The sequence below is a fragment of the Hyperoodon ampullatus genome (assembly GCF_949752795.1).
Source record: "Hyperoodon ampullatus genome assembly, chromosome: 6".
Taxonomy (NCBI): Eukaryota; Metazoa; Chordata; class Mammalia; order Artiodactyla; family Ziphiidae; genus Hyperoodon; species Hyperoodon ampullatus.
This window is the reverse complement of record NC_136919.1, coordinates 13,652,891-13,785,676: the sequence shown is the minus strand read 5'-3', so window position 1 is coordinate 13,785,676 and position 132,786 is coordinate 13,652,891. Positions and strand designations below refer to the sequence as shown.

The window sequence follows — 132,786 nt, the reverse complement described above, 5'->3', positions numbered from 1 at the left end:
TTACAGATTCTCAATTGTCTTTAACTAAACTTTTTTAATCTGCCTTCTAAACATGGCTCAAAGATGGATTCTTCTTTACATTTTAAAGTGTTGACCTTTGGAGGCATCTGGTTTTTATACAGATACTCCGTCTCTAAAAGAGGAGAATCCAGTTCTGGCAGCAACTTTGGTGGTCATCCGACTTTCCTGCTAATGCTACCTCAATTCAACCCTCAGGATTGAGCCTACATGACTTCACTTAGTTCACAAGGCTCCTCCTGATCTGGGTCCTGCTTGATTCTCCAGCCTCAAATTCTTCTCTTCTTCACTGCAGCCAATTAGCTGAATTACTTATTATTCTCTGAAGTCACCACGACACGAAAGTGCTCCTAGCAGGGTAACAAACAGTCACCCCAACACTATTACTATTATTCTTAACCTATTTATACCTTCAATTCTGTGTGTCTTTGGAAACATGGGTTATATATGGGTTACTGCTACTGGCACTGCAGAATGCAACTCACTCAGAATCTACTTAAGTGCTCGCCCATAACACCAGTGAGAAAGGGAATCTTGGGGTATAAACTACATCCAGCTGTGGAACCTTATAAGTAAATGCCTCTCATTAGTTACTTCTCTTCCTAAATATTTAAATGAATTAAAAAAGACATTTAGCTACAAAAAGTTTACTGAAACAAAGTCTTACAGGGAAGCCCAATGTGTAAACTAGTTAGAATAGAGATGCTCCAGGTGAACAGAGTGGGTGGTCCCGCTCTCTGCCAGCATGCACCCCCAGGTGGCCTTGAGTAGGCTCCGCAGGGACCCTGGAGTCCCTGGACACATAGTTTAAAAACCATTAACTGAAAGCACCAGACAACCTCTTCCAAGTGTCCCTGTTTCACTTGGTCCATTCCTTATTTCCCTCTTCCAACATCCCCAAGTCCAGCTCGAAATTAGTTTTCAGTTGATTAGGCCAAAGGAGAAACCAGCCTCTTTTCTCCTTGGGTCTAAGATCCACTGCTTTAGCTGTGTGTTAAAGTTCCTCTCTCAAGTGACTTGGGCTATCAACATCACGCCCTCTAAATGACCCATTTTCCTTACAATCTTATACCTGTATCCCACATCCAAGACCCTGATATCCCAACATCAAATCAGGAATTCACCACAGACTGCAGGAAACCTGGTTAGAGGGTAATAGGAAAATAGACACTCTAGGTATATACCCCAGAAAACTTTCACACAACTCTCTAAGACACTAGTACAGGAATGCTCTTTGTAGTGTTATCTGTAATAGCAAAAATTTGGCAGCAACCTAAAACAACAGAAAAATGATAAATACATTACTGTATATTCATACCATGGAATGCAATGTTGGCTGGTAAAACCAACTTGCAGTATTGGTTGGTAAAACCAACAAAAAAACATAATAACATTTGTATTTATACAAGTTTAAAAGCATACACAGCAGGACTTCCCTGGTGGAGCAGTGGTTAAGAATCTGCTTGCCAACGCAGGGGACATGGGCTCGATCCCTTGTCAGGGAAGATCCCACATGCCACGGAGCAACTAAGCCCGCGCGCTGCAACTACTGAAGCCCTCGCACCTAGAGCCCGCAACAAGAAAAGCCACCGCAATGAGAAGCCTGCGCACCGCAACAAAGAGTAGCCCCGGCTCACCACAACTAGAGAAAGCTCGCATGCAGCAACAAAGACCCAATGCAGCCAAAAAAAAAAAACCCCAAAAAACATACACAGCAATGTCATTATCTATAGACATTTATACCAGTAGTAATGACGTAAACATATGATTGTGAAAGGTAAATACTACATCAGAATTGTAGTTATGTCTGCAAAGGGAAGGAGAAATTTGGGATAGGAAAGAGGTATATGCTTCCACTGTATCTATTACCTTTTGTTTTAAAGGAACATCTGAAGCCAGTATAGCAATATCTTACAAATAATTCAGTAAAGTTTAGTGGTAGTTATATGAGTGTTTGATAGGTTAGTCGCTGTAGCTTCCTAAAAGTTTGAAATATTTCATTGAAAAGAAAGTATGGTCTGTGGTGAGGCAGGCTTGAATTCAAATCCTGTCTCTGTATAAATAGCTACGTGATTTGGGGCAACTTAAAACTCAAAACTTGAGCATCAGTTTTGTCATCTATAAAATCAAAACAATAATACCTCATGGCGCTGATGGGCGGATGAAATGACATATGTATAAAGCTCTTGGCACATAGCATGAACCTAAAAATTGTCGCTATTATTTACTACTGGTTTAAGACATAGTCATGATCTTCTACTTTAAAAATACATGTATATGGGGCTTCCCTGGTGGCGCAGTGGTTGAGAGTCCGCCTGCCGATGCAGGGGACACGGGTTCGTGCCCTGGTCTGGGAAGATCCCACATGCCGCGGAGTGGCTGGGCCGGTGAGCCATGGCCGCTGGGCCTGCGCGTCTGGAGCCTGTGCTCTGCAATGGGAGAGGTCACAACAGTGAGAGGTCCGCGTACTGCAAAAAAAAACATGTATATGTGCACAGGATCATACCAATCTGTATTTAATATAGTTCTACCCTCCTGGCAGCAGCCAGGCAGAACACAACACTAACAGTCTCATGACTCTCAGGATGAAAGAATCTCTTTAACATTGAGCCCAGCAGAATTTTGCCCCTACTTCCTTTCTGGTTTGTCTGTTTGTTTGCTGTCAATTAAGGGTCAGAGATTAGATGACTGACCTGTTAAGAGGCTAATTGCTACCTCCTGAGAGTCTGACATTCTAACTTAGTGAGTGAAAGAGCACAAAAAGGCTCCCATGGACCGGAATCCTTTTTAGAAGGCACTCAATTTTTTTTCCCCTTGTTTATGGCATTGATTGCCATTAGCAGATTATGTGTACCCTCCTACTTTTATCTCATAAGCTATAAAAGGTCTACACTCAAAAAGATCCTCCTCTCTCTGTAACAAAGATATTGCTTGAAGCATTTTTCTTACTTCCAGGAATAAGTATAGTGATTGAGAAGAAAGGCCATAAATGTTAATTCACCATCTCAACAAGACCTACAAACTCCATGGCATTTTGCCACGTGCTATATGAGATTCAGACGTGAAGAACATGTCCTGAACCTTTAAAGAGCTCATCCAAATAATGACAACACAATAGCTACCAATTATTAGCCCATGTCATAGGTATTGCAACAATTAACTTACATAAACTGTCCCTAATCTTCACAACCACTCTGAAAGTTGTTATGACCTCAGGTGACCAATGAATAAACTGAGGTTCAGAGAAATATAGTGATTTGCCTCAGGAAACACATCTAGTAACTTGCAGAGATGGGGATTTGATTGTGTTGGGATCAGTAGGAAAAAGAAGGGAGAGATACCAAGCCCTGCTGAAGTCTTACTTTCTCTTTGACACATCTCCAGCTCTTTTGTCTGTGATTGATTCTCTGTTTTGTAAACTCTTTAAGAATTTATAGCCTGGTCCACACATTTTGATTCTTATTTAGATACCACTGCACATTCTAGGTGAAGGTTCAAAGGTACAAGTTGGGAATAGGTGTGACATAAGTGAAGCACTACTCTGACTTATATCTGGGTCTCCCTTCCTCAAAGGGTGTAGGGTTGAGACTGACTGGAGAGGCAACCAGGCAGATGGCAGATTGAGGAGATTACCTGAAAAGGGCTAGAGGAGGGAAGAGCCAAGAAAAACTGGATAAGCCATGTCATAGGAAACGCAGTAGTTCAGATCCAAGGGCAGGTGATTTTATGTTTAAGTTCCAAATGATAACTGAAGAAAGATAAAGAAGAAAGTTGTTGCTCAAACTATTCTTGGAAGTCACCAGAGTAGTGGGTTGGAATAGCACATCCTAAAAGGCCACCGCAGGTTCCTAACTCAGTAATGGAATAGGGGAGGATTTCTGAGGAGAGAATGTGGAGGAAGTGGAAAATAATAAGGCCCAAAGAGAAAATCAAGTGTTTGTGATGGAATGCAGTTAGGCACGTTTCTTCAGAGGAAACAAAAAGAGACAAAATAAAAGAAGGTGCCCACTCTCCCATTAACCCCCCTCTTCGGTTTCACTGTCCCACACTTTTTCAGACAATCTTACTTATTGTTCAGCATAAGCTCTCTTATTTAATTCTAATACCTGTAACGCATCCATACTCATCCACTCATCCAATGGCTGGATGTGGTAGCCAGCCTCCAAGATGGCCCCCAGTGTCCTGATATTCATGGCCTCGTGTGGTCCCCTCCCACACTGTATCAGTGTTGGCCCATTTCACCAATAGAATACAACAAATGCAGAGGTGTGTGACCTTACAGGGTAGGTCATACAAGGCATTGCCCTTCCTACCTTGCTCTCTCTTGGATTTCCTGCTCTGGGGGAGGCCAGCCACCATGCTGTAAGGACACACAAGTAGCCTATGGAGAGGCCCATGTGGAAAGGAACTGAGGCCTCCTTCTCAGAGCCATGTGAGTGGGCCACTGTAGAGGTAAATCCCCTAGCCCTAGTCACGCCTTTCGGTGACTAAAGCCCCAGCTAACAACTTGATTGCAAACTCTTGAGAGAACCCGAACCCAAGCCAAAATTACCCAGCTAAGCCATTCCTAATGGGCAATTGCCCATTAGTGGTGGCAGTGAATGCAGGAGCTTTCATGAGAGCTGAATTTTTAGAAAAACAGCTATTCTACTGTACAAGTTAACTATTGCTATGTAATCAATTACCCCAAAACCTAAGGGCTTAAAATAAACAATTATCTTCACAGTTTTATGGAAATGGCAAGAATTCAGGAATGGCTTAGCTGGGTAATTTTGACTTAGTTTATCTCATGAGTTTGCAATCAAGTTGTTAGCTGAGGCTGCAGTCACCTAAAGGCTTGACTGGGGCTGGAGGATTTACCTCTATGGTGGCTCGCTCACATGGCTCTGAGCAGGAAGCCTCAGTTCCTTTCCATGTGGGGCCTAAACTACTACATATAAAATAAATAAGCAACAAGGATATACTGTATAACGCAAGGAATTATATCCTTTAACTTGTAATAACCTATAATGGAGTATAATCTGCAAAAATACTGAATCACTATGCTGTATACCTGAAACTAACACAATATTGTAAATCAACTATACTTCAATAAAAACAAACTTTAATTTGCAAGTGCACTTTAAGTTCTGAAAGAACAGTGGGCTCAGAGGCCTGCTTGAAGCGCCACCTGCTGGTGGCAACTTAATAGGATCCCAAGAAGGCTGGAATAATTGGTGCTGATGGCCAGTGCTAACCTGTAACACGTTTCCAAGGTAAACCCCGCTTCCCATCTTATGTCTCTTATGAGAACTAGGCTTCTTCAATTCCTGGAGATAGCAACACCTGCCTTGGATTCTTCATGGGAATGCTTAAATGTGATATACCCTGAGCACTGAAAATCATATAAACATATAAGGAGTTCATATGATCATTCTTTCTAGCATCTTATCTCTCCTGCTTTACCAACTCCTTTCTTTCTGCCTGCAAACATGCAAAAGTCTCCATTAATAGAAAAAAAGGCAAATACCAAAAAACTGTTCAATGGATTTCCCCCCCAAATAACTGCCAAAGGCTTAGTCTGCCCCCCAACTTTATATAATTTTCTTTTCCCCCATTTATCCATAGACCCCTCCAGAATGCTTTCTGGATCTCTCCATGGAAGTTAGATATGAAATGAATAAAATGATTGCCCATCAGCAGAGGCCACTTGATAATGGTTGGCATGATTTGGCTTATCTCCATTTTACAGACAAACTGATGATCAGAAAGCATTAAAAGGATGGAAGGAAGGAAGGAAATAAGGAAGGGAGGGAGGGAGGGAGGAAGGAAGGAAGGAAGAAAGGAAGTGCTGCCCAGAATCACACAGAAAGAAGTAGCCAGGGCCGTCTATAAAATTTGAGGGTCCCAGTGCAAGATGAAAATGTAGAACTACTTATTCATAAAGCAAGAAAAAAGTGCTGTTAAAGGTATTAAAATATAAAGTCTTTTCCTTTCTTCTGGGTCTCTCACTCAACTTGTCATGGTGTTTTTTAATTTGCTATTTAATATCATTCTAAGTAAAGAAAAATTAAAATTTTAAATTAATGGCATGAATCTTGCCATTCATCTTTATATTGTGCAATGCGAGTTTTAAATGCAAATATAAGAGCATTTAATTCATATGTAGAATCACCAGAATTACATAATTCGCATTTCATAGCTCACGCATACATCTAATATTTCGTTCTTACCAGGATGGTGGAAATGCTGCACAAAGATAACTCAACTGTTTTTATTTTACTTCTTGATATGTGTGTATTCTAATAACACTCTCTACCTTTGCTTACTGATAAAAAGGAAAAAGAACTATGGGTTACCCTATCTTTCCCTTTCCTTCTATATCATCATATTTAGTGTAAGTGGTTGGCTAGTACAGGGTAGCAACAGGAGCAAGAAACAATATGATGAGGTTCCTCGGTCATTTGTTTTCTTTGAATGCCATTGTCATCTTTCTGCATTCAAAACAAGTTCTGGTTCCAATGGAAAATATGGCCTCTAGGGGCTGTCAGGACCCTTGCTCAGTCATAGACATGACACACTCACTTTGTACTTACTTTGAGTCTCATTAAACTTCTGCGCATTGTGGGTCCACTGGAATATTGTGTTCATTGAGTGTTGTGAATGCTCTATGCGAAGGGGGCGGCAAGGGATGGTGGGCACATGATTCACACACATCTCCTCTAATTCACATGCATGCTCCATTGTCCGGTCAGACTTTGCTTACAAAATACAAGTTCAAATATAAAATTATTAATAATTTTAAGACAGCAACAACAGAGCACTGAACTAAGTGGGGGGCCCTTCAGAGTGCCAGGCACTGTGCCACTGCATAGGCTGCATGCCCACAAAGCTGGTTAGAGAAGTTCCTGATGATACTGAAGGACTGAGGACTAGGATAATGGGAAGGAGTAAAGGGATTAAAATCTGGAGAAGGATGAGGAGTTAGAAGTGTTTGGAAGGAGATGGTTATCAGAAGGATAGAACAGCCTAGTTACTTTCGGCGGATGTACAGATTGTCAGGGGTTAGGACCTAAATGTAGGTCAGTTCCCAAGGGTGGGACAGACAATGTCCTAATCTCTAGATGCTTAGGAAGCATTCACTTTGGCAGCCGGTATCAATAGGGTACTTTCAAAAAGGGACAAGACCAGAGAGGCAGCCAGTATCAGGAGTCCAACAAAACAATGTTACAAGAGTTAGGGCAATCCTGGGATGTATTCCTCAGAAGGTCAGGCAGGAGGTCAAATCAAGGAGGCCTATTTGCAAACAGGTAGGATCTAGCTACAAGGCTGAGGCCAGGGGAGAGCCAAGTGGAGACAGGATCCATGATCAAGAAACAGACCAGGAGTGAGAGACATTGCCTATGGGTACAGGGTTTTTGTTGTGGATGATGAGCAAGTTTTGGGTGTAAGTGGCGGTGATGGTTACACAACACAGTGAATATACTGTGAATGTGAATGCCACTGAGTTGTACACTTGTGAATAATTAAAATGATAAATATTATGTTATGTGTATTATCTAAATTGAATAAACAGACTCGCATGGTGCTCACAGCTGGCAGAATTATATCAGTTCCCCCATTTCAATGCAGAAGAGCCCCAGCAGGTGCCACCTTCAGAACCAAACTTTCTTTACATCAGCACCTTTCAGTCAGATGTTGATGACTCCATCAGACTGTTCAATAACCCCAGTTACCTCCACTGCTTTTAAGATAAACAACTGTACCAACAAATCATTTAAAATACTTAGGACTAGATGGAATCTTGAAGTCAGGAAAACTGATAATTCTGGGAAAATTTTTTTTCCTATCACGGCGACTTCTGACCCTTCTGGATCCTTTGAGTGAAAAGAAAAGCAAGTTTCATTTTTTAAAATAATCTATAAGTACAGAAGTCACACCTAAGCATAATATGTAATTGATAGTTCTTACAGAAATATTCACTAAGCTCTAAGAAGCTTTGCTGAAACTAAGCACATATGATGTTGATGTAGAGTTGAGGCAATGACTGTCAACTGGTCAGGCTTGTTAACAAAGACTAATTTCTAAGGCACAAAGGCACATTTTCAACAGACATAAGTAGTATGGTAAATATTTAGAATATGTTAAATAAACTCCCAACAGGCTCTTCTTCGCCTGGCTTCTTCCTGAACAGAACCTCCAGGATAATCTTCTTCAAACACTGTTTACATGACATCATGCCATGCCCAAAAGACGTCCTTGGCTCCCTATATCTTCAAGATCAAACCTGAACACCTTGGGATATGCCACAGCAATGGCCTCTGATATGTTCAATGTTTACTGTCCATGGGGAACTCTAACAAGGGAACAATGGGGTCCGTGGAGCCATTCACTGCTATGACAGGTTCACCTGAACATGCCATCCCCCCAAGAACTCTCCCAATGTAAAATAATCCACCAAAGCTGGTACTTATTCTCCCGGAAGTGTTTCCAGGCCAGCTGCTGCAGCCAAGTCACTGTCATGGTCATCTCCACACCTTGCTTCTTCCTGGCTCCAGACCTCTGCTCCTTCTGCATGTCACCCAAGACATGGTCCAGCTTCTCTCTATCAAACCATGTCCATGGTTTCCTTTAAGACCGAGTTCAAGGGACTTCCCTGGTGGCGCAGTGGTTAAGAAGCCGCCTGCCAATGTAGGGGACACAGGTTCGAGCTCTAGTCCGGGAAGATCCCACATGCTGCAGAACAACTAAGCCCACGCACCACAACTACTGAGCCTGCACTCTAGAGCCCACAAGCCACAACTACTGAGCCCGCATGCCATAGCTACTGAAGCCCATGCGCCTAGAGCCCATGCTCCGCAGCAAGAGAAGCCACCAAAATGAGAAGCCCGCACACCGCAATGAAGTGCAGCCCCCACTCGCCACAACTAGAGAAAGTCTGTGAGCAGCAACAAAGACCCAACACAGTCAAAAATAAATAAATAAATAACGAAATAAATAAATAGATAGATAGATAAATAAAGACCAAGTTCAGGACCTGCCCTCATCCTTTCATGATTTCCTCCAGAGTAACTTAATAATCATCTCCAGTACTGCCTTCCCTTCAAGCTGGTCTGCTATTGGTCCTACATCATCCCCTACTTGGCCTACTGTATTATGTGTGCTTGTTTGCCTTTCTGAACTCAAATGCTTATGAAGGACACACACCATAATCCCTCGAGCAAATCAAGAGATGCTAAGGGAGGAAGCTCTGGAGAAAGACAGACCTGGGTTTGAATCCTGATTCAGCTAATAATTATCAGTATGATCTCAGTGGTTACTTAGTTTCTCTAACCCTCTGTATTTTCATCTATAAAAAGGAGATAATAATTATATTGATCCTATAAGGTTGTCATGATGATATAATGCATGCCATGCACTTCTCACTGGTACCACAATTATACTTCTACAACCCTCACCACATCTGTCCACGCTTCACAAAGAGCAAGAGGATATGAACTAATATGACCCACTTTAGAGATGGACCCACCAAAAGATGTTCTTTAATGGGGCCATTGAAATGTATTTCAACTAACATTAAATTTACACACAAAAAATGTCAGTCAGAATAACAGAGTATAAAATTACCAGGTTGTACCCACAACAGATGCTAAGTAAATACTTGCGGCTATTTAGTAATGAATAATTTAATGCCACATTTGACTAGTGTTATAATAATGAAAACTCTTTATTCATATAATGAAAATGCCATGGTTAAATTTTATTTAAATTAGTTGCATACTCACTATAAAAGTTAAGGTAACTCGGGCTTCCCTGGTGGCGCAGTGGTTGCGAGTCCACCTGCCGATGCAGAGAACACGGGTTCATGCCCCGGTCCGGGAAGATCCCACATGCCGTGGAGCGGCTGGGCCCGTCAGTCATGGCCGCTGAGCCTGCACGTCTGGAGCCTGTGCTCCGCAACGGGAGAAAAAAAGTTAAGGTAACTCCTCTTTGCAATGGCTTTAGGTTTTCATCCAATGAATAAACTCTAACATTTACTGCAAGGAAAAAATTGTCATTATTAGAAACTCTGTTGAACTCTAAATGATCTGACAATATTATTAATAACCCTATAATATGAGGGCCGTGAAATTAAACGTAAAGTTAAGAAAGCCCAAAACATTAAATCCAAGTTTAAAGGGAAAGATGAGCTAGGATGTTGGAACGTGAACTTGATATTAAAGTAGAAAATAATATTCTTGGGGCTTCCCTGGTGGCGCAGTGGTTGGGAGTCCGCCTGCCGATGCAGGGGACACGGGTTCGTGCCCCGGTCCGGGAGGGTCCCGCGTGCCGCGAAGCGGCTGGGCCCGTGGGCCGTGGCCGCTGGGCCTGCGCGTCCGGAGCCTGTGCTCCGCGATGGGAGGGGCCGCGGCGGTGAGAGGCCCGCGTACCGCAAAAAAACAAAAACAAAACTAAAAAAAGAAAATAATATTCTTTTCACAAAAGATTTCCTGAATGGGATTCTTTTAAATGTTTCTCTTTATGCATTTAAAATATAATTCAACTTATTAAGAAGTATTTTTACACAGCCTTTTGTATTTTTAAACCACTGATAGATAAAAAAAAGACTGGTATCTGAATTTACTATGGAGTCGAGGAGGAAGAACATAAGCAGTAAGTTATGTCAACAGAACCCAGTGAAGCATTCCCTAATAGAAGGAAGATGCAGGCAAAAATCTGCATGTCTCAGGGTATAATTAAGTACTGGAGTGCATAGAAGGGTGGAAGCCTCACAGGCACCACAGTTCTCCTTCGACACACAGTCATTTTCTGATCGGGTGCCCAAGAAACAGTTCTGTCTAAGGCCAGGTTAATGTGTACTGGCGGGGACCTTGACCTGTTGCTAAAATTATGGCAGTGATTCCATCTTATCTTATTAGATGATGCTTACCTAATTAGCATCACCATCATCTTCAGTGATGATTCGCAAAGTGCAGCTGCATTCAGTACACCCCCATTAGCTCAACCTTCCTTCCCACTCTTGAGATAACTTGTAAGATGGAATTTCCTGAAAGAAGACTGAAACCATTTCCAACTGGAAACATAAGGAGGCAGATGTAGGTAGGTGAACTTTGCAATTTAGTTCACAATTTTCAATGTTAATATGAAATTGAAATATTTTTATAAAAGGAGATGATATTGAGAATTAAAAGTTAGATTTTTTAAAGTTAAAATTCAGCCTCTATGTTAAGTTCTATAATACATCACTTCAAGGGTTTTTTTTTAAAACCATTTTGAAAGGAGCCTTGGCATCATTCTACGAAAGGTCTTTCTATCTCCAAATTATACTTGTAGTTTTCTGATTCTTTGTGTTTATAATTTACAGTTTAACCTTTAGTTTGTCAGCTCTTTACTTTTGTGTATGGTATAAAGTTAGGAATTAAGTTCATTTTCCTCCCAAAATAAACCACTTGTCCCAATACCATTAATCAGGCCATCCCACATTTCCCCCAGAAATTACAATTCCCTCTGTATTATACCTGACTGATCTGAACTGTAAATAGATTTGTCTGTCTGAATGAAGAGAAATCCACTGTCATAGTGTAGTGGAATTTTTGTTGCTTTTGAAAAATGAGCAGATACCACTTCTAAATATACATGTGAAACTGCATTTGGTCCTCCAGATAAATCTTTTGGTTGTATCTGATTTTAAAGATTAATGGATGAATATTGTATAATTAAGATATTCAGATAATATAATTTTATTATATTAATTATGATATATGATTATATTGATTAATTATATATTATTAACTAATTATATCTTAATATAAATACATCAATATAATGAAAACATTTGTCTTTTAGGTATCTATGAAGATGATTTGAATAATTGTTTACATGCAACACATATAAAAATTTTGGGGCTTCCCTGGTGGCACAGTGGTTAAGAATCTGCCTGCCAATGCTGGGGACACGGGTTTGAGCCCTGGTCCGGGAAGATCCCACATGCCATGGAGCAACTGAGCCTGTGCACCACAACTACTGAGCCTGTGCTCTAGAGCCCACGAGCCACAACTACTGAGCCCGTGCTCCGCAAAAGAGAAGCCACCGCAATGAGAAGCCCACGCACCACAACGAAGAGTAGCCCGCGATTGCCACAGCTAGAGAAAGCCTGCACGCAGCAACAAAGACCCAACACAGCCAAAAAGAAAAAAAAAAATTGTAAAATAAAATAGTAAATATGTTTTTTCCAGAAACACTTCTGTATTTTAACTTCTTATCAAATTTAGGTTGAAACAATTACTTTAAAAAAGTTGATCTAGAGTATATGTCTATTAAAAATGACAATAATTGAAAAAATTCAATTAACCAGAAGTCATTAAGAAAGATAAAAAGCTCAAAAGCTTATCAGCAATAGAGGGGTGGGAGAATGGGGTGATTCAGATGTCAGATGGAGAATGGACTAAATGACTTATCACATGGTAGTATAAAATATCTCTTATATTTATTTATATTTAGACTTACACTGAAAGTTAAAATGTTTCTTTTGCTAATGTTTTTCATGTCTATTGGTCATTACATAATTAGTATGTAGCCCTCTTCAAATATATTGCATATGGTCAGTATATTTTATAGTAATAGAGTTTGTGGACACATCTCTAATTTTCCTTGACATCTTTCACAAATTTATTTGACAGAAAATTTGTTTGATTCAAGTCCAAACAGAAAGTACCAAAAGCCTATGATAGATACACACTTTAGGGGAAAAATTAATTTTTCTAGAAAACCATGGGATTAGAATGCTGAATATAGTCTAGGAAAACAAATGTTCAAAATGTTCTCCATTCACTTCTCTGAATTTTTTAAATCAACAGAGTCAAACCTATTTTTATGTCTCTATATATTAATATTTCTGTTCCTCCTAATAAATAAAATTTAAGTATCTAAATTGTCTCTTTCTAGTATTCATCTGTTAATTCTGAAACAGGTGCATGTGTTGGTTAATTTAGTTTTCAACTCATGTCACCAAGTCTTTTCACCTTAAAAACCTTTATCTGCTTCATTCAAAAATTTACATTTCCTGACATTGTCCCCAAATCAGAAACAGATTCTCTACTAAACATTTCCCATTTACTTACATGTATAAACATATGCCACTTATCTCTCACCAACTAGTAAACTCACTTAATAGTGTGATGTATCACATTTTATCCACGTATGTAAAAAGGATCAATGTACCATCTACAGGTATGTTTTACAAAGACACTGGCATACAAAAGAAACTGTAAGATGAATATGTACAGTTAAGTTTGAAAAGCTTTGGAATTTATTTTCTGGAGATAAATTAATCTGATCAGAAGAATATGTAAAACTTTTGTCAGGATAACTCTTAATAGCAATGGTCACTGGAAGTGATTCTGTGTATCCATGAACTTGGATTACTACATTTTCAGAGGCTCCAACATAGAATAGTTCAGGTGCTGAGACAACATATCTGTTGAAACAGTGAAATTATAGAATGATTCTCTAATACAACATAATTTTTAATGTTTTTCACTTAGTTCAAATTAGCAATTTTTCTTACATTTAGCAATACGTGTCTTATTTCTCAAAAATTTATTACCTATGATAAAGCCAGGATAGTGTCCTGAAAAGCATCCTAAGGATGAAATTTCAAAGAGACAGATCGAAATGATTTTGATCAGTTGCAGCCAGGGCAATGTTTAATAGAGTCCTCTATTAGAAGTGCAAATAGGGATCATGCTGCAGTCTTTTGAATTTTTAACCAAAACTCCAGTCAGTAAATTACTCTTCCCCATGGCAGGGATAACAGCCTGGGAAAATACAGAGTATTTGAATATAAGTCATGATAGCTCACAAAGTACTAATATTAAAAAACGGAAATGACATTAGACAAGAGAGAAAAGAGGAAATTCACTTGGAGTTTTCAGAACTAGAAAGTTAATTTCATGTGGCATTGATTGAATTCTGCTTTCTATAAAACTACAACCAAAATACATTGCAAATGAAAATGGGATCCTTCACTTACATGTGCTCCTGTCCCCAACTTCTTCCCAAGTAGAAAAAAATACACACTATGCTTAAAATGTCCATGGCTGGGTTAGGATTAAACTATTGATACAACCTTTCTTGAAACTGCCCTTCTTTTTTGTGAACTCAGCTTGAATAATTTGGTTAAATAAGTCTTCAGGTTAATTATTAATGTCAGATAGTGGGATCACTAAGAAGGAAACCTAAAAATTTAAATGATAACCTTTTAACGTCCAAAGATAATTTTGGGATTCAAAGCAGAGAAACTTGATTTTGATGACTAAAGCAGAAAAGACACACAAATGGGAGTCTTCAGGAAAATGGTTCAAAGCTGGACACAGATACAAAATATTTGGAGGCTGCTCTGGTCTTGAACATTTTCCGGGTGTAGTAGATGCAGCTGATGCCCAGACCAGATCCTCTTTTCTGGGCCCGCTATGCCCATCCTACAGATGCTGTGAGTGTTGGCTGCTAAAGTTTCCTAATTGCTCCCTTCTCCAGGTAACTCACCTCAGCCCCAGGAGACAGCTTGCCCAGAAATGCCTGGGAAGTTATATCCTCTCCTTGGGATTGGTCCACAGTCAATAATTGACTGATTCTGGGGGTACAACAGACTAGCTCCCTTGCTTCAAGGTGGGACAACCTTGTGGTACCATTCATGCTACAGAGCCCCTCATGGGATCAGGTTGAGGCTAGACCTTGGTTGAAACCACATCTTTGCTTATCTTCTCTCCTGCCCTGTCCTGCTTCCCTCATTGCTTATCAAATTCTCTTAATAAAAGTCTCACAATAAACCACTTGCATGAGAGAGTCTCCCAGTCTCAGGCTCTGCTTCTAGGAAGCCATTCTAAATTTAAGGAGCATGAGAGGGGACTATCATCCTCACTCTCTGTAGAATGTCTCAGATATGGAAATGGTTCTGAGGTTTCCCTGGAATGAGTCTGGTTTGAATTGTGCCCATGAGGCCTATACTGATCCACTTTGGAGCAGATCTGAAATCCCATGGCATACTCCCAAATGTTGAAGTATTCCCAGGAACTCTGGGATTAAAAATGACACATCAATGACCAGACATGGGCAAGGAAACTATAAAACTGTTGTTGTCATAGTTTCCTCAAGTCTGCATTCAATTGTATGTACAGGCCCATCCTGAACTACAAGTCTCTAGGTATAGTCAGGATTGCTGGTGGTTGGGATGATGGGTTGTTTAATTGCCTATTCACTTGTCTGTTTTCCCCTCTTGACTGCAGTTCCATGAGGACGGGTACTGGGTCTAACATATACAATGGGGATACACACAGAACTTATCACCTAAAAGGCACTTAGACAGTTAACAAATTGTTGCTAAATGAATGAATAAATGAATGCATCATCAGGTGGACCAAGGAAGATGTTGTTGAAAGGTAGGTTGAGGGCCAGATTATATATGGCCTTGAATGCCATGCTAAGGAGTCTAGAAGAGAAATTAAGGACATTTTGACCTTGCTTCTCTGACCCTGAGAATGTTACCATCTATTTATGACATACTAGTATTCTTCATTCCGTGAAAAGAATGGACAAGTAGTACATGTTATGCAAAGAATTAAGAAAATTGTTCTCTAAGGCAAAATGCAAGCAGAAATTGTTGGAAGTCTGAGATGTCAAACATTCATTCACAACAGCAACTTTAAAAAATGATCTCCCACAGCTCGGTGCTTTGTGACCACCTGGAGGGGTGGGATAGGGAGGGTGGGAGGGAGACGCAAGAGGGAGGAGATATGGAAACATATGTATATGTATAACTGATTCATTATGTTATAAAGCAGAAACTAACACACCACTGTTAAGCAATTATACTCCAATAAAGATGAAAAAAAAAAGATCTCCCATAAAAGCATTAGATTTTGATAGTGTTTGTTAAGCAGGAGTCTCATTACTGCAAAGCTAGATTTCATCATTTTGTTGGGACTAATGGAATTGTCCCACATGCTACCTACAGGATATACACTTTTGGTTCAAAGATAAAAACAGGTTGAAAGTAAAAGGATGGGAAAAGATATATCATGAAAACAGCAACTACAAGAAAACTGGAGTGACTATACTATGTTAGACAAAACAGACTTTGAAATTAAAAATGTTACTAGAGATAAAGAGGGATTTTTACAATAATAGACGGGTCAACCCATCAGGAAGATATAACAATTATTAACATACATATACCTACCACCGGAGCCCCAAAATACGTGAAGCAAAAACAGACAGTTGAAGGGAGAAACAGAAAATTCAACAATAATAGTTTCAATTATGGATAGAACAACTATGCAGAAGATCAACAAGGAAATAGAAGACTAGAACAACACCATAAATCAACTAGACCTAGTAGACATCTGTAGAACATTCTACCCAACAAGAGCAGAATACACATTTTTCTCAAGTGCACATGAAACATTCTCTAGGATAGATCATATGCTAGGCTATAAAACAAGCCTCAGTTAGTTTAAAAGGATTGAAATCACATATTTCTCTGATCACAATGGAGCAAAATTAAACATTAATGACAAAAGAAATTTGGGGAATTTCCAGATCTGTGGAAATTCAACCACACATTCCTAAATATCCAATGAGTCAAAGAAGAAATCACAGGGAAATCAGAAAATACTTTTAGATGAATGACAATGATAACACAACATACCAAAACATATGGGATACAGCAAGAGCAGCACTTAACAGAAAATCTTTTGCTATAAATGCCTGTATTAAAAAAGAAGAAAGCTCTCAAATCAACAACCTAATCTCCACTTTAAGACAGTGAGAACAGCAAACTAAGTACAAAGCAAGCTGAAGGAAATAAATAATAAGGATTAGAATGGAAATTAATGCAATAAAGAGTAGAAAAACAACAGAGAAAATCAACCTAACCAAAAGTTGGTTCTTTGAAAAGATCAACAAAATTAACAGAGCTTTAGTTAAGCTCTTTATGAAAAGAGAGAAGACTCAAATTGCTAAAATCACAAATGAAAGAAGAGGCATTATTTCCAATATTCTACAAGTGGAAAGGATTATAGAGGAATACTAAGGGATCATCTCCTAAGATTCAGTTTGGTCTCTCTGTTTACCATTTCAAGGTACCAGATGGAACATAAGTGTCACCCTAAGTGAAAGCCACCAAAGGCCTAATTACTAGGGAGGTCTTCAGAAATCATTATAAGAGAGAGTTAAGAGGAATTCAAGCTCCTGAATTGAGCTACATGGAGCTGGGAAGATGATTCTGATAATAGTTCATTGTCTGCCATTCTGACTTTCCTTGGACTCAGCTTCAATAGACTCATGCTTGAGTCCCAGGAAACCCTAATAACAGCCTGGCTTAAAAATGCTCAAATCTCCATGAGGTATTGGGAGACAAGACTTCAGTGGCATGGTTTTGATTGGTTACAGTGGTGATTAGCATTGACAATGACAAGAGTCAATTATATCTCATAAAACTGGAAAAGGAAAAAAAAAAAACAATGACAAGGGCCAGGACTTCCTGGTTTAGGAGACTGCTCCCTCAGTACAACAAAAGTGCCCTGGCCATCAGGCACTTTCACCCTCAGCACATACCTCCGCACACTTCAGCAACAGTAGGGTGTCTTTGGTGGTCAAAGCAGTGTGAAAACCATGGAGATGGGCTGCTCAGATTTCCCTTGATTAAAGAACTTGCCATCAGTTGCAAGGGGGATATTAGCTGACAGCCTCCAGCTGTTAATGCCTTAAAGCCCTACCTTAGCTTTCAAGCTGAGGCCACGCTCTTTTCAAGAAGCCCTCAACCAATGACTAAACACTAGAGCCTGACCATTTCTATGGAAGAAAATAACTTTATCTTTTAAGACTGAAAAATAATGCAAACTGTAAATTGAAGGAGTTTAGCTAGGTGATATAACAGAACCAGAGATTCTCTCTAGTTCTTACAGTCCATAAATCTGTTGAAAAGAATCTGGGAAAGTTTTATATGGACTATCAGTCCTTTGGTTTGTGACACTGGCTATTATTCCTGGGGATTCATGTGATCTTAGCTTTTTAGTTCATGAATTACTCAAGGTGTTACTGGCCCTGTCTCTGATTGCTAAATTCTAACTTTGTACAATCTTGTTAATTTACAAGTTATTCTGATAAATTAAATAAGAGGAAATTCCATTAATATTAAATGATATGATTATGAAACTGCAAGGTTGAAGGATTTCTACTGGGTGCTATATGAAATATAAGACATATCTCCTGGGCTTCCCTGGTGGTGCAGTGGTTGAGAATCTACCTGCCAATGCAGGGGACATGGGTTCAAGCCCTGGTCTGGGAAGATCCCACATGCCGCGGAGCAGCTAGCCCCGTGAGCCACAATTACTGAGCCTGCGCGTCTGGAGCCTGTGCTCCGCAACAAGAGAGGCCGCGACAGTGAGAGGCCCGCGCACTGCGATGAGGAGCGGCCCCCCACTTGCCGCAACTAGAGAAAGCCCTCGCACAGAAACGAAGACCCAACACAGCCATAAATAAATAAATAAAATTAAAAAAAAAAAAAAAGCAAAAGAAATCTGAATGAAGTATGGTCTTAAAAAAAAAAAAAAAAATACGTATCTCCCGTCAGGAAGCTGCCTGACAACCTTAGTCTGATTCTCCTCTGAAGCAAATCTGCAAAATTATTAAACTGGATTGTGAAACATGAGGCAAGTGACAATAAACAGAATAGCTTTCTATCATTTGGAGAAAAGAACTGAGGGATAGGGCTTCCAAGTCACTCTGCTATGGTTAGTATCTGTATTGTAAATGCAACTCAGAAGAGTAACAACTTCATATTATCAGATAAATACAAATTAGTGTGGAATCAAAGAGTTGCCCTCACTCCTTTCCTATTCTCACTCCTGCTTTGGGGAAAGAGGTTCTTTTAGCATGCTAAGAGAGGCAGTTAATATTCAAATTAGCTAGAGAAAGGCTTCACCTCTGACTGCTCTAAGGCCTGAGGTCTATCCAAGGCCTTCATCGTGCTAGACACCAGCAGAGGATCTGGTTGAAGGAGGAGAACTGGCCAAGAAGGAACTGGCAAGTAGCCACCCAAGGTTAACTGGATAGGGAGTGAGAGACTACCCAAGGGAAAAATAAGTGTTTTGCACCATCCTCTGGATTTTGTGTATATTTTTACCAGCTACTCATCAGATTGATACTGAACTACACCGGCATACCATGATTTGCTAATGGATCCCACCTTAATATCATTACAGACTTTGAGGGACACAGCAGTGAGGTGACACCATAAATCCAATTCTCTGTTGGAAAAGAGAAAAAGAAACGAGTGTCAAAACAAAAAGACAAAAAATAATAGAACTGAAATTCAGCAAGGTACACATTCCAAACTAATAAATATCATCTGAACTTAGATTTTTTTAAAAAAGGATACATCTTCCTTTCCATTTAAAACGTGGAGCTTTGAATGAATTTTGACTTTTCTACCACTCCAAGGGCCTCCTTCCGTGTTGCGTAAATAGTGGGGGAGAGGGGAGCATCATTCACATAAATGTGAGTGTGAATGGCGCCCCCTGTTGGAAGTCACCTGAACTTCCTGTTCCTGAATCCATCTCTGCCTTCAGGAAAAATTACAAGTGCCTAATATGGTTCATAAGGTCCCTCTTCCTGCTTTAGCTTCCACACTCCAGATTTTTGGCTGTATCCTGATCTGCTTAACGTCCAGCTCATTGCCAAGCTCTTTTTCCCCCCTCCTCCTGGGGTTTGCAGAAGTTGTTCCCTTTGCCAAGCAAATTCTTCCCCACTCCCATACTCCTTGAACTAAGTTCTTTGCTTCTTCCAGGACTTACGATGAGGCGTCACTTCTTCTGGGAAACCTTTGCCTAATGCTAAAATAATTAAAACATATTGAGAACATATTATAGGGCATGTGAGAGAACTTAGAACTGTTCTAAGTTCTTTCACATACATGAACATTTATAACTATCAGGATAACTGTGGGAAGTAGGTAGGAGTATCCCATTTCACAGATGAGGAAACTGAGGCACAGACAGGGGAAATTCCTAAAAGTGTTACACAGATGGGCCATGAACTGTGAGAAAACGGTAAGAACAAGGGATTGGAGGTCACAGTGAAGTGAATTGTGCTGGGACGGGGGTCTTCCGAGCAAGCAAGCTGTTAAGATTGGAGAACTATGGTAAGGGAGAGGTGGTGCCTGCGTTGGCGATTTCTGGAGATGGTGCAACCACTGATGGTGACACTGTCCAGGGTACCAACTTGGAAATGGGAGGCTGGAGGGCAGGAATGGTGTCCTCGGCGACAACGTTTTTTAAAAGAATTCACTGTATTTCCCTGGCATCCAGCACAGTATGTTCTAAATTCTCTTAAACTACCTGTTGAATATACGTGGTGAAATGCAGACCTTCCAGGCAAGCCCCAACCGAAGTTTCTTCAACCGCTTCTGGCTTTGGCTTCCCTCTCACAACCAGAGCACTAGTCTCTGCCAGGACTCCCAGGTTGCTCTCTCTCCCTTAACCTCGGGGGCAGCTGGAGCCCAAGCTGCGTTCCCTCAGCTGTTTATCCACGTCTGGCCCCTGAAGCAGAGAATTCGCCTCAGAAATGGGCCTCGAGAAGGAGGAGCGTGGGGCGAGGCACACTAGTTCCAAGCCCAGACGGCTGGCACTGGAAGTACGGGAGCTTGGCGACAGCGCCACATCGGTCTCTTAGGTCGTCCTCAGGCCCAGCCCCCACGGAGCGAGTCGAAGCCTGGCCGTCAGGCGGCCGCTTCGCCTCAGAGAAAAGCGCTAGGCCTCTAGCCCGCTGCCACAGGGAACCTCCTCTCCCGCCGCCTCCCGCGCGCCTTTGCGCGCCTTCGCGCGCCCGCGGCCCTGGCGTCCTAGGCGGCGGGAAGCCCGGCCCCGCCCCCATGCTCCGGGGAGGGGCGCGACCGCAGCAGGCCCCGCCCACGCCGCACGCACTGCCCCTCGGCAACCGGCACAACACAACAAAATGGCCGCCGCGCCGCTGAGCGCCTGAAAGGAGCGACCAGCGCCTCTCCGTCCGGCGTCGGCCCGCGAGCTCGCTCGGCCCGGCTCCTCCGTGGTGAGTGGCGCTGGTCGAGGCCGTTTTGCGGCATCCAGACGGAGCGGTGAGGGTGAGGGGCGAAGGCGGGAAGGCCTGAACCGAGCGTGGGATGGATTTGGGGCGGGGGCGTGTGCCTGGGAATTGGGATTGGATGGGAAGGAGGGGAGGGCCCGGAACGGGCGTGGGGAGGAGGAGGATGGAGGGAGGTTTGGATGGGAAATGATGAGGTCAGGGGTGGGGTGCGGCGTGGAGGAAGATGGGGTCCCGCCACCGAGCGGAGGAGGGAGGAGGTGTGCCAGGTGTATGCGAGGAATGACAGGGGTACAGGATGGTTTGGGTATCCTGACGGGCGTCCTGGGATCGGGCGGAATACAGTACATGGAGAAAAATGAGAGTTAGGATATTGGGAAGAAATATTTGAAGGAGGGGAAGAGCAAATACTTTGTTGTATAACGGTTAAGGGACAGGTGCATTTTGAAGTCAAAACTTGGCTTCACGTCTTGATTCGGCCACCTGTGTTACCGGCTCTGAGATTTGGGCGTGGTCCTTAACCTTCCCGAGCAAATGTTTTCTTGTTTGTAAGAAATAATCGCTAATTACTTTCGAGTGTACACTGTGTGCCAGATTCAGTTCTGAGTCCTTTAGTCCTTTGCGTTAACTGATTTAGAATTTAAAATAACTTGTATGAGGTTTTCATCCCCATTTCAAAAGTGATGAAACTGTGGATCAGAGAGGTTCAATAATTTGCCTGTGTCACACAGAAAGTGGAAAATTAACATTTGAACTCAGGTTGCTTAGTTCCAGAGTCCAAGCTCTTAATTCTCAATGATACCCTGTCGCTTATCAATGAGGTTAATAATTTTGACCTTACACACCATCTGCGAGAACTTAAATTTGGTAATGTCTTTAGAGTGCTTAGCACAGTCCTTTCTTCACTCATTCAACAAATATTTCTTGTGCACCAAACAATAAACAGATAGAGTCCCTACTGTCTTGTAGCATAAACTCTAGAAGGAGAAACAAGCAATAATCAAGTCGTTTCACAAATAATCATTTAATTCTAATTGTAAGGTGTTGTAAAGGATGCTATTTGGTGCAGAGACCTAATCCTGTTGTGCGTCTTGAGTGTAGAAACCCTACCTTCTCAGCCCTGTATTCTTAGAGCCTAACACAGTTCTTGGTTCATAAAAGTTGCCGAATAAAATTGGATGACTGAATAAATAAAAATACTGGAAAGGGATGGGGAGCTTGTTTTTTTGGGTACCTGAGTAGAATGGAGAGAGATGTGAGAGGAGAGTTCAGGATGTTAATAGGATGCAGAGGGACACAGATGTCAGGGTGTTGGAAGGGAAAGGCAAGTAGGTAGGCAGTTGGGTTGAGATGAAGAGGAAAGGGTGGAGGTTTGATTATTTTGTTTGAAGAGGGGTTAATTAGAAGTCAGAGTATTGGAATGGATTAGGATGTTAGAATGTTTGCTGTGATGAGCAGTTTGGGAAATCAAGATGGATATAGAAGTGTTGAGTCAGGGTACTGGAAAGAACTATAGAGAAATGGAGGAGACTAATACAGTGTTAGGGAATTGGAACAGAATTTGTGGGAGAACTTGGCAATCAGAATAAGATGAAGGACGGGAGGCAGAGGTTGACGAGCACAGGATGAATTGCCATTGGAGAGGAATAGGAGTCAGGATATTTGAAAGGACTAGTTAGAGAGTAATAGTGTTTAAATGGGTGAGGGTATGGGATGAAGTCGAATTGTAGGGAAAGTACTGAGATGTGATTAAAGGGCTAAGGGATGCAGTGGAGAGGATATGGAGGTCAAGAAATGGGGATGGATATTTGCTTATTGGAGTGGCTGGGAAGAGAGAAGAAAGGTTTGAGAATTATTGAGGTCTGCCTCATTGGAAAAGATCAGAGAAGAAGGTGGAAAGTTAGGAATGTTGGGAAAGGCTGGATAGAGGTGGAGGTGCGGTCTCTACTAAGCTGTGATGGAGGGGATTGTTAGATCAAGGCAAGTATCTGAGTCTGAGAATGACAGGATGCCCGGTCATATGATTCGGATGATCACATCATCCAACAGCTTTCCTTACTCTGCAGACTACCTTCAGGACCTTCAAAATGTGTCTCCAGCTCTGGACTTGTTTTGCTTGTTTTCTCTTTATCCTGCCCTTCACACACTCTAACCCTACATCTCAGCTCTATCTTCTCTTTTCTATTGCTTAGTCTTTGTTTATATTATTGCAAACTACAGCCTAGGTCAAACAACATCCATATCTGTCTCTTTAAATTGTGGTTCAAGGTGTCACTACCCCCAGGTGATAGTCTCCGAAATAATGCCAGCCTTTCTCAAGCACAGTAAATCCCTAACCTCATTTCACTGAGTTAGCTGTTGTATGAGATCCTACGTCCAGGCTTTACAGGAGCTATGGCAACCAAGGGAGGGGGTCTGGCAATGCACTGTGACTTTGGAACCATCATTTAATCTTTCAGGTTACAATTCATTAAAGGAAAGAGTTGATTTCAATTTCTGGAATCCATTCTAATATATTTCTTTAACTCTATAAATGAGTAAGGCAGAGTTTTTCTAATCAGGTGAGGTAACAAAGGACTGCATGATATTCTAGTGAGGCCCAAAGAGTCTTGGTTATTAGGATGTTCTGAGAGGAATTCAGGATGGTTCAATATTTTAAGAATTTAGAGATAAGACTAAGGTGCAGGATACAAAATAATTGCATTGCATAAAAATATAGGATGTGCATTTTTTTAAACCAAGAAACTAAAAAAATATATAAGCCATATCTCTGTAACATGTAGCATACTATCATTCTAATTTTATAATTTTCTATCATGCTATGGGATAGAGAAAGACATATACAAGTGGGAACTGGGCCCTGTGCCTCTCCTCTTTTATCTTTTAGATCTCTTGCCTTTATGAAAACTATATTTAATTCAGGAATGAATAAAATTATACTATTAAAGCACATGCCTCTTAGCTCTTCTCAAGCTTGAGTATATTATTATTTAGAAAGAGAGCACCAGTGCAGCTTAACACAGAATGAGGAGTATTACTAAGAGACTTTTTGCCTTGGCAGAATGGTGAGACAAAAATTGTTTACCACGCTTCTGAAATTAAGACCCAAAACCTTGTGGCTATGGCATAAATAGCAGGTACGTGAATTGGGGGAAAGCTTTTCTGACCTATGTGGATGATATGACATGAAAAAATGAAAGAGAAAGTAAAGACCTAGATTTGCAGTTTAGAGTGACCTAGACTGTTGGAACAAGGTAGTTGGCCATATTGTACTGTATACCTGTGAAATAATAGTCACTTTTTAAAAATTTCGCAGGTTTTTGTTACCTTCCAACTAGTCACCTTAAGAAGCTAGATCATGAGTTCAGTGATGCTATTATTGTGTTAAATTTTCTGTTTTTCCTTCAGGAATAGTTTTTATAGTGTATGTCGTCCATTAATCAAGGTTGTTTAGTGGCACTTGTTGATGATCTGTTTTGTCTAAGGCACTATCCTAGGCCCTACAGAGTGAATCAAACATGATCTGGCCTCCAGAAAACTCAGTCAGCAGTATGACATGGTAATGAAGTCATGGGCTTTGGAATCAGATCAGGATTCAAGTCTTGGCTTAACCAATTAGTTATGGGACTTTGAACAAATTATTTAACCTCTTAATCTTTAAAATGGGAGATAATAACACCTATTTCATAGAGTTGTGTTTAATCCTTCTAATGTGATGATACATACAAGAGCTTATCACAATATTTGGCACATGGTAAAGTTAATAATCAAACTGGGAAAATAAAAACAAAATGTAGTTGAAGTGATGGATCTAGTTTTCTTGTGAGACTTATAAATTAATTCTGAAAGCAGGACCCAAAGAGGAATTCCAGAAATGTTTTGGGCAAGATCAGCATTCCTAGAATGACTGTATAGTCATTGAAAGGTATTAACGTCTGTTAAATGTTGGTTAATTGATTCGATATATTAATGGCAGCTCTCCTTTACATATATTGTATGTGTTCTAAGCATTTAAAAAATAAGTTTCTTTAAAATCCCAGCCTGTATAATAATACCCATGTACATACCTGTGAAGGTGTATTTATTATATATGAAGATGTTCACACATCAAACCACTATAATATCTCTTTCTAATACCAATTTATATGGCATTAAGATTTTTTTTAGACTTTCGTGGTGGTCCAGTGGTTAAGACTCCATGCTTCCAATGCAGCGGGCACGGGTTCGATCCCTGGTTGGGGAACTAAGATCCACACGCTGCCATGCTGCGCGGCACAGCCGAAAAAAAAAAAAATTAAAATAAGATTTTTTTTTAAAGCTACGATTTATTATTATTATTTCTTTCTTTTTTTTTTTTTTTTGGCCATGCTGTACGCAGCATGTGGGATCTTAGTTCCCCAATCTGGGATCAAACCTGCGGCCCCTGCAGTGGAAGCACGGAGTCTTAACCACTGGACCACCAGGGAAGTCCCTGGCATTAAGATTGGAGCTATCCAGAAACTTTGGATTGCAAACTACTTTTCTAAAAAAGAATTTGTGTTTTATCTTCACATTTTAAGTAGTGAGAGTAGGGGAGATTGTGGATATTGAGCAAAAATAGAATCATTGTTAATGCAGCCTTGTTCAAGACCTATGCTTCTTACAAGATTTTTTGGTCTAAAAGTTTGTCAAATTTATAATTTATGCAATGTACTTAGAAGAGCAATTGTATAACATGAAAATCTTTTTTGCATAAACCTAACTTTTAAGTTAGGGCTCTTGGTATTGAGAACTAATACTACTCATGAAGATATCCTATGGCTGAAGTACTAAATAGCATTTTATTGGTTCCAGGTTCTTTATGAATAATTCATTCCATAAGTAGTAATTATCTACTATCTTTTAGGCTCTGTTCTAGGCCTGGAATACATCAGTGAACAATATCCCTACTTTCATGGAACTTATATTCTACTAGATTAATTATGTGATTTGACTTACAAATTAATTTGAGAGGAGAACTGATGCCAGCTAGCATTGTGTCTGACCAAGTCATTTACCATTCTGGGCCTTAATTTTCTTACGTAAAAATAAAGGAATTTGGTCAAATGATTTTTGACAAGGGTACCAAGATCATTCAATGGGGAAAGGGAAGTCTTCAAAAATCGTGCTGGGAAAACTGGATATCCACATGCAAAAGAATGAATTTAGACCTTTACCTAATACCATATACAAAAATTAACTCAAAATGGATCAAAGACCTAAATGTAAGAGCTAAAATTATAAATGTCTTAGAAGAAAACATAGGGCAAAGCTTCATGGCATTGGATTTGGCAGTGATTTCTTGGATATGACACCAAAGGCACAGGCAACAAAAGAAAACATAGACAAATGGGACTTCTTAAAAAGTTTTAAATGAGCATCAAAAGACAGTATCACAGAGTAAAAAGGAAACCACAGAATGGGAGAAAATTTTTGCAAATCATATATCTGATTAGGGTTAATATCCAGATTATATGGAGAGAATTTCTGAAAAGTTTTAAAAAAGGAAAAGACAAGACTGAGGACAAGCATTTACAGCAGAAGAAATTAGATGTAGAGGTCCGTGTGGCTGGAGCCACAGAGTTGAGGGAACCAGTGACAGATGTGAGGCTAGAGACAAGGCTGTATCATGGGGGACCTCATAGGTCATGTTAAATATTTCATTTATTACAGACAGATAGATTAACTTTTAAAATAGATCAGTCTGGCTGCAATGTAGTGATGGAGGAGGAAGGCAAGAGAGCTTGTAGACAGATCAGTTAGAAGCTATTATTAGTAGTTTGATGAGGGCGTGGATTAGAGTAGACGACAGTGGAGATGGAAAGAATGGACTATTTTGAGAGATATTTAGGAGGTCGAATTGACAAAACTTGGTGATTGTTTGTTTATGGGAAAAAGGGAAAGGGAAGCATCAAGAATGACTCCCAGGTTTCTGTCTTATTCCCAAGAGCATTGTTCATAGTTAGGGAACACTGGAGGAGGAACAGGATGGGAGGAAAATGAGGAAGGAGTGAGAGAAATGATAAATTCAATTTGGACATGTTGATTCAGGATGCCAATGAGATATCAGGTAGCAGTTGGGAATAGGTGTCTGGAACTCGGAGAAAGGTTGGATTGAAAATATAAATATTAGTATACAGGTGGCGTTGGGAACCATGGGTGTGCATTAGATTGTCTAAGTTAAGATTAGAAAGACCAGAAGAGACTTGAGGAGCTCTGACATTTAAAGATTGAATAAGAGAGCCTTGGCCAGCAAAGGAGGCCAAGGAGTGGCCAGGGAGACGGGAGGATACCAGGAGAGTATGGTGTCCCAGAAGCCAAAGGAAAAAACTGTTTCAGGAAGGAGAGACTGCCCCTATATTTCATTATCAGTATGAAATACTGCTGGTTGCCAAATATTTCCACCTTCCTGCAATCTAGGACCCCTTATGGGTAGAAGAGACATTGTGACCAGTTTGGCCCAATAAACTGAGAATTGTAATGACAGGTAAGGCTTCTGTCTGGAGTATGTGTCAGTACAGGACCCTCAAGAGGTCTCTTTTCCCTCTGGTAAAGTAATCAGCAATGTCTGAAATAGTGTCTGCTCCCATCACCTTGGAGTAGTTCGGGTTCTAGCATCTATAACTTCTGAGTTTATAACTTTGTAGTATTGAAAATTCTAGAAATAAATAGTTTGATAGCTCTAAAAATTAACCTTGTTAAATATACTGGAAACTCTTACAGGTTTTGATGGATACCTGGCTTTATTCTTGCAATGAAGAAAGGTCCTCAGCAAAAAATTTCCAAAGCAAAGATGCCACCATCATCTCACTCTCCTAGTCCATCATCTCTTACATCCAATATGAGATCTAGGTCACTTTCACCTTTAAGTGGATCCGAGACTCTACCTTTTCATTCTGGAAGACGGTGGTATGAGCAAGTTGAGATTATAGGTGAAAACACTATGCTTTTGGACTACCAAGACCATCAAGGTATTGCTTTTAATCTAAGAATTTCACCAAATACTCTTAAGTACAGATGGAAAATATTCAACTTACATTTTTGGTCCAAATGTAACATATATCCAACTACTAACTTGAACCATTGTTTTTACTGACAGAAATTGTGTAGGGACAGTGGAGGCTGGAGGCTTCTGGGTGAGGGTGAAGATGTCTGAAAGGGTTAGGAGAAGGGAGTTTCCTGAAAGAGGAAGCTTTATTTCCTGTGGTGGGAGAGTGCCTTAAAGCTCATATGCCAAATTTACCATAATCCTTGGCTGGGGGGAGGGCATATCTGTTCACTTCAGAATGGAGTGCCTTAATTCAGTATAAAAATGCTATCCACCCCTGGGCTATTCCAGTCTGCTTATTAGCATCTTGCTTATTAGCAATCTATGAATGGACTGATTTCCACATAAGGGAGATATAAATGTTCCACCAAGGTTTTTATTTTTTCTTAAAAGCATTCTGTTAGTCTGGGAATCTATAATGTGATTAAGTGTGAAAGAAAACTTTGTGATTTCTTTGCTAAGTCATGAAATCACAGTCATCAAACTGTTGACCTGAATATTGATCAGTGTTTATTAATAAACATTATCAGCCTTGAGTTGACTGTACCCTTGCTGCCTGTTGGTACATTGTTATTTCTAATTTGATTAATATTTTAGAATATGTTCTTTCCTAGAATGGCCCAAATTTTTAAAATTATTTTATTTTGAACCAAAATAAATGTAATATTAACTTATTATGAGTAATCATAGGGAAACTTTGGCCCACAGCCTGGATCTGAACCCAGGATTAATTATCTTTGATTCATAAAGAAAGAACCAAGAGGCAATTTTCTTTTATTGGATGCTTTTGCAGAATTTAACATAGCTTTCTTTAAAATAATTTTTTTAATTGGAGTATAGTTGATTTACAATGTTGTGTTAGTTTCATGTGTACAGCAAAATGAATCAATTATTCATATACATATATCCACTGTTTTTTAGATTCTTTTCCCATATAGGCCATTACAGAGTACTGAGTAGAGTTCCCTGTGCTATACTAACATGGCTTTAACAAGCTGTGACTGCAATATCCAGGAAGGTCTTAAGATAGGGTGTGCTATCCACTAAGTTAGTACTTTATCTCTATAAAATGTGTTATGATCCTCTGTATTTAAAAGAGCAACAAATTTGAGTTTCCTACCGTAAAAAAGAAATAGGAAAAGAGGTGTCGTGGTCTGAACGTGGGTTGGAAAAGAATTTCCAGACTCAAGGCAGAGTGTAAAGAAGATAGAATTTATTAGAGGGAAGGGTTGCTGCCAGAACAGTGGGCTGACTTCCTAGTAGTCTGGGAGAGTGAGCCCAAACATGTGCTATCGATCAGCTTTTATAGCCAGAAAACAAAGGAATGGTCCGAGGTGAAAATTTCATTTACTGATTGGTCGAGGCACATATACCTTCCTTCTGTAGGGTGGAAGTGGGAAAGGGCAGATGGCTTTCCTTATTTGGGACAGGCCCTGTAGCCCAGGTGGGCGCAGGAATTTCGTAACCATGGCAACATGGTGGGGAAGGCGATTAAGAGTCGGTAGAGGGTATAACGGGGTATAACGCTGAAACTTTCTGAAAGAGGGTCATTCTTTGTCCTTGAAGCACCATTGTCCTTGGAGCACCACAAGAGGATTTTTAAGAATTCCAGTGTTTTTGAACTGTAGATAAGAATTTTAAAAAACAAACAAATAATGCCAATATATATATATTTTTAAAATAGCTAACATTAAAATACTGTTAAAAACCTCAGTGCTGCATATAATTAAAAGTATAAGTTTTAGATTCATCTGCCTAGGTTCAAGTCCTAGATTTGCACGTTTCTAGCTGCAAGATCTTGAATAAATTATTATAATGTCTTTTATAAAGGGGAACAGTAATTTCTATCCCAAAAGTTTGTTGTACAAATTAAATTTTTAAAATTAATTAATTAATCTTATTTTTGGCTGCGTTGGGTCTTCATTGCTGCGCGCGGGCTTTCTCTAGTTGCGGCGAGCGGGGGCTACTCTTCGTTGCGGTGTGTGGGCTTCTCTTGTTGCACAGCATGGGCTCTAGACGCACGGGCTTCAGTAGTTGCAGCACGTGGGCTCAGTAGCTGTGGCGCACAGGCTTAGTTGCTCCGCAGCATGTGGGATCTTCCCGGACCAGGACTCGAACCCGTGTTCCCTACATTGGCAGGCAGATTCTTAACCACTGCGCCACCAGGGGAGTCCCTAGATTAAATTTTTAAATGTAAAGTATTTAGCACAAAGCTTGCACACAATATTTCTAGAGTATAACTGTTATTGTCATTATTATGAAATGCTACATAAAGTAAAATATTATTATTAAAACGTTGCAATTAGAACTAGCCAGCTGTTTTTACATTTGCATGGCTTAAAATTTTTTTTTTGTTATATAACATCAAGACAATTTGTTTTTCAAAGTATTTGTGTCTTCCTCTACTGATAATGATCTGTTTGTGTAATTTCAGAAGCTGATTCACACGAAGGAGTTCGATATATTACCGAGGCCCTGGTTAAAAAACTTACTAAACAGGACAATTTGGCTTTGGTAAAATCTCTGAACCTTTCACTTTCTAAAGATGGTGGCAAGAAATTTAGGGTAGGTTACCAACATTTCTGAATACAGACATTGTTTTTAATTGCTTTAAAATTTTTTTTTAAAGAGTATATTAGATTTACAGCACCCTAATATCACCGAATTTGTTGCAGATCTTTTATTGCTTCTAGTAAAAGTTCTCCATCAGAAGTGTAACATCTTCAAATTCATAAGCTCCTATTATTCTACACATTATTGATTCTCTCTAGAATGAGTCAGCAAACTACAGCCTGTAGGCCACATTGGGCCTACTGCCTATTTTTGTTAATAAAGTTTTATTGGAGCAGAGCTACACTCATTTGTTTACATATTGTCTGTGGCTGTTTTTGCACTATAATGGCAGAGGTAAGTGGTTGTCAAAGAGACTGTCTCACAAAGCCAAAAATATTTACTATTTGGCCTTTTACAGAAGTTTGCTGATCCCTGCTCTAGACTGTTTACTACTTTATTCATAAACTATACAACATGAGCACATTGTAATGACAACTTAATTTTTTAATTGGAAATAATATAAACTTAGATGCCTACTACATTAGTCACAAAAATTAATTCCAGAAGATTGAAAATCTTAATGAAAATGAAACAAAAGTCAACCAACAAAAGTGCTATAAAATTATTAGGAAAGAATATAGGAGATTATATTTTTAAATCTTAGAGTTGGGAAGGCCTTTCTAAGCAAACACCAACCCTAATACCACAAAGAAAAATATTGACAGATGTAGCTTACTTAAAAAACTTAAAAAGTTGTGTTTAATGAACGATATCTTTTAAAAAGTTAAAGCAAAACAACAAGCTGGGAGATAGTGTTTCCAGCCTATGTAACAATATCCACATAATATATACAGTACCTACAGTTCAATAGAAAGAGACAGCTAAATGGAAAATGTGCAAAGGATATGAACAGTTTGTTCACAAAAATATTATAAATGGCTAATGTTAACATGAAAATATGTTCAATTTCATTAATGTCAAAGAGATGTGAAATAGAACAAAAGTTTGATTCCATTTTCCATCTTGTATGTCTGATGGACAATAATTAAAAAGATTATTTCAGTGTTCAGAAATAGGTATTCTCCATATGAGAAATAGGTATTCTCATATGGTCTTAGTGGATGTATAGATCAAATGTATTTGTTTGATCCAGCAATTGAGTTTATACTTACTGAGTTTATACTCACCAACACAGCAGTTCTACTCCTTGATATCTATTAATATTTGCACACGTATCCAAAAGTGTTTGAATAGTCATGTTTATTAAGCATTATTTAAGGTGGAAAAATTGGAAATAACCGAATGTCTGTCAATAGGGGATTGCTTAAAAAAATTATGGTGCAATATACCATGAAATACTATCAAGTTTCTTAAAAGACAAGAGCAAAACCCAAAAAACCCCAGAACTCTATGTATTAATGTGGGAAAATGTTCCAGTATATTTAAATGCAACAAACAAATTCTAAAATATTTTGTATAGTAAGGTCTCAAAATATATTTTTAAAAATTCTGTTTTTCTATATATGTATATATAGATGTAAATGAATAGAAAGGCCTATATGTATATACACCAGCCTCTTAACAATGGTTACTTTTGAGCAGTGAGATTTTTTATGGGGGCTTGGAGACCTGATGCAGAGAGCTTTTTATGTTTTGTTTGAAATTTTTATTAGAATATATTTATGTCTTGTGTAATTAAAAAGGAAAAAAGGAGACATCCTGGAGTTTAAAGGGTGTGAAAATGAAATATCAAGTTAGTAAATCTTTACTGTGTGGTTATTATATGCCAGGCATTATGTTTGGCTGTGGGAATAGATACAGAAGTCAATAAGCTTAAGTTTCTGATCTCTGGGAATTTAGAGCTTAGTGTGAAGAATGCCTAGGATTAAGAGGAGAAATAGTGAGAGGGAATCAGAGAAAGAGAGTGAGCACGTGGGAGAGACAGACCCAGTGAAAAAGTCCGAAGGGGCTGTTGGAATAGAAGATCCAAGAGTATGATGAACGGGGGCCAAAGTTGAGAGAACGTCAGGCAGAAAGGATATGCTATAAAATGTCACCGAATCAGCAAATAGGATGAAAACTTGGAAGAAGTTATTTGATTTGGCAGTTAAAAAAGCCCTTCCTTCTATTTCTCAAACCAACCAGGTTCATTCTTTCAGGGTCATTGCATTTTTTTCTCTGCCTGGTATTCTCTGTCCCCAGATGTTCACACAACTGGCTTATTATTAGGGTCTCAACTCCACGCACTTCCTCTCTCTGTGAAGCCTTCTCTTACCAACCCAATTGCAGTTAGCCACCTTCTCCTCAGTCACACCCTCTCATTCTTTCACTCAATAGATATTTAGCACCTACCATGTGCCAGGCACTAGTACTATAGTAGTGAACACAGCATACAAAATCTGCCCTCTTGGTGCCTTGCACTCTGTCACATCACGTTACCTTTATTTTCTTGTTAATATGCTTCAGTGCCTGAAAATTTTGTTTCTCTATTTGTTTATTGGCTTCCCCTGTGAATGAAATCAAGAACCTTGTTTTCCTTATTCACGACTCTTTTTCCATGTTTCCAGTACCTAGAACAGCTCCTGATTCATAATCAATCCATGTTTGATAAGTATTTGTTGCAATGGATGAATGAATGGTGATCTTGGAGAGAACTTTTTGAATACATAGTAAGGGTGGAAGATATATTGCCTTGCCAATAGAATAATAGTGAATGGAAGGCCACAGAGTGAGCAAATATTCACAACTTTTATGAGAACATGGTGGCAAATCAGGGTGATAAAATGAAAGCTTGGTAGGAAGCAAGTTGGGTGTGAGGTGATTTGTATTATATAGAGGAGACTGAGCATGTAGAACATAGGCTCCTGCAGCAGGGAAATTGTCTGGTTCACCGGTATATCGCCATTGCCCAGTGCCACATCTGACATGGAGTGAGTGGGAAATGAATATCTGTTGAAAAGTGACTGTTTTTAAACTTGAGGGGAAGATCCAGGAGAGAGAAAGAGGTTGGAGATACAGGAACACAAGGAGAAGAGATGGGTAAGGTTATGCGAGAGCGGAAGTACCTAGTTGAACTTTGAAGAGGGGAGAAAGGGAGAGGCATAGAAAAGTCAAGGTGGAGAAAAGGACTGATGGGGAAATTCTCATTGGATAGTCTTCAGTTTCTTAGTGCGTAGGAAGTGTTGTCTGCTGAGGGGCAAGGAGAGTTTGGCGACCTGGGGAGAGTGGCCACTCCTGGCCAAGGAGAGCCACACCAGGGGATTTTCCGGGGAAGCAGTAAAGGCTTAGTCTCCAGTGACTGACCAGCACATGCTTATATGTCGTGCTTACGTCGAGGCATCTGTTATATAAAGTGTTTATTCATTTGTTTCCAATTAGTATATCGAAAATTTGGAAAAATGTGTTAAACTTGAAATACTGAGTCTCAGCCATAATCTAATAGGGAAGATTGAGAAGGTAGACAAGCTGGTGAAATTACGTGAGCTCAACTTATCATATAACAGAATCTGGTAAGTAAATACTTCTCTGGGTGGCACTGCAGGGTCGTCATCTTTGTTAAAGAGGTAGATTAATGCCGCCGTGTTACTGAAAGAATCCTTTGAAAGAGCAGGCACTTTGATCCTTATTCATTTGTAGTCTAGTCCTTCACATATGATAGCTGTCATATTTTGGCATTACTAAGGTACAGAATAATGTCTGTCATTATCAAAGAAGGAGATACATTTTTTGAGTACCAAATTTTATCTTAATTCCATTTTTGACAGGAAGTTTTCCCAGATATAGTCTGATTAACTGCTTTATTTCCTTAAAAAAGGTAGCATGAAGCACAATGTTTTAACCCTGTCATTTTGATCCTAAAGATATTTCAACCTGTTTTGAGCCTATGTATTTATCCTAATGTTCTTTGCTCATTGCTGTAATAAATACACACTACCTTGTTTCCACTTCATAATATATATTACTCTGAGAAATAAACATAATAAAACTGACAGTTGCTAAAAATGCACATAGAAAACTTGTTATAGGCAAAATGATACAATTATCAAATCTTGAAAATCTTTATATCTATGTATTTTCCCTCCACATAAGACTTGGTATATATAATGGCCAGAGAACAAAACAACTAACAGTAGCAGAACCTCTAATATGGCAAAAATGAAATGGGAGAAAAAGTGTTTAATGAATCAAATCCTTAATGTAAAGTATGTATAAAAAAATTGATCCTGATGAAAATAATTTCAACAAAATAAAACTGAAAATAAAGAAGCTTGGAAATATTTGCCTAGTATAGAGAATTGACCAAGGAATTAAATTGGAATCAACTTGGGAAAATATTTCATCAATAAAAATTCATCAATATGTGTGATAATGTTTTATTAACTTAAATATTCTGATTAAAATATTTTTGGGGCTTCCCTGGGGGCGCAGTGGTTGAGAGTCCGCCTGCTGATGCAGGGGACACGGGTTCGTGCCCCGGTCCGGGAGGATCCCACATGCCGCGGAGCGGCTGGGCCCGTGAGCCATGGCCGCTGAGCCTGCGCGTCCGGAGCCTGTGCTTCGCAACGGGAGAGGCCACAACAGTGAGAGGCCCGCATACCGCCAAAAAAAAAAAAAAATTTTGTTCATAAATACAGTATCATTCTGGGGGTCCACTAGCTCAAAATGGCAGCCATATCCTGCTGGCATAGCTAATCTTTTGGTGATGATTTAAGGTAATAATTAAGGACATCTTGTTCTTATGCAGGGCTGTAGCACATAGCACAGTGTGTGCTGTTGAACTTTCTAGCTTTCCCCTTGCTGTCCACTAGTAGTCTTCACAGTGGTTAGTGAGAATGCTACGGACAGACTCTTCTGTGTTGTGGGATCTTAAAGTCTGATAGTAAGATAGGTACGATTCCTGGGCACAGACAGTAATGAAGAGTTTACCAGAGCTGTTCTGGTAAATTTGTTTTTAGCCACTCTTTTAAAATTCTCATTTATAAATTATAATTATGGAAAGTAACTCCACATAAAACCAAGCCTGTTTATTTTTAAAATACAATGGAGGGGCACTATCATTGTACTTATTACTAAGTTTGATTTTACCCTTTGGTTTCCAGCAAAATTGAAGGTATAGAAAATATGCATAATCTGCAAAAGCTAAACCTTGCGGGAAATGAAATTGAACATATTCCAGTATGGTTAGGGAAGAAGTTAAAATGTTTGCGAGTCCTCAATCTGAAAGGCAACAAGATATCATCGGTAAGTTATTCAAAGTAGCAAGAATACTTTTAAAATTTTTGGACTTGTTGAAGCAAAAAATTAAAATCTAAGTTTTTTTTTAAAATGGGACTTCTTCTAATGTCCTTGGTCCTTTGACGAAACATCAAATTCAGACATAACCTAGTATTCTCTATGGTAATTAAATATAGGCAGTCCTGGTTTTGCATGGTTCCATGGTAACTAAAAGTTGACCTCTTAGCATTTTCCCATCTTTCATTTCATTTGAGCCTCAAAATACTCTTGTTAAGGAGACAGTGCAGGGATTATTTTTATAATTCTGTGAGTTAGGTACCATTGTCTTATTCCCATTTTCAAGTAAAATCTCAGAGAGGGTAACTCTCTTACCCAAAGTCATTCAACTTGTGCCAGAATCCATGTCACTGAATGCCTAGAGCAGAGTTCTTTTTTTTCAAACTTGTGAATTAATCTGAATTAATCTTGATTACAGTGTTAGGGGTTACAAGAAGTGTTAATCACTAGCTTTTTATAGTAGGGCAACTTTGTTTTCATGGTTCACATAAGCTAATAATGATGTGTATTTTTCTCTGGAGTATATTTTATGATTTCCTTGTGATATTTATACAGTTACATATTCAATAAGCATTGAAAAGTAAAAACATTAATTTACTTAAATATTAAAATTGGTACAATCCTGCTATAATTTAAAGAACTTAAGTCTTAGAATAGAAAATAAAAGATGTGACTTCCAGTATGGGTCTAGACTTTGCTTCTGTGACCTTTGGAGAATCTTTCATCTCTCTAAAACTCACTGTTTAAATTAGAGAAAACAGTCCCTGCCCTGCCTTCTTTACAGAAGTGGTATGGGGCTCAGATGAAATGATAGATGTGAAAATACTTTAAAAACTGTAAGGAATACAGCATTAGAGTTTTTAGTATTTTAAACTTTCACCAGTAGAAGCCAATAATAATAAATAACATTTGTTTAATGCTGTGCAATGTTTATGCTTTCTCATTTCATCTTTATAAAGATCTGGTTAGGTGACTCTACCATGTCACTGTGACAGCCCAAGAGCCTCAGAGCCCAAGCCCCATGCCATGTTACACAGCATCACCTTGGAGCTCTTGGAGCTTATGGGGTGATGGGAGGAGGTAGCCATGAATCTATTTAAAATTTGCCACACATGTTCCAAAAGTAGTTGATCCCTAGATAGGACTGTTAACAGGAAAATCATTTATTAAATATTTATTATTATTTCTAATTTTATAAGACCTTCTCATCCCAGTTCATATTTGACATTGGCTTCAGTAAGAGGGCACATCCACTTGGGAGAGATTTATTTATACTAGCTATTGGTAGTAGTGTTTCTCAACCTTTTAAAATCCCTCTTTGGGTAAATATAAAAATCTTACTTCAGAACCGTGAGTGTCTCTACATATCCTTATTTCTTTTAACTATCAAGTATAACTGTTACCTGAAGATTTACCAAACTCCTTTTTTATAGCCATTTATATTTTTGATTTGTTCAGTCAGCATACTGAAAAGATAATAGGATTAGAGTTTCACAGTCTTGAATTCAAATCCTATTTCATTCACATATAACCTCTGAGCTTTGAGCAAGTCACCTAAATTCTTTGGACCTCAGTTTCATCATCTAGAAAATTAAGATGGTTCTTATATCATAGGTTTTTGTGAGGAGTCACAGATAAAATGGTATATGGAAAATACCTAATATTGCCCTTGATACATTTTAGATTCTCAAATATTCCTTTATTTTCCACCCTTCAAATCACTACTTTTGGATAATAGGTTTCATGAATAGGTTCCTTGCCATGTTAATAGCAATTTCCTTGATTTATTACTTCCCTTAGGTATGTTTATGATTTTTATTTTATTTATTTATTTATTTGTTTTAACATCTTGATGTTTATGATTTTTAAATTCAGTTATACCAATTATAATGTTACCTATCATTTCAGCTCCAAGATGTAAGCAAATTGAAACCACTTCAAGATTTGACTTCTGTGATCCTAGCTGAAAATCCAGTTGTGACCCTTCCTCATTACCTCCAGTTCACCATTTTTCACCTCCGTTCACTGGAAAGTTTGGAAGGTCAGCCAGTAACCGCTCAGGACAGACAGGAAGCTTTTGAGAGATTCAGTTTAGGTGAGGTGACATATTTTTAAAAAACTAAATTTGGGTGGGAGAGGAATTTATTTTCAGAAATTATCCAGAAAAAATATATTTATTATGAACTTTATAATGCTATTAAAATTTGCATAGACAATGGCACCATAAATCAGTGAACTCAGCAGATATTCATTAGGCATGTACTGTGAGCCAGGCACTGTATCTGGCACTAAAGATATAATGGTGATCAAGACATAAGGTACTGGCCTTCGTGCAGCTTGTGTTTTAGTGGAGAGAAGATAGACAAAAAAACAAGTAAACCCAGATAAAGTAACAGAGGAGAACCCCCTTTTTGGAAAGTGGTGTAAAGGAATGACTCTCTGAGGAAGTGACATATAAGCTGAAGGCAAAGGCAGGAGAGGATTAGTCATGTGAAGAAAGGCCTGAGGGAGAGGGAGCAGCTTGTACTTTTAGATGGAAAGACCCTGGTGAGTTGAGAGACAGAAAGAAGATCAGTATGACTGGAGGATAGCCCAGGTAAAAGTTTGGAGAGATGGGGAGGAGAGAGATGGCACAGGGCCTTGGGGTTTGGATTTTATTCCAGGTGCAGTGGAAAGCCACTGACAACTTTTAAGCAGGGGTTTATATATTAAGATTATTTTTGATGCTGGATGGAGAATGATTTGAAGCAGGGCAAAATAGAGATAAAGGGACATGTTAGAAGGCTATTGCCTTAGAAATGTTGGTGGCCTGTATTTAGGTGGTAGATGTGGAATAGACAGATCAGCTTTGGGAGTAGAATCAGCAGCACTCTCTAATGGATTGGATAATCCTCAAGCTTCTGGCTGGAGTAAGTGGTTGGTTGGTAGTATTGTTTTGGAAAATGGGAGAACTCAGAATGCTGAGTTTGAATGTCTATGAGACAACCAAGAAGAGAATCAGAAATATGAGTCTGGAGTTCAAGAGATCTGTCCTAGAGATATAAATTTTGGATCCATCAGCATAAAAATAATATTTAATTCCACCAGAATCAACTAGCTCACTCAGGCAGGGGTTTGGAAGAGCATGAAGAGGAGCCAGTTAAGAAAACAGAAAGAGAGGCCAGCAAAGTAGGAGAAAACCAGGAAATAGTAGGTTGCAGAAGCCCAGGGAAGATTTCAAAAGAGAAAGTGGTCAGCTATGCTGAGTGTTGCTGAGACATGAAGAAGAAAGATAAGCACAGAGAAGTGCTTTAGATTGACAACATGATGATAATAAGCTTGTCAAGAGCAGTTAAGGAGTGGCTGGGACAAATGCTAGATTATAGATTGAAGACTGAATGGGAGGGAGACATTTGGGTAAAGATTTGAAATTGCCTCCCACAGTTTCCTCCCCTAGTACCTAATAAATGAACTTTAAAAAATAAGTTTAAAAAAATTTCACCTGTAGCTTCCAACAAGGAAATGGAGAAGCAAGTGCAATAAACCTCAAAGCTAGTAATCAAAGCAACAGAAAATATTCAAGAGCGGAGTGGAGAGACAAATCATGGCTTCGTTCTTTTGGTCCTTGAGAAGACAAGGAGATGAGATTAGTAAAAAAGAGGGAAGATTGTCTTGTTAAGAAGGATGGGACACTTTCTCCGTCAGAAGGGAGAGAAGATGCGTGTAGGTATGGGTAGTTTTGTTGCCTTGGTGGTAGGAAGATGAAGTTCCCACTGGTGGGGTCTGTTTTCTCAATAAGAGGTCATCAGCTGAGAAAGAAAATAGAAGGAGTACAACATTGCAAAGCAACTATACGCCAATAAAAATTAATTTAAAAAAAAGATTGGAAATAAAAGAAAATAGAAGGAGTATGGGAGGTTTGAAGGGAAGAGGAAGGTATGAAATAGCCTAACATGATAACGTTAGGGCATGAGCCTGTGTATTCAACCATTTGAAATTGATGTTAGTCCATTTTGACTTATAAAAACAGCAGTTTCATATGGTTTGATCCAATACTTGAGAAATGTGGTAGATTTTTATTTGTTTCAGATCCCCCTAACTCAACATTTGTTACCCAGAAGTTGATGTTTTGGAATCACTAAAAAATATAAATAATGCAAAGGGAATTCATTATATAAATATACTGTTGGGGGAAATGCTTAAAGTACTTATAATTCATTCACAACTTTGAATGTTAGTTAAGAGCTTTTAGTGATGCTGAGCTCTTGGGATCCAGTGCTAACACAGATAGATGCAGTTTCTGCTTTTGCAAAACTTTAGTGGAGAAGGCAGACAGCCAAGCTATTTGATCACATTTTCCAACTCCCTCTGTGAGGAGGACTGCGGCAGAGGTGCAGGGTGGCATCATAGCATCCCTGAGAAGCGTCCAACCTGGGGAGGGTAGAGTCAGGGCAGGCTTCTCAGAATGGTTTTTAAAACTAAGACCTGGAGGATGCAAAATAGGCCAGGAGGAGATAGAGGAAGACAGTTCCAGGGAGAAGGTGTGAATAAAAGCCTGCAGGTGTAAAAAGTTTTCGACAAAATTCAACACCCATTTATGATAAAAACCCTCTAGAAAGTAGGCATAGAGGGAGCTTACCTCAACATAATAAAGGCCATATATGACAAACCCACAGCCAACATCATTCTCAATGTTGAAAAACTGAAACCATTTCCTCTAAGATCAGGAACAAGACAAGGTTGCCCACTCTCACCACTGTTATTCAACATAGTTTTGGAAGTTTTAGCCACAGCAGTCGGAGAAGAAAAAGGAATCCAAATTGGAAAAGATGAAGTAAAGCTGTCACTGTTTGCAGATGATATGATACTATACATAGAGAATCCTAAAGATGCTACCAGAAAACTGTTAGAGCTAATCAATGAATTTGGTAAAGTAGCAGGATACAAAATTAATGCACAGAAATCTCTTGCTTTCCTGTACACTAATGATGAAAAATCTGAAAGAGAAATTAAGGAAACACTCCCATTTACCATTGCAACAAAAAGAATAAAATACCTAGGAATAAGCCTACCTAAGGAGACAAAAGACCTGTATGCAGAAAACTATAAGACACTGATGAAAGAAATTAAAGATGACACAAACAGATGGAGAGATATACCATGTTCTTGGATTGGAAGAATGAACATTGTGAAAATGACTATACTACCCAAAGCAATCTACAGATTCAATGCAATCTGTATCAACCTACCAATGGCATTTTTCACAGAACTAGAACAAAAAATTTCACAATTTGTATGGAAACACACCCAAATAGCCAAAGCAATCTTTTCTTTTTAAGAAGTTGTTTTTTTTTTAATTTTAAATTTATTATTTATTTATTTATTTTTGGCTGCATTGGGTCTTTGTTGCTGCGTGCGGCCTTTCTCTAGTTGCAGCGAGCAGGGGCTACCCTTTGTTGTGGTGCGCGGGCTTCTCATTGCAGTGGCTTCTCTTGTTGCAGAGCATGGGCTCTAGGCATGCAGGCTTCAGTAGTTGTGGCACGCAGGCTCAGTAGTTGTGACTCACGGGCTCTAGAGCACAGGCTCAGTAGTTGTGGTGCACAGGCTTAGTTGCTCTGCGGCATGTGGGCCCAGGCCAGGGCTCAAACCCGTGTCACCTGCATTGGCAGGCAGATTCTTAACCGCTGCGCCACCGGGGAAGCCCCAAAGCAATCTTGAGAAAGAAAAACGGAGCTGGAGGAATCAGGCTCCCAGACTTCAGACTATACTACAAAGCTACAGTAATCAAGACAGTATGGTACTGGCACAAAAACAGAAATATAGATCAATGGAACAGGATAGAAAGCCCAGAGATAAACCCACGCACCTATAGTCACCTTATTTTTGTGTTATCTTTTAAAATTGTTATCCACATGGTAATACCTTCTTACATCTTAATAGAAATCACTTTCTAGCTCAAAATAATCTTTTTTTCCAAAACCATAGTGAATAATTTTAAAAGTAGAATTGTATATATACTATTCTAAGACTTCTTTTGCTATTATTTGAGAAATAGTCTTATGTTTCTTCAAATAGAAAATAATAATGATGAATAAAATATTAAATTTGTACTAGCAGAAGAGGTAGAAAGACTGGAAAGAGACCTGGAGAAGAAGGTGATGGAAACTGAAGAGCTTAAAAGCAAACAAACAGGGTTCCTCGAGGAAATTAAAAATCAAGATAAGTTGAACAAATCATTAAAAGAGGAGGCCATGTTACAAAAACAGAGCTGTGAGGAGCTAGAGAGTAACCTAAACACGAAAAATGAACTGGTAAGTCCGTATTTTACATTGCTTTGACTATATTCTCTTGAAATAGAAAATTCTTTGTTCTTAGGTCTGAAAACACAACTTCCTGACTATAAAATGGGGAAGATGTGGTTTAACAGAAATATGTGCAACAGGTTTGACAGGTTTCAGTTGACTGCACACTGTATGGTATGGCTGCCCAAAAGATGCATACTATCTTGAGCCGTGTTATGTGAAAGTATGATACCCAGAACAAATGAGGAAGATGAAGCCCCACACCATGGGTAGTTGGTCAGACTGCCCTTAGATGTCTGTATTTTTTTAAACAGCAACACTGTTGGTGAGACTGTATGTTGGCAAAAACTTTTAGAAAGCAATTTGGCAAAATTATCCAAATTTAAATGGATGTACCCTATGTCCTGTATATTGGAAATATTGTATATAATATTTATATTATTTATTGGTTAGTATGTAATAGTTATAGTATAATATAATATATATTTCTAATAATATAGTCTGTAGAAATGGTAGCAAGAATGTATAAAGATATTATATATGTAGATACATGTATATATATACAAGGACATTGACTACATTATTGTCTATATTAGCAAAATATTGAGAATAACTAAAATGTCCCTCAGTGGATATCCATGTGGTAGAATAATAGTGTTCTTATCAAAGGAAGGTAGAGCTGTATATCCTCATATGGAAAGATGTCTAACATATATTGCTATATGAAAAAAAGCAAGCTGTATATCAAGTATGGTCCTTTATATAAAGGAAGTATATACTAGTATAAGTATGTGTAAGTCAAATGGTAGAATGTCTACCAAATTCTTGACAGCAGTTATTTTAAGGGAGTAGAATTATAGAGCACTTTCAAATTGCCATATATGCATATCTTTAATGTTTAAATTTTAAATAATTTGGCTTTACAGTTGAAATAGGTAGAAAAGATATCCTAAAAGAGAAAGATTCAGACAGACTAGATAGCATATCTTCAGAAGGTACCTGACCCAGAGGCTTCAAAGGTCTTGAGACCATGTCTGAAAAGTGGCCAAAGCAACAGGGGTGTCCAGGCTGGAGAAGAGGAGACCCAGTGAGCTGTGACGATTGCCTTCAGATAGTCAAAGGACTGTTTCATGCAAGAGGGACTGGAGTTATTGATGAAGGTACCAAGAGATAAAATTAAGAAATGGCAAATAGAATTATAGGAAAACAGTTTTTCATTTAGTAATGTAGAAGAAATCTATATAATAGCTGTCTTGAGATAAAATGTGATAACTCTGGAATGTGTTTGCTATCACTGAAACAGGCCATGTGCTCAGGGTTTAGGGAAAAGATAAAAAAAAACATTGGTCAGGGAGATGGACTAAATCACCTTAAAAGCCCTTTTCAACCTAGATAATTTGATTCTGTAAAATTATTAGTCTACTTTCCTTGAAGAAAAAAATAGCTATTGGTACTCTTTTCTTTTTCTTTTGACAGTTCTTTTTCTGATCTGTGCATAACTTAGAGAATTGTATTTCTCATATAATTAATAGAATCCTTGATACAGTTATCTTTTTTTTTTTTTTTTTTTGCATCCCCCTTTCAAGATTGGCATTCTGGCTTAATTACTTGATTTGTTGACAAGAATCCTGCCTAAGCACTTATATTTTTAAGCAAGAAAAAAAAGCGTTCCCTCCTCTGTATAGAGAGGGAAATTGTTACTTGAAATCCAGATACTACTTAATTACCTCTTTCTTGAGCTCTTCTTTGTCAGGGGGACATGATAAAAGACAGGGCAGCTTTCCCAGCTCTGTTAGTCAAACATTCGGAGCATTTGTGGCTTCCTTCATATGCCTCTTATTTGAAGGTAGTTTTCAAATTTGTCTGCTGTGTTCTGAAGGCATATTATATATGATGTTAATAACCCAGTGATTATCAATGGTCTTATAATATGCATAGATCTGTTGCACTCCATTCCATAATAGAGTGGATTGATGAGTAATTAAATTATTGAAGACATATTACAATCAGTTTTATTTTAGCAGTGAACTCTTTGTGCCATCACTTAACAGTTGTATTTAAAATACAAAAATAAAACAGTACTTAAAAAAAACACAGTACTTACTTTGGTATCACTTGATATTTGTGAACATTTAATAAATTTTCCTGAGTTATTGATCTTTTTTGTAGTGTAGAATTCATCTTGTATTATTAAGACAAAAAAACATTATGATTTCCATATGCTGACTCCCTGGTGCACGTTAAGTCAACCGATTGAAAATCATGGCAAAATATTTTATTTTATATTTGTGTGCTATCCCAAAATTATGGATTATTATAGTTGCCTAGTTTTCTCTTTTGTTCATTTATTATGTTGATATGTTTATGCTGTAAATAAATGTTTTGTAAATTGTCAACAGTTTTTGTTCGTTTTTTTTTCCTGTAACTGTTTTCAGTTAGAAGACAGACTGTGCTCTTTTTGAGTCATTATGTTACTTTTATCATTAACTATTTGAAAACACTTTATATACAAAGTTACTATATGTTTATTATAACAAATTCAGATAACACAAATGTATACAGTAGAAAATGAAGGTTTCACTCTTCCCCTGCCACATTCCTTGGAGGTTAGTATGTATCCTTTTTGTTTTCTATGCTTATACAATATATATATATAATTACATAGTGTATATGTAATTAAATATATATTTTTTGAATGTTTTGTGATTAAAAAAAATTTCACTATATGTTTTTTTAAATTCTGCCATCTTATTTTTTACAAAACAGTATATCATTGGACAGCTGTCCAAGTTAAAAAAATACATACACGTGTATATGTGTGCACACATATATACACAAACACAAATTCTTTTCAAAGTCTATATTGTGTTCCACTATACGGATTTTCCATGATTTATTTAACCTTCTCTTATTGATGAATATTTAAGTTGCTTCCACTTTTTTGTTATTAGAAACAATACTGTAGAGAAAATCTTTATATATATGTATCTTATGCATTCATACTAGTACTTCCTTAGCATAATCACTATAAGTTTTAAATTTTTAAATTTTGATAGCTATTAATGTTACCCCTCAAAAAGCTTATAACTGCTTCACACTTCTATAGCAGTGGGTGAAGGAGCCCAACCCCAACTTGATAGTATTATTTTGAACTTGTAAATAGGATAGAAAAAAATGGAATCTCATTGCTTTAATTTCACATTTCTTTAGGTATTGGAGAGCTGAGTACTGCATATGTATTTCTTAGCTATTCTGTATTTCTTCTTCAAATTCATACTGTTTTGCCAGTTCTTTTATTATTCCAAAGGACTATTCTATGTTAAAAAAAAAAAGAATTCTGTGTCTTATTCTAAGAGTCTACATTTGAAAAACATTTTCCATTATCTTATGCAGAATATCTGGTGATAATATCACCTATAGTTGTATAATGTTTTCTAGTTTCATACAATAATTCCTCATGTAGTAAGTCAATTAACTTATAAATGAAACATAGTAACATTGAAGGAAAACTTCTGGTGGCCATTTAACCTGTAGTAGTACCCCTCTTCTGCCACCAACAAATGTTAACTTTAATATTAATGTTACTCATTGTCTTTTTGCAAGTTATTTAAACTCCTGTACTTGTTTCCTCATTTTTAAAATGAGGATGATTTACCTGTCCTGCCAGCCCCACAGAGTTGTGAGGACTAAGTGAGGTTATGAATGTGAAAATGATTTGAAATGAATCAAGCTAAGTAATGGAAGGTGCTAAATATGAAATTCCATTAGAATGATGATAAAGTGTGTCCATGTAAGAATAATGCAGGTATTAATAACCATATCTTCCTAAGGTAAGTTGTCAGTAAAGAGCAGCTTATGCTGTTATAGCCTCGCTCTCTAGAATTCTCCAGGTGATGGTATCTGTTTGCTTCTTTCTCCTTTTAGCCCTTGTTTTGGTTTCTTGCAGACCCTTTTCTGCTGATTCTTTATTCTTCCTTAAAGGTAGTTTGTTCAGGACTGAATTGTATACTATGTTTTTCATGGTTTGCATGAAAACTTGTATGAATATCCTTATGTACATTTTAAGTTTTGAAACTGGCTTGCCTTTTGAGAAATGTGCTTGTGTGTATGTATAATTTTTTTAAATGATTGTTTACATAGGAGAGTGAATTTGAATGTGTGGGAAAGAATTTGTATCATTTTTCCTATTGGTAAATATGTTAACTGCAGTCAGCTCTTGATTATCCACAGCTAATACTGTAACTAGCCTACTTTCCCGGGCTTTGACTCCCAATTTGCTGCCATTGATGCATTTCTTCAAAGGACATTTATTGAATGCTTACTATATGCTAAGCCTACTGCTGTAAAAGACACAAAGGTACTTTAAGATGCACAGAGTATTCGTTATTAGAGTTGAGCCTTGAACAACACAGGGGTTAGTCCACGTATAACTTATAGTTGGTCCTCAATATCCTTAGTTCCTCAGCATCCACAGATTCAAACAACCACCGACTGTCTAGTACTATAGTATTTACTATTGAAAAGTATGTGTAAGTGAACCTGCTCAGTTCGAACCCACATTGTTCAAGGGTCAACTGTATTTGCCTGCGGAGACCAGTCCCTATAGCCTTCATGGTTCAGTCACATTTGCCTTTGTTTGTTCCCACTGCCACCAATCTTTAGGGAGAGAAGCGCAAGATTAGTTGACATTGTTGGTTGTGAGTTGCCTTCTAGAGACTCAGGGACTTGTGAGCATTCAGTGAATGCATCAGTGTGGGTAATGTGCTTGACACCCTGCAGCAGGACCTCGAAAGCAGTGTAGTACAATAGAGTGTCGGATTTGAAATCGGGAAACTTGGAACTGAACTCTGCCTCTTCCACTACCAGCTATGCAATTGGACAAGTTATTTAACCTCTCTGTACAGCTTTTATCATCTCATAGGGTAGTTGTGAAGATTCAGTGAGATAGCATATGTCAAATGCTTAGCGTGGTGTCTGGCATACAATGAGTACTCAGTCAGAATTACCTGTTATCCAGGTTAGCCTTACTTCCACTCAGATGGATAATCAGGAGGTGACTGAAAGCTAAATCATGCACGACTTTGATTTCACGGGCCTTGTAAAATGTTCATGTTTGTTTATGTTTTATTTTCTTCAGCTTGCATTTTTATATTAAAGAAGTTTTTCTGCATGCCTTTTTTTGTCTGGTATCTACTGTCAGACGCTGGGGGGAATGAAAAAGCAGAAATCACTTAGTGGACCTTTGAAATGAACTCAAGGGTTGCTTTAGTAGAAAGGGGACTGGTACTGGTAGTTAATAAAATATTTAACTTGTGCCACCAATCTAATTATGTAACTTTTGACAAGTCAGTTCACCAATCTGGGACTCAGTTTCTTTATTTATAAATCCAGGGGGTTAGATTAGATGATTTTTCTTCTAGCTCCTAAAATTTCTAAGAATAACTAAAAAGTTGTAATTACAGTAAGATACTTTATTAAAAATTTAATATCCCATATTTGGATCTGATTGAGCTTATTCACATCCCTTATCCTCCATTACAAAGAATAATGTTCTGAACACTTAAAACTGAGATGCCATTAGCCAAAATACTACAGCAACATCAGTACAACAATTAAAACCAACCTCCTATTTTCATCCTTCTCACTCCTTCTAATTTCTTAGTAATAAATGTCAAATATCATTTCTATCCATGATTTGAAACTATCATGAGTCAGTTAAATAAATTAGTACCAGTTATTGGGAAATCAGGAAGCAGGTACTTAGTAGACTAGTTACTTAAAAATAATTGATACAGAGTTATTTTCATGTTTGGATAAAGCAAATTTAAATGATTTTTTAAACTTTTATTCATTGTATCCTGAAATAACATATAAACTTCAAAGGTCTTTTATGTGATCTCTTATGAAATGATAATTTTGTATTTCATTCTTTGTAATACTTTAGAATTAAGATAAAATGCTCTTAATGTTATTCTATTTGCTGTGGGATTTTTAGAAATCTAATTATCAGTTATGATTAGAGCTTGCCACACCACTGTACCTTTATACTAATTTACTGAATCTATGTGTTGTTTCATATCAAATTGGGCCAATAGCTAAGACAGAAGACCATGGAACTAACTCGAGCATGTCAGAAACAGTATGAACTGGAACAGGAATTGGCTTTTTATAAAATTGATGCTAAATTTGAGCCACTGAATTATTATCCATCAGAGGTGAGTTATTTTGATTTCGTAGTAATCCACAGTTAAAGCCAGCATAGAATGGGGCAGGGGAGGTCAGGGTGGTGGAGATGTTCAAATGATTTTATCAATAACCACTCCATGTTTTTCTTATGAAGATATCAGCAGAGTATTTTGGTTGAATCTGTGAATTATTTGGCTCAGGGAAGTAGAGCAGTGTCCAAAAGAGGTTAAAAGCCCCAAGAGGATATTTGCCCACATCCATATTCGTAACCATAAGCAGCCCTTCTAATCCTCAGTTACCTCACTCAAGAGTGTGGTTGATCAGCTTCCTTAAATCCAAACCTCCAGGAAAAGTGCACTGCCTGCTTCAGTGACCATGGAATAGACATCTCCCTACATCGTTTTTTCAATAATCAGTGGGTTCACTATTAGTCAACCATTATTTGTACAAATACCATAAATGCCACTGCAACAGGGAACTGTTTAACTTCCAAGCTCCAGTCAATATCATATAAAATAATATATGATAATAAAATGTCATATCAAATATGATTTAGTAAAAATTTAGTATTTATTTTTTTGTTTTTGTTTGTTTGTTTGTTTTTTTGCGGTATGCGGGCCTCTCACTGTTGTGGCCTCTCCCGTTGCGGAGCACAGGCTCCGGACGCGCAGGCTCAGCAGCCATGGCTTACGGGCCCAGCCGCTTCGCGGCATGTGGGATCTTCCTGGACCGGGGCACGAACCCGTGTCCCCTGCATCGGCAGGCGGACTCTAAACCACTGCGCCACCAGGGAAGCCCCAAAATTTAGTATTTAGTAAATACTAAATACTAAATTTTTACGAAAAATTATTTTAGTAAAAATTCAACATTTAAAATTTATTAGACTGAGATTTTACTTATATATCAGCCAAGAAACCAAAATAAAACATGTAGATTTCTGATCTGAGAGATATAGCAGTGCTAAAAACAACAACAACAACAAAAAACACATAACTGTAGGCACTTCCTTAGTCAATCCAGCTCACTGTTTGGGGATAGGAGGAGTAATCCTTTTGAGACCATTTTTTGTTCTAGTTCCTTTTTAGTATATTAAGAATAAGATAAAAGAATTACATATATTTTTTAACTTCTATGTATGTAGGATTACTGTTTAGGCAATTCTGTGATATATTCTTCATTAATAAAATGAATAATGTCACTTGACTGCATAGCAGTTACTTATTAAGTCACAAGATTTATTTATTTTGTTTTTAGTATGTTGACATTGATAAAGCCCCAGACGAAAGCCCTTACATTGGCAAATCCAGATACAAGAGAAACATGTTTGCCACAGAGAGTTATATTACCGATAATGCCCAGCTAGTAGAGATCAAGAGGATGGTTCCAGATGAAGGGGAACAACTTAGAAATGAACATGTGAACTTGAGAGCCCATACGCCACTGGACACACAACTGGAAGACAAAGAAAACAAAATAAGTGCAGGTTAAAAAAAGTTACTTTTAATTCTTTAAAAATATAAAAGAATTGAATATATAAGCAAATTTTGTTTTTTAATTCTTCTAGTTAAACATGCTCAAGTTATTTATTATATTGTTGTTTACATGAGACGTCTAAAACAAAAGCAGTGATTCATTGAGCAGATTATTTTTTAATGATTCCTGTTATGAAGAATGGGGTTTTTGACCGTTATTTGATAGCAGCATGTCCAGGGGCTCCAAGAATGCTTAAATTTCATCCTGCCAACAGGTGCTTCTCACCATTGGGCTTATACATTCAAAGGCATCATTAGTAATAATTGAAGCAAGTAAAGTTATTGATTCCTATACATGTCGCCAAAACCTAAAGTAGTGCTTTGGATAAACTGGATCAGTGCACTCTCCTTAGGCTTAGGCCTGAGGCTGGCCTCTGACTCTTCTTGACCTGCCCCACACTCCACCTCATCAACCTCACCCTGCCCCCAGTCATCTAATTCAAGGAATCTTACTACTTCCTGGCAAGTCACAAAGAGGAAGAAATCAATCCAAGGGGACACTTAGAGACCTTCCAAATGGCAAACTTTGGACACACTTCCCCACTTAGCTGTATGCATATGGCGGAAGGAGAAAGCAGACCCGAGTTCATTCATCTCACTAGTAATCGTGGCCCATTGTGGGGATCTAAAGCAATGAGATTAGTTGCCCATCTTCCCTTGGTTGGCAGCTAAATGGAATACATGGAAGGCCAATAGAGGTTGACTTGGAGAGGGGAGAAAAGAGGCTGAGTCATCCGTGCCTGCGTATACTATATGCAAGGCTCTGGAAGGGGAAAGCGAAACTAAATCACACCAGCCTCAAGGGGCTCATAGTTTTATAGGAGGCAGGGAGGGAGAGAGAAATCAGGAATTTGAGGTGGAAAGTCACTGATTGGGGATTACCAAATCAGTAGTGAATTTCTTGATATTGAATCCCATCATAAAGCATTTGCCTCTAACACAGGTTTTTGTTTAATACTCTAAACCTAATTATAACTTAGTGACATGTAAGCACATATTTACAAATAAAATCCTTATTCTTTCAAAAGAGTTCTTTAATGTTGGGAGTATCAAGTAGAGCCCCTTTTATGTTAGGAATTTTACAAATAAATGGATCAATTATAGCTCTATGGCATATCATGAAACTATTCTAGAGATTAACTAATAGAGAAGAAAACAATCATAAGAAATTACTTCTTTTATTCCTGTGTTGTATAATTGCAGAATTTAATTGGAGGAAGTTATTGCTAAGAAAAAGGTAGAAATTTGAGAATTCAAGATTTTTCTTGTGTGTGTCTGTGTGCATGGTTTTTAAATTTGCAGCACAAGCTCGACTATCAGGACTGCATGATGAAATAGAAAAGGCAGAACAACAAATTTTAAGAGCTACTGAAGAATTTAAACAACTGGAAGAAGCTATACAACTTAAAAAGGTAAGTAAAAGTAAAGTTGCATTGCTAAGAGAAAATGCCAAAAATGAAATGTGTTTCCCTCTTCATAACCATGTAAAACAATCTTTAAATCAGTGCTGCCTAATTAATTACAGAATAACAAATTTCAGAGTCAGATATGGTTCTAGCATTTTCTAATTTCATTTCCTTCCATTCAGGATGACATCCTATTAGCATTTAATAGAGTGTATAGATACATGTTACTTAACCATTTATGTAAAAAGATATATTCGGTCTACTCTATTATGAAAGTGTCCAATTTACCCAGGGAAGCTGCTTCCTAATATATCTCTCCTAATTTAATTAAGCACTCACCACCTTTAAGATCCTGGAACCTAGATTAAGAGCCAGAAAACACCTCTACAATGAACATTATTAAACATGAGCAGCAAAAATATAAATGATATAAAATACGGTATACAAAAAGATGATGTCATGAAGAAGCAAGCAGCTCAAACCCATGATGTAGTTGCATAGGGAGAAAGTTCAAAAAAGGAAGTATTTTGACATTTTAGTTTTTAAGTAAGTAAAAGGTTTTAGTTATTTGCAACTTTTAAAAATTAGTATTTCAAAATTGTGATGGTAATGTATTCATACCATAGTGGGAAGAAAAGAAGGTGAAGTCCAAATTATATATTCTTTTAAAAAGATAACCCTGTGTCATTAGTTTCAAATTATTTAGTAACTAGAAATTGATTCAAGTTTATGTGGCAGTTGCTGACTGAGCTGGGCCCTGAGTAATGGAAAAAACAGATGTGTTCCTCTCTCCTGGGCAGGAAGTAGGCAAAAAATAAGTAAAAATAAGTTTAAAAGAAATGTGCAGTTAAACAACATAAGCTCTGGGGGGGGGGGGGAAGAAAATTAGGAGAGACAGTAAAGAGGATGTAGATTGCTGCAACCCACAAAGGCCTCACTGAGGAAGTGACATTTAGGCTGCGACCCAAAGGATGAAAAGGAGCCAGTGAGGCAGAATTAAGGGCAAGCTTATTCCAGGCAGAGGTGACAGTGCGTGCAAAAGACTTCAGACTAAAGATTCCTCTGCAGGGTGAGGGAGAGTATAGTGGAAGATGAGGTTAAAGCTCATGCCAGGCATCATAGGCCATTTTAAGGCGTTTGAATTTTATTCTGAATGTAATGGGAAACCTTTGAAGGACTTCAGGTGGTAGCATGGCTGATCCTATTTGTATTTTTATAAGGTCACTCTGGCTACTTGATGAGAGTGAAATGGGTTGAGAGAGATGGGAAAAATGGAGATGTGTACATCGGTTAGGAGGCTGTTGTTTAGTACAGGCAAGACATGATAATGGCTTGGACTACAAAGGTGATGGTGGACATGGAGAGAAAGAAGACTAGGTAAAATCTGGCAGTAGAATTGACAGGACTTAAAGATGGATTGAAAATGGGAGATGAGGTGGATGGAGCTATTAAGAATGATTTTAATAAATAAGAATGTTTTATAACAGTACTGGCGAAAGCTTTATATAGATAAGTTGGTAGAAGTAAATAATGTACATAATTTTTAAGTAAATGGATGCTTACAAAATGTGCTTGGAAAAAATAGTTATTTTAAATGAGTAAGTATAATATAGCCTAAATTTTTCATTACATTGTCAGTTGGCTTGATATTCTAATACAAGGGTAAGTGCTGTATAAAGTCAGCTACCATTAATATTATGGTTATTATTATTAATAATTTATAAATTATACTAATAATGACAACTTCATTTCTACCTGCTATTGTTTTCATAAGCTTTTATAAAATAAAATTTTCTATATATAATAAGGATAAAAGTATAAGATATGAATGGAGTGCCTAGGTATCTCCTGCATTATACTTTTTTTTTTTTTTTTTTTTTTTTTGCGGTACACGGGCCTCTCAGTGTTGTCGCCTCTCCCATTGCGGAGCACAGGCTCCGGACGCACAGGCTCAGTGGCCACGGCTCACGGGCCTAGCCGTTCCACGGCATGTGGGATCTTCCCAGACCGGGGCACAAACCCGTGTCCCCTGCATCGGCAGGCGGGCTCTCAACCACTGTGCCACCAGGGAAGCCCCTGCATTTTACTTTTATTATTTAAAAAAAACTGATAGAGCATGGAATACCTTTTTAAATTGTACTAGTTGTTTTCTGTAAATTTGTAAATCAGTGTTGCTGTCCTCTGTTAATTGTATGTTGGGGTGTGGGGGGAATTAGATTTCAGAAGCGGAGAAAGACTTTCTTTTCAAGCAGTTGAGTGGTAGGATACAACTTCTAAATAAATTACGCCAAGAAGCTCTGGATCTAGAAATGCAGATGGAAAAGCAAAGAGGAGAAATTTCTGAAAAGCAGAAGGAGATCAAGGACCTGCAAATAGGTATTGATAGTCTGGATTCCAAAGACCCAAAACATGTAAGTAAATGAAGAGATCTTTGGCTTGTTCTATGGGGATGAGCATATCATTCTTTCTAGGTATTATGTCTTATCGTTTTTAGCCTCAGAGTCCTTTCTGAAAATCTCTTTTAGTTTGATGCACAAATCTGAGCGATACATATGTTTATATGTGTGTGTGTATATATATAATATGAGTGTATGTATGTGTATTATATATATACATATGTGTGTATATACATACACACACATATATATAAAGTGTGTGTGTGTTTAAAACAAGACAACCTAGGGCTTGATGGAGATAGCTTTCAGTAGAACAATTGATGAATGATATACTTATTTTTTTTAAGTAACTGAATTTCATTATATTTCAGATCAAGAGAAACCTGCTGTAAGGTGCTCTCCAAACCTCTTACTCTTTCTCTCTGCTTGTTTCATTTTCTTCTTTCTTAACAGCAAGGTGGCAAGATGGGAGAGCTGAGGGGGTTCAGAGTCCTTTTTCTACCTCTTCTTTAATCCTTTATGCAAATATTCCACTAAAGCTATTTGTTGTTTCATATTGTTTTGTTTTGTCCTTAAAAAGAAAACATTTCTCTAGAGTATGTCTTCCTAAAAGGTGGCCAGAGGTGGTCAGGTGGCTGGATGATGGAGTTAGGTTCTTGTCTCTTTCTGTCTCTACTCTGAAAAGTCTTACTAATGGTTTATATTTTAGCCAATATTTGTAAAATAGAAGTAAGAATATTTCCTGCATATTTTACTGGTATACTTTGAATAATAAGGTTATTTAAAAAAAAACTTTAAAATCTCTGGATTATGAGAAACCATATAATTTAACATGGTAAAGACAATGCACTAAAATTGCTTTATGTACTTGACAAGTTATTTAGTTATCCCTTTAAACATCTTAGTAAAATATCATAGATATTTTTTGGAGGCCAGCTAATTTTGACAAAGGGTGACCTGACCATATCATCACAGATATAAGGTCTTTTCTAACAAAAGCCTAAGACTTAGTATTAAAATTGAAACCAGGGCTTCCCTGGTGGCGCAGTGGTTGAGAGTCCGCCTGCCGATGCAGGGGACACGGGTTCGTGCCCCGGTCCAGGAAGATCCCACGTGCCGTGGAGCAGCTGGGCCCGTGGGCCGTGGCCGCTGAGCTTGCGTGTCCGGAGCCTGTGCTCCGCAACGGGAGAGGCCACAACAGTGAGAGGCCTGTGTACCGCAAAAAAAAAAAAAAAAAAAAAAACCAAAAAAACTCGTGAAGGTTACTTCTTAGGATTACAGTCTTAGTCTGAGCACCAGAGGATGTCTCTTTTTAATTTGTTCACCTGGAAGGAGCATCTTTTTCTAATTTGCACAAAGCCACCTTAATGCCTAGTGTTAGGCACCCCATTTTAGGCTGCAAAATGTGAACATTTTAGCAAGAGGGAAAGAATCAAGAATGGTATTCTGCATATTTTTCTGCAGATACAGGCTTTTATTTAACTTTTATTATCTAATCAGATGAAGTATCTTTCTGAATAGCAAATAGAATTTAAAGTAAAAGCTTGAGAGATTAGGAAACAGTAAATGACTGAGATATGATGGAAAACAAGTATGTTAAGTGCCAGTGATGTGTCTTGCATTGCACTTGGTTTTAGGCACATATGGTGAGGAACTTTATTTTATTACAGCATCCAAATGAGATTGGTGACTTTTTAAATTTGCATAAAATGAAAATGTGATTTAGAAAGATTAAATGATTTCCCAAAGTACCCTTTTTAGGAAGAGGCAGAGCCTCACAAAGGAGTTACAGGTCTAAAGAGATTAATTATTTTTAAAATTAGCTCAGAGCCAAGCCTAGTCAAGTTTTCAACAGACATAAGCATTTAACTAGTTTTCAAAAGGAAAAGGTACTATATAAAAATCAACTCCCATTTTAGTTCTAGAAAACATTCACAGTTAGAAGCAGAAATACCACAGGAGCAAACATAATAAAGGAAGATTTGTATCCCTGTTCCCTATCTAGCGATGCTCTATGGGAGCAAACTGTATGCTAAAGGCAATTAATCTGTAGTAATCTGTTGCAAAGGTTGTGCGTGATTGGCCTGTGGGAGCTTCCTGTGTTGTGATTTAAAGCGCAGAGGGTGTGGCCTGCCTGCAGAGGCTGCTTGTGATTGGACGGGCTGGGCTGCCGCTCAATCTCTGCCAGGAATGTGGTTTGAAGCGCTGGGAGGTTAGAGGCTCAGAGGCGTTTACAAAATTGTGGCTGTCAGAGAGGGAAGTGCACATGAATTTCAAGACAGCATTAGAAAGCGTTCCGCCCACAGTTCCTCTGTTCTCAACGGCTCAGTTTTAGCAGGACAAATTCTAAATTAAGGTATGATCATTTTCTCTCTCTCTGTGTAAAGGATTTAAAAAGGAGGAGGAGTGAGAGATGTAAGTTCCTGTTTTTACAGTACCTCTATTGTGAGCTCCATGGTAGTGAAAATCGCTGAACCTACTTTTGCTCCCATGTGTTTAATGCAGGTCATTGGTGTATTGAACTAATTTTTTGTCCTGCATGTAGAGATTTCAGTGGAAGTTTTAATGGTGAATTTTTAAGATTTATTGATACAGATATGAGTGTAGAACTTTTGGAAAATTCTTTCTTGAGCCATAAAAATCCTAAATTTACTTAGAATTTAAGGTTTTATCTGCAGTTACCTTTTCAGAAAGACTTCAGATGGGTGTTTTGGGAGAGTAGAAGGGTTTTGAACATCCATTACGTTTTACCAGTAGTAAAATAAAAACCTTCCAATCAAGCTGCCTCTCACTTATTCTTCAGAAATGAAGAGACTTTCTTTCTTGTCTTTGGAGGCAACAGACTTGTAAAATTGAGAAATGTTCTTTTATAATCAAATTATAGTCTTAGACTTGAGACGCGTGGAGTTCATTGTTCAGACGAATATTGTTCTTTCTCCTGGTAACTTTCTCTTGATTTATTATTGTTCTGTTCCTCTGATCCTGTGGGGGCAAACTAGAGCTGCAAAGGTGTGATGTGAGTGGGAGGGCACAGGTTCTCTTGGGGAATTATTTTGTCTCCATATGAACAGTTGCTTAAGGAGACCTGGGCAAGTCATTTGATGGATCTGAGATTCAGTTTTCTCACATGTAAAAGGAAGAGTTAGACTAGGTCATCAATTTCTAGTTTTTTCCCCCAGCACACCTGAGAAATACAATCCAATCCTTTCAGTTAACAGTAGCTCCCTAAAGCGATGACTGTCAGAGTGTGTGTGGGTGTGTGAAAGCTCTTTCCACCAGGGGCATATGTAGTGGTTGCAGTTGCATGTAGTGGTTGTAGGGGTGTGCCTCCATAGGGCCCTCCATCTTGAGAATCACTGGGCTAAATGGTCTTCGAGGACCCTCTCAACTCCCAGTTTATGGAACTTAAAAGCAAAATCTTTCTTTGCATAAGGAATTGAAAATAAACTCGTTGAGGACACGGAGAGGGGGAAGGGTAAGCTGGGACAAAGTGAGAGAATGGCATGGACACATATACACTACCAAATGTAAAATAGATAGCTAGTGGGAAGCAGCCACATAGCACAGGGAGATCAGCTCGGTGCTTTGTGACCACCTAGAGGGGTGGGATAGGGAGGGTGGGAGGGAGATGCAAGAGGGAGGAGATATGGGGATATATGTATATGTATAGCTGATTCACTTTGTTATAAAGCAGAAACTAACACACCATTGTAAAGCAATTATACTCCAATAATAAAGATATTTTAAAAAAAGAAAATAAACTTGAATTCTAAGGAAGTATTTATTTCATGTCGCTATTTCCCCCAAAAAACCTTTTTAAAAATTATACTTAATGTTTTTTAATAAAAAGTTATTACTTGTCTATTATAAAATTTTTTAGCTAAAAAAACTTATTAAAAATCTCCTGTAATCTTTCCACCCAGATATAACCTTTGTTAACATTTTAGAATATAGCCTTTTCCTATGGGTATATGTATATATAATCAATTAACTTTTTGGAAACCTTTTGGAAAGATACATTTTAGTGCAGTGCAGAGAACACTGAAATTGGCTACATTAACTACTAGCTGTTACCTGGGAAAAATCACTTAACCCTCCTGAGCCTCAGTTTGCTCATCTGTAAAATGGAGATGATTTCCACATCAAGTTATCATGAGGTTTAAATGAAAACTATTCATGTGAAAACAACAGTGTCTGACACAAAACAGATGCAAATTGTTACAGTTTCTTTTCCACTCTTCCCTAGAAATGTTATTAAGGATTATTATTTTTATAAGAGTTTAAAGAATTCGGGCTTTTAATTTTTTTTTTCAATTCAGTGCCATATGAAGGCTCAGAAAAGGGGTAAAGAACAACAGCTTGACATTATGAACAAGCAGTACAAACAACTTGAAAGCCGTTTGGATGAGATACTTTCTAGAATTGCTAAAGAAACTGAAGAGATTAAGGACCTTGAACAACAGCTTACTGAAGGTGAGAATTTAAGTATGATTTAAGGTAAATCAGATTCAGTGTTAATAAAAGACAAATAACAGGCATTAATCAAGATATTAGCTGAATATGCTTCAGCTGTTAGTACTAGTATTTGATAGGGAAATATTTGCAGAGTACTCAAAAATGTTTAATAAAATTTAAAATTTTTATTTTAGTTTTCTTGGGTTGATGCCCTAGTGAGTCAGGTCACTATGGCAAGAAGTCCATACATTATCATGATAAACTCTGGCATGTGATTGTCTTCTTCTAAGTCCTAAAATCTTTTCAGGAGCGAAGAGTCAGTTGATATCAGGCATTCGGTGTCTGGTTATAAGGAGACTGTAGAAAGAATTTTAGGATCTATTTTTGCAGTGCAAATTTCAATTGTGACATTGCTGGGAATTCCCGGGTGGTCCTGTGGTTAGGACTCTTTTGCTTTTACTGCCATGGGCCCAGGTTCAATGCCTGGTTGGGGAACTAAGATCCCACAAGCTGCACAGTGTGGCCAAAAAAGAAAATTTTTTTAATAAATAAATAAATAAATAATAAAAATAGATCTTCCACCCATTTAAAAAAATCATTTTAAAAAAATGTGACATTGCCATAATAGTGGAAGAGGAAGATAATAGACTGTAGTGATGAGAGCCTTGGCTTGTGGTAAAAAGACCCCAGTCCTTGTTTTGCCATTATCAGCTGTGTTACCTGGGACAAATTATTTCTGTCACGATCATTAGTTTGGGGGAAGATTAAATGAAATAGTGTTCATAAAGTGCCTGGACATAGTAAGTACCCAATATATGGTTTGTTTGTTTTTTTAAGTCTTCAGGTTACAGGTTAATGCTGCTAGTCTGGGATTTTACTTGGTTTTGTTTTGTGTGTCTAGCAGCAAGAACTGTTTTGTTGCACATTTTTCATTATTTTATTTGGAAATCACTACTTTAAACTTTTTTTAGCATGTATTAAGCATTTCATAAGCAATGCCAATGAATATACTATTTTTATTGTGTACCTGCTTAATACTCCTGTACCATGGATAATGGGGGGGAAAGCTATTACTATATCCTGAAAATGAAAACTAAGATAGTAGGAAATAATTGGAAGCTTATAATTTCATTCTTAGCTAGTAACAATAGCTAAGGAGACTAAATGCAGTAATGATGTATCTTGAAAGCATTTTCTTATATATATTATCGCCTTCCCTTTCTTCGTCTTGCTTAGGCCAGATAGCAGCAAATGAAGCCCTGAAGAAGGACTTAGAAGGTGTCATCAGTGGGTTGCAAGAATACCTGGGGACTGTCAAAGGCCAGGCTACTCAGGCCCAGAATGAGTGCAGAAGGCTACAGGATGAGAAAGAGACATTGCTGCAGAGATTGACTGAGGTCAAGCAGGAAAGAGACCAACTGGAAATAGTTGCCTTAGATGCAGAAAATATGAGGAAGGTATGATTTGTTTCTTCTTGTCTATTTTCCTTACCTTCAGAAGTAGATGATGTCCAAGTTAAGTTAGTTAAGGAAGTTAGCAACAGTGCAATTGTAAGTGACAAAAGTGTTAGGGGCTCTTTAGTGTTTTGGGGTTTTTTTCCCTTTAGTTGTGATACACTTGGAAGCGTTATTTTTCCCTTAGTAAGAAAAGGAAGATTATTTTAGCTGAATTTCTATCCCTGAAAAGTATTGTGATCAAATAACTCTAAAGAATAAGAAACTATAGCTATTACAAATACTGTATTAGATGTTCATATTTTGTTATTTGTGTAGCAAAATTAAGCATAACATAATTTTTCTTATTCTTGTTGCTGTTACTTCATAATTGTAATATTATTTTACAGATAAAACAGACACAGTATTGTAAATTATACCTTTCCATGCTTGATTTGTTGACATTCATTTGGAGATTTCACTTGCTCTGTTTTAGTTGTTTGGTAAACTTTACATTGCAGGAGAACCCAGATTTCCAAACCTCATCCTCAGTAGGGCTGGCTTTGGAAATTTGAATTAATTTGTTTTAATGTTATGAAATGTATCAGACATATAAGAGTATCAAAAATATTTAATACTATGTACTCACAGCTTAAAAACTAAGACATACAGATATATTTGAAACCCTCTGTGTACCCCTCCCAGAGGGAGCAAAATCCTGAATATGGTTATTATTTCCCTCTATCTCTCTTCTTTTATTATATGTGTATCCATCTATAAACAATATGTATTATAGTTTTGCATAACTTTAGGATTTATATAAAAAGTACATAGTGTATTCTTTGGCTACTTCCTTTCTTCATGTTTATGTTTTTGAGAATTATGCAAGTTGATACATGTAGCTCTATTTTTATTGATGTATATAGCATCCCATTGTATGTGCCTACCACAAATTTATTGCTTATTCATTCTCCTCTTGGGGGATATTGAGGTGGTTTCCATTCTTTTGCTATTACAATATTGAGAGTGACATTCTTACACACATCCTGAGCATGGGGACTGTGTTCACAGTGGAACTGTGAGTCAGAGTGTACGTGCCTTCTCAGCTTCACTAGATATTGTCAAATTACTGTCCATAGTGATTTTGTGAATTTCTGTTCCCCCAGCAGCAGTGTGAAGGGCTACCATTACACCACATCCTTGACATCACCTCAACGTTATCTAACTTTTATTTTGTAAGCCTTAATTTTGAAATAATTTCAAGCTTACAGGAGAGTTGCAAGAATAGCTCACTATACCCTCCATTCAGAGTCACCAATTAATATTTTGCCACATTTGCTTTCTCTCTCTCTCATATATAATTTTACATGATTTTATATACATTGTTATATAAAAATTTTTCCTAATCATTTTAATTTTAATTTTTATTTTTATTTATTTATTTTTTTTTTTGGTACGCGGGCCTCTCACTGTTGTGGCCTCTCCCACTGCGGAGCACAGGCTCCGGACGCGCAGGCTCAGCCGCCATGGCTCACGGACCTAGCCACTCTGCGGCATGTGGGATCCTCCCAGACCGGGGCACGAACCCACGTCCCCTGCATCGGCAGGCGGACTCTCAACCACTGCGCCACCAGGGAAGCCCCCTAATCATTTTAGAATTAGCGGTAGACATCATGCTCTTTAGCTTCTAAATATTTCAGTGTGTTTCCTAAGAACAAGGACATTTTCTAAGATAAACACAGAATAAAGATCAAATTCAGGAAATTTAACATTTTGTCAGACTTAGTGTTTGCCAATGTGCTGAGTTTGAAATGATGTCTTTTTATTATGAAAATTTTTACATTTACAGGAAAGTTGAAAGAATAATTCATTGAGCATCTATGTGCTCTCTTAGATTCAACAAATATTTTTCTATATCTGTTTTTTTTGCTGGGTCGTTTGAAAATTGCAGATGTTATGACATCATCCCTTCAGTACATATCTCTTAAAAATGAGGACATTTTCCTACATCAGTGCAATACCATTATTATACCTAGGAAAATTAACAGCAATTCCCTAATATCATCTAATATCTGAGCCATATTCACATTTTCCCAATGTGCCAAGAATGTCTTTCATGGCATGTGTGTGTGTGTGTGTGTGTGTGTGTGTGTGTGTGTGTGTGTGTAGAATCCAGCTGGTAGTTCTGTAGAGTGTCCCACGTTCTGGATTTATCTGATTGTTTCCTCATGGTTTGTTTAACTTGTTTCTCTATGCTCTGTGCAAAATTGTGTCTTGTTTTAACTGCATTCTCACTTGATTACTGGAGAGGTTAAGTACTTTTCATCTGTTTATTTGCCATTCAGTGAAATCCCTATTCATATTCTTTGCCCATTTTTTCTATTGGATTGTCTGTCTTTTTCTTAATGATTTGTAGGAACCTTTTATATATTCTGGATATTAATCCTCTGTTGGTTATATGTAGCATCTGCATTTTGGACAACCAACCCATATGATTCAGATGCCAGGTGGTCTTTTGATCACTTACTGAGAAACTCTTCTATAGAAGTCCTTATCACAGGATTCTCCTCTTTAATCAGAATAGTTTAATTCTTCAAGATTCCAAATAAACAGATGAAAGCTATAATGTTTAATCATAAAAAAATAAATAGACAGGCTAAAATGAATCAGAACTGTGGTATGCTAATCAATAGGTACTTATATTCTTGTTAACACTCGTTTAGGTTTCTCTATCATCCTTAATATTAGAGAGTGCTAGTCCCGTTTTCTTCTTCTGATAAGTGAACATACTATGGTTTAATAGGAAGAGTGTGGGCTTTGGGGTCAGAAATCTCAGTTCATATTCTGACCCTGTCCTTTTTTTAGCTGCACAGCTCTGTGCTGTTTACTTAGATCTTCATTCTCCATTTCCTCATCTATAAAACGGGGATAATACCTTGCCTTACACAGTTACTGTGAGGATGTAATTAAATAATGAACATGAAAACATTTATTCCAGTGTCTGAAGGAAAATAGGCCTTAAATTTTATCCTCCTCTCATTTTTTCTTCTTATGAATACATAAGACTCGTTTAAAGTATCACACAACTGGTTACTTTGGAAAACATGTTGTAGCTTACTGATTTTTCTGATTACATTTAGTCAGTGTTTTTGTTTTCCAGACTGGATTCACACAGCCTGCAGCTTCATCGTATTGCCATTGAGTACTCTGTGCCTGGCCAGCACTGGCTGGCCAGCATTTGCTTTAAGTGCTCAAGTTACTTATAATGACTTGCAGATGCTTAAGCAGCACACTGAGGGCTCTGTACTTAAAACACTGAATCCTTGCAGGAGCTTGCAGAGCTAGAAAGCACCCTTCAGGAGCAGCATGAGGTGAATGCATCCCTGCAGCAGACCCAAGGAGACCTCAGTGCTTACGAGGCTGAGCTAGAGGCTCAGTTAAAAATAAAGGATGCCGAAGCCAACCAGCTCAAAGAAGAGTTGGAAAAACTAACAAGGCTCAGCCAGGTAAGTAAGAGCACAAAGCCATCTAGAAACTAAGTAGGCTGGGCCTTAACATAACAGCTTTCCTTTAATTTAATCGAAGATTAAACACTTTTTAATATAATGTATGTGGAGTGATGGGAAGAGCACATTTTTGGAGTCAGACATTCTGAGCTTAAATATGACCCCTGTGTGAACATGGGCAAGTCACTTCATGGCTCTGAGCCTCTGACAAATGCCTCATCTTCTGTAAAGCGGGTTATGGTGAGGGTAAGTGAGACAATGGGCCTGAAAGCACCTAGCAGTTGCTAATCAATAAATTCTAGTTGTTCTTTCTCAAAACAGCTTTAAGAGACCTCTTTTAAGTTGATATTAAATTTTACTTTGCTACTTCCTATTCTGGTTGGATGAAATACCCACTAGTTTAATTATACTTGCAAATTAGTGAAATAGTTATTCATCCAATAAATACTTATCAATTGGCCATTAAGGGCCAGGTGCCATGGATGCTGTAGGGAATAGCACACACATGGTTATGTCATTGTGAAGCTGACAGTCTGGTAGGTAAAACAGGTGTCGGACAAAGAAAACGATAGGGTTCTGTGCTAGGGCAGTGGTGGTCAGGGAAGACTGCCCTATGGAAATGGTGTTTCAGCCGAGACTTCAAGGGGAACTAGGATTTGGCTGTGCAGAGGGAGCAGAGGTAAAAAGGTAGAGGTAAGGGATGTGTTCTAGGCAGAGAGGCAAGGAGAGAGAGCTTAATGCATTTCAAGTGCTGAAAGTATGCCTCCAGTATGCCAGGAGCGAGAAGAGGAGTAGGGAATGAGAGTGAGAGATAAGGGCAGAGAGGAAGACAGAGGCCAGTTATAATATATTCTTGATCACATTAAAATACAGTTTTGTTTAGCTATTAAACAAATGGGTTGCATCTTCCTCCAGGAAGCCCGCCCTCACCTTCTGTTATGCCTACTGAAAATCTGGATTCAGGACTCTACTTTGATTTTCCTTTAACCTGTGCTCAGTCAAAGCATTTTATCTTGTGTATGAAATCATGTTTAGATTGTCTGTCTCTCCTGCTAGACTCAGAGCACAGTGAATGCCCAGATTGTAGATGCCTGTTTCAGTGCCTGGCACATGAGGAGGGTCAATAGGTTCTAACTGGATGAAAGTTAAATAAAATAAGATAGTTTGAAACAGGCACATGAAAAGATGCTCAACATCGCTAATTATTAGAGAAATGCAAATCAAAACTACAATGAGGTACCACTTCACACTGGTCAGAATGGCCATCATCTACAAATAATAAATGCTGGAGAGGGTGTGGAGAAAAGGAAACCCTCCTACACTGTTAGGGGAATGTAAATTCGTGCAGCCACTATGGAGAAGTGGAGGTTCCTTAAAAAACTAAAAATAGAGTTACCGTATCATCCAGCAGTCCCACTCCTGGGCATATATCTGGAAAAGATGAAAACTAATTTGAAAAGATACATGGACCTCAATGTTCATAGCAGCACTATTTACAATAGCCAAGACATGGGAGCAACCTAAATGTCCATCGACATATGTATGGATAAAGAAGATGTGGTATTTATATACAGTGGAATATTACTCAGCTGTAAAAAAAAAAAAGAAAAGAAAAGAAATAATGCCATTTGCAGCAACCTAGATGGGCCCAGAGATTATCATACTAAGTGAAGTAAGTCAGACAGAGAAAGACGAATATCATATGATATCACTTATATGTGGAATCTAAAAAAATGATACAAATGAACTTATTTACAAAACAGAAATAGACTCACAGACATAGAAAAGCTTATGGTTACCAAAGGGGAAAGGGGGGAGGAGGGATAAATTGGGAATTTGGGGTTAACAGATACACACTACTGTATATAAAATAGGGAAACAACAAGGACCTACTATACAGCACAGGGAACTGTATGCAATATCTTGTATTGATAATAACCTATAATGGAAAAGAATCTGAAAAAGAATAGATATATATTTGTGTAACTGAATCACTTTGCTGTATACTGAAACATTGTAAATCAACTATAATTTAAAATTAATTAATTATTTAAAAAAATAAGATAGTTTGAATCCCAGGAATTCATGTAAAATGGCATTCATATGATTAGAAAAGGATATAAAAATAGGCTTATTATAGTAATTATATTACTTTGTGGTCCTTTACATGAGATACCAAATGATATCAAATGACCATTTGCCAGTTGTCAGTGTTATATTTCTTAAGAGTACCAAGTTTTATAAAACTGTAGTTGACCTGATCAGAGTGTGGAAAACAAGAGGTTGGGAAGGAAACAATTAAAATAACAGTAAATACATATTTTAAAATAATAGTAAATACAATTTCTGGTTAGCATCTCCTTTGAAATAAATTTTCTTCTTTCAAAAGTTTTTAAGCCAGCCCTTACTGGCTTAAAATCCATTGTCTTGGGCTTCCCTGGTGGCGCAGTGGTTGAGAGTCTGCCTGCCAAAGCAGGGGACTCGGGTTCGTGCCCCGGTCCAGGAAGATCCCACATGCCGTGGAGTGGCTGGGCCCGTGAGCCATGGCTGCTGAGCCAGTGCGTCCAGAGCCTGGGCTCCGCAATGGGAGAGGCCACAACAATGAGAGGCCCGTGAACCACAAAAAAAAAAAAAAAAAAAAAAAAAAAAATCCATTGTCTTTTGTACTTCCATTGTCCTTTTTTTTTTTTCTTATAAGTCTTGACAAAAATATTACAGCAGCCTGGCCTTTTCACAAATTCATATGGTATTGAAAGGGACATTCCTTTCCTTGCATCAGGACTACCAGGATTGGTCTTCAAACCACACATCGAGATTGTGGAGCATAACAGATCTTCTCTCTCTGATTTACAGATCTATGATTGGGACCCTTTAGTTATATGAAATCACTTGTGATGCCTGTTAAATGCAGATTCCTGGGCCTTGCCTAGAAATTCTGGCCCATCAAGTCTGAGAGGGAGTCCAGGCATCTGTATTTTTAACAGGTGCAGCAAGTGATTTTGATGCAGGTATTTGAGGACCACAGTGTGAGAAATATTGGTCTAAGGGAAGAGAGAGCAGTAACTGTTGAATCACTCACAGAGCTTTTAAAGGTAGGTATTTAGGCTCACTCCTGGAGATTCTGAATTGGCGTACCTGGGCTGAGCTGATTCTGATGCTTGCTCTTCCTTATGTATTAATAGTTTAAGGAGGCATGTGAAAAGCTTACCTTGGGCTTTTAAACTTGGGGGTACAAATGTAAAACTGAGTTGTTATAAAACCAAAGCTCCCAAGGGATTGCATGTGTATGTAAATTTATTTATGCCTTATTAGATCATAAATTATTGCTATTTTACTTTTTTTGTATCATCGCTTCCTATGGCAATAGTTAGAACAATCAGCTGTTCAAACAGAACTTGAGAAAGAAAAGCAAGCCCTCAAGAATGCACTCGGAAAAGCCCAGCTCTCAGAAGAAAAGGAACAAGAAAATAGTGAGCTCCGCACCCAACTTAAACAGCTGCAGGTAGAGACTTATTGGCTCCCAATACATTCTTATATGGGACACCCAAAGATGTTGCCATCTTTATGTCAGATACTTCACAACCTGCTCATATATGTAGTAAGCTACTTGAGTTATTAGAAAAAAGGAATTCTGGATGGGATAGTACCATAGCCTCTGTTGCGATCATTTTAAGATTATTAATATGCATATCCTTTGTGTTGTTATTATGGTGCTAAGAGATAGAGGCAGTGTCGATAGGAAACAGAGAACACTAGGTAAACTCATGGGGGACAGCAGTACCTTGCATTTCCGCTAGAAGCAGCTTTGTTACCAGACTGAGCTAAAATTATAAGATTGATGCATTCTTCTTCCACTGAAATATCTTTGTAATTATCCAGGAATTTAACTAGAATGAGTTGCAGTAGAACTTCTTAATTGTAAAGTTTTCAGTCTCCTTCTCAGAAGGAATGTCATTAAAAATGCAGTCATTTTACATTTATGAGAGTTTTCTTTGGCAGACTATTTTTATAGCTATTGTCACAATAATCTGCCCAACAAACTGCCCAAGAAGCAAGTGGACAGGATTTTCCAGGTAGTTAAACGCTCTCAAAGAGGACACATGTCTGAACAAACAAGTACCTGGATCAACACGTAGGTTTCCAGATCTGTGAGGTCAGGGGTCACTTAGCTGACCGAGGTGGCAGCTGTTATACTTCACCAGAAATCAAGGGGCAGAGTTATTGTGGTTTGGGGGAAGGCTCCAAAAATTCATCTGGGGGGGTTTGTGACAAATAAGACTAAACTCACCCAAATTCTCTCTCTCTTCTTCCAATGCCTTGAATTTTTTTTTTCTCAAAGTTTAAGAAAATCTAGTTAGGGCTTCCCTGGTGGTGCAGTGGTTGGGAGTCCGCCTGCCGGTGCAGGGGACACGGGTTCGTGCCCCGGTCCAGGAGGATCCCGCATGCCGCGGAGCGGCTGGGCCCGTGAGCCATGGCCACTGAGCCTGCATGTCCGGAGCCTGTGCTCCGCAACGGGGGAGGCCACAGCAGTGAGAGGCCCGCGTACCACAAAAAAAAAAAAAGAAGAAAATCTAGTTACCTAGAATTTAATTTTTACTGCTATCATTTCAGCTTCTGAAGTAAATATCATAAAAGATATACATGTTTTCCATTCTTGTGTGTGTTGTGTGTATATATTGGGTGTTCACTGGATTATTATTTTTTATTTTTACCTTGGAAATTTTCAAATAATCACAAAATCAGAGAGAAGATAGCCTTATGCCCTTTCGTTTACTCAGCTTAAACAATTGTCAACATTTTGCTGTTCTTATTTCAGTTAATCCACATTTTTTTTTTGCTGGAATATTTTAAAGAAAATCTCATACATCTTTATTTCAACCATAAATACTTCAGTACACATCTATTAAAGAAAAGGACTTCAGGGGTCTCTCTCCAAGGTAGAAATTGAGGTCAGCTTTCCAGAATGCTGGTCCATGCTGTAAGACTCCCTTAGTTGGAACTAGGTCCTTTGGTTACTTGGCCTACTGACCTCCTGATGCAGAGTACAAGTTAAACTCACTCTACATTTATCTTTGTCAGAAATCATTTAGTTGCAGTGAACCAAAACCTACTAATACTAGCTCAAGGAAGGAGACAGGCAGCTTGCTGGTGACCAGAGCTGCTCTGTTAACCTTCTAGGGCCTGTGCGGCTCTCATTTCTCCTCTCTGTCTCCCCGGGCATTGCATTTTGGCCCAGCATCAACCCCAGCCCCAGGCTCGCATAACTTTACAGGTCTAGCTCTCATACAGACTTGCTGGACTGGATCTTGGTTCACATTTTGGAGAGGGAGAGAACTTGTTTTCTGGCTAGTCAGTGGATTGGCTGTCCTTGGGTCAGATCACCTGTGGCCAGGATTAGAAAGTAGTGCAAATGTGGGTGGACAGGCACGTTCATTGCAATGCTCATTCTCCAATTTAGTTAACAGTGTTAAAAAAAAAAGCCCAAAAAACAAAAAACCCAATGTTATACCAAGTTTGAAGAAAATCACTTAAGTAGAATATAGGTATTCAGGGGAATATAGTCAATAGCTTAGGATATAGAACTATTTTTCTGTACAATTCAGAGAAATTTTAGCAGTTTCTTTTTACTTGAAAGAGGTACTGTCTGGATTTAATTCTGGGGTCTAGTTATGTTCATTAGTTTCTTAGTGAAAATATCCTAGCATGTAACAAATACTCCCACAGAGAATTGTAAGCTATTAGAGAACTTCAGTATTAGATGTTGCATTTTTCAGTTGATTGGCAGATAAAGCTGAGTATTATGGGAAGGTGTTTTTTGTTTTTGTTTTTTCTAAGTTTGAATTATATATATTCTCAAGCATATACATAAATAGAATACTAAAATGAATCCTTATGTATATATCACTCATCTTCAACAGTTTCAACACATGGACTATCTTACTTCATCTGTAACACATGGCCAGTCTTATTTCATCTATAATACCCTCCACACCTCACCCCTCACACTTGTTCACACACCGAATTATTTTGAAGTAAATCCAAAACATCTGATTTTATCTGTAAATACTGTACTATTGTATGTATCTCTAAAAAATAAGGCTTTAAAAAAGAAGCATAGGGTAGTTCCCTGGTGGCCTAGTGGTTATTAGGATTCCGAGCTTTCACTGCTATGGCCCGGCTTCAATCTCTGGTCAGGGAACTGTGATCCCACAAGCCATGCAGCACGGCCGAAAAAAAAAAGAGGCATAAACACGGATACTATCGTTACACCTTAAAATTACAATAACTCCCAGGCTTCCCTGGTGGCGCAGTGGCTGAGAGTCCGCCTGCCAATGCAGGGGACACGGGTTCCTGCCCCGGTCCGGGAAGATCCCACATGCCGTGGAGCGGCTGGGTCCGTGAGCCATGGCCACTGAGCCTGTGCGTCCGGAGCCTGTGCTCCACAACGGGAGAGGCCACAGCAGTGAGAGGCCCACGTACCGCAAAAAAAAAAAAAAAAAATTACAATAACTCCCTAATATCGTCAAATACCTTAAGTATACAAAATGTTCAAATTATAAATTTTTTAGAAGTGTTATGTTGGAATCAGAGTCCAAATAATGTGCGCACATTGCATTTGGATGACTTGACTCTTGTCTCCTGTAATCTATAGTTTTGCTCTTTTTTTTCTCTTTGTTACATACTAAAGAAAACCAGGTCTTTGTCCTGTAGAGTTTCCCATAGTCTAGATTTTGCTGGTTGCATCCCCATGGCATTGATTAACATGTTCTTATGTCACATATGGAGGCTTATTTAGGTTCAAGTTATTTACTCTTTGGTAAGAAGACAGTCTTAGGTAGTGTTCATACGTACGTCTTTTTTGCATCACATCAGGACACATCGTAATGCCTGTTTGTGTCTTTTGTGACTTCGGATTAATCAATAGATTCAGGTATTGTTGGCCATAGTGCAAAGGGTTTTTAAAAAAACTGGTAAAGGGAGTTGACTGGAACTGTTATATGGTAAATAATATGGGCTGTGTGTGTGTATTTGGGTGTGTTTTTTATTTTGTTTTGGTAATTTTTACCCCTCTCCATTTTACCCCCTCCACAGGATGACAATAACCTGTTAAAACAGCAACTTAAAGATTTCCAGAATCACCTTAACCATGTAGTTGATGGTTTGATTCGTCCAGAAGAAGTGGCAGCTCGTGTAGATGAGCTAAGGAGAAAACTGAAATCAGGAGCTGGGGAGATGAGGTAATGGAAAATCAAGACCTCCAGGTAGAGAGTGGGCTGAGTTGTGAATGTGGGGTTCAATGATGAAATCACCTTTCCAACTACTGTTAATGGCTGAGTTCTTTTGTAAGGTTTCCCTTTTCCCTTATCATATTACCATGATTGAGACACAGATTGCTTAATTCAAGTTGCCTGTCACTGATTTTTTTAATCTTTTATACTTTTTGGTATTATTTAATTTAAAAAACACAAAGGCTTTACGAGTAACTTGTTCTTGAAAGCTTTCTGCAGATGGTCAGGAAATAGAGTCACATTATGCATTTTAAATAGAAAACAAATATCAAAAGAAAACTGAGGCTAATTTGAATATATGAAATGGGCATTTATTCTTTGAACACACATTGTTAGCCTGACAGGAGCCTGTGCTTTCAGAGTGGCAACAGTCATTTAATAAAACAATAATTTGCACTCAGGAGGTGCACAGTAATTTGCTACGGATTGACACCAGTCCCATTCCTCACAACTCTTTTTACTTCTGCACTAATGTTACCGGCATGTTTGCACCCAGCATCCAGCATCAAAAATAAAATGTCACACTTATACCATTTTTTTTTTCCCTCCCTTACCAGAATCCATAGTCCTTCAGATGTCTTAGGGAAAAGTCTCGCTGATTTGCAGAAACAGTTCAGTGAAATCCTTACACGTTCCCAGTGGGAAAAAGAGGAAGCTCAAGTGAGAGAGAGAAAACTCCAAGAAGAAGTGGCTCTGCATCAGGAGAAGCTGGCCAGCGGACAAGAAGAGTTCAGGCAGGCCTGTGAGAGAGCCCTTGAAGCAAGAGTAAGAGAAGGGCAAGAGGCAGCTAGAGGGAAGTGTTTAGAAAACATTCATATTTTTCAGCAAATTACAGTGCTTCCTTTCTCATGTAAATACAATGTAGGGAATTCCTGGGTGGTCCAGTGGTTAAGATTTCTTGCTTTCACTGCCCAGGGCCAGGGTACGATCCCTGATGGGGAACTAAGATCCCACAAGCCGTGTGGCACAGCCAAAAAAAAAAAAGAAAAAAGAAAGAAAAAAGTGTCTGTTATGTAGATTATACCTTAATAAAGGTATACCTTTATAAGGTATACCTTTATTAAGGTATAATTAATAAAGGTATAATTTTTTAAAATACAGTGTAATTGTTGTTAGTTTCACTCCTAATAAGTCAAACTAGGTGTGACTAAAATTCAACTCTAAATGTGGTTACTGATGTCAAAGTCACGCTTCTTTGTGACACTGTGTTTTCCTTGTTTTGGAAGCAAGTGAGAGATGTTTCTTAACGTGCAAGTGGATAATACAACATCGCTAGAGTGTAGTATAGTGCCAGAATCTGAGTTTTTGATGTAATTATTTTAATGATCAGGCAAACATTAAAATGGATCCTAGAGGACAGTTGTGATAAAGCCATCCCCAGTAACTCATTAGCACAGCATTTCATTTTACTCTTTAGTAAAATGAAATATAATTCTCTAGAAGGTTTTTATTTTGCTCAAAACATATTTTGCTTAAAAATCATCTTTGAAACTTGATTTCTTCACAGATTAATTTTGACAAGAGGCAACACAAAGCAAGAATTCAGCAGTTAGAGAATGAAATTCACTATTTACAAGAAAATCTAAAAAGTATGGAGGAAATCCAAGGCCTTACAGATCTCCAACTTCAGGAAGCTGATGAAGAGAAGGAGAGAATTCTGGCCCAACTCCAAGAGTTAGAGAAGAAGGTGGGCAAGACTAGGAAAGAGACGTATGAGTCCCCACTGCCAGGGTCCTGCACCCAGCAATGGGGCAGCTGAGAAGGGTGTGATCCACGGTCACCTCTGGCTGCATTGCTGGTCCAGAGGTGGACCTGACCTAGAGAGACCTAGATGCATGTCATCGAATCAAGAGCCCGAGACAAGGGTGCCATGCTAGATGGAAGCAAGAGAATTGGGATGTAAGGAGTGACTTGAGAGTCAGTTAGGTGGGGCTTAAATGCTATTGGGCTGAGTCATGCTGACAGCTTTTCAACCTTCTTGATAATTCCAGTGCATTACCCCCACCTTTTCTGTGTGTTAGGCTTTCCTGTCTTTACTTTCTTCCTTGTCCAACTTAAATTCCGTGGTCTCCCACTATCGCTCTTTTTTGCAAATATCCTCAGATCCCTTCCTCTTTTGTCCTATCTTCTATGACAAAACTGCAGCTATCTGCTTTCTTTAGCCTTGCACCCATGGCTAAGTATTCCTGAAGAAAAAAGTCACCCATCCAGGCATAGCAGTAACACTATAAATGTTTGCCAGCCTCAAATGCGCAGCATTACCCTTTTCTCTGGTAAGCTCATTCCCTTGCTGCACTGTTTCGTACCTTCTCACGTCTCACACCTACCCTCTCCCTTCTCCCAGCCCCAGTGAATGACTTGCTTCGTGCTTCACTGAGAACCCATCAGTTCCCAAGTATTATTGAGTCTGCCTCCAAAATCTCTCTGGAATATTTGCACTTTGTCCTTCTCCAGTGCCACCACCCTCATCCAGCCATCATCTCACTTCTGGACAACTGCTGTGGCCACCTGACAGTCCCCCACTTCCACTCATGACCTGCTCCACAGAGCAGCCAACACGCTCTTCCAAAAACGTGAATAGGCTCTTGTCAGTCCCTCCCCATCTCCCCTTGTCTCCAGCAGCTTCTGTTGTCTTTAGGATAAAGGCAAAAATTCTTCAGCCTCTGAGCCCTTGCATGATTCGCCTCTGTTGAGCTCTCTCCTTTTCTTACCGTGCTGCTTCTTTCAGTTCCTGAGACTTCCCAAGTTTTGTCTTCCCTCCTGGCCATTCCTTCTCCTGGACCATGCCCCTCCCCCGTTCTTCTTCCTGAAAGCCCTCCCCCCAGCAATCTAGGTCTCCCCTGCTGGCCTCTCACATAGTACCTTGTTCTGTCCCTGGATAGCAGTGATCACAGTGTTAGTTACACATTTGTCTGAGTGTTTGTTTAATACATGTCTCTCATAAGCTCCTTGAGGGCAGCAGCCAAGTCTGTTTTGTTTACCACCCTATGCCCAGTGCCTGACTCCACGATCACAAGGGGCGGGCCCATTGCTTGGTGATGGCGCCAAGAAATGTTTCTACAACAAATGAATGGATTTATGATCACGAAGATTCTTGACTAAGTATACTGATTTCATTCTAAGTTATCATACAGCTTTGAGATGTTGTTATTTATTTATTCACTCAGGAGCACCTGCTGAGTACCAGGTATGGTTCTAGGCATGGGGTGTGTGAACAGAGTCCCTGCCCTCATGGGGCTTATGTCTTAATTCACTGCTACCAAATGATTCATCTCCTTAATTAGTGTTTCTTTTATTTTAGAAGAAACTTGAAGATGCCAAATCTCAGGCACAGTTTCTTGGTTTAGATAAAGAACTGAAGAAACTAAAGAAAGCTGTGGCCGCCTCTGATAAGCTGGCCACAGCTGAGCTCACCACTGCCAAAGACCAGCTCAAGTCCCTCCATGGAACCGTTATGAAAATTAACCAGGAGCGCGCAGAGGTGAGTCCCCACGCACAGAACAAGTTTCCACCAGGGCTGCCCCTGTCGAAAAACATAGCAACTTGTATTATTGATCTCTTGTTATAGACTTTGGCCCTTTTATAAACCACCATAAAGTTGTCTGTTCCTCTTCAGACCTGAAGATTGTATTTCCCCCGTCACAACCCTACCATGGGTCCTGTACTCTATTGAGTCCCAAAGGAGCCATCAAATGAAACATACTATCCTAATCTCAAAGCGTAAGGGTCTCTGCTTAGGGAGGCACCTGTCAATACACATCCGAACAGAGGTCTTCACGGCTCGCTGTATAACCCTTCTGAACCTCAACTTTTTGTCTTTGTCATCGTGTGCAGTCTGATGATAATATGTCACTTCACAGGGTTATTTTGACTCCTGACTGAGATAAGTCTCTTATAGTCTTTATAATATGCAAATGCTATGAGATTAAGACAGTAAGTCATAGGAGGAGTCATAACCATGGGGGTCCTCAGAGACACCAGTCACGGAAGACTGTAGAACAGAGAAGAAACAGTTAGTCCTTGCTCTTCCTGATGCGGAACCCTGCCCACTTGGCCCCCAAAGAGTGCCAGAGTGAGCTGCCAAATCATAGGAACAGCACAGATAAGGTGGGACTTGGCACTACGGGTGCATGGGGTAGCCAGGCGGGCGATCTGATGAAAGCAGAGGACTCATTCCGAGGAAGAAAGAGAGGAATAGGGCAGCCTGCAATAGCAGTGGTGCCTTTCTCACACCTCCGTCCCCGTAGGAGCTGCAGGAAGCAGAGAGGTTCAGCAGAAAGGCAGCACAAGCCGCCAGGGATCTGACCCGAGCAGAAGCAGAGATCGAACTCCTGCAGAATCTCCTCAGGGATAAAGAGGAACAGGTCAGTGCTGGTACCCCCATGAGACCGCCTCCTTATTGGGTACTTATCAGTTCCTAAAAGACTGAATTACTGTAGGCAACATCTCAAAGAATTTTGAGGTACAGCCAATAGTCAATCAGTCCTTGATTCTCTGCTGTGTGCCAGGCATTGCATGGTTTAAATGTAAGGAGTAATGCAGTTCCTCATTAGTAAAGTATAAGTAAAAAATTATAGAATTATAATCTTACTGCAAGGAGACATGCATCTGGGAAAGAATATTCATTGACAACTTTGTATATGTGATTTTTTTAATAGTTTCGAACTGAGATGGAGAAAGTAGAGGTAGGCACCAGGGGAGCAAACTCACAGGTGCTAGAAATCGAAAAACTGAATGAGACCATGGAGAGACAAAGGAAAGAGATCATAAGACTGCGGAATTTACTAGACCTCACTGGGGCTGGTAAGGTATTGGGCTTTGATTTTGGTAGTGGTTTTGTAGTTCTAAAATTAAATCATCGTGTTTGTTTTTTACCTTTAGCAAATTTATTTAACTGTTACAGATCAATTCCATGCTCGATTTATAGAGCTGTGATAATTAGCTTAATAAATAAAGCACTTTTTTAAATGTAAGTAAGTACAGTATCAAGGGACTTGATTACAAAGAGAGGTTTATTTTTGTATTTTCAAAAGAAATAATGTTTACAAATCTGTTCTTTCTCTGGCTCACTTTATAAGTGAACAGCAGTAGGATATGTCTATCCTCTTTAAGTGCCAACAAAAATTTATTACCAAAGGACAGGCTGAACGGCAGCTTTGAGGAACTGATAAAAGTCATTGGCTCTCGTGGAATCACTTTTGTATTTTGAGAGAGAGAGGAAGTAGATGATTTCGTACCCAAGTTCACAGAATGGCTTTCCTTTTACAGATAACAGAGGAGGCTTTGAAAATGTTTTGGAAGAAATTGCTGAACTCCGACGTGAAGTTTCTTATCAGAATGATTACATCAGCAGCATGGCAGATCCTTTCAAAAGACGAGGCTATTGGTACTTTATGCCACCACCATCATCATCAAAAGTAGGAAGTCTGTGGTGCTGGGAATATATACTAAATTTTCTTTAAGCAAGTGTGACGGTGTTGCCTTCCCTAAATCTGTGATCGGGTCTCAAGAACAACATATCTAGGCAAGGCCATGCATTGAGGTTCTTAAGTACTTTGTGCTGTGTGAGATGGAAATAGGGCATTCCCAAGCAATGTGGCAGTTGCCCACTCATGCTCAGGTGGTATGTGTGGGATCCCTGAACAAGGATCCTGTAAGGGTAGATTAAGTGACTTGAGCCCAGAGAGCCTTTTGAAAATGGCAGTAGAATTATAGAGTCTCAGACAGAAAAATAGGCACCTGGATTGCATTTCCTTTTAACACATTCATTCAGTACTTACTGAGGTCTAGGTCAAGTACAAGGCTTTGGTGGGGAACCATGATGCATCATATAGCCCCTGCTCTCAAAGAACTCATGGGCTGGTGGGGAAGACAAGCACACCAATGTAATTATGAAACAGTGACATGCATGTGACACCAGACTGGACTTCCGTGCCCCAGTTGCAGAGAAATGTTAAAGATTTACCTCATGGGGATGTTTAGGGAAGAAGCCTTCCCAAACAGGGGCTTGAAGTCAGCACTTAGCACCTCCTCAAAGGATGGGCTTTCAGGAGGGAGGGAACAGCTTGTGAGGAAGAGGAGAGTTGGCTTAGCCCCTCGTGGGGCTGGAGGGCTGGATGGCAATGGTGAAAGGTGAAATAGAAAACGTAGATTGGGGTCATGCTTTTTTTTTTAAAAAAAAAAAAAAGGGCCTCAAAATTCCTTGCACTTAATTATGTAGGCCTTGAGAAACTGCAGTTGAGTGTGCTATGATCAGAGCTGTAGTTTAGGAAGAATAATCAGGCAGAGTGTGGAGGCTAGACTTGTAGTGGGTGAACTCTGCGTGGGGCTGTTTGAACTTGTTCGGGTGAAGGATGGAAGAAGCCAGAGCCAGAGCAGTGGAGCTAGAGCAGAGATGGATTGAGGGGTGTTCAGGGAGCAGAATGTCAGGGCTTGCAGCCTGAATGTGGGAAGGAAGGAGAGGACTGTAAGGGGCTCTTATCCAAAGCAGAGGGGCTGGGCAACATCCTGCTAGAATCAGCTGACAACAGCAGTCAGGAGAAGCACCTCCCACACGCTAGGATCCCCGGGCCGTTCAGACTTAATCAGAACCCCGAAAAGCAGAATCTGAAATCCTCCTCCCAGAAATCTAAGGGAAGCAGACATCCGTGTCACAGCCAGGGCTGCAGGTGGAAGCAGTATAGGTTAGAGCAAAACATTGTAAGCCTGAGCTGGATGAGGGTTTGGAGGGTCGACTTACAACTGAAAGGAGACGGAGAGTAACAGAGTAGAGCTCTAAAGCCACTCCAAGCTTCTGGCACAACAGGAGACTAATATCCCAGCTTGCCTTGAAAGCTCCTGTTTCCTTGATCTTAGTTGCTGGGCCATCAGGGACTAGGCAAAAGAAGAGAAACCACCAGGAAAGATGAGTACGGGAGACGGGAGGCTGACACCCATGCAGGTTATATGACCACGTAATCACGTCTCGTTTCTGCCTGTGAAAAATGAGAATTACGATATATGAAAAGAAACCAGTTCTTTCTCAACTTTGCTGTAGACTTCGACATTTCTCCACATCGGCCTTTTTATTTGTTAAGAGATAGTATGCTCTGCTCTCATTTATTTTAGGTTTCCAGCCACAGTTCCCAGGCCACCAAGGACTCTGGTGTCGGCCTAAAGTATGCAGCCTCAACTCCTGTTAGAAAACCATGGCAGGATGGGAAGGAGCGCAGTGCACCTCCACCTGCTTCAGGATACTGGGTTTATTCTCCCATCAGGAGTGGGTTACATAAATCATGTTCAAATAGAGGTAAGTTACATCAGGGAAGTTGCATTTCTCTTGCCTGTTTAATGACCTTTTATTGGTTCCCTGAAATCCGTAAGACACAGTCCAGACTCCTTAGCTTGCTCTGCAAGGCCCTCTGTGACCTGGTCTTGGCCAACGGCCTCTTGTCTCACCTTCCATCACTCTCCCACATGTCAGCCATACCCACTGCATGCCATGTTTCTCGCACCTCCATGTTTTGAACCCTCTGTTCAGAATGTCCTGCTTCCTCCTTTCTCTCCCAAACCTATTCCTACTCATCCTTCAGCAAGACCCAGGTCCTCAAACAACACTCCTTTTCTGGACCCTTCCTCCTCCCTGCCTTTCCCGGCAGACTGAGCGGCATCTTCACCTCCACTCCTGGAATGTGGCAGTTTACTTCCTCGTGTTATGGCACGAATTAGCTCGACTGAAATGAAGTGTTACAGGTCTGTCTTCCAGAGCTCCAGGGGGAAGAGTCAGACCTGGGGTAAATCCTGGCACTTTCACTAAGTAACTGTGTTATCCTAGGGGAATTATTTAGCCGCTCTGAGACTGTTAATCTGTAAAATGGGAATGTTACCTTCTGAGAATTTGTTCATTCAGGAACTATTTATTGAGTGCCTGCTGTGTGCTAGGCTTTCTTCATCAGTGGGAAAAAAAAACCTAGTTCCTGCTTATAGGGGAGATAAGTAAGAGAACCAACACCTGAGAGAGGCTGTGTGTCCTGATAGTGGTAAAGCTGGGAGCTGTGGTATGTCACAGCACTCCTCTGTTGGTCTTTTACGTAGCACGAAGCAGGCACCCAAATGTTGCTGAATGAATGAATGAATGAATGAAGATGGAAAAAAAACAACAGATAGGTATAAGAAAAACTCAGGGGACTTCCCTGGTGGCACAGTGGTTAGGAATCCACCTTCCAGTGCAGGGGACACGGTTCGATCCCTGGTCCGGGAAGACCCACATGCCACGGAGCAGTTAAGCCCATGTGCCACAATTACTGAAGCCTGCGGGCCCTAGGGCCCAAGTGCTGCAACTACTGAAGCCCATGCACCTAGAGCCCGTGCTCCGCAGCAAGAGAAGCCACCGCAATGAGAAGCCCGCACACCATAACGCAGAGTAGCCCCCGCTCACCGCAACTAGAGAAAGCCCGCTCACAGCAACGAAGACCCAATGCAATCAAAAATAAATTTTAGATTAAAAAAATAAATAAAGTTCATTCGTTTAAAAAAAAAAGAAAAACTCAACTTCACCTGGTGAAAATAATTTGCATCCCTGTTTGATCCACTTTTCAAAACTGCTTTTGACCTTTTTTATAGAATTTTATTTTCACATCTCTGGTATCTTGGCCTAAACGCTGCTATTCTCTACTGAACATGTTTGCCTAGTGAGCCATGGGAGTAAAACGCTCTTCTGTTTTTTTGTTTCAAGATGCAGACAGTGGAGGAGATAGCCAGGAAGAGAGCGAGCTGGATGACCAAGAGGACCGCCCATTTGTGCCTCCTCCTGGATACATGATGTATACCGTGTTTCCCGATGGTTCTCCTGTACCCCAGGGCATGGCCCTGTATGCACCACCTCCTCCCTTGCCCAACAACAGCCAACCTCTCACCCCTGGCACTGTTGTTTATGGCCCGCCTCCCGCTGGGGCCCCCATCGTATATGGGCCTCCACCCCCCAACTTCTCCATCCCCCTCATCCCAATGGGCGTGCTGCACTGCAATGTCCCGGAGCACCATAACTTAGTAAGTGGAAAGACACAAGACCCCTATCCACACTGCTTCCATGGGAGACTGAGTAAGGTTATATACTTGATGAGTCGACCTACTTATGCATGGATTATATCCCGAAAGTGTGTTTGTAAGGCTGATGTTTAGAACTGAGCAAGCATCCTCTTATTAAAACACTGTTCTGGACAGGAGTTAGGGTACCAGGCCATTCTACGAACCTGGTTTAACCATTTTATAACAAAAATGCTTTCAGTCCAGAAAATAGCCATTTTTAGAAAGCTTTTTATGTATTTTTCTATTGACAAGTACTATATTAATGTGTATGAATAGGTATATTCACATACTAGTGCCTGTACCTGTACATACACATATTATGTGTGCTTGTGTATGAACACATGTAAGAGCAGCATACAGTAAGGTTTTGGTGGGGGTTATCTCTGGATGGTGAAATTAATGATTATTCTTTCTTTCTTTTCATAGTTCTTAACTTATTGTGCGCATAATTTTGTGTCCTGTTTTTCCCACTTAATGTTACAAGCATTTTCCCCATGGTTTTACAAGTGTTTTTAAGCAGTATTTTTATGACTGCATAACATTTCTTTATTTGTAGGCTGTGTAGTTCATTTAACTGTGTATAAATTTTTACTGTATTTCATATTTTCCTCTAGGCTAAATTCTAAGAAATGATTACTTCCTAATCACTAGCTTCCTTTATAACTTTTTTGTTTTAAAGAAATAAAATGCATTACAAGGGCCTCCTTCAAACTTAAGGCACCTGGAGCTCTTTATTTTTTCCTTTTCCTCTCAGCAGATTGAGAGGAAGATAAAGGACTAGGATACCTGGGTGCCAAGCCACCAGCCCCATTTTAGTAGGCCAGACTACTTTCAGAGGGACTGTGGATATTTACATGGTTAAAAATGGTAGTTACTCATGTTATCCTGCAGTTTTTCAGTGCACACTGTTTTCATAGCAATTCTGTTGGTTCTTTTACTCTCCACCAGTACCCGGCTGTTCCTGTAGTTTCCCAGGTGTGCCTTTATACCTCCCTACATTTGCACATTATTTCTTCAGCATAGTCATTTCCTATTTCATTTATTCTTCAAAACCAGGCAGAACACCACTTCCTCTAGGCATCCTTCTCAGCCAACTCCTCTCATGTGCGCAGAGGAGGGAGAGACCTCTGTCTGTGTCTTCTGCTAGATGCTGAACTCTGGAGCCAGACATTATCCACAGGAGGTGCTTGGTGACTATTTATCAGCCATAGCTGGACTGATGGAAGAGTCATATAAGATCTATTGGTCCATCAATTTCATCTATGGCACGTGAAGAAATTGGCTTGACTTGATTTTTCTTTTCATACTGAAGTCTTAGAAGCTACCACTATTATCAGGTCAAAGATACCACTTTAATCACTGTGAATTTCAGTTTTGGGCAGGAAGAAGGGGAAACATCATGTGGTATTTCAGTATTGCATTTGTTTCTTTGCTCAGGAGAATGAAGTTTCTAGATTGGAAGATATAATACAGCATTTAAAATCAAAGAAACAGGAACAGTGGATGAGAGTATCCAAGCAGCAGTGTGAGAAAGAAATAGAAGAACTGCATCATAATATTGATGATCTTTTGCAAGAGAAGAGAGACTTAGAGCACGAAGTAGAAGAATTGCATAGAACCATTCAGAAACATCAACAGCGAAAGTAATTATTAGCCATTTTATCTTTATAATTCAGATGAATATGATATTAGTTCATTAAGGTAACCTAAATCAGTGTTGTCCAATAGAACTTTCTGTGATCCTGGGAATGTTCTAGATCAGTACTATCCAAAACAGTAGCCTTAGCCACATGTGGCTATTGAGTACTTGAAATGTAGCTAATAGAACTGAGGAACAGAGTTAATTTAATAGCCACGTGGTGATTATCATATGGGACAGTACAAATCTAAGTTCTTTTGGCCAATAATCCATACCAGCTCCTCTTGTAGTCCCTCTTGGAGAATGGCACAACCGCCACCCCTCCCCAGTTACCCTGGCTGAAAACACGCTGGGTGTCCTCAACACCTGCCTTTCCCTCACTCCCCCAGGCATCCAGCTGCTCTCCAAGTCCTACTGACTCTATACACAAAGAGCTCTCAAACTGGTCCCCTTCTTTCGTCTCCACTGCCCTGGCCTTTAGTCGTCCTCATCCTAGGTCAGGCCTTCCAGGTCTAGTGTCTTTCTCTCCATCCCACCCTCGACATGGCTGCAGATCTAACTGTGCACGCTGCCCTGTGTCTCTCATTCCCACCAGCATACATACTGCCCTCCAAGATCTGAACCCTACCTCTCTTTTCTTTTTTTTTTTTTTTTTTTGCGGTACGCGGGCCTCTCACTGTTGTGGCCTCTCCCATTGCGGAGCACAGGCTCCGGACGCGCAGGCTCAGTGGCCATGGCTCACGGGCCCAGCCACTCCGCGGCATGTGGGATCTTCCCGGACCGCGGCACGAACCCGTGTCCCCTGCATTGGCAGGCGGACTCTCAACCACTGCGCCACCAGGGAAGCCCCCCTACCTCTCTTTTTTATCCTTCTCTCCCACGTGGTACTTACTCTGGCCCTACACTTTGCTGTGGTTTCCCCAAGCACCACGTTTTCTCCTGCCTCCTCACCTTTGCACACGCTGTCCTTTGCCTGAAATGGCTTCCCCCCACCTAACTCCAGTGTGTCTTTCCAGATGAAGGTTAGGGATCCCCTCTGACAGAAAAGCTTTCTGATCTCAGGCTCCCACAGTTTGGAGTTGGCAACCTTGGGCATAGTGTTGTTCAGACCATGTTGTAAGATACCCAGAAGGGCAGTAGCGGGGCCTCCCTCTCTGTGCCCCAGCATCTGGCATAGGGTCCATTAGCTAATGCTTGTATCTGCTGCGTAGGTCAGTTATGGAGAAGCCCATCTTCTGCACTAGACCATGAATTATGACAGTTCCCCAGTTTTTGCCCCTTAAGCCAGACTGGCCCAGGTACCAGGGTTGGGGGGAGACCTGTGGAGTACATAGAGGTGAGTGAGATATGGCCTCTGCCTTCTAGGAGCAAACGCAAGAGTGACTGATAGACCTGGCAGGGAAAACCAAGGGTCATACCGAGAGAAGGTTGGGACTAGATGTTTGAAGGCTTGGGGGATGGTTATTTCATTTTTGTAGGTGTATATGGGGGAGGTGAAGTTTTTTGAGGGGGGTGTAGTGCAGTGGGAGAACCACTACTTTTCCTAGTTATAAATGTATAATAAATGATCATTTTAGGGAATTTGGATAACACAAAAAAATGTTCAAAGAAGAATTAATCTGTTAATATGTTGATGAATTTATTTTCATGTTTTTCTGTCAGTGATAGTCCCGTTTTCAAATAATTTTGACTTTAACCTTGAGTTACCAAGTCCTGTGTTACGCTTTCTGATCTGTCAAATATCGTCACCATAATTTTACTCTAGTAGAAACTTAGGATAGTTTTGAGGGAATGGATGATTATTGAGGCAGTGGTTTGTTTTATTTTTATACCACAGAAGAATTGAAGTATCAGCATTGTCTTGACCAAGTGCTGATGAAAAAATAATCTTTATATTTAAAAGGACAAAACAACTGCCTCATACATTATACATATTATCCACTTATTGTCAACAGTATTCCATGTTGAGTAAAAAGGTAAGCATAGACATTGAACTTAATCAGATGTAGCTGTCTGTCCAGTCCGTTCTCATATAAAATTAGAAAATCATTGTGCCTCTTTTTATCATTAGGCTACAAGTATCTATACTGTCACGTTTAAAATCTCTTGATGAGTGTGTATATATGATTTTTTTAGAGACTTCATTGATGGAAATGTTGAGAGTCTTATGAATGAACTAGAAATAGAAAAATCACTCAGGCACCATGAAGATATTGTAGATGAAATTGAGTGCATCGAGAAGACCCTCCTGAAACGTCGAGCAGAGCTCAGGGAGGCTGACCGACTGCTGGCGGAAGCTGAGAGTGAACTTTCACACACAACCGAGAAAGTATGTGCTGCTGTGCTTGGGGTGAGACGGCTTGCTGGCTTGCAGTCCTTGGTGGAGGCAGGAAGGGTTAGAAAGAAAACGTGAAGAGTACAGTGGTCCAAATCAGGCTGTGCTCTGCTAGTTAAGGAGCTGTGCGGATTTGGGCAAGTTGCTTAAGTCCCCGAGCTTTGCTTTCCTCCTCTGTAAATTCAGGCTAAGAAAACCTAGGCTGTTCGGTATGAATTAAATGAAATATAATTAACCTAGATTATACTAATTACACTAGAATTAACCTAGTATAATTCAGTATGAATTAAATGCAGTAGCATATTTAAAGCTCCTGAAAGTCATTTAGTTCCTAACACACCCCACCTCCTTATCCTGTGTGTGTCTTAAAAATTATTCGGGCTGTGATATCTGTGTCTGTTAAATAGGTCAATCTTATATTCTTATAACAATGGACCTCATAAGACTCTTATTCTTACTTTGTTCTCCAAGTTGGTAGTAATATAAAATCAAATATTTTTTGGCCTGAGGTAGTATTCTTAAGACTGAAACACAGAGGAAGTTGGGGAGGAAAAGGAACTGCCTTTTATGAGCCCCTGCTATAGCCACACATTGGCTACTTTATAAATACCACTTCATCTAACCTTCCTGGCAGCGTTGTAAGATGGTCATTAGCCCAGTTTGCACATGTAGCTCAGAGGCTGGTCTAGCCCAGGGTCACACAGCTAAAGTTCTGACTCACCAAGAGAGCTTTAGATGGGAATTCCAGGATTAAAAACAAAAGTCCCGAATCCATATGGGGCACATCAGGAACTACTATTTTTATATTGTTATTTCAACGTGGATCAATTTAAATGAATAGAAATCTATTACCCAGGAACTGAAATGAAAGATTTATTAAAGAAATTCTGTGAGTGATGGCTTTAATAAGAATGGAAAAGTTTCCTCATCTCTTTCCAGGTGATCAGTTCCCTCTTCTGTCACATGTTAGATTACTGTGAGAGAAAATAGGTGTGAGCAGGACCAGAGAAAAATGTATCCCTGGTGTATAAAAGAAAATTGCTGAGACCGGTAGTTGGCAGAGATAGTAAGTGAACCGAGACTAATAAGCTCTTCCTCCTTCATCCTCCCAAAATGACTCAGGGAAGCAGCTGGCTAAAAGGGAAGAGGAAAGGAGAAAGTGCTGCATTTTGTAAGGAATGTGCCAGACTTGTTAAAACCTGACCTACAAGGGGATGAAAAACTACTTAGAGACGTGGCTGGCTTTCTGTAGTGTATAGTGAGTTCTGTCCAATGCTTTGCCGATGAATCTGGTAGAAACCAGCTCTCCGAAGTGGAAAGAAGTGTGGTGAAATATCTAGCTCTCTGGGAGCTGGCCAAACCCTCTTGCATCCACACGGGGTATTTACTAGACGAGCTTCACATACAGATGCCTCTGACTTGAGTGCATCTGCAACATGGAGTGTTTTGGCAGAAAAGTGAGTCACTGCTGAACCAAGTACAAACCATACTCTGTTTTTGGACCTCTCATGACATTATTTTAAGCCTCTTATTTGAGACAGAAAAAGAAACCAAGGTGACCAAAAAAAAATGATGTTTTTGCCAAATCATATATAGGAAGATTTTGAAATACTTCAAAAGTATTAAATATTTGTGTTTCTCAGCCATAATTAAATCATCCTTAGATTAATGGGGTTTTACTTAACAAGATAATACCTAGAGTAAAGGAAGAATATGTGGAGGGACTATTGGTAGAATCACTTCCTTGCCACTTAATTGGGTAGATAGTTGTTTGTTTTTTCACTTTTTTCTTCTCTTTTTTAAATTTCTTGTTTTCCTTTTTTTTAATTTCTTTTTTTCCTATTTTTTTTTGGTTGTTGTTTTGGGGTAGATTTTTTTTTTTTTTTTTTTTTTTTTTTGCGGTACGCGGGCCTCTCACTGCTGTGGCCTCTCCCGTTGCGGAGCACAGGCTCCAGACGCGCAGGCTCAGCGGCCACGGCTCACGGGCCCAGCCGCTCCGCGGCACGCGGGGTCCTCCCTGATCGGGGCACAAACCTGCGTCCCCTGCACCGGCAGGCGGACCCTCAACCACTGCGCCACCAGGGAAGCCCTGGGGTAGATATTTTTAAGTGAAAAAAATAACATGTAATAATATTACAGATTATTTTTAAATAAAACATCATCCACCATCTCACCACCCTCAGATGACTATTTTTGTTTTTGCATAGCCTTTCTGTCTTTGTTGACAAGATAGTTTTCTATAGTTGCTCTTACAGTGCTTAAACCATTTAAAATTTTATTTTCAGCCAACATTTTATCATTAACATTCTTCTATGTTACTACATTGTCATTATTTTAAAGACTGTACAGTATTCCATTATGTTGATGCATTATCACTTACTGAATCGATTGTTTGTCAAGTCTTATATTATTTCAGTATACAATGAGCATTTTTGTATAATAGTTCTTCTGAATTCTTTTTTGAGAATTGGAGAGTCTAAGTGAATGAACATTTTTATCAGTCTTTCTGTATTGTCTTGTTTTCCAAGAGCTGTGCCAATTTACGATACCAGTAGCCATGAGAGAGTATTGTAACTGAATTGCTTTTAACGACAGTTTCTTTTCTAGACAAAAGATGCTGTTGAAAAGTTCACTGATGCCAAAAGAAATTTATTGCAAACTGAGAAAGATGCTGAGGAGTTAGAAAGGAGAGCTCAGGAAACTGCTGTTAACCTTGTCAAAGCCGATCAGCAGCTCAGGTAGGTGGACTCCCTCAGCCATTGATGTACTCGGTGAGATGAATGAGAAGTTTGATTCTAAGAGGACGATAATTGCTCTATGATAAACAATACACGTCAAGTCTAAGGAGTCTAGGGGAAATAAAGAGATGTGTTTTAGGTTGCTCCAGGCTGACACAAAGGATTTGGAGCAGCACAAAATTGAGCAAGAAGAAATCTTGAAAGAGATCAACAAAGTTGTTGCAGCAAAAGACTCAGACTTCCAGTGTCTAAACAAGAAGAAGGAAAAACTGACAGAAGAGTAAGTATGGCCTCTGCAGGCCTTCAAGGGGCTTGTGCTGGAAGGCGGCTCCTGGGGCTCTGTCTCCCTTCCAATTTACTCTAGTACCGCTGGTGCTTTGTAGGCTGCAGAAGCTGCAAAAAGACATCAAGACCGCAGAACGCACTGAGGATCATCACCTGCAGGTGCTTAAAGAGTCGGAGACCCTCCTGCAGGCCAAGAGAGCAGAGCTGGAAAAGCTGCAAAGCCAGGTATGGCAGCAGACACCTTGAAAACCAGTTCATGCTGCTCTGAAACCTACATTTGTGTTATGATTATAAGAAGTAATACATGTTTGATTGTAGAAAAGACTGGAAAATACATAATAAAGTATAAAGCATAAATGAGGCTATATATCCTAGTGGTTAAGAAGAGTCCAACCCAAATTTGAATCTCAACTCAGTACGATATATTATTGAATAAGTGAGTCTCAAAACACAATATGCTCTGAGATCATTTATGTTAAATGTGTTTATGTATACTTGTGTTTGAATTTTTAGTCTATACCAGAGTACAAACATGGTTATCTGATAAGGGGGGGATTGTGAATGTTTTCTATTCCTTTTGCATGTCTGCATTTTCTGCTTTTCTGTAACTAAATATGTATTGCCCTTAAAATTGTAAGTTTTAAATTTACAAAATGAATAAATTTTTTAAATCCTTGCCTAGCTTCCATTGCCAAGGTGGTTGCCAATTGGAGTAAAATATAGATATGAAAGTTCTTTGAAAACCATAACCTGAAGGATAATCATTATTATCATATTGTTGTTTTTGCTGTGATTTAAGTGTTTTTACCTATGTGAGCTCAAGGCCTTTATTAGGCATTTTATGCCTGCAGCCCCCCAGCCTGGCCTTCCTGACTCTTGCAGCTAGGATTGTGAGAATTAGACTACCTCCTTATTTCCCCACACAACCTTTAGCTGGACTAAATATTCCCCATCTCAGCACTTTGTCAGGCTTTGCATTCTTTACTTTTCTTTAATGCAGGTAACAGGTCAGCAGCAGGAGATGGCTGTCTTGGACAGACAGTTGGGGCATAAAAAGGAGGAGCTGCATCTACTCCAGGGAAGCATGGTCCAGGCCAGAGCTGACCTCCAGGAAGCGCTGAGACTGGGAGAAACTGAAGTAGCTGAGAAGTGCAGTCACATCAGGGTACATTTTTCAGTAGTTTTTCTTAAGAGTCCTAGTATAGTCCTGTAGATTTATTTTGAGATATTTTCATTGGTTTCCCCCTAAAATGCAAATATAAAATTCCTGAATGTTGATGCCTCTGTAACAAGCTTGGTGTTGTGCTATCTATCCATGCTGTGGCTGCCGTGCATAGCTCTCCCCCTGTGTTGTTTTCTGGACATGCCCAAGGTTTTATGCCTCTGTGCCTTTCTCATACTGTTTCTTCTCTAGGAATTCCCTTTCTGGGAATGTCCAGATCCGACCCAGCTTTCATGGTCCAGCTTCATGCCACTAAGAAGACTTCCCCAACTTTTCCTTTACCCTGGAAGGAGTTTCCCTCGATTCTGAGTTTGGTAGCACTCTGCACATTTCCTAGGGCACCTTAGCCTTTCATGATCATGTTTCTGTTCCCTGCCTTATTTCCCCACCAGGTGCTAAGCCCCTTGAGGGCAGGAGATGTGTCCGAGTCAGCCTTTTTTCTCTGCAACACATGGCTTTCTTTGCTCATAGTAAATATTGCATATAAATTTTAAATGAAGATAACGTGTTACTTTTTTACTTCTATTATACTGAAATATGTTAGTGTAAAATACAGTGCTGTTCTTGACGTAAAACTCAAACATGAGCTTGTTTCCAAATGAGAATTTCTATGAAATGAGACAGTTAATAACAGAACGGATTTTAAAGTAATTTCTATTCATAACTTGGTGAAGGTGGGTTGACTTTTTTCTTTTCTTTTCTTTTTCTTTGCACAGGAACTAAAATCTCTTCTGGAAGAACTGAGTTTTCAGAAAGGAGAACTGAATGTCCAGATTAGTGAGAAAAAAAATCAACTTTCACTTATAAAGCAGGAAATTGAAAAAGAGGAAGAAAATCTCCAGGTAGTTTTAGGGCAAATGTCTAAACATAAAACTGGTAAGTTTAAAGTTTAACCTTATTTCTAATCAAAGAAAAGCAGATTATAAAAGGAATATAATATTTTCTGCCACTCAGATTGACTAAAAGCAAAATAATCATCTTCACTGCTGACCAGGGTGTGATGAAAGAAGAGCGCTTACAGGCTGTTGATTGAAGTATAAAACGGAACAACCTCCCAGTGTCTTAAGACTATTAAACTCACACCTGTTAAACCGGGTAGCCCATTTCCAGTTATCTAGAGAGGGCAACCGTTTATGTACATCGCAGCAATATTTATTTTATTTCTCTCTCTCTTTTTTTTTTTTAAGAAGTAAGCCTTTATTTCCTTGTTTTACAAATTAAGTTGACTGAGTCCGTTACTTGCAACAGAAATTATAATGACAAAATTTGGAAACAAATGACTAATTTAAAAACCATATTTTGGGCTTCCCTGGTGGCACAGTAGTTAAGAATCCACCTGCCAATGCAGGGGACACGGGTTCGAGCCCTGGTCCAGGAAGATCCCACATGCCGCGGAGCAACTAAGCCCATGCGCCACAACTACTGAGCCTGCACTCCAGAGCCCGCGAGCCACAGCTCCTGAAGCCCGGGCACCTAGAGCCCGTGCTCTGCAAGAAGAGAAGCCACCGCAATGAGAAGCCCACACACCGCAACCAAGAGTAGCCCCCGCTCACTGCAACTAGAGAAAGCCCACGCACAGCAACAAAGACCCAACGCAGCCAAATATAAATAAATAAATAAATTTTTTTAAAAAAACATATTTTAACATTTAATGACATGTAAAAATGCTGATGAAAGAAGAGTGAAAAAATAGATTAAAAACTGAATATTGATTGTAGTCCCAATTTATTTTAAAATAGATATACGTGTGTATGTCTATCCATGTGCATGCACTCCTGGTAGGGAATACATCAAAAAGCTATTGCAGTAGTGATTGTCTTTGGATGGTAGGATAATGATGGGTTTTCATTTTTTTCTTTTATACTTTTTTCAAATTTTCTATAATGTATACATATTTTTATAATCAGATAAAATAGTTAATATTTAAAAATCTGTATTTCAAAGGACAAAAGAATTGTTATATAAATCTCAGCTGATATATTTTAAAGTTTTTCCTATTTATTTTTATTTAAATTCTTTTAGGTAGGGTAAGTAATTTTTAGAACTAGATCTCTGTTGAATGTTTTTGTTTAAATGTTTATAACAAATTAATGTTTAGCAATACTTTTAAAGGCTTTTTACATTCAGAATACAATTAATTAGCTCCATTAATTCAGCACAACAAATATATTTTTATTATCTTTTGTTTCTTGTATCAGCCAGTAGCATTATTTTCTGTTTCATTTTGTAAATGTTTCAACATTCATTTAATAGCCTGGACCATGCTTTGTTTCTGTTAGAACTAAAGAATATTCTGGACATGTTGCAACTTGAAAACAATGAGCTGCAAGGTTTGAAGCTACAACATGACCAAAAGGTGTCTGAGTTAGAGAAGGCTCAGGTTGAAGTGCTAGAGGTAATAAACAAAGCTGTTTTACCGGTAGTGAACCGCGGTCTTTCTCAGTTTGCATGGTTGACTCCTCTTTTATCTGCTTTAGGAGAAACTGGAGTTGGACAGTTTGCAGCAGACAGCCCTGCGACAGAAAGGGGAAATGGAGTGGCAGAAGCAGCTCTTGGAGAGGGACAAACGAGAAATTGAGCGAATAACTGCTGAGACCCGAGCACTGCAGTTATGTGTTGAGTCTTTGTGCAAACAAAAGGAAGATCTCGAAGAGAAATGTGATGGCTGGGAGAAGAAGTTGGCACAAACCAAACGGTGAGAGCAGGAACAAGTAAGCTTGTAAAATCCCATCTGGAAAGCTAAAGCATTATTAACACACTATTCAAAAATTGGAAAATTGAGAAAAGGCAAAAAAATACAAAATACGCCACAAACTCAGTATCACAGTACAGTACACCAATAGCATTTTTGGGTGAATTTTCCTTTTAGGTTTTTTTTTTTTTTCCCAAAAGCATTTTTTAAAATAACTTGTTGTGATTTTTTTAAAATAAAATAATATATGCTTGTTCGTGTGTAGGAAGACCCAATCTTAACCCATTGTTAAGATTCAGTTCTCCTCAAATTGATCTATAGATTCAAAACAATCACAGTCAAAATCCCAACAGGTTTTTTAAATAGAAATTGGCCATCTGATTCTAAAATTCATATTGAAATGCAGAGGACCTAGAATAGAACCTAAAACTTTTTAGATATGACACCAAAACAACTTTGAAAAAGAAGAACAAAAGTTTAGGGCTAATACTATGTGATTTCAAGACAGTATACAGCTATGGTAATCAAGACACTGTGGTATTGGTATAAAGATAGACAAATAGGTCAATGGAACAGAACAGAAGTCTGCAAGTAAACTCACAAATATATGCACAACTGATTTTGACAAAGATGCAAAGTAGAGAAAAGATGGTGTCTTCAAAAACTGTTGCTAAAAGCACTACGTATCCAAAACCAAAAAAATGAAGCTTGATCTATACCTCACACTACATATAAAAATTAACTCGAAATGGATCATAAACATAAATGTAAACCAAAATATAAAACTTGTAGGAGAAAACATGGGAAAAAATGTTTGTGGCCTTGGGTTAGGCAAAAATTCCTTAGATAAGACGCTGAAAGCATGATCCATAAAAGAGTAAATTGATAGGGCCTCCCTGGTGGCGCAGTGGTTGAGAGTCCGCCTGCCGATGCAGGGGATACGGGTTCGTGCCCCGGTCCGGGAGGATCCCATATGCCGCGGAGCGGCTGGGCCCGTGAGCCATGGCCGCTGAGCCTGCGCGTCCAGAGCCTGTGCTCCGCAACGGGAGAGGCCACAACAGTGAGAGGCCCGCGTACCGCAAAAAAAAAAAAAAAAAAAGTAAATTGATAAAGTTGGACCTCATCAAAATTTAAAACTTCTGTTTCTCAAAAGACACTGTTGAGATAATGAACAGACATGTCACAGACTGCGAGAGAAATCCTGGCAACCATATATCCGATAAAGGACGTGTACCCAGGATATAATGAACTCTCAAAACTCAGTAATTAGAAAATGAAGAACCCAATTTTTCATATGGGCAAGAGATTTGAAATTTTATTTAAGAAAATATATGGATGGCAGATAAGCACATGAAAAGATGCTTGGTATCATTAACCACTAGGGAAATGCAAATTAAAACCACAACTAGATATCATTACACACCTAACAGAATAGCTAAGATTAAACACTGACCATATCAAATGCTAGCGAGGAACTTTCATACACAATTGGTGGGAGTATAAAATGTTAGTAAGACCACTTTGGAAAATAGTTTGGCAGTTACTTAAAAATGCAAGCATACACCTAGCAGAAGATCTAGCTTTCTCGCAGCTAGAGGTGAAAGCATGTGTCCATACAAAAACTGTACACTGATGTTCATAGTGGCTTTATTTGCAGTAGCCAAAAACTGCAAACAACCTAAATGCCCATCAGCTGGTGAATGGATTAGCAAATTATAGTGTAGCCATACCATAGAATACTACTCAGCAATAAAAAGCAATGGAGGATTGATACAGACAAATTCATGGATGAATCTCAAAGTTACTATGCTTACTGAAAGAAGCCAGACAAAAACCAGTCCATAGTATATGATTCCATTCGTGTAAAGGAATGCATGCTCATACATATCTGTTTCTTGGGCAAATCCTATTATACATACAGTGTGTTTCCTGCTTTTTCACTTATCAGAAGTTAGTGATCCATTTTAATCACATTTTTAAAAATTAATTAATTTATTTTTTGGCTGCGTTGGGTCTTCGTTGCTGCGCACAGGCTTTCTCTAGTTGCGGCAAGTGGGGGCTACTCTTCGTTGTGGTGCGCGGGCTTCTCATTGCAGTCGCTCCTCTTGTTGCAGAGCACGGGCTTTAGGCACGTGGGCTCAGTAGCTGTGGCTCAAGGGCTCTAGAGCACAGGCTCAGTAGTTGTGGTGCACGGGCTTAGCTGCTCCGCAGCATGTGGGATCTTCCTGGAGCAGGGCTCGAACCCGTGTCCCCTGCATTGGCAGGCGGATTCTTAACCACTGCGCCATCAGGGAAGTCCTTAATCACATTTTTGGAATTATAAGTGCTATCCATGTTATCCCTGATTTTTATAAAACTTCGGTTTAGCAAGTCACTTTTTGAAATGATAAACATTTCCAAATGTTCTGTTTGGAAAGCTGAAAATAAGATTTCTTTTGAAAATGAGTTGAAGAGCCTTACATTTTGTTAATATTTAATAACATTTAATAATTTGGTAAATTGTTAATATTTATTTATTAATATCATCCAGACTCCACAACTACATTGTGAAACATAACACTATTCCTTGTCACGTGTGTGTGCTTAGACATTTTGTATTTGACAGTCTAACTTATTCTCCATTTGTATTGTAGGGTTTTAGCAGCTACAGAGGAGAATAGCAGAACAAAGCAATCAGACTTAGAGAAGTTGGAAGTGGATGTCAGAAAACTGCAGCAGGAGCTGGACCAGCTGAACAGAAACAAACTCTCACTGCATGGAGACATCGCAGCCATGCAGCAGCAGCTCCAGGGTATGAGGCAGCACAACAGGAGAGATGGGACTTTCTTCCTTTTGCTAGATTCTTTTTTTTTGTTTGCTTTCTTATTACAGAAATAATTCACGCTACAGGGCATGGGGTTTCTTTTAGAAGTGAGAAAAATGTTCTAAAATTAGGTATGGTGGTGGTTGTACAACTCTGTGAACTTACCGAAAGCCATGAAGTTGTATACTTTAAATGGGTGGAAAATGCATGGTATGAGAATTACATCTCAGTAAAGCTGTTTTTTAAAAAAACTAATTCATATTCTTTAGAGAACAATTTAAAAACCTAGCAAAATGACAAAATAAAAATTACTATTCACCTCACTCCTGAGGTAATTTCTATTATCAATTTAGTAAATATCCTTCCAGACTTTTCCTTGGGGAGTGTGTGTGTGTGTGTGTGTGTAGATTTAAAAACAAAAACAAAGATGCAAATAACATCTTAATTACCAACTCTTTATAAAGCCTCATGATTGTTTATTTATAAGTTACTAAGTAATTCTAGCCAACAATATACTGTTGAGCACTTACTGTGCCCTGGACATGATGCAGGTGTTTTCATATGCATTTTATCACTTAATCCTTGTAACATTTTTATGAGGTAGAAACTATTATTTCACCCATTTACAGATAAAGCAACTTAAGCCTAGTTTCCTTGCGACTCGCCTAAGCGAGAAGTGACTTGCTCAAGCTTACACAGCTAGTAAGTGACAAAACCAGTACAGATATAAAATTTATTCCCAAATTGTCTTCCTGAAAGGTTGTACCAAATTTATATTTTTATCAGCAATGTGGAAGGTACCTGTTTTTAAACCATGCACCTCATCAACATTAGGTATTATGTGTAAATTTTCATTGTGAGGTTTTGAACATGTAACATGTCTTTTTTTTTTTTTTGAACATGCAAGTCTTTAAAAACGTAGGCTCCAAGTCCAGATCTGGATTGCGCATGTACCTCTCTTTTGGCCTTTAATAAGATAGGGTGGCATAGTCATACATTTAACAGAAGGAAGTATAAATTCACTTCTACTCTACTTCTCTGAGGGGACTGATAGGAATCTGGAACATGTATGCATATGTATTTTTATGTAAACGTTATTTCTGTAGAAAAACGAGAAGCAGTAAACTCATTACAGGAGGAACTAGCTGATGTCCAAGACCACTTGAACCTAGCAAAACAGGTAAGCCTCACAAAGGTAATCTTCTAGTAGTGTCCTGAAGGCATGCAGATAATTGTTGAAATAACAAATCAAGTAGGCTGGTTCCTTTTCACATGAGCAGGTCCCTTAGAACCATTTATAAAACACAAATATAATATATACAAAAATTTTGATGCAGAGCAGTGATTTTCCAGTTTATTTTAGCCCTAGAATTCTTTATTCAAACAACGTTTTACTCGAAGCTAATAAGTAAGGTCGTGGCTAAAAGAGCCCAAGGGTCCCTCAGCAGCCACTCTGGGGGCTTCAGGGACCAGATGGACCATCTCTTACCCATGGCACAGTTGAGGCCTGCAAAGGCTGGGCTTAGATTTGATCACTCGTTGAGCTGCAGAATAATGGCCAAATCTAGGCCTTCATCTTGTCAGTTGTTGAATAGAGCAGATTCTTTTTTTTTTTTAATTTATTTATTTATTTGGCTGCATTGGATCTTTGTTGCTGAGCACGGGCTTTCTCTAGTTGCGGTGAGCGGGGGCTGCTCTTTGTTGCAGTGCACGGGCTTCTCATTGTGGTGGCTTCCCTTGTTGCGGAGCACGGGCTCTAGGCGCACGGGCTTCAGTAGTTTGTGGCACGCGGGCTCAGTAGTTGTGGCTCTTGGGCTCTACAGCGCAGGCTCAGTAGTTGCAGCACACAGGCTTAGTTGCTCCGCGGCGTGTGGGATCTTCCCGGAGCAGGGCTTGAACCCCTGTCCCCTGCATTGGCAGGTGGATTCTCAACCACTGCGCCACCAGGGAAGTCCCTAGAGCAGATTCTTTTTACCCTTGTGCTTCTGATCATCTTCTTAAGGTAATTCAGTGTTGTCCTGTGAGATTATTGCCAAAATTTGAGTTTCAGAGAAACTCAAGCAAGTTTTGGGCCTCAGTTTCCACTCTGTAAATTACAGGTTAGATTAGACATCTAAATTCTCATCCTTCTACCTTTAAGATTCTGTGTTTCTAAGATATATAAAACTTAAATTATTCTGTCTTTTAAGAAGTCTTATTCAGGTTCGTATGAATATTTTCTGTGTTGTTAAAAATATGGTAACTTTTTCTAAAGTGCTTAATTTGGGTTCCTTGAAGAAAGAAGTATTTATTGTTGTCTGAGGTTTTTTTTTTTTTTTTTGGCTGTGTTGGGTCTTTGTTGCTGCGCGTGGGCTTCCTCTAGTTGTGGCGAGCGGAGGCTATTCTTCGTTGCGATGCGTGGGCTTCTCATTGTGGTGGCTTCTCTTGTTGCGGAACACAGGCTCTAGGCACGCTCGGGCTTCAGTAGTTGTGGTGTGCGGGCTCAGTAGTTGTGGCTTGCAGGCTCTAGAGCACAGGCTCAGTAGTTGTGGCACAGGGGCTTAGTTGCTCCGCGGCATGTGGGATCTTCCCGGACCAGGGCTCGAACCCGTGTCCCCTGCATTGGCAGGAGGATTCTTAACCACTGCACCACCAGGGAAGTCCTGTTGTCTGAGTTTTTTAACCTGTATAAATATTTCAAATAGTAACAAAACCATGACTTTAGGTTCATTTTCAGAGTTAAGCCTTATTCACAGCTTTTCTTAATCTTAGCAGTCCTGTGAGGTGGGTGTTGTTTATTCCCATCTCAGTGACAAGGCAGCTAAAGCTCGGAGGAACTGAGTCTCTTGCTGAGGTTCTGACATCTCTGTCATCCTAGGTACTAAAAAGAGGGAAGCCAGTGATTAAATTGAGTTCCAGGTACCTTTGTATGTTTGTTGAAATAATAAAGGATATGGAACTTTTACGCTTTAATTTTGTCAGACTTAGTAGATAGATGTAGCTGTGGCACTAGCCACCTGTAATGAAGGTGGCTTTGTCCGTAGTTTCAATTTGTTCTTTCACCTGAAGGACCTGCTCCACACCACCAAGTGTCAGGATGTACTGCTCAGTGAGCAGACCAGGCTCCAGGAGGACATCAGAGAACAAGTAAAGAAGTTGGAAGTCTGCCGAAAAGAGGAGGAAACAAAACAACAACAACTGCAGGTGTTTCAGAATGAGGTTGAAGAAAACAAGGCCAAACTAGCCCAACAGGAAATGGTACCGCACATCTATGACGTTATATAAGAGGAAACATTTTATCACTTGTGTGAGCTTTTTTCCCCTGGCAGAAAGCTGCTGAGAAGCATCCCCCTTGGGATTAGCTTCCCTTACCTGCCCTGTGTGACCAGAGGGGATTTTTACACCAACTCTTTGACTCCCTTGGTATTAATATTACGGGCCATTAAGACCATAGAACAGGCCCGGTAAGGAATCTTGAAGGCCACGTGCCAGTTCCTGCTTGAATCCCCTCGTCACATGCTGGCCAAACAGTTTTCCAGTCCCTACTTGATCACCTTTGTAAAGAGAACTCACTCTCTGTCCCCATGGGCTGTTTTCTACTTTCTGTTGAACTGGAATCTATCTAGTGTCCATGAAGATTCCCTCAGGACACTGGGTATTTTTTATTTTATGACTAACTAAGGTTGTTCTCTATTAAGATGTTTCAGAGACTCCAGAAAGAGAGAGAAAGTGAAGAAGAAAAATTAGAAGCCAGTAGAGTGACACTGAAGGAGCAGCAGCACCAGCTGGAAAAGGAGATAGCAGACCAGAAAAGCAGACTGGAGCAGGTGCTGACCAAGGTGTCGGTGGCTGAGGAGCACATCAGGACTCTGCAGGAAGAGGAAAGGTGGGGTGAGACCCTGGAGAAGACGCTCTCCCAAACCCGTATGTATTCTGGAACATTGCACTGAGGGCGGGGAAATCTGATTGTCGTGTAAAATGTGCAAAGGAGTCCCAGGCCCCAGCTATAGCCCAGACAGGAGGCAGGATGAGCACGGTGGGAAGAATGGTCCCTCATTTGAACCTCCCAGCCCTGTGAGAGATGAGGAAACAGGCTCAGAGGGACAGAGGGAATTTGTCTTTATGGAGATAGGATTTGATTCCAAGACTGTCAGGTCTTTTTACTTTTACTGTATTGCTTTCTTCGAGAGTGCTGTCTCAAGGAAGTGGAACATTAAGGCAGAGAAGTGCCAAAAGGTGCTCTAAAGGCTTTCTATAAAGTACATTAATTCTGAGCTTTGGAACAATGATCCATTTCATCTCAATCTATTTTAAAAAAACCCACAATATTAACAATTCTACTTCTGTCTAAATTTGACATAGTGAATGATACCAAGATACAGATGTTGGCCTTTGGGTTTGTTTACTCTCTCGAGCCATACATAAATGAAGTTGGCATGGGAATCCAGGGTAAATGATTGTTCTCGCATCAATAAATGAGTTTTCTTTTTCTTAGGCTTTAGGTTTTAATAATGCTCAGAAAATGTTGTTCTACCTTGAGTGAACTCAGTGGACTTGGGACCTGAAAGGGTTATTATTCCTTTTTCCCTGGGAACTCTTGATGCATTCAGACCCAACCATTTCATTATAAAACTGAAACTTAACAAATATGCTGAGTCTGACCATGCCAGAGGTGTGAGAAGTGAAATCTGGGCGGGGTGTTGCTTTACAGAGGGTGATGAGAAAAATCTGTTTTAAATATCACTGTTGTGCATAAGCATTATTTATTGAGTACTCACTATGTGAGTGTTTGCGTACACGATTCCCATTAAACACCAGGAAATACGTTTCTTCTGTAGAAAATAAGATGTGTGCCATTCCAAATCCTGTGTGCTTTCCTCTGCGCTGCCTCCCATGAAGGAAGAAATACTGTGCCCCCCTTTATTAAAATTAGGTTTATAAGAAACATTTCAGCAGTCTGTTCCATGTTCCCTGCACCTCAGGGTTGGTGCTCTCTGGTCTCAAAGACTCAAAAGAGAAGACAGTAGCTGTCTGTCACTTTGGGATCAGGCCTCTGGGAACAAATTACATCAAGAGGCACACTTCTCTGGGCCTTTTTCTGGGCCTCTGGTGTGGGTCAGGGGAGATCCGGACGACTGAGTGATGGAGGAAAGTGCCTGAGTGGGTGGCATGTCGTTGTGGAGTCTGCCCACGGCCAGCCCAGAGCCTCGGGCTAAACTGCCTAACACGCTCATTTCAGAACGACAGCTTTCAGAACGGGAGCAGCAGTTACTGGAGAAGTCAGGCGAGCTTCTGGCTCTGCAGAAGGAGGCGGACTCTGTGAGGGCGGACTTCAGCCTCTTGCGGAACCAGTTCCTGACAGAGAGAAAGCAAGCCGAGAAGCAGGTCGCCGGCCTCAAGGAAGCACTTAAGATCCAGCGGAGTCAGCTGGAGAAGAACCTTCTCGTGAGTATCCACCACCCTGGCAGTTTATGAGGAGATGATGCCTTTAAATTTTTAACTAAAATACTTCTTCAATGTAGAGAAAATAAATTACCTGTCAACCAAGTCCCTAACCCACCTGTGGTTTGTGGTGCATTTACGCGTAATTTGTTCCTGAAGCTGATGTTAGATTTTTCCAGAGTCTGGGCTCAGCCCTAGGGGAGCTGTCTGGCTGGCTGGAACGATGGTCGTGTGCACAGACAACGTCAGCACTGAGCAGAGAGCACCCTCAGTGGTCCAGCCTCTGCTCACATCTCCCCAGCAGGGTCGAGGAGGGGGCTGGGGAAGGAAAGCCTCTAAAGACATTCTTACCCAGCTGCAGTCTGTGCTCACAGGTTTTTCTTGTCATGCCCTTTTCGGTTAACGTTAGTTTTAATTAATCATTATCCTAAAACTGGGAAGCTCAACCTACCATGGTTTTATCCCTGGAGATAAATTGTGGGAGGTGACACTCAGATGAGTTCAAAACAGTGTATGGTGGGTGGAGGCCAGTGGGCAGCAACAGGGGCTGTCACAGGAATGGATTTTTCTAACACCCTTTGGAGGAATTAATGTAGCCCTGTTGAATGGTACTTTCCAACCAGGTGTGTTTCCCTAAGGGTGATACGCTTACAACCAGTGATGGGCAACATGATTGTGAAGACAGTATGTAGATGTCTAGATTTTAATCCTCCCAGGAACCCTATGACGGTGGCTATAGTTAACATCTTACAGACAAGGGAAAGTAACCTAGTATCAATGGTGATGTTGCAGATCTAGGATTCAGACTCTGGGCTGACAGACTGACCACATGTTTACTCCCAGCTCTACCACAGCTGCTGAAGAAGGCAGGTAGATTATCCCCATTTTATAGCTGAAGCCTAGACGAGAAATGAAGTCACGGAGCTAGTGAGTGCGTAAGCCAGCAACGCACACCTCCAGAGTCATTCTCCTCCTCTGGTGCTAGGAGCAAAAGCAGGAGAACAGCTGCATGCAGAAGGAAATGGCCACCATCGAACAGGTGGCCCAGGACAACCACGAGCGGGCCAGGCGCCTGATGAAGGAGCTCAGCCAGATGCAGCAGGAGTACACGGAGCTCAAGAAACAGGTGCGCCCACAGCCCACGGGGCTCGGCAGAGCTTTACTTCTTCAGTAGCTCTTTTAACAGGAGTATTTCTTTGGGAAAATCCTGAAAAGCTCATTAATCAAGTCTGTTTTTCTAGTTTTGAAATGTAGAAATGTACCTCCACAAGAAAAAAAGTATTTGTTCAAAATATACTTTTTTTTAAATTAATTTTTCTTGGAGTAGAGTTGCTTTACAATGTTGTGTTGGTTTCTGATGTACAGCAAAGTGAATCAGCTCTACATATACACGTATCCCCTCTTTTTTGGATTTCCTTCCCATTTAGGTCACCACAGTGCATTAAGTAGAGTTCCCTGTGCTCTACAGTAGGTTCTCATTAGTTATCTATTTTATATATAGTATCAATAGGGTCAAAATGTACTTTTAAAATGCCCTTAAGTTCAACAAGGTTTTTATGTTAGTTTTTGAAAGAAAAATGGCAGCTCTTCAGCAAAAAATTTTATCATGTCCCAAAGCACTGTATTGAAATGTTAGATTTTATGTCAGAAACAAGTCTATAAGAGCCAAACCCCTGGGGAAGGAAAAAATGACCCCCGGGGAAACCTTTGATAACCTATAATGTTGCCATGCTGAGGGTGGGAAAGCAGTTCACACTAGATGGAGAGTCTAACCGTAGACCCTCCTGGTGTCCCTTAGCCATTGGCAGCAGCTGGGCCACCCCAGAGCTCTAGTCTAGTCAGGCTGCTGGGGCCACTCAGTTGGCCCTGCTACACCTTGTCCTTTGGATAACCCTGTGTGGCCATTCAGTTTCATCTGTGCCTATAGCCACCCACCCCCAGCCCTGCCACACACACACACACACACCTTTTATTTAAAGGCCCCCCCAGCCTCTGCAAGCTTGGAAGGGCAGTTAGAGGTGGGTATGACTGTAATATCTTCACTAAGCTCTTTATTATGGAGAGAGCCACATAGGGTAGTCTCAGGTCTTAAACACAAACTGTAAAACCTGAGGAAACCTCCAGACTGCCAAAACCACCAGATTCTTCATCCATAAAATGAAAACCTTGGACCAGATCTTTTCTAAGTCCCCTTCCAGCATTAACATTTATAATCTAGATCACTTACGGCTTGTTTAGGTAAATGGCCCTTTTCTGATTTGGGTACCACTAAGGTGCTTTGTATAAATTCTCACCTAGTTCTTGCATTTCTGGATGCAAGGTATTATCTTCATGTTAAATGAGGTAAGAGAGGTGCAGAAGTTAGCTAACTTGCCCTAAGTCATACTGGTAATGTTTACTGGAAACGAGATTGGAATCCAGCTCTGTCTAGCTCCAGAGAGACTGACTTCTATAGAGTAATGCACCTTCAAGGAACATGGCACCCATGCTTTTCTAAATGGAAGTTGCTTCAGTCAAATGTCAGTAAAATCGTTTACTTGGTAGCTTATAGATACTTGAATAGCTGAAAAATCACAAGTTTTTACCATTCTAATCATAGTAATTAACATTTGTAGGTCTGTAAATACATGACACATGTATTTAAAACACTAAATTTAAATCATTAACAATAACAGTTCAATTCCAGGTAAGTCCCGAACTTTACCTAGTAGTTATTTGACTCTCACTCACTCCTTAGCTGGAAAACCAAAAATATTTGGAAAGAAGACAAATGGAAATGAGTGAAGCAATGAGGACACTTAAGTCTGAAGTGAAAGATGAAATCCGAACCAGCCTGAAGAATCTTAACCAGTTTCTTCCAGAACTACCAGCAGATCTGGAAGCTGTTTTGGAAAGGAATGAAAACCTAGAAGGAGGGCTGGAAAGCTTGAAAGAGAACTTTCCATTCCCCGTGAGTGAGAGACCATCACCTTTTGAAGAAAAACTGAATTTTTCTCATGTTCACATAATGGTAAGGGTTTATCCTGCTATTCTGTGGACTTCATAAAAGGATAATTTGGTTCCCACCTACCCTAGATAAGCTCAAACACAGACTTGAGGATGGAAGAGGGTTAGAGGAGGGAAAGGTGGGTTGGTTACTGATGGTGGTCCTTAGAGACTCTTTGTTTCCCTTTCCCTCTGAAAAAGGACGAACACTGGCGTGGAGAAGCACTCCGAGAGAAACTGCGTCACCGTGAAGATCGACTCAAGGTTTTGCCCTTTTAAAAGAAAAATACAGCATAAGATACTTGGCATACTGAGGAGTGTGGGGGGGAATTCTCACGGCAGCTTTACAGATCACACACTCGAAGCTCAGAGCAGGACCTCTTTCTATAGGCAGCTGAAAACAGGTGTCCAGAATAGGTCACTGTTGACCTAAAAACTTGGAGGTTAAGAGTTTAGGTAGGAGTTGGAAAATGAGAGTGAGTTAGAACAAGAGAGAACAGGATGCATCTTTGGAGAACGGCCACTTACAGCGAGGGCCGAGAAGGAGCCATGGGCAGTACAAGTGAGTGGAGGACCTTGACATCAAATAGCCTCCAGCCACATGTGACTGTTTAAATGTAAATTCACTTTAATTAAATCAGGTTAAAAATTCAGTTCTTCAGTTACCACATTTCAAGTGCTCAAAGGCCACACATGACCAGTGGCTACTACAGTGGGCAGCACAGATACAGAACATTCCCATCATCACAGAAAGTTCTATGGGACAGCGCTTGCTGTTGACTTTAATAAGAGAATCATTTCAGAGGTACGGTGGGGAAGCCAGAATGTAGTATGGGGTTGAGGATTACATACATTGTGAGAGACTAAGTATAAACCAATCTTCTAAGTCTGGGCAGTAAAGAGAGAGAGATGAGGCAGTCATTTAATGGGGAGGCCAGGGATGCTGAAATCCTAAGTGTTGTGACAGCAGAGAACCGGCTGAGTTAAAGGCCCAGTTAATGACAACACAGAGTAGCCATCTGGCACCTCTTTTTTTTTTTAAGGACAAGAAGAGGATTTTCAGCAGCCATTCCTATTTTATGATAGTCAGATTTGCCTGTCAAATGTTAAATATGAGGAAGGTAGCCAGTGTTAGTTCTAATATATTCTACCGTAACACTTTCAGGCCCAGCTTCGACACTGTATGTCCAAGCAGGCAGAAGTGTTAAGCAAAGGGAAGCGGCAGACAGAGGGCACTTTACACAGCTTGAGGAGACAAGTGGATGCCTTAGGGGAACTGGTCACCAGCACATCTGTAGATTCCACGTCATCACCCAGTCTGTCTCAGCTAGAGTCTTCCCTTGCAGAGGACTCCCATCTTGGACCAAGCCAGGTAGGAGGAAGCTCTTCACAAGGGGTCTTATACATGGAAAGTACCTGAAAGCTTTGGGGTCCATAATCTTGAGGAGACTCAGAAGGATATGAATGCCACCTTCAAATCTCTGAATAACTTGTCTTAGGAAAGACTTGCTTTTTCATGATCCCTGAGGAGACTGGAATAAATTGGTTGGTAGATGTATAAAGAGGATAAGCTGATGATTTAGGGAATAGCCTAGGAAACTGGGTGACCTGTCAGGGATATAGTTAATTCTTCTATAAATGCCTTCCACTTCTGGATATCCTTATCGTCTACTTGGTCAATATAAAGAGTTTAGGGAATTCCCTGGTGGTCCAGTGGTTAGGACTCTGTACTCTCACTGCTGCAGACCCCGGTTCAATCCCTGGTTAGGGAACTAAAATCCCATAAGCTGGGACTTCCCTGGTGGTGCAGTGGTTAAGAATCTGCCTGCCAATGCAGGGGACACGGGTTCGAGCCCTGGTCCGGGAAGATCCCACATGCCGCAGAGCGGCTGGGCCCGTGAGCCATGGCCGCTGAGCCTGCGCGTCCAGAGCCTGTGCTCCGCAACGGGAGAGGCCACAGCAGTGAGAGGCCCGCGCACCGCAAAAAAAAAAAAAAAAAAAATATATATATATATATATATATATATATATATACTCATGGAATCAGTAAATAACACAGTATTACTGTCAGAGATGGATAATAGCTGCCATCTTGTGTGCCTATTGTGTGTACTAAACACTTTACATGTATTATCTCATTTATATCCTGGGAAATAGGATTTATCCCTCTATATAGATAAGGAAATTGTATAAAATGAAAAATGATGTCAAGGTCACAGCAAAAGACAAAACCAGGACTTAGAGAGGAGGAGACGGGTTTGGGGGCCAGGTTAAATTCTTAGCTCATGGTGGCAGCCAGAAGAGTTCAGGTGCTCTAAATCCAAGAGTAACAGGAATGTTTGAGGCACAATGAGTAGAGGTGAGTTTGTTAGAATTATTTTGGACTCTGGAGTCGTAATCTAGGTCTACGTGGGATAAAAGTCTGAACTAGGTTGGAATTAAGAGACTGGCTTCTGAGCCTAATGTTTTATCTTCCTTCGTTTCAGAGCTCCTTCCAAGTTCTACAAGGTCTGTCACAATCACTAGACAGTTACCGACACTGATGCCATTCCGAGCCTCCTGCTCACAGGGTACATGTTACAAAGAGTTCTTTTAACCTGCACTTTCAATTGGAAGATCTTGAATTCTAGTTTATCATACAGTCTTAAGAAAAGTAACCTTCTGACTTTTCTCTTGGATAATTTCGTACGGTGGTTCATCTTAAAACATTTTTCCGAAGAGGTACTCAGTATGTATTTTACCTGTTAGCCATGATGCTATCATTTAATTCTGGTAATCTAGTTAAAACCTGTTTTTACTGTTGCAAGGGTTCATCCTGACTTTCTCATCTTGTTGTAGGAAAAGAGTGGCTCAGCCAGATGGGAGGAAAACTGTCTTGCATAAATATGAGGAAATACCTTTTCCACTACCTCACCAACTTCATAATTAGAATGCCACTTGCTTTTTATCAGGAACCAGTGAATTCAAATGCTGAAACTCCACTTGTACAATTACCGTCAGGGTTTTTGTAAGTCACCTGTACATATGGGAACAAATGTATACAATTTAAACCAGGGTCCTAGATGGCTGAGGGTTTTTTCACTTTGAAATGATTATAAAACCAATACTGATTTGAATCTATAAACTGGTAAAACCTATAGTTAGAAAGGTTAAAAAAAAATGTACTTAAGCCCCTCTTCATTAACAGTGCCAAGTTATTTTTGGATTTTGTTTAAAATCTGTATTCATATAAAAATAAAAGATAAAGTAAATTTGGGTCTGACATCTGACTTTACACTTCACATATCTACAGTTAAGCCATAAAATTTTTACCTAAATGTCAGTCTTTCAAGTGATTTTTCCATCTCTGCCTTCAGGTTGAAATATGTTGTACCTATCAATGAATATATTTTATCACTTGAAAATATCTGTTATAAAACTATTATAAATACTTCAGGTGCTTTTCCTTAACCAAAAATATTCTGTGGTAGAAAATTAGGAGAACTTTGGACTTTGGAGAATCTGACCCAGTGGTAAATTCAAATTGTGTTCAGACTTTGTTTTAAAATATCCCCAAGGACTCTTCTAGGCCCCTATACAGCTTTTGAACCATAACAGGTATTATATACCATGTTACTATACACAGTATAGCACAGTGAGTAATCTCTCACCACCTACTGAGGTTTATATTCCTAAAAAGTTGTTTGGCTAGAGCTGGACCATTAAGATATGGAGATATGGGATAGGGACTTCCCTGGTGGTCCAGTGGTTAAGACTCCACGCCCCACTGCAGGGGGTCGCACAGGTTCGATCCCTGGTGGGGGAACTAAGATCCCTCATGCCACATGGCACAGCCAAAAGAAAAAAAAAAAGATACGGGATAAATACGATTAAAGACAATGAAAATGGCATAAAATTTATTAACACATTAAGTTCTAGAAAACATCTACTTCCAAAATAAAACTGATTTGGTAGTTATATTCTTTCATTTTCACAAGTCTTAGCAAAATGCTTAAAATCCTGGCCTATCCACAAATACTGAAATCCTTCAAGGACAGTTTCCTGGTCTGTCCATGTGCTGAATGAGGGTAAGATATTTTCTTCCTAAACTGCCACATGAACCCTCTCTATATTCCCACATTAACAGGAATCATTTGGTCTTCTGTTAAGGGGAGTAAATTGAGCCACACATTTATAAGAAAAGAGAACACTTAAAACATGTGTGGGCAAAAAAGTTCCCAAAACTGTAGTCTTCTGGAATTAGAGGTGAGGTGATTAACGTGTAAAGCCAAATAAACACCCAGTTCCAAAAGACATCTTTCCAAAGAAACTTTACTACCTCTATCTAGTATTATGAAAACACCACCAACCCCCCTTCCCAGCCAAAAAAAAAAAAAAAAAAATCAAAGTTACTGCATCAAACACTTTATTGTCCATGAAAAATACTTGAACATCATACTGGAATGTCTAACGCATAGAGTACTGAGCACCAATTACTAATCAGGAGGGCCTCATAGGTGCAAGGGCAACGAGTAACCCAGAAAAGCAGGTAACCACACAAGTAGTAAGCTCTCCACGGATTAAAAATTAAAAGAATTTCACATTCTCTCCAAAGTGTACGTGCCCAGTGTCTGGCACACAGATATTACAATATGACAATTTGCTTCTCTATTTTTGAGCACCCAAGTTTATTATAGGGGATTACACATGCAAATAACAGAATTTGGCCCCAAGTACAGTCAAGGGAGAACACTATCAGCCACCAAATGTGCTGATCTCACACTGAAAAAGGTTGAAAAACACTGCAAGTGTGATCTGAACACAAGGATAAGACTAGCTCAATTACTGGGTGATGTGGATTTATATGCTACTTATGTAGACTTTTCTTTTTAAACAAAAAGGACAATTCTGAAATAAAAACTGGCAACTTATGCCAAATAACTGTTTGCCTGAAAAAAAATATGAAATCCTGTTATAATTCAGAAAATAATGCAAACAATTTTAATTTAATCTAGGTACAGGTACTTTATTTACAAATATTTAGATTAATAGCATTTTGTTACATCAAATGAAGAGTACAGCAGTCTGAATAACTCCTGTCACAAAAACAATTAAGACCCACTGTAACTAACTTTGGGAAATCAGGGGACTGCACCTAAACAAGCCACAGTCTTTAGTTTGTGATTGCTACCTTATATCCCAATGGGTGGTTTGTTTGTTTTGTTTTTGTAAATATATACACACACCAGCAGGTCATGGTCCCTGGGCAAGTCCCTTGTGATGCAACAGTGTAAGCAAAATGGATCACTGTTAAGTCTTTAACAGAATACACTGATCTACTTCAGGTATCTTGTTTTTTAAAAAGTTAAACAAAGACAGAAAGGTGAGTCCACAAATTAACCAAATCCTATTTTCTGCACATTCCAGTTTTGGCTTTCATTTAACACTGACTGTACAATACTCTGGTACTACCACATGTTTACAACCCAGAAAGCTGTATTTTTTACGTTAGTGTCTGTAAATAGGGATTTAAAATGTGTATTTTAAACACAACAGTTGAGCTGAGAGTGCATTGTATATAATATACTGAGGTTTACCTATCCTACTTCAAATAACTTCTCAGTTCCCAGCCTGAACCATAAACTCAATTAGAAATCAATCAACAGAAGTAAAGAGCTTGGTAAAACATAAGTTTGCTTTCTAAAGAAATAAAAGATTGTTTCCCTTGCAATACAGTATTCTGTCAGTGGCCAAACCACCTAGTGCAAAGTAATAACTTACTTTGTATCAGCACAAATATTGGAACACCGTTAGAAACACTTTCCCTTTTACAAAACAGTTTATGCCAACATGACATAAAATAGCCCCTCATACTAAGAACACGGGGGTATCTTAGATTATTTCACTGTAGTGTTAAAAATGCACAATTTAAAATCCCTTAACAGCAGACCTGCAGTCCTGGCTGTCTGGTTCAGAATCTCACCATTCCAAGAAGATACAGGTATAAAAGCTTAAAATGTGCAATAATAAACCCAGCCTTTTTTCTTTTTCTATATAGTAAGGCAAGAAATGCAGCCTGTAATGCAAAACGTTTACAAAAAGAGAAAAGCAGGTTAGCACATTATTGATTGCACAAGAACAGTTAAGAAAATCAGCAGGTAAGCCACAGTGCAAAGATGGAACAGAATCTACTAGTGTTAATCCTCTCACGCCAGGAGCTCCTTCCAGCATAATGTCCCCAAACACTGCCAGCACCAAAGGGTGGAGCCAGTATATCCTGTGAACTGCAGTTGTGTCTATTTCTTTATGTGAAATGGAAGGGAGTAACACAGTCACATACAGGTCATACTGTACAAACTGGTATTTTATACTGTTCCAATGCCAGTAATCAATTTATTTTCTTCATTAAAATAATATACACAGAATGTATTGTTAGTTCGGTTCCTTCAAATTTTATACATATTTACTTTCTGCTAAAGAGAAAAAGATAAAATGGTGTAAAAAAAAAAAAAGGATAAAGCTATTAATTACGCACAAGAGAAAAGATAAATGGATATTTTCCCTGTGCAAGGCTAAGACAGAAGCAAACCGCCTCAAGAAAAATGCCACCCACACAACAGGGAATTTATCCAACAAAAACAAAAGGCTTTAAAGGACCCCTTCTCTATCATCAGAAGTCACTTCACAGCAATAAACTTATGGGTTATAACAGACATACCTGAACAGTTAAAAATGGGAAGAAAGGCTTAAGATATCATCAAATTAAACCGTACAATGAGACAAAGCCTTGCCAAAAAGAGGGAGGGGTAAAACTCAAGTCCAGCATCAGTGCTCAGTTTAAATCATGTATTGGTGACATACCTATCACGAGGACAATCAAGGGGGAAAAAAAGTCTAGATTTACCATGCAGAAGAGATTTATTACTCTACTTGCCTTTGATAACCTGATTACATCTAGTTGTTTAGCAGTTTAGTATTGTGTTAAACTGTTTTTACAACAGAGTTGTTTTTTCTTTTGAATTAAACCCAGTAAGATGTACAGAAGACAATGAGGCAGCAAGTAAAAAGTACTGCTTCCAACAGACAGAGGTGAAAGGTCAAATGAGAGCCACGGCAAAGAGGTCACTAGCAGCCACAGCCTTCTCTCTGGGGTTGGGGTTCACTGGTTAGCCGGCCTCCCTGTGGGGCTGAAGGTTTGTGTTGTACGCCAGACTCGGCAGCATTCAGATCCAAGCTTCCATCCTGAATGTTCTGATAGATTTTCTTGGCAGCCTCAAGGAAAGCATCTTCTACGTTCTCTCCCCTAAGAGGCAATTGACAACTTTATTGGCGAACCACAGCTTTCTACAACAGATAGGACATGATACACTGACCTTTTGCTAACCTTTAATCAACTGGCATGATGTCTTCGACTCAGCCACTATCATCTAATAAGGGACTACCAGAAGACTGAGCTAAGAGAACAACATGGGAAAATATTTTCTGTGGAAAGCATATAAACAATACTAACAGCTCTTTCTACAAATCCTATTTGAAACTATGTGCTCTAATCATTAAAATGCTATATATTAATATATAACAATAATTAAGACAGGCCATTATAGTGGGTATTCCAAACAGAAATGAAGTTATCTCCAAACATATGCAGAACAGTATTCCAGGATTTGTATGGTCTGATTAGCCAAGCATGAACTGTACTGTTCTTATCATGCTTAGCCATGTTCACACTTGAGTTCATCTCCCTTAGGACTAACAGTACAGATGAGGCTAAACAAAAAGGGGCTAACTTTTCACCACTGCAAGGAATTTTTGGCTTAATAAATGAAGAACTATGACAGCAGTCCTGGGGTTCAATAATGAACATGGAATAACAATTAGAAAATGTTAATTATGCTTCTGATTATTCTTAGACATTGAATATTTCCTTAAGTCATGCTTTTTACTATAAGAAGCAGCATTAAATCAACAGGTTGACCAACCTTGAGTCCAAGATGCCAAATTCAACCTTGGTTGTAAAAGTCAAACACTTCTGAAATGTTAACACAATTTCATTTATTAACCTGGCTTACCAACGGGTATAAGCAAGGTATAATATTTTAGGGAAAATAACAAAAAACATTATTTTGAAATGTGAAACAGGAAGCGAAGGGATGTCTGCTGTTTTCCCTGCCATAAGCATTACACATTTATATATTATACATTACATGTATATACATTATACATTTTTTAATGTATGGTTCTACTTTGAGAAATTTGAATGTAATTAAAAATGATCTACTAATTTTAGCCATACTTACGTTTTTGCACTTGCTTCAAGGAACAATAAGCCTAAAAATAAAATTCAGACTATGAAGGATATTTCGAATTAACTTTCACAAGGACACTCTCTTCAGTAACATCTGAATAAAAGTTTCCCAACAGCTTTCAGTATTCCTTCTATAGTATTTTATTAAAGACTATATGAGTTTGAGATGGAGGGCATCTTTACATTTGTCATTAAATAACTCTACTGCCCTCAAATATTTCAAACACATTTTGTTATTTCCTCATTCTTAGATTTGAGCAGTTTGTATTTTTAAAAAACTGTCAAATAATCTGCATTGTCAAAATCCCACCTATCCCTAGAAATTCTCCCATGTGTGACCCAAAAAAGCCATTAAAAATCTTAAAAGAAACCCACCATTTTCTTCAGCAAACTGTTTGGCTTCTTCATATGTAACATCTCTCTGTGCCTCCAAATCTGCTTTATTTCCTATGAGAATTATTACCTAGTTTGTGACCAAAAGAAAGACATCTTAAAACGAAAGAAACCATTTAAATCACACATGAAAATTCTGAAATCTAAAAATCTTGAAGAAAAAACAAGTGGGTCTAAAACGGAAACGAAATACTAGCAATTATCCATCAGACAGAACTACAGAATCATGAAGGTATTAGTATGAAGAGGAATGTCAGCAATGACCTAGGCCAGGGGTTGACAAACTCTGTGAAGGGCAAAAAGTATATATTTCAGGTTTCTGGTCGCTTTGCATATACTTCTTTTTTGACTTTTTTTTTTAAAACAACCCTATAAACATGTAAAAACCAGTCTCAGCTCTCAAGCCATTTAAAAACAAAACAGTCGTGTTTTCTTTTTGTGTGCCTGAAACACATCTGGTATAGGCCAAAGATTATGATTTATCTGAGTAAGACTACTAAGGGTCCATGGACAAGCTCCAGGGTATCTGTGAATATACTGAAATTAAGCACAAAATGCTGTAAACAAGGACATTCCCTGGAAGAGAAGGTTTGTGGCTTTCATCAGATTTTCACCTGGGACCCTCAGAAAACTTTACAACTACTAGTTCAACTTCTCAGGCTACAAGTAAGGAATACTCAAATAAGGACTTGTCAAAGGTCACTCAGTGAGTAGTGGTAGGTGGACATTAGAAGTCAGGTAGAAAATCCAAACTGTGACCATCAAAAACTGTCCTCCCCTACACTATCCCTAGGCTGGACTAAGTTTGTAGCAACTGATAACAAACAAATGACTGTGTATCCATGATAGAGGACAGTGGGGGTGGGAGGACATATATGCAGTGGGTTCAAATTCAAGGCAAAATATTACACACCTGTACCAACTCTGGAGGCATTTATACCAGTGAAGTTAGGCTGAAGTTAAAGGCTGCTCTGAAAAGCTCTAAGAAAAACACGTGCAGCCTTGGGAAACAGGGCTTCGGCCTTTACTGGAATGAGCCGGGGGATAAACTGTCTCTACCTATGTATTTTTTGACACCAACTGGCAACTCCCCCCATCCCCCCGCTTTTCCCCTTCAGAACAGATGTGGTAATCCAGATACAGATACTTTAGAAATGGACGGTTTCAACTAAAAGGGATTTCCACCATTAACTCTTTTTCATGTGAAATTTCAGGCCCTGGCTGACCTACTTTCAAAAAATGCTGTCCATGAAGTATAACCATTTTGACCCGAATGTAAACCTTCAGCAAGTGAGCATTCTTCAATCAGTGCGGACAAGTGCCCACTGAGGAGAGAAAGAAGTTTTCATATATAGTCCACTAGTCTTCTAAAGAATAAGGCAATAACACTTAAAAAAGGAAATCAATTTTTCAAAAAATATCAAAGTTGGTCAAGTCACGATGGCTTAGTAGTACAGGGCCATTACAACACAGGTGCTCAAAGCAAGAAATGTTTGCTTAATGGAAACACTGCCTGCTCTCCACTCCTTAAGAATTTCCAGGGCTTCCCTGGTGGCGCAGTGGTTCAGAGTCCGCCTGCCGATGCAGGGGACACGAGTTCATGCCCCGGTCCGGGAAGATCCCACATGCCGCGGAGCAGCCGGGCCCGTGAGCCATGGCCACTGAGCCTGCGTGTCTGGAGCCTGTGCTCCACAACGGGAGGGGCCACAACAGTGAGAGGCCCGTGTACCGCGGAAAAAAAAAGAAGAATTTCCAAAATGCTTCCCATCATCATGAAAGGGGAGGCATAAAGTGGCATGCTAACAAGACAGAGGTACAAAATATACCACCAACAAAATGAGAAAGTATTTAACTTCCACACAAATCAAAGGCAACGTTACAGAAAATGTAACATTTGCACTGGACCTTAAGAGATTTTCTTTTTTCTAAAGATCCGGTAAGATTTTAAGAGGCATAAATGAGGCAGGAAGGACACGGCTAATTTTATTACACTCCTCTAAGGACCCTGTACAATAAGTTGTTTTCTTGCTGTTTTTAATATTTTACCAATACCTGAACATAACTATAGAACCACAAAAGCTTACAGAAGAGTAGAGGGGTCCTATATACCCTTCACCAAGCTTCCCCAATAGTAGCATCTTACATACTTACTGTACACTCTCAAAATGAGGAAAACTGACATTGGTACAATCTAGAGTCCTTACTCAGATTTCACCAGTTTTACAGGTTCTGGAGTGTGTATAGTTCTATGCAATTTTATTGCAGGTATAGATTTGTGTCATCACCATCAGGATACAGAACTGTTCCATCACTTCAAAGAAACTGCTCTGTGCTGCCCTCTTTATAGTCAACTCACACTAACACCTTTCACCCCCATCGCTAACCCCTGACAACCACGAATCTGTTCTCCATCTCAATAATTTTATCTTTTTGAGAATGTTTTATATAAATGGAATCATACAGTATGTCATCTTTTGAGACTGACTTTTTCATTCAGCACAATGCCCAAAATCTATCTCATGTGCTGCATTTATCTACAGTTCATTCCTTTGTATGGCTGGGGAGTATTCCATAGTATGGACGTACCAGATTGTTTCACCATTTACGTGTTGATGGCCATCTAGGTTGCTTCCAGTTTTTGGTTATTGCAAATAAAGATGCTGATGAACATTCATCTATAGATTTGTATGTATACCTACAGAGGGTTTAATGTGATAATGGAAAGTTCCAGACACAGTCCCTGGCATAACAGGCAAACCATGTTAACTGACTATCAATATAATTAAATTGCTGTTCCCTGATGAAAGCCAATCTTACCACTGATTACATATTTACTAAACCAGGCCACTGCCAGGTGCTGGGGTACAAAGCTAAGTGAGACACAGGCCTTACTCTCAAAAAGCTCAGAGTCAGTCACAGATCTGTGCTTTTCCTCACTTGTTCCTGGAATACCCTCAACAGAATCTACTGAAACCTTTTTACCCCTCAAGTCCCAGCTCAAACAACACCTCCTCTGTAAAGCTGGTTTCTCCAGATGGCACTGCTCATACTGGGTCCTCACCACCACCACCAAGTAACTCTATTTCTAACCCATATTCCACTCTGCTTTTCAGTATAGTTATCTGTATACCCACAGGTAATCTCCCTGCTAGACTATAACCTTTTATGGGCTAAGGACCCACATTCATTTTTGTATATTGCAGAGTCTGGCATGGTGGCATGAATATCTCAATAAATAAGTATCTTCTCAGACTGGCTAATTTTTTAACGCATGCAGAACTCTTTTTATTTTTAATTGAAATTTTACTGAGACTTACATGCAGTTGTAAGAAATACAGAGATTCCCTAATACATTTTGCCTAGTTTCCTCCAATGGTAACATTTTATGAAACTAATGCAGATTAAAGTGATAGTTTCAGATTTCAGAGTCTCCACTTGACATGAGATCACCACCCAACTCATAACTTTCATTTTTTTTAACCACAAACATGAACAAACACCAAGTATAAGACACAAAACCTGGCATAATCCATATTTGAAAAGAACGTTTTTTCCTCAATTAATTTCAGAATAAAGATTCTCTCATTCTTAGTACCCAAATACAAAAAAAGCCCACTTAGCAAATGGCTTATCCTTTCTGGGTCAACTTAGATCTTAAGTTTTCTGTATAATAGATGTCATTTAACTTACAGTATTTGGATTGGTGAGATTCCTTGCATCTGTCAACCAGCTGCTTAAGTGATTATATGTACTTCTTCTGCAAAAATTAAAGTTTACATTTGTGACTGCCACAGATGCCATTTCAACAGAAAAAAAGAAACTTCAACAAATATTTTAAATATACACTTTAATCAACAGATCCTAAAGAAGTATTTTTGATTTGACTAGATTGTTACACTAAAGTACAACTGTGGAATGCAAACATATACTTTTCAAAAATCTAGAAAAACCTATTATTTTTAAATAAATAACTCGATAGCCAGCAACTTTGCTAATTACTTACATGTCAGGAGTAAATTTTTTACATTTAAAAGAACATCCATAAACAGACCAATAAGCAAGCAAGGAATAACTTTAAAAAACTGATGGAAAACAATTCTAAACTCAGAGTTTTAAAAATTGGCTTTAAAAAGACATTTAAGGGCTTCCCTGGTGGTGCAGTGGTTGAGAGTCCGCCTGCCGATGCAGGGGACCCGGGTTCGTGCCCCGGTCCGGGAAGATCCCACATGCCGTGGAGCGGCTGGGCCCGTGAGCCATGGCCTCTAGGCCTGCGCGTCCGGAGCCTGTGCTCCGCAACAGGAGAGGCCACAGCAGTGAGAGGCCCACGTACAGCAAAAAAAAAAAAAAAAAAAAAAAAAAAGACATTTAATACATTTGACTGGAAACTGAAATCCCCAGGTATATCAGACAGTGAGTTTATCCTAACTCTGTACTCTTATTTACCAGCAGCTAAATCATTTGGGGATTCAGACTGCCTTATTTCTCCATTTTCTCTAATCCAAGAGTTTAAAAACTTATAGGCTCCTTCGCACTAGCCAGGTAGGATCTAAGATAATAAACAAATCCAAATAATTTACAATAATATACAGAGTATATACTATTACTATTAATTAGACTTTACCAAAAAGGTCAGAATTTTAAAAAATTTGTAGGTTAAAAATATTTCTGACTTCTACAGACTCACAGAACATTAATCTATCTTACTCATTTATCAGGTGAGGAAACAGAAGCCCATAAAGATTTTAATGATTTCAGAGCCGCGCGTAGAACCCTGTACACACACTGTGTCCTTGAAGTGTTTCGAGTTCAGCCTTGTGAATATATTCCATGATCTCCAGCTGCCAGTGCTCATATAAAATCTGATATTTGAAACACTTAATCCTTTCCCAGTGAGAAGTGGAAAGAATTCCTTACTCAGACTCTTTTTTCTGTGCTATATTACATTATACACAAATCACCACCTAAATGTCAAAAAAAAGTCACATAAAAACTTTTTTCCCAATGCTTTAAAATTTTCTAAGCAAACAATGGTCAAATATAATTCTTAAAAAGCACAAGCCTTGGGACTTCCCTGGTGGCGCAGTGGTTTTAAGACTCTGCCTGCCAATGCAGGGGACACGGGTTAGAGCCCTGGTCCGGGAAGATCCCACATGCCGCAGAGCAACTAAGCCCGTGGGCCACAACTACTGAGCCCACATGCCACAACTACTGAAGCCCACGCGCCTAGAGCCTGTGCTCCACAACAAGGGAAGCCACTGCAATGAGAAGCCTGCGCGCCACAACTAAGAGTAGCCCCTGCTTGCCCCAACTAGAAAAAGCCCGTGTGCATCAACGAACACACAATGCAGCCAAAAATAAATGAATAATTTTTTTTTTAAAAAAGCACAAGCCTTATCACTCTTTAATACTTGTAGTACTAGCATACCTTGCTTTTACCCAACACATCTATCTTGCTTTGTGCACAAAACCTTACACAACACAAGTCCAAAAATATTTATACTGATTTAGATCAATTTTAAAATGTCAAAGCTGGCAGCAAGAGTGAATTACAAACTGCCAACACTTTGGTAAACAGAAAAATCTACACATCCTTTGTAAGTAGTATCAAGATCACGTAAACTGAATCACTTACATGTACATAACTTCTGCTAATGCTTTTGGTAACTGTCTCATTACTAATTTAAAATTCACCAACATACTTTCAAATCTATAGATATAATATCTCTCTATATACTGACCCAAATATGCATTAACTGGTGTTACTACTGCTAAAAAAAAAAAAGGTGCTAAAAGATTCCCTAAATTTGGTGTGATGTTAGATATGATATAGCAAACAATTGATATAGCCAAATAAACGACCATGATAAACTATGATGTCAATTTAGGCAAGTACCCTGTGACAATGAAGAGTTAATGCTAATGGACTTGCCTGGTGGCGCAGTGGTTAAGAATGTGCCTGCCAATTCAGGGGACACAGGTTCGAGCCCTGGTCTGGGAAGATCCCACATGCCGCGGAGCAACTAAGCCCGTGCGCCACAACTACTGGGCCTGTGCTCTAGAGCCCATGAGCCACAACTACTGAGCCCATGTGCTGCAACTACTGAAGCTCACGCGCCTGGAGCCCGTGCTCTACAACAAGAGAAGCCACCGCAATGAGATGCCCGCACACTGCAACGAAGAGTAGCCCCCACTCACCGCAACTAGAGAAAGCCCACGTGCAGCAACAAATACCCAACGCAGCCAAAAATAAATAAATAAAAATTTTAAAAAGTGTTAAAGCAGAGACTTTTAAGTTTGCAAGATGTCAATGATTAATAATAGGAAAAAAAGGGGAAAAAATCAGTGTCATAGCTGCCACATCAATGTTGCTATGAAGTATCACTTTAACAAGAAAAAAGTACCCATCTAAAACCTGAAGTACTGTTTTTTTTTCAGTAACAGTTTTATTGGGATATAACAAATATCACAAAGCTCATCCTGTTAAAGTATACAATGTAGTGGTTTTTAATATATTCATAAATTTGTGGCATGATCATCACTCTAATTCTATAACATTTCATCACTCCTAAAAAGAAACTCTATACCCCCTAGCACTTACTCCTCATCCCCTGGCAATCCACTTTCTGTCTTTATAAATTGGCCTATTCCAGGTATTTCATATAAATGGAATCATACAACATGTGACTGTATGTGTCTGGCTTCTTTCACTTAGTAAAATGTTTTCTAGGTTCATCCCTTTATAGTATGTATCAATGTTTCCTTCCTTTTAATGGCTGAATTATATTCCACTATATGGATATACCACATTTGTTTATCCATTTGTCAGATGATGGGCATTTGGGCTGCTTCTAGCAAAGTACTTTTGATGACTTGAATAGACACAAATTTTCTCAAAAGTAGTTACTATGCTTAAAAGCTATGTTTAAAAGCAAGATATATACACGTATCAAATGATCTTAAACTTATGCAATCTTCTACGTTGACTGTATCTCAATAGGCTGGAATTAAAAAAAGAACACACAGAGAAAGCAAAACAAACTACAACACTATAGATAGATAAACTTAAGCACACATCACAGTATTTAAATTTTATTAATAATGAATGCAGGGCTTCCCTGGTGGCACAGTGGTTAAGAATCCTCCTGCCAACACAGGGGACACAGGTTCAAGCCCTGGTCCAGGAAGATCCCCCGTGCACCACAACTACCGAAGCCCATGTGCCTAGAGCCCATGCTCTGCAAAAAGAGAAGCCACCACGAAGAGAAGCCTGCACACCGCAATGAAGACTAGCCCCCGCTCGCCGCAACGAGAGAAAGCCCACGTGCAGCAATGAAGACCCAACGCAGCCAAAAATAAATAAAAAATAAAATAAATTTTTTAAAATAAAATAATGAATGCAGTTTTCAATTATGCAAAGTCTTCAGGAACGTATCTCTCATAAAAGGATGTCTGTACAGATGGACAGGTTCTTTAACAGTCTTCCCACAAAACTATTTACCAATTGTCTGGCTCTAGTGAAGAGCATTAAGGCTGTTTCACTCTGTTTTGCCCTGAGACCACCCAATTCTAGAATTTAGTAAAACTTCAAGCACCATAATCATCCACTATTTTTTTTTTTTTTTTTTTTTTGCGGTACGCGGGCCTCTCGTTGTTGTGGCCTCTCCCGTTGCGGAGCCTGCGGCCATGGCTCACGGCTCCAGCCGCTACGCGGTACGTGGGATCTTCCCTGGCCGGGGCACGAACCCGTGTCCCCTGCACCGGCAGGTGGACTCTCAACCACTGCGCCACCAGGGAAGCCCTCATCCACTATTTTTATTCTAAGGCAGCATTTTCCAAAGGGTGTTCCTCAATAAAATAACCTTAGAAAACACCAAATTAAACAAACTTAAAGAGTTCCTTTACTACAGAACTGCTCAAGGTCCTATAATATGCTAATGTGACTCTTCAAGAGGAAACAGTGTAAAGCATTTCCCAAAAGGAAATAACTTGAAAGTCTATCACTTGGTCCCACTCACCAATTCCTACCCCCCCAAAAAGTGAGACAAGAGTCACACTAATTTAGACTGGCACTTTGCATTAACATTAAAGGTGATCCAGTTCATTTTCTAGCTTACAGTAGATAAACGGCACAGAGTTTAATGAAGTGGCACAGTATTCCAAAGTCAAACATTTAGGATCCAGTTTTGTTAGTTTGTATCAATTGCTTTGAGTTTCCAGAAACAGAGTTGAAATAAATTTAATCTTGCTAAATGAAGTATCATGAGCTACTTCAATCCATTTTAGGACAAAAAAGAATTTAAGTAAATAAACAATAAAATACTTCAGATGCAAGTATGAGAACTTTTTATAATCTACCATGGTGGGTTAGCAAAACTACTTAATTCCTTGCTTGACCTTATTTTGAAAAGGTGTGGGGACTTCCCTGGTGGCGCAGTGGTTAAGAATCCACCTGCCAATGCAGGGGACACGGATTCGATCCCTGGTCCGGGAAGACCCACATGCCACAGAGCAACTAAGCCCATGCGCCACAACTACTGAGCCTGCAAGCCGCAACTACTGAAGCCCGCACACCTAGAGCCCGTGCTCCACAAGAAGATAAGCCTCTGCAATGAGAAGCCCGCGCACCGCAACAAAGAGTAGCCCCTGGTCGCCGCAACTAGAGAAAGCCCGTGCGCAGCAACGAAGACCCAATGCAGCCAAAAATAAATAACTAGAGGCTGAATAGAGTAACTCCTCAAGATCTGCTTGCTTTCTACTGAAGTGAAAATATGTGGTGTAAAATATTTCACCTCAAATAATTCAACTGATACTGCTTTTCAAAACAGTATTCTTTCACTCGCTCCACCAGCATCTCCTGAAGTTTTTCTTCAGTCATACTCACTTTCAGAAAGGGAAATCAACATGTTATATCAAGTGTTACACATGGCAATTTAGAGAAAAATCCATAAAACCCAAATAAGCTCATTTACAGACACGCAATTACAAACTACAGAACGCCTAAATCAATAAAAAAAGAAACCGCACTGCCTAAAATAGATTTCTTTTTTCAAGTATGAAGGTTGAAAATTATTAATCTCTTACCTAGTGATATCATACACCATAAGTGCTCCCGCAGCTCCTCTGTAGTAGCTTCGTGTGACAGCCCTAAACCTCTCCTGTCCTGCTGTATCCCAAATCTGCAGTTTGATTTTTTGGCCACTAACTTCAATTATTCTTGTACCAAATTCAACACCAATTGTATGAGGACAGTCAGCCATAACTGTTAGGGAGGAAAAGAAACAGAACATTCCAACTTGCAGAAATCTTCAAATTAAGACCAGTGGGAAAATAATCCACTAGTAAATCAAATGACTTATTAATACTTGTAGGCTATAAACAGACTAAAGCTTGCACTAAAAAAAAAAAAAAAAAAAATTAGCAAAAACCCAGAAGTAAGGAGTCACAGAGATGTGATTGGAACAAGGGTCAGCAAACTTCTGTAAAGAACCAAATAATAAGACTTCCCTGGAAATTCCACTGGTTAAGACTCCATGCTTCCACTGCAGGGGGTGAGGGTTCGATCCCTGGTTGGAGAAGATCCTACATGCCAGGGAAGATCCCGCATGCCGCACTGTGCGGCCAAAAAAAAAAGAACCAAATAATAAGTATTTTAAATTCTGTAGGCCAAAAAATCTCTGTCACAAGGACTGCATTCTGCTGAAGCACAAGAGCAGCCATAGACAATACGTAAAAAATGGGCATGGTTGCATTCCAATAAAACTTTATTTCTAAAAACAGCCAGTGACTGGATTTGGCCCACAGGTTACTGTTTGCTGACCTTTGGACAAAAAGAATCTGCTAATGAAAAATAAAGATTTTAATAAACTCTTCATAATACCAACATTATACTATTTAGCCTTCTGACAATTCTTACATATAACAAATCAATCAATGGTTTTAGGACTCTAGTTTTTGGTCAAACAAATATTTATCTTGTAAAATGTTATCAATATCTCAAAGAAAGTCACCATGTTTAATATATATTTATAATTATATATTGTCAAGTTATATACATCTAATCCAACAGAACAATTTTATTAGTCTTTTCCTTATAATTAGGCCACTGAAAACCTAAACCCACTATTATTCTCTTCTACAGTACACACAGACTGCTGGACACTTCATAAAATGTTACATTAAGCCAAAAAATGCCATAGAAATGATTTCAACTACTGGAAACAATTTCAACTATATTTAGCCTATCAGTTACATAAAATAAAATGCCCCCTCCCTCTACCACCCAAGACAGAGTAGTACACTTTGAATCTTAACCAGTCATGAATGTAGAAAGAATTCCATCTTAAATATTTCCAATCTATTATTATTTAGTTATTAGCAAATGATATATGAACAAATTTCCCCCAATAAGATAATTTCTAAAATGGAAAGTCAGAGAACAAGAAAAAGATTACTTAAATTTGACACTGTAATATTTTTTTATTTTTTATAGTATACATTTTTAAAATTTCAGTTTATATCATCAAAAAAATCTAAACAAGTCAATCAAGTTATTTATGGCATAAAAAGTCAACACTCTATACATACAGGTATATTTCATTTTGTCTGCACCTATTAAAAAAAAAAAATCACTTCCTAAAGACAAAAGTGCATATATAGGGAAAGGTTATATTTAATTGCACAGAGTACACTGAAAATGACACTTTTTAAAAGGTAGGAAAGTGACAATAAAGAATTTACTAATGTTTTATCTTACATATTGAACTTACACTTTTTTTCTGTAAATTGATGAAGCAAGCAAGATTTTCCTACTCCCATGTCCCCTGTTTAAAAAAAAAGTTTCAAGTGGTAATTATATTTCTCAATTTTATACTCTTTATAATTTTATACTCTTCAATGATTGCTATACCCCTTTTACCATATCACATCACAAACTTCTGGGGCACTTAAAAAAGTTTTATTTCCATAATTTATAATGAGTTCAAAAGATCCTAAAGGTCAGTTTTCACTGTGATATATAAATTGACTATTCCCAGCCTTCACCAGTGACAGAATCTGGTTATGAATTATGTTAATAAATAGACACCAGCTGGCAAAAGCTTTTTAACAGAGAAACATAGTATTTTTTACTTTGAACTATTTCAACTTTTTTTGTTTTTTTCCCTTAACCCATGCAAAAAAGCCAGAAACTCCTAGGAGTGACCAAAAGGGCAGCATATAACAAGTAGAAATAATAAGTTTGGGAAGGTTGATTCACTAGATCCCATCTTATCTCGTATTTCTTGTAGAATTACACAAAAGAATGTACATCACATGAAAATCGTAACAGAAGAGATATCATCTCTAACTGTACTAACAGCAATTTAACCTTTGATGAAGGAAGCATTACAATACAGTCACATAAGCTCAACATTAAACCAAACTGTTCTAATATGAATTAACAGAATACTATGTATACTTTCAACTGTGCTCTTAAAACTGTATCTGGATAAACAGCATTGTCTTAATTTGAGCTAAATCTCAAAACTTATTAAGAGAAAAACCACCATTATATTTTATGTATCTTACACAATTACTCTGAATCTTTATCAACTGTTGGAATCCAGGGGGCTCTGAGAGCTTTCATGTTATTTCTGGAATGTATCAGCACTCCTACAAAGTTAATCTCATTCCCAGTATTAACAAACTTTCAGGTAGCCCTCAAGAAAAACCAACATCACTTCAAAGGTGCCCAGCTTTGTACTACAGAAGTACCCAGGGTCACAAAGCAAAAGGTACATCACTGGTACAAAAATAAACCTTATCAAAGGAGCTTTAATTTTGCAGTGAGAAAGAAAATCCTTCACTTCTTCTGGAGTACTACATTAAGTATTAGCATATAAATATTTTGCATTTTAACCTTCTTTGGAGAACAAGAGTATAAGTTAAATAAACTTACCAATAATAATATATTTAAAGATGTAAGAGTAGTTGTATGGTGCAGTTGCCATTGTGGCACTAAAAACAAAGAAAACTGTGTTACTTCAGAAAAAAAGTATACACAAGTCACCCAAGCTGTGTATCCTTTAAAGATACATAAAATAAAGCACAGTGATTATAAACAAAATGTTGGTTACAGTATCAGAGCAAAACTGCATTTTCCAAAATGATCAAATTCACTTAGATGAACATGCTTTAACGTTCTCATGTATTATCCCCAGAAATATAAGAACATATATAAAAACAATTCCAATATTCCACTTTAGGAAATACCCAATAAGAAATGCTACTCTGAAAAATTTCAAACAAGAAAATCTTTATAAATTTAAGTTAAATAGTATCATCATTATAAACAGTCCTCCTCCCCTATTAAAGTCTCCATCCCTGTTAACTGATCAAGTGAATACTGATGACCTATTTGTTTGGAACTCTTTGATTTTACAATAGAATGTTATAAAAACTAACCACCAACTTATAAACACAAAATAACCTTTTTACTCTATCTGAAATTATCAATTAGCATAGCATCCAAAGAAAGAGTAATCATATTATTTCTAAACCAAATAAATGTCAGAATTAGAACCAAATGAAACTGTTGTTCTTATAGGTTTTAAAAAAAAAGTCAATTATTGACAATTTCATATAGCTCAACCTAATATAGGATTTGAAGATTAGCAATATACCAAATGCCTGCTATATAATTATTCTAGGAGCTAAGAGAAATAATGGCATATTGTGGTTGTAAAATTTGGAAGTTTGTTTATTAGAAGGTATTCTTAAAGATCACAGCCCATTTCTTACCCTCAGAGAAGACTTAACCTAAAGAATTCTAATTTACCTTCTACTTTTAATAACTTAAAAAAAACTCTCCGGCTTCCCTGGTGGCGCAGTGGTTGAGAGTCCGCCTGCCGATGCAGGGGACACGGGTTCGTGCCCCGGTCTGGGAAGATCCCACGTGCCGCGGAGCGGCTGGGCCCGTGAGCCATGGCTGCTGAGCGTCCGCAATGGGAGAGGCCCCAACAGTGAGAGGCCTGTGTACCGCAAAAAAAAAAAAAAAAAAAAACTCTCCAATTTATTCAAACAAATGCCTTGAATGTGTCAGACACTGTGCTAGGTGCTAGAGAAATAAGAGGTGAATTCTAATGCTGGTAATAACTTACAATAAATTTTATTCCCCAATAAAAGTGAAAGAAAAAAATTTATTCTCAAAGCAGTTTTCAGGGAATTCTCTGGTGGTCCAGTGGTTAGGACTGCACGCTTTCACTGCCCAGGGTCGTGATTCGATCCCTGGTTGGGGAACTAAGATCCCACAAGCCACACGGTGTAGCCAAAAAGCAATTTTCAGCTTAAGATAAAAATTCTTCATAAATATGAAGGTTTAACCCTATTTTTTAAAAAATTTATTTCCAGTATTTTTTTAATCTGGATTTTACTGTTTTGGCCAACTGTCGCATACACAAGCCATACACTTATTATGATTGGGGAAACTCATTTACTGAAATTAGCACCTTACTGTATGTCATATTTCAAATAAAATTTCTAAGTAACTAATAAAATTTAACCTGTAGAAAAAGTACATATTTAGAATAAGTGAATTATTGTTACCAGGGAAGAGGAAGTTGTCAATTACAGTAAATTATTAGATAATCATTTCACACAGTATAGTCTTCCCACTTAGCTGTATGAACTACATTCAACAAAAGTGGGACATGATGTAACACACTTATAATCAGTCACATCACAGAAAACTCCCTTAACCAGTTCTTTCAGGAAAGAGTTTCTAGTTAAAGTAACTCTGATTCTGAACATCATACTAATTTCATTCCCTTTTTCCAGAAACAATAATGAACTTGGTCCTGAGGCTCAAACTGGTCTGTATTATCTACTACATCTCTGAACCAGATCCTAAACACAAGGAAAAAAATAATCTCTCACAATAAAAATGATATTTAAAGGTTATTAATTTCTTCTTGGGCTGCATTTCTCTCAGGTTCTTCTCATCTAATTCTTTTTTTTTTTTTTTTTTTTGCGGTACGGGGGCCTCTCACTGTTCTGGCCTCTCCAGTTGCAGAGCACAGGCTCCGGACACGCAGGCTCAGCAGCCATGGCTCACGGGCCCAGCCACTCCACGGCATGTGGGATCTTCCCGGACCGGGGCACGAACCCGTGTCCCCTGCATTGGCAGGCGGACTCTCAACCACTGCGCCACCAGGGAAGCCCCTCATCTAATTCATTTTTAACTCCTCTTTTAACTTCTTTTTCCCTATTCAAACTTGGGGGAAGGTAATTAGTCACCTTTAAATTACTGTTACTCTCAAGCTCTCCCTCTTCTGATTTTCCTATTTCTTTTCTCTCTTCTAACTGAACATTGTAGCTGTACATACTTTGCTTCCCTTCATTTTATGCTAAAACTGTGGCCTCTAACAATCCCAGTTTCTACTTGAAATGCTCTAAAGGCTAATCAAGAAATTATAAACCAATTCTAGTTGTACTAATTTGCGTATTGCTAATTATCACACAAGCATTAATTAATTAAATATCTACTGAGATGACTAATTTTGAATTTTTTAAAAATTTCCAAGCATTAATTATTATAAACTATTTCCAAATAGAAGAGAATGATCCCTATTTCAAACTGAATACCAGCACCCTGTCTCCACCTCACTACACAATTTTCTGGTCAAGTTTCTTAAAAATTACAATAAAAATCCTAAAAGCAGAGTTAAAGGAGAACTACTCAAACTTACTAATTTCCGTAGATAGGAAAGCAAAAATATCTAGCACTGTAGCCACTAACACAACAAGTCCTCTTTTTATTATTCTAAGGTAAGATACTAGTTAGGTTTAAAAAGACTCCCATAGTTTATTGATAGCGTTCACTCAAAACTACGTATTTGCAGTAGAATCATGTTCAAGTGGCACCTTTTAACTATTAATTATGCTTAATACTGCTTTAACTAAGGATTTCTCAATCTCATTTCTTGAACATGAAACATACCAATGTTAAGGTGAGGAATATATATATATATATATATATTTTTTTTTTTTTTTTTTTTTTTTTGCGGTACGCGGGCCTCTCACTGTTGCGGCCTCTCCCATTGTGGAGCACAGGCTCCGGACGCACAGGCTCAGCGGCCATGGCTCACGGGCCCAGCCGCTCCGTGGCATGTGGGATCCTCCCGGACCGGGGCACGAACCCGTGTTCCCTGCATCGGCAGGCGGACTCTCAACCACTGCGCCACCAGGGAAGCCCCGAGGGATATATTTTTAACTAGCTTTTGGAATGGAGAAAAAAGTTTTTCCCCTATTACTTAAGTGTGCTTCTGCTTTACTTACTTTGAGAACTCAAAAAGTGAAAAAAAAAAATGTGGTATTGGGAGAGCAAGAAATGTTGGTTGAGTTCAAACACTCTGAAAACATGAGTCCACTCAACACTACAATATCCACTAATTTTTAAATCTTGGTAATATTCTGTAATTTGTGCACAGCAGATGTGTGATTGGTGTGATTAAAATGCACCTTCTTACATGTTTTACAAAAATCATTTGAATAAAATTCACATATAAATAAGATCTCCTTTAACACCTTTTTCTTAAAGACAAGAAGCAGACAAGTCATTAAATATGTGATGAACAATTTGTAAACTAATAACAAACACAATTGTTATAGTTACCATTTATTGGGCACTTAACATATGCCAGGCAATGTGCTGAATACTTTACATGCTATTTCATTTAATCCTCACTACTACCTTTATATAAAATGGTGACTATTATCCTCATTTCACAGGTAAGACTCAACAGGTAAGTAATATGCTCACGTCACAGAGTTAAGTGGTCAAGTCTATACTGAACCTACAACTGTTCTGACTGCAGAAAACCCTCTCTTAATCACTATATTATCTGGCCTCCTCCACAGTTGAGATGCACCATAAAACCCTACAGCGGTACTTTGGGACACAAATCTTTCTCAGTTCACTCACTTGGTTCTAACTTAATATTCTGAATAGGCGTTATTAAATAACTACATTCAGAGGATGCACTACGATCAGGATTTGTAGATATGGATAAGTGATAATACTAGTAACAACGATTCATATTATATCTACTTACAAAAAAGTTTCTGAAGGGAACTAACATTTGTTGAGAGTAAACCATGTGAGGATGTGCACTACTTTTCCCTATAATGTCTTGTATAATTCTTACTCATGTCTACAACTCTGTAGAGTCATTACCATTATGTCCACGGAAAAACTGAAGGAATTGAGGTTTGGGGAAATTCACTGATTTGGTTGGTTTACAAAGTTAGCAAATAGCAGAGTTGGAACCTGAACCCAAACCTGACTCCAAAGAACATGATTTTCTCTATCTAAAGTAGCTCATTAAAAACATATATACATAGGTTGATAAAATAAAAGCAAAAAATCAAAATCAGAGAAAGATGAAGGTTAATTAATACTCAAAGTTCAGGTAATAGTTTTACTATCAGTCCATGTAAAATTTAGTCCTAAACTTCCTGGTTGTCAAGAAGAATGTTTACCAAACGCATATTAAACACTACTAATTATTCTGTGGCCCCATTTAAATACTAACTGCCTAATGATGCTGTAACAAAGGATTTCTCAACCTCATCTCGTGAACATGAAACATATACCACTGTTAAGGTGAGAAATATATTTAAAATGGGGTATGCTATTGAATGAAACTCTGCAGCGTGCTTTTTTCACTTAACAATATCATGGATCTATTTCCAGGCCAATACATAGAGATGTAAATGGTTACTAAATGCACATTAAACACTAATCATTGCTGGGCCAAAACAGTATCACATAGTCTCCATATACGGCATCAGACACCTTTCCAAATAAAACTATACATATAAATGACTAATTTTGAAATGTGCAGATACAGATGTGAAGGTAGGTACTTTCATATACTCTGCTTGTCGGAATCTGAAGTGTCACAATACTTTGGGGAAGTAATCAGTATATTTTAATATTTAAAAAACAACCCGGGCTTCCCTGGTGGTGCAGTGGTTGGGAGTCCGCCTGCCGATGCAGGGGACGCGGGTTCGTGCCCCAGTCCGGGAGGATCCCGCGTGCCGTGGAGCGGCTGGGCCTGTGAGCTATGGCCGCTGAACCTGCGCGTCCGGAGCCTGTGCCCCGCAACGGGAGAGGCCACAACGGTGAGAGGCCCGCGTACCGCAAAAAAAAAAAACAACCCAAATTACCCTTTGGCCAAGAAACCCACTTAGAAGTAGTCTACAGGGCTTCCCTGTTGGTGCAGTGGTTAAGAATCTGCCTGCCAACGCAAGGGACATGGGTTCGAGCCCTGGCCCGGGAAGATCCCACATGCCGCGGAGCAACTAAGCCCATACGCCACAACTACTGAGCATGAGCTCTAGAGCCTGCAAGCCACAGCTACTGAGCCCACATGCCACAGCTACTGAAGCTTGCTCGCCTAGAGTCCGTGCTCCATAAGAGAAGCCACGACAATGAGAAGCCTGCGCACTGCAACAAAGAGTAGCCCCCGCTCACCGCAACCAGAGAAAGCCCGCGCACAGCAACGAAGACCCAACGCAGCCAAAAATATAAATAAATAAATAAATAAATTTATTTTTAAAAAAGTAGTCTACAGAAACAAAAGCATCAGTCCATAATTTACAGGTGCAAGTGCATTTAATGCAGCATTTTTACAGCAAAAAACTGGAAACAATCTACACACGCATCAACAGGGAAATGACTAAAGTACATCTGTACTATGAAATAATATAAATCTAGTTTAAAAACCATTTAGATATAAGTATTAACCTGGAAATATATCCATGATTTTAAGTGAAAAAGAGCATGCTGCAGAGTTTTATGATAGCATATCCCATTTTTAAACACATACACACTCAATCCTATATGCATATACTATGGAAGGATATACACCAAGCTGTGAAAAATTAATACACAGATTGAGAGAGAAAAAAGGAATATTATTAACTTTCTTTATATATCCCTGTGAGGACACTATAAGTATGTACTATATTCATTAGTAATATTCTAAAATATTAAAAGTAGAGAAAAAAAGACAAATATTTTTTAAGCATTTATATATATAATTCTAATACAAAACAAGAACAAACAAAAAATCCCAGTCATAATACTTCCAACATTACTTCCACATTTACCAATAATATGGGGAACATCATATGAAGTGACTCGTGATTAGACTCAAAAAACAAACAGGAGGGCTTCCCTGGTGGCGCAGTGGTTGAGAGTCCGCCTGCCGATGCAGGGGACACGGGTTCGTGCCCCGGTCCGGGAAGATCCCACATGCCGCGGAGCGGCTGGGCCCGTGAGCCATGGCCGCTGAGCCTGCGCGTCCGGAGCCTGTGCTCCGCAACGGGAGAGGCCACAACAGTGAGAGGCCCGCGTACCGCAAAGAAAAAAAAAAACTAAACGGGAGAATTCCCTGGCAGTCTAGTGGTTAGGACTCTGTGCTTTCACAGCCGAGAGCCCAGGTTCAATCCCTAGTCGGGGTACTAAGATCCCACAAGCCCCGGGGCGCAGACAAAAAAAAAACAAACCAAACACACAAACAGAAAACACCCCAATAATGGAGGGTATATTTTCATTTTCTTATGGTTTGACTCCTTGCTGTGTTAACTTATGCACTTGTCTGACTAATCCTTTCACAACTGTTACACAGCTATTTTATTCCACTCTTAGAACATAAGATGTTACTGTGTAATTTTTACGTAACTGATTCAAGACAACACAGGAAAAAAGCAACCCCCTGAATAAAAATATTCCCGGTGATTTAAATTCTTATCCTTATTGTTAATTTTAAGTGGTTTTTTTTCTTACATGAAAAACACTGTTAAAAGCACCTGAGCCAGGATAAACTGCGTTTGTGATTCCAATATGAAAAAAATTTTAAATTATCTACTAGGCACAAAGCCTTATGCTAGGCTTTGACAATACAGTAATGAAATTATACAATACAGTAATGAAATACAGGGGTCCCCCTCCCTTCACGGAACTCAAGAAGAGAAGCATTTTGGTGTGCTTACAAGCCCACTAAAGTGGAATGCTACTTGATTTGTCAGTTAAGTGGACACAAAACTTTGGGAGTTAATCTACTAAACTAATCTAATCAAAATGTATGCTCAATTTCCTTTCCTCAACACTAATGCAACCTCTGAAAATAACCCGCTCATTTCTGAGACGCACTTTAAAAATCACCTCACTTTTGACAAGATATTTAAAGTCACACTTTTATATAAATTAATAATGTGATAAGAAAAAAACAGATTTCTCTTGTATCACGAGAAAGACAAAATTTTCCACCTAATTATGACAGCATGCTGTGAATAGGAAATAAAGTACTTTACTATTGTACCTCTGTCCACAGAAGGAAAGTACTTAGGAGGAGAACAAAACAAAACTAAAACCCTGCACTTACCATTGGAGTTAAAAGGATTAGCAATAAGTGAAAAATTTACTGATGAAATGATGTCTGAGACTTCCTTCAAAATAATTTGGTAGATGGAAAAGAATCTAAAAAAGAGTGGATATATGTATATGTATAAATGATTCACTTCGCTGTACAGAGGAAACTAACACAACATTGTAAATCAACTATACCCCAATAAAAATCAAAACAACAACAAAAAATAATTTGGTGGAGAGGTACAGTTGTATAGAGATGAAAGGAGACTGATCACTGATGACACTGGCTGATGGGTATATGAAGGCTCAATATACTACTCTACTTTGTATATGTTTAAAATTGTCTAGAAAAAATAGTTTCTTAAAATAATAGTATCTTTGATACCTCTATATGTACACTGCTGACTCCCAGCATGCCCAGCATTTTTAATCACATAAAAATGTTTCATGCTTTTTTAAAAAAATGAAACATCTCTCAATAGCCCTAGTTTTAAAATATCTTATTTGCCTTAACCCAAAGTTTCCTCTAATTGTACAATATCTTAACTGAGATTATGCAAAGATATTTAACACTGATAATAATCAGTTGTAAAAACACTCCACATTCTGTTGCATAGCTGAAGTATGCAACAACTATAAAGTGTAACATGAAATATAAAAAACAAAATCTTTTTAAAATGTAGCTTTAATTCCAAGGAATTTTTTAGGTTATTAATATCTAAAGGTTTTACTTCTTTACAATAACTGCCATTTACTGAGTGCCTATTATATGCCAGCTACTTTATAAGCAATCTCTAATTCTAAAAACTAACTCATTTTACAGATAAGGAAACCAGCTCAGAGAGGAGATATACCCATGGTCATATACTAAAGGGAAAGCTAAGATTAAGGCCCAGGTCTAACTCTACAGCTCTCTAAAGCCATGCTCCTCGCAATCAACAAATATTAAACACCCACTACGTGCCTGGCACTGTTAGAGGCAACGGGGCACTTACCATATTCCAAGCAATGTGCTAAGGGTTTTAAGCCCCATTTAATCTTCACAACAACTCTAAATTGTAGGTACAGTTATCCCGTGAACAGGTAAGGACACTTAGTCCGAGGAGTAACTTAAGGTCACTTAACTAGGAAGTGGCAGTACGGGCGTGGGAACCCTCCAAACTCCTAACCATTACATGTCTCAAAGGCATGACCAAGTAAATGGGTGTAAGCAGAAATCTGAAGAAACGTTTGGGGAAGTCTTGGGGGGTGGGCGAGTGGGAGCTGGGTTATTGCAAGGTCAAATTTGTCCTCAATAACCACCCCTAAATAAAAGGCAGTTGTGACAGTAATGGAACCGAGCGGTAAACTTTGCAAGAGTCCAAATCTGGACTCTGACACTTGCTGTGGGACCACCAGGAAAGCATTTGCTCTCTGGGAACCCCAGTTTCTCCTTCAAATATAAAATAGAAATCTTGCTATCTCTCCTCTGGGGTGGTGAAAATGAGGACTGGCAGTGTAGTGGCCGACACGACGGACTCCGGGTTCTAAAGGAGTAATCAGCTGTTGTTACCCAAATGCAAACATAGCAAAAAAGGAATTAAGCTGTAGCTACACTTTAAATGGTCCTGTCTGTAACCCTGGCCTAACCTGAGTTTGCCTGTACCATCATTAACCAGCCACATCACACCTTCAAGCCTCAGTTTCCTCACTTGGGAAATGGAGAAACTCTACTTACCCCCCAGGGCCCCGTGAAGCAAGATAAACCTGTGGGAAGACACCTAAATCCGTGTTTGGCACACGGTAAAGTGCAAACCACCGAAACACGCTTCTTCCGCCTTCTTTTCTTAAATTCTAGAAAGGCCAAAACTTTTTGTCTTCGTTATTTCTAGATGCTAGCTAGCATCGGGGTCTTAGAGGATCTTAGAGTCTTAGAGATCTGTGATCTGTAAGGTCACAGACCTTACAGGGCTTCACCCAAACCAGAACCTCGGACGCCCAGACCCCTGCCCAGCCCGAGTCCAAGAGAGCCTACCCACATCGACAAGGACGCCGGAGACGGTCCAAGAGGCCGGCGGGGCTGAGGGCTGCTGCGTTTTGTACTCGGGGCCGGACGCGGCCTATGGGCCGGGGAACGCCACGTCCGGGGCTCGTGAGCTGCAGAGCGGCGCGGCCCGCGTGGACAAACCCGGCGGGGGAGGTCGGCGGCCGCCGAGAGCCGCGACAAGGAGACGGGGCCCGCGGGAGGTGCGAGTCGGCCCAGGCCGGCTGAGGAGGCGGAGAAGGCGAGGCCGAACACACCCTTGCCCACGCCGCGCCCCGGAGCCCTCGACTGGGCGGGGAGGACCGGAGCTTCGGCGGGCACCGCGTGGGGACACCCTCGCCCCCGCATGGACTCCTGTCAGGCCGCCGCGGCGCCCACCGCCGACTCCGGGCTCGCCGCGGCCTGACACGGCCCACCCTGCGACGCCCCTCGCCCGCGCCCCGGGCCCGCCGTCGTCCCCACCCCCGGCCCGGGGAGAGCCCGGCGAGGAGGCCCCGACCCCCCGGACACTGCGGAAGGCCTGGGTTACCTGGGGGGTTGCTGGTGGCTGGGCAGCTTTCCGGGAGTGAGGGGGGCGTCAGGACGAGGAAGAGGAGGGCGGGCGCAGCAGGAGGGGGGCGGGGGCGGTCGGCCGAGGCGCCGGCAAGCAGCGGGCAGGCCGAGAAGCTGCAGACGCACTGGCGGCAGTGGCGGTGGCAGCGGCGGCGCTCCTGCGGCTCCCTCAGGGTCTTCCTCGGGCACGTCCAAGATGGCGGCGCTCCCTGCACAGGGTTTCCTGTCACCCTCGCAATGGGCCGGACCACAAAAGAAGGGGGGAGGAGGATGCGCACGCAGCTGGAGAAGCCCGGAAGAATGTGGCCGTGGCCCGGCCTGCTGGCCACGCCCCTTCCTCAGTTCTCCCCTCTGGACTCGTCGCAACGCCGCCGAACCCGCCCCTCTGGTCCTCGCGCCCGAAGGGGCGGAGGAAAGCGCTTATG

The 132,786-nt window shown here is 39.4% G+C and overlaps 2 protein-coding genes across 5 annotated transcripts; one reads left to right on the top strand and one right to left on the bottom strand.

Moving 5' to 3' along the window:
- Nucleotides 1–27,886: 27,886 nt before the first annotated feature.
- Nucleotides 27,887–104,238, top strand: CNTRL (centriolin; the record flags this gene model as incomplete). 4 transcript variants are annotated; one of them, XM_079706864.1, is made up of 43 exons in its annotated part: nucleotides 27,887–28,103; nucleotides 30,615–30,745; nucleotides 34,112–34,242; nucleotides 35,833–35,974; nucleotides 37,934–38,120; nucleotides 42,122–42,315; nucleotides 46,231–46,287; nucleotides 48,402–48,521; nucleotides 49,747–49,975; nucleotides 51,327–51,436; nucleotides 53,647–53,841; nucleotides 58,146–58,299; nucleotides 59,518–59,738; nucleotides 63,044–63,220; nucleotides 66,588–66,722; nucleotides 70,313–70,458; nucleotides 71,067–71,274; nucleotides 72,017–72,196; nucleotides 73,811–73,990; nucleotides 74,757–74,873; nucleotides 75,168–75,312; nucleotides 75,778–75,926; nucleotides 77,617–77,797; nucleotides 79,223–79,536; nucleotides 81,013–81,218; nucleotides 83,351–83,543; nucleotides 86,157–86,287; nucleotides 86,427–86,567; nucleotides 86,671–86,797; nucleotides 87,573–87,737; nucleotides 88,511–88,670; nucleotides 90,074–90,189; nucleotides 90,272–90,489; nucleotides 93,120–93,277; nucleotides 94,396–94,469; nucleotides 96,338–96,526; nucleotides 96,967–97,192; nucleotides 98,508–98,713; nucleotides 99,696–99,836; nucleotides 101,448–101,720; nucleotides 101,897–101,959; nucleotides 102,861–103,067; nucleotides 104,182–104,238. In XM_079706864.1, the coding sequence occupies 43 exons, from the start codon at nucleotides 27,887–27,889 to the stop codon at nucleotides 104,236–104,238; spliced, it is 7,071 nt and encodes a 2,356-aa protein (XP_079562990.1). The 4 variants fall into 4 exon arrangements, with proteins under 4 accessions (XP_079562990.1, XP_079562988.1, XP_079562991.1 ...); XM_079706862.1 differs by having other exon boundaries at nucleotides 75,168–75,336; XM_079706865.1 differs by lacking the exon at nucleotides 46,231–46,287.
- Nucleotides 104,239–108,799: 4,561 nt separating this feature from the next.
- RAB14 (RAB14, member RAS oncogene family) lies at nucleotides 108,800–122,359 on the bottom strand (the record flags this gene model as incomplete). The annotated part of the gene is made up of 7 exons (XM_079707262.1): nucleotides 108,800–108,977; nucleotides 109,972–110,002; nucleotides 110,355–110,442; nucleotides 114,063–114,129; nucleotides 119,454–119,631; nucleotides 121,139–121,192; nucleotides 122,308–122,359. 7 exons carry the CDS (start codon nucleotides 122,357–122,359, stop codon nucleotides 108,800–108,802), a joined length of 648 nt encoding a protein of 215 aa, XP_079563388.1.
- Nucleotides 122,360–132,786: the final 10,427 nt, after the last annotated feature.